The 139,741-nt window shown below is 35.5% G+C and overlaps 17 protein-coding genes, 1 long non-coding RNA gene and 2 other non-coding genes across 27 annotated transcripts; 9 read left to right on the top strand and 11 right to left on the bottom strand.

Annotated features, from left to right (window-relative positions):
• Positions 1–235: 235 nt before the first annotated feature.
• On the bottom strand, positions 236–3,558 carry LOC147532494 (small ribosomal subunit protein eS1y-like). The gene is made up of 7 exons (XM_086645336.1): positions 3,260–3,558; positions 3,118–3,165; positions 2,917–3,022; positions 1,350–1,487; positions 1,077–1,262; positions 780–980; positions 236–639 (listed from the first exon to the last, which is right to left on the bottom strand). Exons 1-7 carry the CDS (start codon positions 3,268–3,270, stop codon positions 538–540), a joined length of 792 nt encoding a protein of 263 aa, XP_086501462.1. The 5' UTR covers positions 3,271–3,558; the 3' UTR covers positions 236–537.
• Positions 3,559–4,472: 914 nt separating this feature from the next.
• SURF1 (Surfeit locus 1 cytochrome c oxidase biogenesis protein) lies at positions 4,473–8,208 on the bottom strand. Of its 2 annotated transcripts, none has more exons than XM_086649140.1 (6): positions 7,762–8,208; positions 7,471–7,565; positions 7,098–7,345; positions 5,940–6,135; positions 5,568–5,851; positions 4,473–4,820 (listed from the first exon to the last, which is right to left on the bottom strand). In XM_086649140.1, exons 1-6 carry the CDS (start codon positions 7,934–7,936, stop codon positions 4,751–4,753), a joined length of 1,068 nt encoding a protein of 355 aa, XP_086505266.1. In that variant the 5' UTR covers positions 7,937–8,208; the 3' UTR covers positions 4,473–4,750. The 2 variants fall into 2 exon arrangements, with proteins under 2 accessions (XP_086505266.1, XP_086505268.1); XM_086649142.1 differs by having other exon boundaries at positions 7,471–7,562; positions 7,762–8,183.
• A 2,596-nt stretch (positions 8,209–10,804) lies between these two features.
• On the bottom strand, positions 10,805–14,693 carry ARLA1D (ADP-ribosylation factor-like A1D). Its single transcript, XM_086645337.1, has 6 exons — positions 14,207–14,693; positions 12,484–12,565; positions 12,360–12,392; positions 12,127–12,248; positions 11,282–11,443; positions 10,805–11,165 (listed from the first exon to the last, which is right to left on the bottom strand). The coding sequence occupies exons 1-6, from the start codon at positions 14,242–14,244 to the stop codon at positions 11,048–11,050; spliced, it is 555 nt and encodes a 184-aa protein (XP_086501463.1). The 5' UTR covers positions 14,245–14,693; the 3' UTR covers positions 10,805–11,047.
• A 1,989-nt stretch (positions 14,694–16,682) lies between these two features.
• LOC147532497 (uncharacterized) lies at positions 16,683–19,458 on the top strand. Its single transcript, XM_086650318.1, has 3 exons — positions 16,683–17,100; positions 17,709–18,300; positions 18,413–19,458. The coding sequence occupies exons 2-3, from the start codon at positions 17,725–17,727 to the stop codon at positions 19,256–19,258; spliced, it is 1,422 nt and encodes a 473-aa protein (XP_086506444.1). The 5' UTR covers positions 16,683–17,100; positions 17,709–17,724; the 3' UTR covers positions 19,259–19,458.
• A 2,081-nt stretch (positions 19,459–21,539) lies between these two features.
• TRNAG-UCC (transfer RNA glycine (anticodon UCC)) lies at positions 21,540–21,611 on the top strand. Its single transcript has one exon. It is a non-coding gene; the product is annotated as a tRNA-Gly (tRNA).
• A 455-nt stretch (positions 21,612–22,066) lies between these two features.
• Positions 22,067–26,281, bottom strand: APK4 (adenosine-5'-phosphosulfate (APS) kinase 4). Its single transcript, XM_086648652.1, has 7 exons — positions 25,473–26,281; positions 24,389–24,529; positions 23,904–24,053; positions 23,252–23,370; positions 23,075–23,159; positions 22,886–22,932; positions 22,067–22,544 (listed from the first exon to the last, which is right to left on the bottom strand). The coding sequence occupies exons 1-7, from the start codon at positions 25,786–25,788 to the stop codon at positions 22,446–22,448; spliced, it is 957 nt and encodes a 318-aa protein (XP_086504778.1). The 5' UTR covers positions 25,789–26,281; the 3' UTR covers positions 22,067–22,445.
• A 5,383-nt stretch (positions 26,282–31,664) lies between these two features.
• Positions 31,665–35,112, top strand: LOC147532500 (uncharacterized). Its single transcript, XM_086649964.1, has 3 exons — positions 31,665–32,472; positions 33,252–34,121; positions 34,700–35,112. The coding sequence occupies exons 1-3, from the start codon at positions 31,665–31,667 to the stop codon at positions 35,110–35,112; spliced, it is 2,091 nt and encodes a 696-aa protein (XP_086506090.1).
• Positions 35,113–39,415: 4,303 nt separating this feature from the next.
• Positions 39,416–40,747, bottom strand: LOC147532501 (uncharacterized). The gene has a single exon (XM_086649965.1). The coding sequence runs from the start codon at positions 40,745–40,747 to the stop codon at positions 39,416–39,418; it is 1,332 nt and encodes a 443-aa protein (XP_086506091.1).
• Positions 40,748–57,575: 16,828 nt separating this feature from the next.
• Positions 57,576–62,221, top strand: LOC147532502 (uncharacterized). Its single transcript, XM_086646531.1, has 13 exons — positions 57,576–58,104; positions 58,595–58,766; positions 59,204–59,284; positions 59,459–59,541; positions 59,629–59,747; positions 59,879–59,989; positions 60,101–60,210; positions 60,286–60,583; positions 60,667–60,744; positions 60,820–60,870; positions 60,958–61,044; positions 61,591–61,668; positions 61,837–62,221. Exons 1-13 carry the CDS (start codon positions 58,095–58,097, stop codon positions 61,891–61,893), a joined length of 1,335 nt encoding a protein of 444 aa, XP_086502657.1. The 5' UTR covers positions 57,576–58,094; the 3' UTR covers positions 61,894–62,221.
• A 3,796-nt stretch (positions 62,222–66,017) lies between these two features.
• LOC147532503 (uncharacterized) lies at positions 66,018–72,609 on the top strand. 3 transcript variants are annotated; one of them, XR_015227987.1, is made up of 5 exons: positions 66,018–66,247; positions 67,728–68,585; positions 69,218–69,315; positions 69,677–71,778; positions 72,046–72,609. It is a non-coding gene; the product is annotated as an uncharacterized LOC147532503 (long non-coding RNA). The 3 variants fall into 3 exon arrangements; XR_015227988.1 differs by lacking the exon at positions 72,046–72,609 and adding an exon at positions 69,066–69,124 and having other exon boundaries at positions 69,677–69,722; XR_015227989.1 differs by lacking the exons at positions 69,218–69,315; positions 69,677–71,778; positions 72,046–72,609 and adding an exon at positions 69,048–69,124.
• On the bottom strand, positions 67,339–71,795 carry FH6 (formin homolog 6). The gene is made up of 4 exons (XM_086649441.1): positions 70,098–71,795; positions 69,798–69,997; positions 68,702–68,943; positions 67,339–68,552 (listed from the first exon to the last, which is right to left on the bottom strand). The coding sequence occupies exons 1-4, from the start codon at positions 71,555–71,557 to the stop codon at positions 67,752–67,754; spliced, it is 2,703 nt and encodes a 900-aa protein (XP_086505567.1). The 5' UTR covers positions 71,558–71,795; the 3' UTR covers positions 67,339–67,751.
• Positions 72,610–73,234: 625 nt separating the features above from the next.
• LOC147532505 (Glycosyl hydrolase family protein) lies at positions 73,235–76,361 on the bottom strand. Of its 2 annotated transcripts, XM_086649443.1 has the most exons (5): positions 75,605–76,345; positions 75,276–75,445; positions 74,865–74,992; positions 74,130–74,768; positions 73,235–73,959 (listed from the first exon to the last, which is right to left on the bottom strand). In XM_086649443.1, exons 1-5 carry the CDS (start codon positions 76,289–76,291, stop codon positions 73,307–73,309), a joined length of 2,277 nt encoding a protein of 758 aa, XP_086505569.1. In that variant the 5' UTR covers positions 76,292–76,345; the 3' UTR covers positions 73,235–73,306. The 2 variants fall into 2 exon arrangements, with proteins under 2 accessions (XP_086505569.1, XP_086505568.1); XM_086649442.1 differs by having other exon boundaries at positions 74,130–74,992; positions 75,605–76,361.
• Positions 76,362–83,505: 7,144 nt separating this feature from the next.
• On the top strand, positions 83,506–85,459 carry LOC147532506 (O-Glycosyl hydrolases family 17 protein). The gene is made up of 3 exons (XM_086647110.1): positions 83,506–83,881; positions 83,966–85,168; positions 85,260–85,459. The coding sequence occupies exons 1-3, from the start codon at positions 83,812–83,814 to the stop codon at positions 85,295–85,297; spliced, it is 1,311 nt and encodes a 436-aa protein (XP_086503236.1). The 5' UTR covers positions 83,506–83,811; the 3' UTR covers positions 85,298–85,459.
• A 109-nt stretch (positions 85,460–85,568) lies between these two features.
• TRNAM-CAU (transfer RNA methionine (anticodon CAU)) lies at positions 85,569–85,640 on the bottom strand. The gene has a single exon. It is a non-coding gene; the product is annotated as a tRNA-Met (tRNA).
• Positions 85,641–86,998: 1,358 nt separating this feature from the next.
• On the bottom strand, positions 86,999–92,154 carry LOC147532508 (uncharacterized). Of its 4 annotated transcripts, none has more exons than XR_015227493.1 (7): positions 91,710–91,915; positions 90,314–90,397; positions 90,166–90,238; positions 89,986–90,051; positions 89,727–89,860; positions 87,134–89,170; positions 86,999–87,097 (listed from the first exon to the last, which is right to left on the bottom strand). XR_015227493.1 is itself a non-coding variant. In XM_086647112.1 (5 exons), the coding sequence occupies exons 2-5, from the start codon at positions 90,343–90,345 to the stop codon at positions 89,789–89,791; spliced, it is 243 nt and encodes an 80-aa protein (XP_086503238.1). In that variant the 5' UTR covers positions 90,346–90,397; positions 91,710–91,913; the 3' UTR covers positions 89,629–89,788. The 4 variants fall into 4 exon arrangements, 1 of the variants encoding a protein (XP_086503238.1); XR_015227495.1 differs by having other exon boundaries at positions 90,314–90,389; positions 91,710–91,893; XR_015227494.1 differs by lacking the exon at positions 86,999–87,097 and having other exon boundaries at positions 87,548–88,910; positions 89,039–89,860; positions 90,314–90,389; positions 91,710–92,154.
• On the top strand, positions 87,544–89,262 carry LOC147532509 (cyanidin 3-O-galactoside 2''-O-xylosyltransferase FGGT1-like). Its single transcript, XM_086647109.1, has one exon. It carries the CDS (start codon positions 87,544–87,546, stop codon positions 88,960–88,962), a length of 1,419 nt encoding a protein of 472 aa, XP_086503235.1. The 3' UTR covers positions 88,963–89,262.
• A 1,151-nt stretch (positions 92,155–93,305) lies between the features above and the next one.
• On the bottom strand, positions 93,306–95,035 carry LOC147532510 (uncharacterized). Its single transcript, XM_086647111.1, has 4 exons — positions 94,303–95,035; positions 93,932–94,177; positions 93,743–93,808; positions 93,306–93,628 (listed from the first exon to the last, which is right to left on the bottom strand). Exons 1-4 carry the CDS (start codon positions 94,984–94,986, stop codon positions 93,452–93,454), a joined length of 1,173 nt encoding a protein of 390 aa, XP_086503237.1. The 5' UTR covers positions 94,987–95,035; the 3' UTR covers positions 93,306–93,451.
• Positions 95,036–108,083: 13,048 nt separating this feature from the next.
• LOC147532511 (mitotic checkpoint protein BUB3.1-like) lies at positions 108,084–112,487 on the top strand. Its single transcript, XM_086649446.1, has 9 exons — positions 108,084–108,544; positions 108,643–108,773; positions 109,929–110,011; positions 110,784–111,050; positions 111,230–111,305; positions 111,465–111,545; positions 111,781–111,859; positions 111,947–112,047; positions 112,154–112,487. The coding sequence occupies exons 1-9, from the start codon at positions 108,425–108,427 to the stop codon at positions 112,236–112,238; spliced, it is 1,023 nt and encodes a 340-aa protein (XP_086505572.1). The 5' UTR covers positions 108,084–108,424; the 3' UTR covers positions 112,239–112,487.
• A 169-nt stretch (positions 112,488–112,656) lies between these two features.
• CLPR1 (CLP protease proteolytic subunit 1) lies at positions 112,657–115,939 on the bottom strand. The gene is made up of 9 exons (XM_086649445.1): positions 115,465–115,939; positions 115,097–115,212; positions 114,583–114,789; positions 114,366–114,470; positions 114,174–114,236; positions 113,945–114,056; positions 113,372–113,433; positions 113,084–113,266; positions 112,657–113,009 (listed from the first exon to the last, which is right to left on the bottom strand). The coding sequence occupies exons 1-9, from the start codon at positions 115,742–115,744 to the stop codon at positions 112,923–112,925; spliced, it is 1,215 nt and encodes a 404-aa protein (XP_086505571.1). The 5' UTR covers positions 115,745–115,939; the 3' UTR covers positions 112,657–112,922.
• A 3,512-nt stretch (positions 115,940–119,451) lies between these two features.
• LOC147532513 (zinc finger protein ZAT10-like) lies at positions 119,452–120,724 on the top strand. Its single transcript, XM_086650476.1, has one exon. It carries the CDS (start codon positions 119,776–119,778, stop codon positions 120,580–120,582), a length of 807 nt encoding a protein of 268 aa, XP_086506602.1. The 5' UTR covers positions 119,452–119,775; the 3' UTR covers positions 120,583–120,724.
• The last annotated feature ends 19,017 nt before the right edge of the window (positions 120,725–139,741 follow it).

The raw sequence follows: 139,741 nt of genomic DNA on the forward strand, positions 1-139,741 counted from the left end.
GAAAAGTGAGAGAAACACTGAGGGGGAAAGAGAAAGAGAGAAAAGTGAGAGAAAAATCTTAGTAAGGATGATTTGCTGTAGTAGTAAGCAGACTTCCCAGACCTCTGCATAAAAGAAAGGTGGTGGGAGTACCCAAGATTTTCCTTCCCAGTTTTGGATGCATTTTTCAGGATGCCCTCACCATTTGCTAACAAGGTGAAATTCATGGAAAATGCTCATAGGTTGTTCACGTAGATTGCAAAATGAAACTGCTACAATTGAAAATTCTGAAGATGCTACAAAAACAAAATTCAACCCGACTGTCGGTCAAAATGAATGCAGCTGTTTGGCAATATTCCTCTGTGGACGATTCTAAAAACTGGAAAGGAAAACGAATCAATATCCAAGCGAAGTAACTTCTTTAAACAAAGTCGGTTCATAAAGAAAAAAAAACGGAAGATGAAAATAAATATCTAGTATCTCTGCTACCAAAACTTCTAGGTCTTAACATCATGGCAAGGACATAACTGCAAGTAAACCTACAGCAGACTCTGATTTTCACGCAGCAGCAACTTCGGTATCGCCTTCAACTGGGGCGGGTGCATCTTCTGCAGGTCTGTCAACCTTAACACCTACATCCTCTGAGTAGTCTCCATGGACCTGCAGTTATGACCCAAATCGATTACTTTACATATGCACAATTGAGGAGTTGTAAACATTATGAACAGATGGAGTCAGAAAGGGTAACATGAAAATCATAATTTTAAACTACAAGGTTATTATGAAGCAAAAAAACTGACCTCCATGAGCTTCCCAAGGTCGAATTTGGGTGCTTTCAAGATCTTTACTTTACGAATAAACACGTTTTGTAATGGGTAAATGCCTGAGGTTGCCTTCTCTATTTCTTTCCCAATGACCTCTGGAATAAACTTTTGTACCAACTCTTTTAGGTCACAAGATGAAGCTTGGTTCACCATTATCTCTGTCATCTTCCTACGGATCTGAAAAAGAAAATAAGTAAATGTGGGTCATTGAAGGAAAAATATAAATAAGTTTTTCAGGTCTAAAGATATAGACAAGTTATCAGGAAAAGGTACCTGTCTGATCTGGCTGGATTGTGCATAACAAGTTCGCTTAACCTGATTAGGGCGTCTCTTAGTGAAACCAATACAGAACATCCGAAGAGTGTAATTATCAGTTGTCTTAACATCAACATGAGCCTCGATCAATGTTTGCCATTTTCGAACTAGTGACCTGAGCTTGTCTGTTGTGAAATCCATTCCCTGAGAATTTTTTACAATATGGAAAAGGTTGAGTAATGACAGTAAACAATAAATAAAATAATGAATAATTTTTTTTTTCATACATACCCAGAAGTTGGTTAGGATATTCTTTCCTTGCACGTCTTCTGAACGGAGCCTAATCTTTCTGTAGGATTGGTCCTCGTCATTCTGGAGATCAGCCAAGCAGACCTCAAAAACTCTGTGCTTGAGACCCTCAGATGCGATCTGCAACAATATAACACTTTAAATTAGACTTCAAACAATAACATATACGAAGAACAAAAGAAGTTTCGCGTCGTAACATAGAAGGGCTGTATAAAACTAATAGCTTGTAAATATAAATATAGCGAATTGAAGGCCCTTCAACCAAAAACACACATATCACTATCAGTCTATAAAAGATCACAAGTTCAAGCACCTAGCTTTTCCTTCATTATTACTAGTGTGAAATCTGTGAATAGCTCAGGCTATGTTGAAAAAGGCGGCAACGGGGACTAGTCGCCAGACCCGGGACTAGGAGTAGTCGTTAATAGTCGTATTTAGGCGGGACTAGTCGTATAATATTAATATATAATGTTTTTTTTATATGTAATTATATATATGCATAAATATAAACATTTGAGATCAATATGATGAGAAATCTTATTATAAACCATAAAATAAGTTAATTATGAGTATAATATCAACAAAAATCATACAATAAACCATAAAATCAGTCCATACGAGTATAATATCAACCTTAAACCCTAAAATAACCTCATTATGAGGTATAAAACAGTACAAATCATTACCCTAATCCCTAATATATCAACCTTAAACCCTAAAATAACCCCATTATAAGTATAAAACACAAAAAAACAAACCCTAAACCCTAAAATCAGCCCATATTATCCATATAAATCACTAAAAGAAAAAATTTGTGACTTAATGACTCTTTTTCACTAAAAGAAAAAATTGATCAAAGCTTTTCAAAGTTTGACTTTGATCGGGACCGTTCAAATGGCATTTTGTCAAGAATCTTGTCAAAGATTCTTTGTACATTTAGCATTTTCCTATGCCATATATGTAACCATAAATATCTCCCCCTCGTCTCCTTCGTTCAACTAGTTCGGACTCCAACCCTATACCTTTTCACCCATAGAAACTTTGTAGCCGGGTTAGAGAATTGGTTCACTTTATCTATTGATTAAGTTAAGATTCAAGGATACCATAGAAATCAGTCACAAATCCCACATATTCCAGTATACATTCCTCCACCGAAGTGCTCATCAATTTCCAACCAACAACACATCCACTCCGTCCTTCCATCATCTTATGTAAACCCCAGCCTAGGAGGTTCATCTCCATAGTTCAGAATAATTGAGAATATGTCGAAACTCTTGAAGGTTATAGATGTAAATATGACTACACACAATACAATAGTATACTCAGTCAATGAAATGAGTTCTAAAAATCCCAAAACCAACAATTTATAAGCTACATATAGAGACTTAAGAGCTATTAAATAATTGCACTAATCACATTGCAAACTAAAGTTAAGCTGAAATTGGAAGTACCTAAACTGGGCTAGCTAGATGACATTTATATAAGAAGTAAAATCAAGTCAAGAAATGTAATTGTTCAAATTGTTGTGTAAATGAAAAAAAAAAATCACCTTGGTACCCTGAGTCCTGGAAACAAGGGTTTTCCCAACGTTGCGAACACTGAAGAGAGATGGTGCTTTGATATCATACCAATCCTTCTTGGCAAAAGGATCAACTCTGAAAACAAAAAAACAACAAAATCAGTATACTAATTAATCAAAAAAATCTTTATCAATTTCAGAAACAAAATATATATAGTAAGAGTAACGTACGTCTTCTTCTTTCCTCCCTTTTTCCCTTTGGAGATCCTCTTGTTCTTCCTGAAAATCAATAACCACAAAAAAGCATAAGATATTGAAATCGTTCTAGAGAGAGAAAGTGAATAAAAGTGGTTATAAAGAGAAAAACACTAACCCGACAGCCATTATTGATTGTTGCCGAAGCTCCTCCTACCAGATCAGGAGATATAAGCAGAGAGGGAAAAAAGCTTGTACAGCGAAAATGGCCAAGAGAAAGATTACTAGGGTTTCTTTTTCTGCTATTTACAGAGTACTAAGCCCTAACTCCAACTACTTTGGTGGGCCCAATTCAGGAATTGGATGAAACCCATCAATTCGCTTAATTGGGCCGAAAGTTAAATTGCCTGTTGATATGTTTTGGGCACTGCTAAAGCAACTTTGAAAATGCTAAAATGTCCCTTGTCTTATTAGGGCGGTGTTCTACGGACAGAAAGAGAGAGTATAAATAAGGTTTAGTTGGGCTATAGGCCCGGTCGTGTCTAGTTTGAAGTGGGCGGTTATCGAGCTTATCACATCTTTGATGTATCAATGTCAAATGTAACGACTAACGTAGATCGTAGTCGACTTCCAAAAAAAAAAAAAAAAATAGAGTCCGGGTATCGGCTTCTTTTGTGCTATTAACACCTATATTAAGCGCTTGGCTTCTCTAACAAACAATCTTGACCCTTAATACATGATACATTCAAACATCAAATAATGAGTCAGAAATTTTCGTTGGCTGAAAAATCCGTTAGGAGTAACTCTTGTTAATTATTTTCTAAGTTAGAAAAAATATATAAAACAAGAACTAAAAATCTGGGTGCTTATTGAATATTTGGGTGAATATTGGTTGAAACTAGTCAAACTAAAAATATGTTTTCCCTAACATGGAAGTGGTGTATGGTTGTTGTGATGCGAGAGTGGTTTTGTTGAAGACACTTACAAGGTGGTTTCCACTCTCTAGGTCTTGCGGTTGAATCAAAAATAATATAATACCTTTCAGGAAAAAAAAAACTAGGCGTTCAATTAGATTAGACATTATTCGGACCCTAAATTTGATTCCAGTCAATTCGAGTCTAGAATCAAATTTCAGATATGAAACTTGTCAAAAAAAAAACACCTTAGCATTGCAACCCCCTGCTTTATATTTAGTGGTAGTCTCAAATATATTTGGAATGACCATGACTTGAAAGAGACTTGTTTTCTACAACCTAGATCTCCTTTAGTGAAGTAAACAAGTAAAAGCTGAACAACAAAACAAAGGTGAGAACAGAGAAGGAATAAATTTTCAAAGGCTTGTTGAAATCCTTAAGCATTATCCCTAATACTGTAACAAGTTCTGCACCATCTTGAGCCATCAAGAAAATTTCATAAGCATAAGAAATAGTTCGCCTCCAGTTTATAAAAATTGAAAATTCCATCAAATCAAATTTACCTACTAATAATTTAGACATGAATCACAACAGCTGAATGGCAAAAGCTATCTAAAGTTTGCGACCACAAGAAGTTTTGTAACATATACGACTGATTTGATAATCCCTTATTCTGAGTCACTCAATCCGTATCTTGTAATCAGACAAATACTTCTATTAAACAAAATCTCTATCTCCTACAATGATGAGGACAGTTATCTCCTGATCTTCTTTGGCTTAAGTCTCTTGAAGGCCATGAAGGTTACTGCAGCTGATAGAGAATACCTGTTAACAATTGTAAATTAGTTAGAAGATACTCTATAATAGTGTACTGTAACTCAATTGTTACTGATTGAAAACCTATTCACATTTGGACTTGTACATTTCTATGGTGCTTCTAGAAGAAATTCTTAATGGCAAATTGGGATGACAACCCAATTTCTTGTTCGTCTTGGTTAAATAGATATGTCAATATTTTCTTTGGCTCGAGCTCCATTTGCAAACCTATGCAACTATGAACTATACGCAAATGTTACATACTATGGACGGACTTGTGAAAACTTTATCATGTGCAAACCCGTGCAAATCTTACATAGAGAGTTAAAGCCTACAAGAACAGAAGGATCATTTTTTTTTATCAAATAAGACAATTTGAATATCCCCTACGAAGTTTGCCCAATTTTCCTAAATCTTAACTAACTCTAATGACTATCACTCCAAAAAATCGTTCAACAAGGTAAAACATCCCAAGAATCGGAACTTTTCTTTGTCGGCTTCCCGTTGAAGTTCCACTCTGTAACCCAATTAGTCTCCTTGGTGGGGGAAACTGGATGATCTACTACATACAATCTCGCAAAGAGGAGAAGGGAAAAAATCCTGCACTCTGACTTGCTTATGTAAGTAAATATATTCGAGAGACAAAAATGTATCACTATTAACGGAAACTAAACACAACTTTAAACAATTGATTGAGATTTTTTATAAATATTTAAGCAAGCAGAAGTTTGGTTCTTTGAGAGGTTAAACACATACCATGTGAATGTATAATTTAGATGGTCTTGTGGCATGACTGAGCTGCGGATCAAAGTATTGGCATCCTTTGGAACAGGGTAGGGATTACTAGGATCAACGTTGTCATTGATATCTTCAAGATAAAGGGTATCTTCAGGAAGTCCAGCAGCACGTGCTATTGCTGGGACATCAACATAGAACCACTGACCAGAAGTGGGATCATTTGCTGGAACAAATATACTTGGATTCTCACTCCCGCGAACAACACCAACAACCTTCTCAGAGATAATAGCACTACCTAGATCCTGAAGTTGTCATCACTAAGATTAGAACTTTAGATCCTCAAAAAATGTGCTAAAATGGAGAAATACCATAATATAGAATAATTAGTACCTCTTCAGCAACCTGGCTAGTTTTTGGTTCCTTGGACCAAAATTTCCACCAAGAGGCTCCTCCATTTTCCCCATCAATGATGGGTTCTATTTTTGAAGGTTGTTCAGCATTTTGATGATCTTCCTGAGAATCCCGCCTCTTGTCTCTCCAGCTGCGGGGAACCCATCCTCTGTTCACCAGGACTGGTGTCTGCACACTGACAAAGATTTCTTAATAAATTGGTAGCAAGTTTTAAGAAGAGCCTACAAGTAGTACATGCCATCATTAAAGAATCCTTAGGAAGCACAAAAGATGAGATACAAACTCTAATAATAAGTAACAACAGGAAGCATTTCAGATACAGTTAGGGGGGAAATTATGAAAACTCAGATACTACTCGGGTTTAGTCAAAGGTAGAGGGATCAGAGTGTGGATTTCTTGTAGTCTGATATGCTTAATCGTGTGAAATAATACCCAATACAATTTTCTAGGAGACTAGGACATTACTAATGTATTTGGTCAATAGTAATAATAGTATTTATAAATATACTCTTAGGCTTTATCCTCTATCCTTATTAGTCATTTGATACTGTCAAGAGTACAAAAATGATTTAGTTATCATGGCTTCTCTTGTATCATTCCATGTAACTTGAATAAAGTTGTAAGTAGGCTTAGTTATCATGGCTTTCAAGGTTCGTTTCAAGTCGTTTCCCTGGCGGTTCATGTAATTATTTAGTTACTTCATCTTAATGATATATCTATGACATGATGTAAAGCACTGCCGTGTAATATGATGTGATGATCCTTCAATAAAATTATTAACGACCGAGAGTTACTAGTTTCAGTCAGTTTGTGCCTAAACTAGTTCTATGCATGAAATATCTACAAACTAATTTCTCGTCCCATGTTTGCTAGAAAAGAAACGCCAGGGCACGAGTGACGTGCACTTGGTCAGGGTGATGGAATTAATTCCGCAACTCTCAAACATATTTGAAATATCATGAATAAGTTCGAGAAATTGTAACAAAAACAAACACTCATAAATAATGAACTCACTGTACAATCGTACATAATTTGGCAACTCCCAAACATATTTGAACTCATGTAACATAATATCCTCAGACTCTTATAGGGAGAACGATTGGTGAAAAAAGAAGGACAAGGAACCTTTTCAGTTACCTCTTTGGGTTGCCTGAGATTGGCATTAGAGGTGTAATGACGTAGTAGCCATTTTCAGTTACTCCTGAGATGCTCCTAGAACGCGGACCAACAAAAATCGACTTACTTTCGTCAAAAACTCCTTCACACATCACCCTCCTGAACTCCACACAACCTAAACCTTCACTTGAAGAAGAAGAAGAAGATACATTGTTCAACATAATTGGGTCCAATCCCAACCTACTCCTCCTATAGTCCAGCATTTCAATCTATAAAGAAAACCCATTTTAGGATACATAAAATAAAGGTAATTAAACCCAATATAGTCACAAAATTCAACTAACCTAGAGAAACCATTAGAACAGAGTAAGCAAAGAATGGAGTATAATATTACCTTATCTTGTCTTCTAAATATTTGCCAAGTTCCAAGACCAAATGAAATAGCTCCAGGAAGGAAAAGCAACCATCTCGACCAACTCTTTCTTTCTTCTTTTTATCATGTAAAAAACAAATCACAACATAAGCTTTATCCAAATAACAATTTCATAGACTATGAAGTATGAGAAATCAAAAAGAAAAAAAAAAGTTTGCATTTTTAAGTATATCAAATCAGTGAGATTTCTTCTAACAACATTTTCATAAGTTAAAAAGGAACATCTAGAGAAAGAGAGAGAGGTAGAGATACCTTGAGCTTCAATTACAGATGATGATGATTCCAATTGAGATTGAGCTATAGTTGAAAGAAGAGCCCGATCTGAAGAAGAGAAGGGAGATGCAAGTATAGGATGAATTGTACCATTCCTTGTTGAGGTGATAATGGCACTGCGGAGATTTAGGGTTTTAGCAATCGAGGAAGTCATTTTCCCTCAAGAAAATGATCAAAAAATTAAAACTTTCTCTCTCTAAACTCTAAAGTGGAGATTTTTCAAATCTCGACGGCTGTTCTTTGCCCCGGAACGGAGGAAGGTTTTCGTGAAGAAGATTGATTCATGGGATTAACCAGGAGGTTATTATTCCAGACCAGAGTCGAGTAGTCGAGTCTAGATTCCAGCCACGGACGGACGGACGGGCGGAGCGGGATATAAGACTAACCCACTATCGGCCCAAATGCCCAACTCGGTTATTCAAGTAGGAGTTAATTCCTATATGGCCCCCTACTTTGTGACCAGCTTCCTTTATGGCCCCCAAATTTCTGTAAATTCAAGTATGGCCCCCTATTTTAATGGAAATGTCATAACTACCCTTCCCATTAATATATTTTCAAAATAAAATTAAAAACAAAAACCTAAATTCCACCTCACTTCCCTCTCCACCACTCATCTCTCTCCACGTCACCTCTCTCTCTCTCTCCAAGTCAGCACTCTCATGAAGGTCGCTGGCCGGAAAATTTTCCGGCCGGCGACCTTCAAACTTAAAAAAAAAAAAAAAAAAAAATTTTCACTCACCTCTCTCTCTCTCCAGGTCAGCACTATGTCGCCGGCCGGAAAATTTTCCGGCCGGCGACCTTCAAACTAAAAAAAAAAAAAAAAAAAAAGTTTTTTTTTTCACTCATCTCTCTCTCTCTAAAAATTCCGGCGAAGGGGGTTTCCCTTCGCCGGAATCTGGTATGTTGAAGAACAGAAGAGTTTTTTTTAATTTACAAACAAGAACTCTCTCTCTCTGTTTGTGCTTCTGGAGAAATTAAAATTAGGGTTTTGAAGTTCTCCTACAGAAGGGCATCTAATTTCTTTGTGTGAAGAAACGAGGAGAGAATGGCGAGAGCTGGAGGAGTTGGAATCACTAACGCTGTTAACGTTGGAATTGCAGTACAGGCCGATTGGGAGAATCGAGAGTTCATTTCCAACATCTCTCTCAATGTTCGTCGTCTCTTCGATTTCCTCATCCAATTTGGTCCGTACCCTCTCTCTCTTGTTTTCTTCATCTTTAGCAACACTATTGACTTCATTTTAGTTCAGTTTCTAGATTTTGCTAGCATATTCACTCAAATTCACCAACTAATTTTGGGTTTTGTTTGAAATTCATTCTTGAGTTGTGCGTAATTTTGATTTTGTTAAAACTACTGTTCTTTGCCAAATTTGACTTGTTTAGTTCATTAGTTGCTTCTAGAGAGAGAAATTTCAGGTTAGGTTAGGGTTTTTGATATGTAGATGGCAGATCTTAAATTAGAATTTTTAGACCTTTGTTTTGATTCATATCTTCATTTTCTGACTAATAGATGAGTTATTTTATATTGGGTGATCATATTTCCTTGCTGAAAAGAGTAATTGTTGTATACTTTACATACAAAAAACAGCTATTTAGGTTTGCAGGATATACACACAAGAGAGAGGAGATCGGAATCTGGTCTCTCGAAAAGCAGAAGAGTAATCTGTTCTTCAACAGACCAGATTCCGCGAAGGGAAACCCCCTTCGCCGGAATTTTTAGAGAGAGAGAGAGATGAGTGAAAAAAAAAAAAAAAAAAAAATTTTTTTTTTAAGTTTGAAGGTCGCCGGCCGGAAAATTTTCCGGCCGGCGACCTTCATGATAGTGCTGTCCTGGAGAGAGAGAGAGAGGTGAGTGAAAAAAAAAAAAAAATTTATTTTTTTTAAGTTTGAAGGTCGCCGGCCGGAAAATTTTCCGGCCGGCGACCTTCATGAGAGTGCTGACTTGGAGAGAGAGAGGTGAGTTGGAGAGAGAGGTGACGTGGAGAGAGAGGTGACGTGGAGAGAGATGAGTGGTGGAGAGGGAAGTGAGGTGGAATTTAGGTTTTTGTTTTTAATTTTATTTTGAAAATATATTAATGGGAAGGGTAGTTATGACATTTCCATGAAAATAGGGGGTCATATTTGAATTTACAGAAATTTGGGGGCCATAAAGGAAGCTGGTCACAAAGTAGGGGGCCATATAGGAATTAACTCTTCAAGTAGTGGGAAAATTGCAAGGCTAATTCCTGTTCAGCTCCCAAGATGTGAACAGTTTGACCGTTTACCTCCTCATTTGACATCTTTGGTCCTTTTTTTAACAGTTTTTATTTTTTTGAAGTCGACTACGATCTACGTTAGTCGTTACATTTGGCATTGATACATCAAAGATGTGATAAACTCGATAACCACCCACTTCAAACTAGACACGATCGGGCTATAGCCCAACTAAACATGGCCTAAAGCCCAACTAAACCTTATTTATACCCTAATAATCTCAAATCAAATACCCAAAGATTCCACCTTCTCTGGGATTCGAACCTGGAACATCGAGGGATTTCTGGAGTATATGTCAACACCTTGGAACCACTTGGACTACCAACCGTTGACCTTTTTTTAACCGTTAAGTGTTGAACTTTTTAGTATTACTCACCTCCCCACTAATGCCCAATTAGTCAAACCTCATTTTAAAATGTCTAATTTTTTTTTAGTTGAAAGTTTTAAAATGTGTAATTAGAGGATTTTTTTTGTGTGTGAACCATACACTTACAAAAAATGATCAAAATGTCCTCAAGTCATGTCCACCCGAGTCCGATTAGATAAATTCTTTTTTGTTTGTTGAGAATTAGATAAATTCTGTGGTGCCAAAAAAATTCATCTTCTCTCATCTCCATATTCTTCCCTACCCTTATTTTTTGCTTTCTCTTCTTCATCTTTATCTGTCCCATCTGAAATATGTTCCGCCACAGCATTCTCATATACAAACACTATTATGGAATACATTTTCTGGTGACCACATTCTGAAGGTCTCAAGTCAAGATGCACAATTATATAAGATATTCACATACCAACAGTAAGTTATATAGTCTTACATCAAAACAAGAAAAACAAACCACCAAACTGAAAAATACCATTAAACTTATAATAAAGCTTACCACTCGCAACTAATTTAGAAGAAAGAAAATGATCTAAAATATTTTCACTAACAAGACTGAAGAAATCGACATGAACCTGCTCATAATGACCAAGTACGAAGTTTTCAAATCAAGAAAAAATCGCTACAGACATTATTAGCTCTGTGATTTGGAATGCTTTACAAGCCAATCGATAACTGAATCGATGTTGCTCGAGTTCTTGCACGAAATCATGAAGCAACAAACTTCTCTGTCTGTTATTAGCCTCAGCTCCCTGCATAGGAAAACACAATGCTCGGAGTTAATCGATTTTCACTAAACGGACACAAGAGTTTACCGAAGTTACAAGTTTGTTCTTGATAGGATATAACATTATTGATTTCCACTTACATTTGATCAGTTAAAGCTTGTTTAGACAGAGATTCTGGTTTGTCAATCTTGTTTCCCAGTACCAGTAACGGAATACCCCTCAGAGAGGGCTTGCCCAGTAGGTCGTGAAGTTCGCTTCGTGAAATGGAAATGTTGTCATGATCAGCAGCATCAACGACATATCTACAACAAAGAACATAGATCAGACATAACAAAGTTGGATATAGAGCACAAGCATCAAATTGGTTGATTTCGTCGGTTCATCGTCCAACTCTAATTACATGCATATCATTTTCTAAGGTTTGAGTACGTGGTCATTGGAACAAAGTAGTGGTTGGCACATTAAAAAAAAATACCACGAAAAGCTTTGAGTCTTTGAGAACCAAAAAGAATAAGAAACTGGTAAATAATGCATTCAGTAAAATGCCAGATTGGTTCAGGATTTAGAATCAGCAAGTATAACAAAGCTAAAAAGCAAGTGAAGAACAAGCAAGTGGTCGAGGTAGTTTCGGATGCTAAAATTGTCTATGAGCTAACTAGGACTACTGAATCAACATTATGAAAAGTAAGTTCACTCCATTTCAATCTCAAGAGATACGCTTTTTGCCCCAGATGTCTAAATAAGCTTAAGAAATTCGTGCAATCTCGAGTAATTTACTTATTGCCAAACAGTCTGACTGTCGGCCTATAATCTCTATTCTGACAGAATGTAGGGAATCCTCTTCAAATAGTTAAGGATGGAAAAACTACCCCCCGTCGAAAATGCCCTCATGACCAACACAGAAATAGAAATAAATTGGGACTTCTTAGGTCTTTCCAAAAAATGCCTCGAAAATGCAAAGAAATTAAATAAGTAAGATGCATACACAATAGCAGAAACTGCACGACAGTATCTCTCCCACATACTGCGAAACCTCGGCTGGCCTCCAAGATCCCACAGCTTTATTGTAACATTTCCTTTTGTTACCTTCCTCATATTAAATCCTACCTGTTGTTCAAACAGAAGAAACTCAAAATTTTCTCACCTTACGTACATATAATTTACTCATCTTTACAGGAATGAAATAAAGTATATCTAGGTTTAGAATGAGTTACTCACCGTAGGGATCATGTCTTCGCTGTACCCACCAGTCTACATAAGAAAATAAGAAGTGTTTGTTAGCAAAGAAGAGGGAGAAACCCACTTTATAGACAGATCAAGGTTCACGTAGATATTTACTTACAGCAATGACATTGACAAGCGAAGTTTTCCCAGCATTTTGAAGTCCTATCAAAGAAAGCTCCATTTCTTGCTTAAAGAAAAGGCTGCAGGAAAAACAAATATCTTACATGACAAACCGTTCCATACGGCGAGGCAAACAAAGCAATAGCTACAACAACCCTGGAGCTCTTAAGATACCACTGAATATTCATTTGTGAGTAAAATATCCAGATCACACATATGAGGCCATTGATGAAAATTAGATCATTTAACATATGCTGTAACTGCACTCCAGTAGTCTACTTGGTATAAATACAAAAGTAGCGACATAAGCAAAAGGTAGTGAAGAAGTATTATAAACCCCCGCGACAGGTTGTACTGATCTATAATGGATGGTGGCCGTTTAACTTATGCTCTAACAGCTCAAAACTACGTTGATAAATATATTCTAATATATATTTCTGGATTAAATTTGACACAATATTCAGCCTGGATTCATGTTTTTTCCATAAAACCAAGCACGCAACTATTAATCATGAGTTCATGACATCGGCCTACTTCATACTCTTTGCTTTTGGAAACTGCTGTGCATGATAGGAAAGATAGGAAAAATCCAACATTTTACAACCCTGATAAAGAAGATTCTGATCCTAGAGAGTTAAACCTTATAATCAGACTCATAAGCACTTCTACGGGTTATGTTTAACGAATATGTTCATGTCTTGACATTTGGTATCGGAACCAACGACATATCCTTGATTGAGAGGGTTGACAGGTGGAAAGTGTTCCGTGGATAAAATATGAAGAAAAGAAAGGAAAAAAAAAGGACCTTCGGAGAGACCCTTCACCACCCCACCCCACCAGTAGGAAAAGGGATAGGTACCTAGCTAGCACGAAATTTACCTAACTGACGCTCGAAGACCAGAGTAAGAACCATAGAAGACAAAACAATAAAGACCCATTAGGTTGACAGCACAACCAGTATTGGCAAGTTGAATCGGGTCTAAAACCGTAATCCTAGGGAATCTCACTATGATAGCTAAGACCGGTTCCATCATGTAGCTCCTTACCACACAAGTTAGTATTAGAAAAAACCCTTCAAGGAAACAAAATAAAGAAAAGCGAAAAAAAAAAGACACAACTAAGAGGAACTACGAAAACACATGTAATTAGTTTTTCCTTAATAAATCACATGAAGTTGACAACTGTTCTGATAGTATTAGTAATTCGCTCATAGAAAGAGGTTTACTTTCTTGCTTCTTTTCCGTCACAATCTCTTATTTCCTTAATAACCCTTCTTGGCATACCTAACAGTCAATGGACAAAAGCAGAGATTCACTACTTATTGCCACAAATAACAAAACCAAGCTATTCATTACTTGATTGCCACAAATAGCAGAACAAGTATATGCTTTTATAATCCCCTCACTTTTGTTCTTAGATCATACCCTCAAATTCAAACTTTCATAATGATAGCTCAACTCAAGGGTCAAATAACCTCCCACCCAGTACCAAAAAGGGTCAGTACAAAAATTCAATATCCAAGCCTAAAATTCATGGAGATAAACAAAAGAAACCCTAACAACCATAATTTGAGGAAGCAATAAGAAGAAACATTCATATTCATACCTAACAAAAACATATACTATATATCACGTCTGGGTAATCATCACAATGCCTTGAAGACATAAAATAGATAAAACTGGCGAAGAAAAATCTAAAGAGAGAGAGAGAGAGAGTTTTACCTTCGTAGCCAATTAAGGAAAGCATCCCATAACCCCATTGATGAACTAATTTTCTGTAAAAATCGAAACTTGAAGAAAGAGAGAGGAAACAATTAGGAATTGTAAGAAAATAGATCGATGAGTCGATGAGAGAGAGAGGAGAAGTTCTTGTTCTTCTTCTTCTCTGCTCTCGTAAATAATAAATGGAGTTTTTCTTATCAGATTTCGATCGATCTTTTTTCAGCTACATACGATACGAATCCTCTTCCAGTAGGCATATAAATTCAATTGCCCCCCTTTGTTATCCCTAAACTTACTAAAAACTCCCTCCTATATAATTTCGGATTAATTTTCTGAAAGAGTAAATTGCGCTGTCAATTGTTGGTGCGGCCGCAAAATTCCTTTTTCTTTTTCCAATTATTTCTGTATATATTTTTCAACAAGAACATTAATATTTGTATATTCACAAATTTAAGATAACATGTACTTTTTGTTTTACTTGTGTGGCAAATATTCTTTCTTCCCTAATACCCCATTTTGACCTTTTGAGATTGGGAAAAAGATCGTCGCTAAAAGCACCCGACTGAAATGCTATAAGAAGTTATTAGCTGACAGCCTAAAACTTCCATACGATTTCCTCTCTCTAAACTCTCACATCTATCTCTATATCTCAGCCACAGTTATCCATATTGAATTTGAATGCAGATTATATAGCATGACAATCATGTTGAATTTAGATAAAATTGATCAACACACATGTTGATTTCTTGGAGATGGATGTAATTTGTAACATGACTTTGAAAGATTTAGTAAGAATTTACGTTCTGCGTTTCTTCTAAATACGTGATATTTATGACCACAAGAGTTTTATTAGTTCAATTCACTCTCATGTTCATGTGTAGAAGAAGGAATTCTTTTTGACTTCTTTAAGATTCTCACATATGATCTTCTAGAAGTTCTAATATCTAGATATAATCTTCTATTGTTGAGTTATGAATCTTTAATCAAACCCCTATTTAAATCTCATTTTAAATTATAGTAACAACTTTCTACCTCCATCTTAAATTTGTTTGCAGAAGCATTTTTGCAACTTTTTTCGTGGTTTCATCAATGTTTTTTAACATGATACCTTTTGCGTTTCTTGGATCATCTTTATGGACGAAATCTTTACCTCTCCTCTCTCCAATCCTTTCTCTCTTTAGTTTATTGATCTGTATAGAGTTTGGAAGGTTTGGGCAGCTTGCAAATAACCATGTCCGTTTATAGCATTTCGTGCATGTGCTTTTGGTGGTGCCTTCGAAAAAATCCTTTTTATATCACCAAATAATAAAGGGTTGATGGGCTTTGGCCGAAAATAAAAATTAAAAAGATATTTGAGGTTCAATCTTCTACAAATCCACTGTGTGAGTTCGAGCTCATTAAATCACGAAATGAAGTATTTTTGTCAATTTACCCGTTTAAGTCCCATTTTGGAAAGTAATGATTTTTCTACAAGTCTAAACGAAGTCCCCCATTAAGATGCGTTTACATCGATTTAACATCGATTCTCGCCATTGTTACGGTAAAGGAAAGAAAATTTTCGGTATGAGTGCTGCTATCGACACTCGACCAAAATGCTATAAGAAGGCAACTCTATTAAGACCATCCTAAAGTGGTTGGTATAAGCAGCCAGTCCAAGCACTTAGTGTCTCTTGATCGTTTCTTCTTCTCTTTCATTTTTGTTCGATTTCTCTTTCAAAATTTTCACCAAATTCACAGATTTATTCATATTTCAATAGGGCTACTATCGATAGTTCATTCTTTGAAGAAAGGGCATGAAGAAAGGCTTCTTCTAATATCTTTTTATTTTATCTTTAAATCTAGTGTTCGAATAGGTTTTGAAGTGATTGAACTTTTGAAAAGTGTTTATCGCTAGTTTTGGAATGATCCAAGTCTTGTTGGAGTGTTTTGTTAGTAATGACAAGAACAAATTTGATAAAATTTTCGGAATTGTTTCAGATCGATTCAGTCTGAGATAGTTAACAAAGTTTCAATCTGGATTGTCCGAGAACAAAACCATACTCGGTTGCTATGTTTCTAGATTTTTGTGTTTTCTAAAGTTCCTACGAGTCACGGCTTAGAGCATCTCCAGTGCAAAACTCCAAAAAATCTCTATTTATCCTATTTGTCAAGTTCCAATTGAGATTCTCACTCCCATGTGGCGAAAATAAAGAACGTCAACTTTTTTGTGTCTCCAATGCAAAATTCTAAACTTATGTTATTTACTTATGTGGCATGGTTATTTTTGTAAATAAATAATGAGTTATTTAGAAAATATAGAAGACTCGATTTCTATTAGTTGAAAATCAAATATCGAAGACTTGGACAACTAGAGATATACCTCATGAAGACACTCTAGAGCGTCCTCTGTCATCTTAGAGATGCAGATAGAGTGTTGCATTGGAGAGAGTGTTTAAAGAAAAACTTTAAAAATCATATATTGCACTCAGAATTTCTGAGATTGAGTGCTGCAGTGGAGATGCTTATAGTGAATTTTACTAGATATTTTGCTCTATTTCCTAGCCAATTGTAGTAAAAAAAGAAAAAAAAAAAATTTAAAATTAAAGTTATTCTACTATGTTTAGAAGAGAAAGTCTTCCTTAATTATCAAGTTAATCAAACCCAACTACCGCTGCTCTAAATAAACAATCCAACCACTACCCACTCAGTTTCCTACTTCCCTGATTCCCTCTTAATAATCAATCATCAGAGTGTTTTGGTTCTTTTTCGGGTTTTGGGATTAGTCATGATTTTACTTGTGTGCTTGAATTAGATTCTGAGGGTTAGGCTGAGATTCAACTCTTAGATTGGATTCTTATTTTTGAACAACAATAGATGTGTTCAAATTTGGGTTTCTCAAGATCAGGGCTATTCAGGTAAGCAATTCAATTTTTTCTTTATTCAAAATCTTAGTTATTTAGCTTCTGGGTATTGCTTAATTTGTTAAGATGAGTTAATTCTAGGGTTTTCTTTAGATATTCCACTGACTGATTTTCCAGGATCCTGAAATGGGGTTAGGTTCTGATTTGCACTTTGGAGTTATATTCTAGGTTCCTTGTTTTTTTTATATACTTTTGTTTTCATCAATGAAGATGATAATTCCATGTTAATATCTGAAATTTAGCTTTTGGGTGTTCATATGTTTGTCAAAGAACTTGAATTGTATAACCCTAAATCACAAACATACATTTTTTTTACTATTTCAGAGAAAATGCATTTGTTTTGAAGCTACTTTAATAGTACAACCCTAAATCAGTTTCATATTTAATACCAAATGTCTATTTGGAAATAAGGTACTTGGTATAAAGTTCAGCTTTTGAGTTTCAACCCTGGTTCTGGAAACCCAATTTAAAACTCGAATTGAACTTACCATGATCTCATTTGTATATAACATTTTTTGTTATAAATTCCTTCTTTAGCTGACCATGATCTGACTGTGTTTGAATAGTTAGACCTAAATGGGTTGAGTTTTTAATAATTGCAGCTTAATTTGGAGCTAAATGGTGGAAGAAGACATAAGGATGGGAAACAAATATAGAAAACCGACCGCTCTTCTTGGTGATGCAGGAACGAGATGTTCATTATCTGTTGTTGTGTGGTGTCTGGTCGGGTTCATTGTCATGTGCCACTTTTATTCCTTAGGTTCTAATAGAGATGGTGTTGCGAAAAACATTCATGTGAGATTGAATCATCTTTCGCTGACCCGTGAACTTGAAAAGATCGAGGAAGAGAGCTTTTACGTCCCCGCACCAAAGGGGAAACGATCTCCCCGTGCTGTTAAACGGAGACCAAAGCCAAAGCGACACAACACGATTATTGAGGAGTTTCTTGACGAGAATTCTCAATTTAGGCATTTATTCTTCCCTGATCAAAAGACAATTATTGACTCGAACAGAGAAATAGGGAATTCTAGTTTATACTTCTATCCAGGAAGAATATGGTTGGACACTAATGGAGATCCTATTCAAGCTCACGGAGGGGGGATTTTGTATGTTGAAAGATTGAAGACGTATTTTTGGTATGGAGAGAACAAAGATGGTCCAACCTACCATGCTCACAAAAAAGCATCTGCTCGTGTGAGTTTGATACTTTGTGTAATTGCTTTTTTGTTTCTTCCGCTATATCTGTAATTAATATTTCTCCCTTTATGGCATTATAATATTGAAACACCTTCGACCTGGTTTTCAGGTAGACGTAATTGGAGTTAGCTGCTACTCCTCCAAGGACTTACAGACGTGGAAGAACGAAGGTATTGTACTTGCAGGTGAAAAAACGAACGAGACCCATGACCTTTACAAACTCAACGTGCTCGAACGACCCAAGGTAATTTACAATGACAAGACAAAAAAATACGTAATGTGGATGCATATTGATGATGCCAATTACACTAAAGCTTCAATCGGTGTTGCCATTAGTGAAACTCCTACTGGGCCCTTCATCTACCTTCGCAGCAAGAGACCTCACGGGTTTGATAGTCGAGACATGACTATTTTCAAGGACGATAATGGGATTTCATATCTAATTTATTCATCAGTAGACAATAGTGAACTTCATATCGGGCCGCTGACGGAAGATTATCTTGACGTTACCCGTGAGATGAGACGGATCCTGGTGGGTCATCGAAGAGAAGCTCCTGCACTGTTTAAACACGAAGGAACTTATTATATGATCACGTCGGGTTGTTCAGGGTGGGCTCCAAATCAGGCTCTTACCCATGCAGCAGAATCAATTATGGGCCCGTGGGAAACGATCGATAATCCTTGTGTAGGAGGAAACAAGATATTCAGACAGACAACGTTCTTTGCTCAGAGCACATATGTTCTCCCATTGCAGGGAATACCAGGTACCTTTATTTTTATGGCAGATCGGTGGAATCCAGCAGATCTGAAAGACTCGAGATACGTTTGGTTGCCATTGACGATTGGTGGAGCAGCGGATAAGCCGCTAGAGTATTATTTTAGGTTTCCATTGTGGTCTAGAGTGTCAATTTATTGGCACAGAAAATGGAAGCTCCCTGATGTTGAGTGGATTTAGCAGAGTAGATAAGAAATTAGGGTTTTCTCTTTTTGTATTATAATGTATGAGTTCTGATTGTTTCATATTTGCTTCTGTTATATTTAACTAGTTAGAAACACAAGGTACTGAATTGAGGTAGGGTTTGGTTTGTAACAAAGGAAAAACTTGTGTTTTACATTATAATGTACAAATACTATATTTCAACACATTCTTTTTAATATATGCTTTAATGCTTGCCATTTACATTTTTCAATTAAAGAGTAACTTGTTTTTATATCGAAAAGAAAGATAATAGTACCATAGATTCGATCAATTTGTACTAAAAGAACAACTTTTGTAAAGAAAAATTTCATTATCATCAGACTTATTTTTTTCTTCATGTATAAATTTTGTTGTTTGGGAACCGCTATAAAAACCAGTTATAAAAACCAGTTGGGTAATTTCAAAGGCGTTTCTCTAAAGTGTTATTGGCCCCCATTTCCTTCACCGTTTCACTATAAAATAGGCCATCAGAGAGGGGGCGCCAAAAACACTCAAATTTGGCCTCTGCCCTCTACCGCTTTTTTTTTTTGTTGAAAGCCTCTATGGTTCTCATTTCTTTTATGAGTACAATTAGTAAAAAAATTTCAATATTGCTATTTTCCTTTTCTCAAAAAACAAAAAAAAAAACTGATATTTTTCCAACTGCTATAAACACTTAAATCTCTATTTTTTTCTTTTTTTTCTGAATATGGACTAGAATAAGTCAGTCATTACATGACATTGATGCCCAACAACATACTAAAGAGGCATCATACCCCGACAAACTTATTACATTATTTATACTTTTAATAATCATGAATTACACCTCCTCTAGAAATCGAATCCGGAACCTGCAAGATTTTGGAATTTATATCAATACTATCAACTACTCGGGCAAACAAGTGTTTGACCTAGAATTTTTGTTGTGGAGAAACAAATAAACAAGCTATGAAAACGTGAGATTTAGGTAAAACCTGCAAATAGTACTTCTACTTTTCTCTAAGGCATCAAATCCAAGCCAAACAAAAATGCAAAATCAATAATATCACATTTTTCTTTTTAGTAGTATAGAATCTTCAGCAAAGCCAACATCAAAAAAAAGACTAAAAATGTTAGTATCATAGGGAACTCAAGGAAGTATCCTGGAAACAACCAACTTCGTTTTTATTAGGCAAAACAAATCTTCTTCTTTCTCTCTATCTCTCTCCTCTTGGCCTCTTAGATAAGGTCTAGTTTTCTTTCTTCATTTATTCATGAAAGAAGAAAATGTGAAACTTTAGATAGATATAAGTTAGATGGAGTGTTTGATTAAGATTTACGATTGGTTTTCTTACGTGGTTTCGATCCGTTGGGCTTTGCAAGAAGAGAAGTTTGCTCTCATTTTTGAAACTGTGAGTTCTGCCACAAAAGCTGTCTTTTTTTCTCTTTTATCCATTGTTATAACAAGGAGGAGGAGAAGAAGAACAAGTAGGAGATAGGGAAGGGAAGCTAAATTTTGTTTGCAGTATTTTTGGGCATTTTTATTCTAGGAATTATCAATTGATTCTTTAAGCTAAATTTATGTCTTTCTTTAAGTTGTAGATTTGCCCCTAGATTCTTCTTAATTCTTATAAGGGTTAACTTCTCTTTTATTTCGTAGAAATATAACTATGTGTATTAATCGTTTTTATGTGAGATTGTGAGGACATATTGTGACACATTTTTAACGTTTTGGTGGTGATTATTAATATATTCATTGAATAGCTGAAGAATATTCATCCGTGTATGAGATTATGTAGTGTTATACCAAAAATTGAAAGATGTTGCAAATTATAATCGAATAAAGGCTTCACGAGTCTATATGAAATTATCAAACAAGAGTCCAGATACCAGGTTCTAGACCTTTTTCAAGTCATGTCGTACTATCACATCTTCCATTATCATGACAACTTAGTCCTGGGCTCTCCTACCACTTGAGATGAACAATACAATACATTTATTTATAGACAGAATAACAATCAATACATTTATTTATAGACAGAATAACAATCATTTGAACAAAATAGTATCGTAATTATTGAGGGGGGTGTAAAATCTCCCTTACCCATATTGCCTCTATATTTGACAGCCAACATCAACTTAATGGGAATGACGTTTTGTTCATGGATAAAGCTCCACCATGAGCCTACCCAAAAAGCGTCTAGGCTCACTTTTTTTTTTTTGTTAGAGCGTCTAGGTTCACTTGGTGTAACTGAAACACCTAATACGTTTTACAAAATTTCCAACCTCACACATGTGAGCGTTTGTAGTCCAACGGTTAGGATAATTGCCTTCCAAGCAATAGACCCGGGTTCGACTCCCGGCAAACGCATTCCAACTTTCTTATTTTTTTTAAACAAATTCATTGTGGAGGAACAAAAGGAAAGCTTCTCTAACATGAGAATTTTATACCCCATACAAGTTAGTCCCACATGTTTTATTTAATTTGATGCAAGGTTCCCAACGGAATACTATGATATGATGTTTTAGCATAGAACAAGGCTACACAATCCACCTCTAGGGACTCTCACTTGAACCGCATGTGAGAAACAAGAGTTTCTCTCTCATCTCACATGTTTAGTCACGTGGAGAGAGAAACAAGGATTTTTCTCACATGCGGTTCAAGTGGGAGTCCCTAAAGGTGGGCTGAGTATACTTTTTGTTTAGCATAATAGCTTATGTTGTTTTTAGGTTTAGCTACTGCTCTCAGGTAACAATATCCAGAAAGACACAACCCATTTGTAATTGACCAATTTGGTTCAAGCAATAATATGCAAATTCATTCCATTTATAGGAAGAAAAAAAATGAAATTTCATTCTATGATTAGAAATTACAGCACAATGCATAATAGTTGCGGAAAACAAATAAAGGTACAATGGTTAGTTACCCCGAATTAGTAACTAAACCACTTCGTTGTCGAAAACCATGTATTATAGTTACACTCCATTTTACACAGGGTTTGCTTATTGGAGAAGAGGCAAAAAAAAAAAATGGAACCATATAAAAGAACAGGAAAGGTAGATGAATTAATTAATCGATCAATTAATTAATTAAATTATGAATCGAAGCATCATTTATTGAAGACTGAGAACCCATTGAAGATATGAAGCATCCATGTTAAAAAAAAATTACTGTAGCTGTGCTGACGTGGTTGGTCGTCACAAACTAGGCTTGCAAGAATCGCTTATCTTCCAAGTAGGATATTATTTGTTCAGCCATGTCAAATGGGGAAGAACATTCCCCATCTTTCACTTCTATAACTATCTGAAACAAAAATAGTATCAAAATCAGTAGTGTCAAATTTCAGACTAGGAGAACCAATTGATAAATACGGAGTATTCATTAACCGTGTCAACTTTTTGCAAATATAGAACAGAAAATGAAGCTTCCTCCCTTCCACCATTTCAATGGAGCTTAGTGAAGCACCATGAAGGAAAGGAAGACAAGAAATTATAGAAATCAAACTTTCCAGCGAGAAATTTCGACTTACTTACAGCAAGAAGTGGTTGAAAATTTAGATTGCATAAAAAAACTAGATTCAGCGAAGAGCTTTCTCCCCTTAATCGAACACTCATGTGCTAGGCCTAATAAAAGTACAGACATACCTCAGCATTTAATGGTGGCTCGTATGGATCATCAACTCCAGTAAATCCTGTGATAAAACACAGGAATGAGCAAGCATCGTATTGATCATCAACTCGTCAGTAAGCAGAGAACGTCTTAAACAGATCGAAGTAGTCACGAACTCACTTCAATATGACACTAGGTTTCGTATTTAGGTTCATAAAGGATACCTTTGATCTTTCCTGCACGAGCAAGCTTATAGAGGCCTTTCGAATCCCTTGCTTCACATATATGAAGGGGAACGTCCATGAAAACCTGTATGAAGGATCAGAGGCTATTTCTTTATGATCGAAAACTTTTGGTTACTATACTTCAGTTCTAACATCATTATAAGAGAAGGCACTAACTTCTAGAAACTCCCCATCTGGCAGCAGTGCACGACAAGCATCTCGTTCCATTCTGTATGGTGATATTAAACTGGCAATGCAAATAATACCAGCATCTGCAAAGAGCTTTGCTACTTCTCCTAAATAACACAACACAGTTTCAACTTTATAACTCATAAATAAACAATAATTTTGTAGCACGGTTATTAATGTAACTCCAGTTAAACAGACTTATTAAGTCCCCTCGTCAGGCCCTAATGCAAGTAACGATCTTTCTTGACCTCCTCAATCATTAATGTCCCGAAATGAAACCATTCTTACGCTTTTAACCCCCTCGAATCGGCCACTAAAATTGGCTAATTTAAAGTTGCTCTTTTATGACCATTAAATTTTTTATGAACTTGAAGAAAGTTTTGGTTTAGCTAGGAGTTTCAGAATTCTGGTTACGACGATCTACATGGCGAACAAAATATCCCCACGGACACTCTTGGATGATCTTTATTGAGAGAAACTATAAGAAGGAAGTTCTGAGAAGGGTTTAACACTAACTTCATTCATAATAGAAGTAAATAAAACATGTGTAGAACTCCTAGAAATCGTTCTTTGAGATATGATACTTGAGCTTTTAGTGTCTCATATTTGGGTGAAAGGCTTATTGCATGAGAATACGCACCAATCCTTCGAATATTTTCCGCCCTGTCCTCTGCTTTAAAACTAAGATCAGAGTTCAGCCCATGCCTAACATTATCACCGTCAAGTATGTAAGCTAGCTTTCCTCTATGATTCAAGCTCCGGTTTAAAGCGCATGCTACTGTGCTTTTTCCTGAAATACGAATTGAAGTACAAGCTAGTACGGAGAAGCAAATGATAATAATCAAATGCAGAAGCAAATCATATTATGATAATAAAGAATATGAAGACATTCACTTAATAGAAACTAGACACTGCCCTTCACGTATTCTACTAAAAACATTCCTCTCTCTCTAATATTATTACAGTTCATATCTACTCTTTTTCCTCCCTGTGTATTGTACCAAACCTAGTTACTTTAGCAGTTAGTTTGGGAAATCATGTCTCATCGAGCTCCTAAAGATAGGCTACGCATAATATGTCATGAGAAATCAGAAAGAAAATAAATAAAGGGCAGTCGTAACGAACCTGAACCGCTGAGACCAGTAATCCATATGACACATCCTTTCTGTTTAAGTAACTGCTGTCTATCAACTTTCCCAACTGAACATTCGTGCCAAACGATGTTGGCTGACTTCACAACGCTAGACCCCATAATGTGTTTATTTCCTTGTCAGATATAAGATTTCAATAGTTGCTTAAAAAGACATAATTACTATTACAATTAAAAATTAAGATGCTTTGATGGTGAATGTTGACAAATCTCGTGCAGATTCTGGAATCATGATATCATCAAAATATTGCAACAGACAACTTAAACTAGACGTGCAATTCAAATGAAACCGGATATAATTAACTACCAAGTTAATCAAATAATTTCATCATAGATGTTAAAATTTTAATTGATAATGCTACTCCAATATGGTATCCTTTTACTAATCTGCTAAACCCCGAGTAAGTTGTGGTATAATGATATAATTAACTACCAAGTTAATCAAATATATTCCTTTCCTATTGATCAACTATTCTCCATGAGTAAGTTGTGGTATAATTTCAAACACTTTATTTTAGCTCACAGTTCTTCGAGATCATATGGTTTTTCATATGCATCTAATGGGATCAACACTTTTAACATAAAATTTGATTGGTAATATGCATAGATTTAAGTATCTTAAAGCCACATACTCTTCAATGTCTTCAACTATATCTAAAAATGCTTGAAAGGAATATATATACCACAAAGTAGTAGAGATTTTTATTTGATCAGATATGAAATGATAGTTGTAAAACGAAACGAACCCGTGTCTAAAAATGTGTATGCCCTAAATCGTAATTAGTTATCGTTCATATTTGAATAATGGAATGCACATTTCCTAGTGTACTTAATAGCTTATAGTAATGGGTGATAAAAGTTAAGATCCTTGTAAAGGGAACTTCATAACCCTGAAAATGAAGAAACATATTGATCTAGTTTGGGAAAGAGTAGATTTTGAACATTCCACCAAATTCCAAAAAAAAAAAACAATTTTTTTTTTACCTAAAACAACAAACTTTGAGTAATTACAAATATGTAATGAATTAAAAAAATTTCAAAAGCATTAGAAAAGAATACCAGAAATGCAGGAACAATCATTATCTGTTGCTTCTGACTGAAACTCCGAAACCCTAACATTATCCCCGTTCTGATTCAAATTCAAATAGGCTGGTCTTGAATCCTCAATCGATTTAATTGATGGCAAAACCTTCGATCTGGCATTAGATAAAGAGAGTCCTAAAAAACGTAAAGACCCATGATCCAATCCAACCACATTATTAGATAATTCCGTCAAATTTACAAACCCTAGTTTCGTAACAGAGGAAAACGTAATATTGGGAGATTCAAACCCGGATGAAGACATTAAAAGTGGTTTAATTCTTATAATCGACATAATATTGTTAAGGGACTTAAAAGTGGATCGAAATAGATACAGAGCTAAAGAGAGAGAGAGAGAGAGAGAGAGAGATGAAATGGGTAGCACTGTTTTTGTTTAATTTGATGATGAACAGAGGTGAGCTGAATCCAACTTGATGTTTTTCTTTTTCTGTAAATGTGATTAAAGATATTGTTTTAAAATGAAAAAGGGTTGATTGTTTTGAAATTTAAAATTCTAATTGAATAATTGATATAGAGAGAGAGAGAGAGGGGGGGGGGGGGGGGGGGGAAGAAGGTTGGGAACAGTAGGGGGAATGGGGATGAGAAAAGATGGAACTCTCTCTCTCTCTCTCTCTCTATTCTGTGTAGCGTCTTCTCATACCAAAACGAGGTTGGTCGCGTTGGTGTCAGTGTGGCCTACCATAATCACAGACATGAATGGTAGACCCGGTTTCGTCGGACGCCATTAATTATCCATATCTAAGTTCGTTTCTTTCTCGTTCAACAACAAACAAAAAAAAAAAAAATTCAACAAAAAAAAAAAAAACAACAAACAAAAAAATTAGCTTCTTTCCTTTTAAGACACATAGTAAAGTGTCCTTGTCAAACCTAGATATTGCGGTTATGGATAAAGATATTCGGCCACACACTTAGACAAAATGTCTCGTAGACAGACATTCAAGATATTTATCTATACACATGATGTTTTTATAGATATTTCAAGACAATAAATTTGTAGATATTTCAAGATATTTGGCACATATACAAAAAATCTTGTAGATATTTCAAGATATTGACTCTATAGACACAATGGATAAATGTCTGGGGTGTACTCGAGTCGAGCCGAGCCGAGCCGAGTAGTAAGATGTTCAAGCTCGGTTCGTGTATTTGACTGTCGAGCTCGAGCTCTTTCGAGTAATTGTCCACTTGTTCAAGCTCGGTTCCTATAAGTTTGAAAGAGCTCGAGCTCGCATTCTTTTAAGTTCATTTATCAAAATACTTCAAATGAAAACTTTCTAAATTATCGAAATACTTCAATGATCATTTGTCACATACAATAATAAATGACTAATGATTCATATTCCGATAATTTTTTAATGGTTGATATTTCATGTACAAGTTTCAAACTAATGCGTAATTATGTACTACAATATTATAAGAGTATGTTAAACGAGCTGTTCACGTGTAGTTCGTGATACACTAAAGAATGATCAAGCTCGGTTGTTTACATAAACGAGCATGATTTTGGACTCGTGTTAAGCTCGTGCTCGTTAATATTCGAGTCGAGCACGAGCAATAGTCGAGCCGAGCTCGAGCAGCTCGTTAAGAGCTCGGCTCGTGTACACCCCTATATAGAAATATGAGTTCATCCTTGCTTTCAAGTTCTTCTGGCTTACTTGTGTTGAATCTTTGGCTAAGCAATCGAGGTTACATTAGGTTGTGGAAAGTCTTAGACTTGTGCTAGTAAGAGAGCAAACTAGTTACAAGTGTCACATGGTGTCAAAAAATCGAGGGGCGAAACTAAATACAGGTTGTCATCAAATTGTCGTTTGTTTGCCGACGACTTTTTCTTAAGAATGGAAAAAAGAAATGTCACGGAGAAAAACATTTCAAAAAGGACAAAAAATGAAAAAAAGATATTGATGGTTAAATTTGATTAACAATCATATTCTTAGGGGTCAAATTGGAATGTTAGTCAAATATATGGGTCAAATTGGAATGAACCCAAAAATAAAGAAGAAGCTTGACGAGTGAGGTATCGCTTACCTACTCTTCTAAGTGGGTTGACAATATAAGATATCAAGCTACCCAAGGAAAGAAACTAAGAATGTGTTCCAGCTTGGCTGTTGTTTTTTTTTTTTTGTTAAGAAGCTTGGCTGTTGTTGTCAACGCGCTTCAGTTCTTCGTTACTCGTGTGCTCCCATTGAAATTAGTTCCCCTGTTTGTGATTTTGTAATTTTTTTTTTTTTTTTGATGAAAGATGATTTTGGAACTTGGAATTTGACTTTTGATTGGCAAGCATTCTTTTACAGTTTTGTGTAGATATATTTTTTTTAAGGTGGCGTTTGTGCGTGAATCTTTATCGTTAAATGTACCCCATCACAAGTCTACATACGTCACAATATATCACATGTTGAACTTAGAGGGTGTTTGATTTTTGCACTTATTAAGTGATTTTCACTTAATAAGTGTGGGCAGACAATTTTAGGCCGTTGTTTTTTCACTTATAAGTGAATATCACTTGTAAGTAGGGCCAAAATAAGTGCAAAAAAGTAAGCTCCAACTTGGAGCTTATTTTTTCGCACTTACTTTCTAAGTGCTAAGAAAGACATTTTTATCCTCTCCGAATATAATAATTACCAATATAATTATAACTAAAAAGAAAATCTTAAACAATTGATAAGTAAAAAATCTTTTATGACTTTAGCGATGACTCTTTTCCTTCTTCACTCATCCTTCACCTAAGTTTTTCTTTTAAATTTTTTTCACATCTCTTCCTTCATCAATCACGGAATCACCCAAATTCCGTCATGCAACGTAAGTTATTTCTCCTTCATAATTTTTAATGATTTGAGATTAATATTTTCAATACAAAGTATTCATAAACCGTAATTCTCTTGCATCCAAACACATGAGCATAATGAAGTAGTATGAAATGCTAATGCGTAAATACTTTAAGGTCAAAATAGACAATTTCTCATTTTTATGACATTTAAAATTAATATAAAAATCAAGCACTTAGAAGTGATGAAAAACAAACGTCGTAGCACTTATAAGTGCTAAAAAATCAAACACCCTCTTAGTCAAATTTACGAATCAGTAAAAAATACTAGAAGTTTGGATTCATTCAAGTCTGATTTCAAACAATTTTGAATGGTTATCATGGACTGGTTTCGCTTTTATTTTAGAGAAGCGATTCAGTTTTAAACAATAGAAAACACAAACACCACCTCATTTCACGAACTTTAGTGTTTTCCTTGATCAAAATAACTTTTTAAGTAACTTAAAACATTTAAAGGGTTTTTGAGGAGAGAGAGACTCCGTGCTGACGTCAGCCACATCGAAGTCATCCCTTTCCTTTCTCCCTCACTGAAAACCCTAATTTGCAATTAAGGTAAAAGCAGGAGCACACGTTGAAGCTAGCAACCACAAGCACCTTGGATAAAGGGTAATAAAGATCACTTTTATCGAAATTAAAGCAACCATAGAGATTAACCTGCAAGGGGAGGAAGACCAAGAGCTTCTGTTCGTCTTGGGAAGCAGCAAAGAAAGGATATCCAGGCAAATCAAGGTAAGATTCCATACCCTCTATCTAATTTACATCTGGCTTAACTTTCTTGGTTTACTAACATGTGCAATTAAGTAGAGATTCAACCGGGTAAACTCTTCGACTCCCCCTCGCATGCGCCGTACCTGGGTGACTGTCTAGGTCATTAACAGGTTGAGTGAATTAACACTCCTCTTACAAGTGTTGAAGATCTCTAGAAGATCTTTCTTTTCTCTAGACGAGTGTAACCCTTGGGTTTACACGTAGTCTGAGGAGACAGAGAGATGTCAAAGTGGAGAAGAAAGAAGAAACCCATCATATTCTTTAAAGTTCTCTTCTGTCTTCTACCCATCTGCATGTCCTTTCTGGTTCAAAGACAGACATTCTCCATTCTCGTCTTCTTCTCCCTGGTCACCCTTTCATGTCGACTCACTCTTCTGATCTTAATCTCGAAGACTTAACAAGGAAAATGGCTGTTCAACTTAGTCTTTCAGAAGGAGGTAACCTAACCATATGCTATCCTAAACCCTCTGAAAACAAAGATCTCATGGAGATTTCATCTGGTTTCTTAGCTCGTTTATGTTGTAGGTATGATTATGGAATAGGGTTCATTAGAAAACATCTCTCAGGCCAATCCAGATTCTTTAGGGAATGTAGAATCACCCCCTCTGCTACTGGCCCTAATCATTTCCTTATCAAACCACGAAACCTCACTGTTTTGAACGAGATTCACCAAGGGAGACCATGGATTATTAGGGGTTATTTGGTAGTGATGCAGGAGGTGGAATTTCCACTGAAAGAGGTCATTCCAGCACTCATGCTAGAGCCCATGTGGTGTAGCTTCTCGGGTCTGCCTTACTCAATCCAAAATAGGCAAGACCTAGAGCTTATTTTCTCTTGCATGGGGTATATCATACAAATTCAGCCGAGAAATTTTAGTTCAGGTTCCAACTCCACCATCAGAATCCAATTCATGTATGACGTGAGGACTCCTCTCTTAGCCACCCTCAACTCCATCTTCACTGAAAGAGGTAAGCCAGTGAACTTTAGCTATTATAAGTTTCCTAAAGCTATTTGTCACAAGTGTAGAATAGTGGAGCATCCGATTACTCCCTGTGTGTTACCTCAACCTCATGCTTTCGGTAATTTTAGTAAGACTCAACCCTCTGTTCCCCTCTCCAATGAAACATGGGCCCTCTTTGTGGTCACGTCTACTGTTGCTAATGATATGATGAATACTCCCATTCCTCCCCATGAAATCTTTCAAGGGAGAGGAAAGAGAAAAGATCTGGACATGATCATGGATGTAAAAATCGAAGAGGATGTCAGAAGGAAGTCTAATCTTAGGAAAGCCTTGGAGTTTGAGAAGATGAATGATATTTATTTGAGGGAGAATCAAGTGGGGTGGTATTCTGGTCAGTCATCATCGTCCTCTCTTCACTCTTCTTCCATTCCTCCCAGCTGGTTCTCTCCTCCCATGGAGTCCATCGACAGTCCAGAGGAAAGACGTAGGCATCTCTTTGCTGATACACTCATGGCATCTCCTGGTTCTGCTAATGAGACCAGAGAGGAGGGGGATCAAGATTAGTTTACTCGGTTGAAGTTTATTTCTTGGTGTTTTGTGATAGTTTAATCGGCTGTTAGTTAATTTTATGTCGATACATTTTGATTACTATTTTAAGCATCTAATATAAGATAGATGCTCTTTTATTTTGTTAATTTTAAGTCATTATCTTTGTAATGTTCGGATTATATCTATAACAAGTATAGATAATTTCTAGTACTCTTAACTTTAAGTGGTTTTAATTTTATCTTGTTGACTTACTTAGGTTAATTTCTCTCTTTTAGTTTCAATTTTTCAATTCCTATTTGTAGCATATTAGTGTAGTACCATTAAAGCCATTAGGTTATTAGTTAGCTAACACTTATAGGCTGAATTTGCACCTTCACAGTAGGTTGTCGTCTTCATATAGAAGTGAGGGCCTTTAGTTAGATCTATTGTCTCTACTTCCTTCGAGACAGAGGCAGGATTAGCTAGGGGGCGACCGTTAGTAGTTGAGCTTGAGTATTCAGTGGGCCTAATGCAGAGCCCACCTAATCAGCGCCCCACCATCCTTAGCTGGAATGTTCGGGGGATAGCCCAATTTCTAACCAAAAAGCATCTATTGAACTTAATTAATAAATATAATCCGGATATAATTTTCCTAGCGGAAACTAAGAATAGAGCCAACATTATTAATAAACACTTAAAGCTTCAAAAAGGTTATAGTAGTCACTTTGTCGATCCTAGCAATAAAGCGGGAGGCCTAGCTATGTACTGGAAACACCATTTAAATATTACCATTTTATACTCGGATCAGAATATGATACACGCCAATATTGTCAACACTAACAATAGTTTTAATACTTTCGTTACGGGATTTTATGGTTGTCCTTATCATAAGAATAAACTCAAACCGTGGAAAATTCTTATCAAACTTCAAGTTGACAAGAATATGCCATGGACGGTCATAGGAGACTTTAATAGTGTCTTAGATAAAGCGGAGAAAAAAGGTGGCACCTCAGCCACAAATTCTCACTTAGCTAGCATCCTTTCCATCATTAGTCAGATGGAACTTACAGATATGGGATTTAAGGGGAGCCCATACACATGGAGTAACAAACAAACTGGCGTCAAATTGATCCAAGAAAGGCTAGACAGAGCTCTCTCGAACTTTCATTGGCTCCAGACTTATCCATTAGCTAGTATTACTCATCAAGATTCTGTGGGTTCGGACCACCTTCCCATTCTTCTGGCGGATAATAATAATAGCTATAGTAAGACTAAACCCTTTAAATTCATGCGCACTTGGATGAATCATCCAGAATGTCATGATTTCATTGCTGAGAAATGGAGGGTCAATCAGGATATTCAAGGGAAACTAAAAAAGTTAAGTAAGCACTTAACAGTTTGGAATAAAACAGTGTTCGGTAACATAGATAGTAATATTAAGAGACTAACAGAAAGAATCAACAAATGTAGCAATAAAGAGGAGCTTAATAGATTGAATGAGCAGCTTGAACAATTGTTCCTCCACCAAGAAAATATCTGGAAAGAAAAATCCAGAAATAACTTTATTATGGTGGGTGATAAGAATACAAAATTCTTTCATTCTCAGGCCATTCAGCGTAATCGACACAACAGAATTAGGGCTATTAAAGATAGTAATGGTGACTGGCAGGAGAATATTGAATATATTCAAGACATCTTTACCTCTCATCTCTTAGACATTAATACTTCTGACCATACTACTACTGATCCTAAAATTCTCAATCTTTTTCATCCGATTATATCCAATCTACAGAATAATAAGCTTACAGCCATTCCAGATGAATATGAGATTAATAATGCTATTAAGGGTCTTAAGAGAGAAGCGGCTCCGGGTCCAGACGGTTACCCTCCTTTTTTCTTTCAAACTAATTGGGACACGGTCAGCCCCGACATACACCAACTGGTTCACAATTTTTTCTCTCCGCCTCTCTTCCGGTTGAAGCCAACCACACCCATATCTGTCTTATCCCGAAAACGGTTACACCTCAGATTCCGGCGGACTTCAGGCCTATTAGTCTTCTGAATACTACCTATAAGATCATCACTAGAATTCTTGCTGATAGGTTCAAAGATACTCTTAACGACATTATTACTCCGGTCCAGGCGACATATCTTCCGGGTAGACAAATTTCAGATAATATTATCATAGGACAGGAAATAATACATTCCATGAAAAAGATGAAAGGAGCGACAGGATACTTTGGATTGAAGCTAGATATGTCCAAAGCTTTTGACAGAATATAGTGGAATTTCTTAATAGACATTATGAGGAAGCTAGGATACTCAGAACATTGGATTAGAATGATCAATACGTGCATCACTACCTCCTCAATGGCAGTGCTAATAAATGGTCATCCCGGACGCACTTTTTATCCGACCAGAGGTATTAGACAAGGTGACCCCCTCTCCCATTTCCTCTTTATCTTAGCTATGGAGGGTTTGAGTAGAATGTTAGTTGCTAATCCGGACCTAGGGACTTTTAAGGGGTTCCCTACCAATAATACAGACCTTACCATTTCCCATCTTCTATTTGCTAATGATTGCATCATCTTCGGTCGAAACTCCTTGGACAACATTCACATACTCAAAAGCATTCTTAAGACTTTTTGTGATTCATCAGGTCAAATGATTAATTATAAGAAGTCTAACATTTTCTACTCTAAAAACTCCCATCCGAAGTTTAAGCGTATTATAATGCGCTCTCTGAAAGTCAAATATGCGTCTCCTTCGGATAAATATTTAGGGGCGCATCTTTTTATCGGAGCTAACAAGCAAAATGCTTTCAAGGATATCCTCCAGCAGATTAAGAGTAAACTAGAGAAATGGAATTTTTCATTCCTTTCTCAAGCAGGGCGCACTATTGTTATATCAACAATAGCAGCCGCCGTACCCCGATACCAAATGCAATGCTTTGCCATACCTAAAGGCATCAGCAAAAGCATTACGACTATTCAAAAGTCGTTTTGGTGGGGTAAGTCCAGAGGCATATGTACGAAATCGTGGTCGTCCATCTGCCTTCCTAAAGCATTGGGAGGTTTGGGTATTCATCGTATGGAGCTAGACAATACAGCTATGCTCAGTAAATTAGCCTGGAGACTTAAAACGGAACCTAATGCTATGTGGGTTCGGTTTCTGAAAGCCAAATATTTCCCTCATGCCGAGTCCCCAGGTCCAATTAAATCCCATCACTCTTGGCTTTGGAAGACTATAAGTAAACATATATATCAGATTGAAGAGTTAACGACATGGGAGGTCCATAATGGTAATCAGATTAATATTTGGTCAGATAACTGGATCCCAGATAATAATATTACGCATAATACTAATAGTGAGACCCGAATCATAAAGGTGGCACAGTTAATTAATAATAACAGATGGGATGACGTGACACTTAATAATATCTTTGATCACCGGACACAAAATCTTATAAAAGCTATCCCTATCTGTACGGAAGCAGAAGATCAGCGGATATGGAAACTAACAAAATCGGGTAAATTCACAGTTAAATCCATGTATAACTACCTCTGCACTAGTATGAATTCTCCCATAAATTTTAATCCCAATTGGAAATTTATCTGGAACCTGCCTAATGTACCTAGAATTCAAATCTTTATAAAGCTCTCCCAGTTAGGGAGAGAATTGGGAAATTTATCAATAATAATCTTATTTGCCCTAATTGTAATGAGATAAAATCTATAGAACACGCACTCTTATATTGTCCTCTAGCTAAGAATATTTGGTTCTATTTTAACATTACCTCAGAGAATATAGTGAATTTAACAGAATGGATTTTCTCATGGGAACATACCCCTTAATTTAGCAATGCGGCTTATCAGAACCTGTTATCCACTATCTTGTGGATAATATGGAAAACTAGATGTGATCATTGTTTTCAATATGAAATAACTGATCTCTCCACTATCATCAAAATGATCCATAACTTCCCTAAAAAGGTGCTATCAACCAATAATAACAAAAAACCCATACAAACTAAATGGAATCCTCCAGAAAATTCTTGGTTGAAAATCAATGTAGATGCATCTTTTATTAATGTGAATGAAATGACAGGTACAAGTTTAATTATTCATGATGCTGGGGCTAATTTCATAGAAGCACATACGTCTATATCCAGGAGCAGAAATAGTGAAGAAGGCGAGGCAGTTGCTATCCTTAACGGCCTTCTCTGGGCGGCTGAACATAATTCTAAAGACATCATCATAGAAAGTGATAACATTAATATCATCAGTCATATCCAGAATCCCAAGCATGAGGTTCATTGGCAATCACGAGTTCATATCAAGAAAATCCATGAAATCAAAAACCAGATTAATAGAGTGAAATTTAATTACATTAACCGGAAATTTAATATGCCAGCGGACAAGCTTGCGAGGCGGGCGAGGAAGAAGAACAAATCTGAATCTTGGAGTAGAATCCCTTTCTTTTTAATTCCTTTGTACTGTAATAACACTTTGATTTATTAATGTGATCCGAACACCTTAACAAAAAAAAAAAAAAAAACAAACACCACCTCATTTCACATGCCCTAAATTGAAAGGAAAATGATACCTTACCCTCCCGTTACACCTCTCGTGTTAATTTTGAAGTTCTCGAAGATTCTTGAAATCAACACACTTATCTTTATAGAAAAATGGTTAAGAACGATAACATGGTCAAAAGGGGTGGGTGGAGGGCAAGGTAACATCACTCAGTTTGAAAGTAATTAATCCATAAGCTAAGGATTAAATACTGTTTATTTAGTGTTAAACTCTACCTTGTTCATTCTCGTGACTTGTTTGACCTCTATATTTAGACCCGTTGTAATTTTAGACTTAGTTTAATGACTTTAATCGATCCCTTGGGGTTGTATGGAGAACCTTTTCCTTCCGATGTTATCTATCACGAATCATTTATAGAGTATTATTCTTGATAGTTCTGGGCCGACCTTCACACCTCCATTGTATTTATCCCAATAGATAATTACATATAATTGGCTCGTATATATATAGTTCAAACACTTGGTTGATAACGAACACAAATGAGTCAAGTAATCTACTAATCTTGAATTTGTGCAACATTAATACAATTAATTAAAGAATTAGAATGGAATACATAATCAAGAAACATGAAACTAAATAATAAACAGTAAACAAGAATCCCTTTTTTTCCCTTATGCCTACAACTTGTGCATCTATAGGACTTTAGAGTTACTTAATACAATCAAATGGTCTTGCTTTCCCCCCATCTCTTAAGAGTAGATTATCGTCTTCTTCGAGCATGAGAAAACCTAGAACTCTCTCCTAATGTCCGTTTTGAATCAAGCTTTATACTTTGAGATCGCAAATATTCGACTCCACCTGTTGTGCGATCATGTTGGTTAGAAAATTCTGTTGTGGTTTGTCGATGAGACGAACCCTCCGTCGAGTCCATCCTGAGTAAAGCTGTTAGGTCCCAATCAGAACAGAGGAAATAAAGATGGATAAAAGAAACAGTATTCTACTTAGGGCTAGAATCAACCACTATTTGATTTCAATTTTGGAATCCCCTTCTACGTAGCCAGTACATAAGTTTAAATAGAAAGAAAACAACTAGTAAGTACTCCCTACTTCTTAGGTCATATCCCAAGATTTCAGGATACACTAAAAGACTACTACTTGAATATAACTACCCACTTCTTGACTTATTCTACTTTGAACTTTGAATACGAAATCAGTTATAACTAAAATACTTTGGGTTCTTCTTTGTCACTCTTTTTGACTTTCTTGGCTCGTCAATACCTTCCCCATTAGTTGGAACCTTGTCCTCAAGGTTCAAATTTATGAATCTGTCCCTGATGTCTTGTGAGCTTTCCCAAGTTGCATCCTCTTTTGGTAGGCCCTTCCACTTGATCAAGCTTTCTTCGTGAAACTTGGAGCCTTGTTTGATCCAACGACTATCTAGAATTGCCTCAGGTTCTAAAGTAACCTCACCATCTTCAGCAATGGGTGGTAATGATGTACTTGGGGCGACGTGCTGCCCAATTTTTCGTTTGAGAAGTGAGACATGAAAAACTGGATGAATTCGAGACCCTTCTGGTAGTCTAAGTTTATAAGCTACAGCTCCAATTTTTTCTGTAATCTGGTATGGCCCATAAAAACGACTTGCAAGTTTCTGATAGGCTCTTTTGAACACTGATTGTTGTCGATAAGGATGGAGTTTTAAGAATACCCAATCACCCACCTGGTAATCTATGTCTCTTCTCTTGCAATCAGCCTGTTGCTTCATTCGATTATTTGCTGTGTGTAAATGATCCTTGAGTTGTCGAAGCAAGGCATCACGAGCAGTCAAACTCTGATCTACTTCATGTACGGGACTGAATCCTTCATTGTAGTAAGGAATGGTTGGTGGTGGTCTTCCATAAAGAGCTTGGAAGGGAGTCATTCCCGTTGAAGCATGAAACGTTGTATTGTACCAAAACTCTGCCCAAGCCAAGAAAGCATGCCATTTCCGAGGTTGTTGGGACACAAAACAGCGAAGATATTGCTCAATACAACGGTTAACCACTTCTGATTGTCCGTCAGTCTGCGGGTGATAGGCAGAGCTCATTTTTAGTTGAGTGCCTGACAATTTAAAGAATTCCCGCCAAAAATGACTAATAAATACCGGATCTCGGTCACTGATTATAGAACGAGGCAGACCGTGAAGCTTGACCACTCCTTCGATAAATTTCTCCGCTACTATCTTTGCAGTGTATGGATGAGATAATGCCAAGAAATGAGCTGATTTACTTAATCGATCAACAACCACAAGAATTGTATTTTTGCCTTGTGAAGGGGGCAGACCTTCTATGAAATCCATAGTTATGTCATCCCAAACTTGACAAGGGATTGGCAAAGGTTGTAACAGTCCAGCTGGTGACAATGTTTCAGCCTTAGATCTCTGACATACGTCGCATGAAGTAACGTAGTTCTTCACTTCTTGATGCATGGAAGGCCAAAAGAATTGCTGAGCAAGTCTCTTATACGTTCGAAGTACGCCTGAATGGCCACCCATTGGTGAGTCGTGGTATTCCCGCAAGAGTTGTTGTATAATGCTAGAATTAGGGGGTACCACCACTCGATTTCTGTAAAAAACTAATCCATTACGCCATGAATAAGGGTCTCCAGGGTTTTCAGTAGCCATTTTACTGATTTTCTTCATATAAGGATTATCATGAGCTTCCGCTTTAATTTCCTCCCAAATCTGAGGTCGAGAGACAAATAAAGAATCGAGGATCAGACTACCTGGCAATCGCGATAGTGCATCAGCAGCATTATTTTCACGACCTGGTTTGTATGTGATTTCATAATCATAGCCGAGCAATTTAGACACCCAACCTTGTTGCTCTGGTGTTATTATTCGTTGTTCCAACAAGAACTTGAGGCTGCGTTGGTCAGTTTGAATGTAGAATTTGCGACCCAGCAAATATGGTCTCCATGTTTGGATGGCTTTGATAATTGCAAGCATTTCTTTAGCATATATGGACCAAGATCGTTTTGTGACGCCCAAGGCTCGACTCATGAAGGCAACGGGTCGCCCTTGTTGAGATAAAACAGCTCCAATGCCTTCTCCCGAAGCATCTGATTCGATGGTGAAAGGTTCGTTAAAATTTGGCATGGCTAAAGTAGAGGTACTGGTCATAGCATTTTTGAGTTCCAAAAATGCCTTTTCAGCCTCCTCTGACCATCCATACTTCCCCTTCTTCAAAAGATTAGTAAGAGGACGTGCTATGATGCCGTAATTGCGAACAAATTTCCGATAATAACCTGTCAAGCCTAAAAATCCACGCAGTCCAGATATATTAGTGGGTCGAGGCCATGATAACATGGTCTGAATTTTCGATTGATCCACTTTAACTCCATTTGGAGTTATTATATGACCCAAGTATTCAAGTTCTTGCTGTCCAAAAGCACATTTGCTGGCTTTGATATAAAATTTATGATGCCTTAATATTTCGAAAGCCTTCTTCACATGTTCAAGATGAATGGTCCAATTAGGACTATAAATTAAGATATCGTCAAAGAAAACTAGTATAAACTTTCGAAGATAAGGCCGAAATATGGAGTTCATAATCGCTTGAAAAGTAGACGGAGCATTAGAAAGACCAAAAGGCATTACTAAATATTCATAATGGCCATTATGAGTGCGAAACGCTGTTTTATGAATATCAGTGTGATGGACTCTAACCTGATGATATCCTGCCCGTAAATCAAGTTTGGTGAAGTAGGTTGCTCCATGGAGGTCATCTAACATGTCGTCGATGGTAGGAATCGGGAATCGATCTCTGATTGTTACAGCATTGAGGGCTCTATAGTCTGTGCAAAAACGCCATGAACCGTCTTTCTTTTTCACCAACAAAACAGGAGATGAATAAGGACTAGTGCTGGATCGAATGAAACCCAATTTAAGCATGTCCTGAACCTGCTTTTCTATTTCAGCCTTTTGGAAGTAGGCATACCTGTATGGTCGTACATTGACAGGCTCCGTTCCCTCCTTCAAGTTAATGTGATGTTCTACCTCTCTGGTGGGCGGGAGTTGTGTCGGTTCTTGAAACAAATCCTCAAACTTATGTAGTATTTTTTTCATTTCCGAATGAACTTCTAATGGTGTTTGATCAACATTTTTCTGGATACAAATGGCAAACATGGAGTTACCTTGTCGAAACTCCTTGGAAATGGCCTGCACTGTTGCTGGTTGTATTGCTTTTGAATCAATGCCTCGCAATATATGCTTCTGATTGTTCCACTGGAATTCCATGGTCAACTCCTTTCAGTTACACGCCACTGTCCCCAATCGCTCCAACCAATGTATACCTAACACCATATCCAATCCAACTAATGGCAAGGCATAAAGAGTAAGGTTGAAAGGAATACCTTGTAGCAGGACGTGGACATTTTCAAACCTCCCTTGACACTTTAGTCGTCCCCCATTTGCCACCTTAACATCAACAGGTTTCGTAGGGATGACTGGTAGTTGCAACAAATTAGCTAACTTGGCACTAATGAAGTTGTGAGTGGATCCACTATCGATTAAGACAACCATTTCACGTTGTTTGATTTTCGCCATCACCCGCATGGTCTTGTAAGATGTCCAACCTGAGATTGCATGTAGGGATATTTCAGGTTGAATTTCTTCATTTTCTCCTTCCACCGAATCATCAAGGTTACCTTCTAATAATAGAAGATGTGGCCCACGACATTTATGACCAGGTGTAAATTTTTCATCACAATTAAAGCACAACCCTTGTGCCCTTCTCTTTTGCATCTCATCCCATGTGAGTCGCTTCATCGGTGTTGGTGCTTTGGATTTTGTAGAGGAGTTGAACTCAGCCACATTAGGGGTGCGCATAACTTTCCGATTTCGTGTAAGCTGTTCATCTCGCATTCGTGCAAGGCTGATTGCTTCTTTTAAAGAATTGGGTCTGAACATCCTAATGCCATCTGCTATCTCAGGCTTTAGGCCTCCCATGAAAGTCCCTACAAGAGCCTTTGGCGTCCATCCATGAACCCGATTACCTAATCGTTCAAATTCTTTTTGATAGTCCCGTAAAGAGCCGCATTGTCTAACTCTTGAGAGGGCTTCATCAAAGTTTTCACATTCAGTAGGACCAAACCTCGCCCATAGCTCTTCCTGGAAATTAGCCCAGGTCACTTGCTTACCTTCTTCTTCAAAAACCTTTCTTAACCATTGCCACCATTGGTTAGCCTCACCTTCAAGGTGAAAGGAGGCTAATCCCACCTTTTGTGTCTCATTAGTGCCTTGATATTCAAAAAATTGTTCCACTTTCGAAAACCATTCTGTTGGGTCATCTCCAGAGAATCGTGGAAACTCCAACTTAGCTGTTTTCGAGGAATACGTTGGTCGCCCTCCTTCGAAGTTGTCTCGTGTGTCTTCTTTATTAGAGTGAGTACGAGCAGTTCGATTATTGTTGTTGCTGCTGGACATCTCTTTATGAAATAACAAATTTTCTGAAAGTTTACTAATAGCAGCTTCCATTTGGTTTAGCTTGTCAGCAATACCAAGTTCCATTCGGCTGAAGTTGTCTTGGAGTCCTCCAAATCCAGCCTCCAAACTTTCAATTCTTTCCTTGTTAGTTGTCATTGAATAAAGCTCTGGTACCAATGTTAGGTCCCAATCAGAACAGAGGAAATAAAGATGGATAAAAGAAACAGTATTCTACTTAGGGCTAGAATCAACCACTATTTGATTTCAATTTTGGAATCCCCTTCTACGTAGCCGGTACATAAGTTTAAATAGAAAGAAAACAACTAGTAAGTACTCCCTACTTCTTAGGTCATATCCCAAGATTTCAGGATACACTAAAAGACTACTACTTGAATATAACTACCCACTTCTTGACTTATTCTACTTTGAACTTTGAATACGAAATCAGTTATAACTAAAATACTTTGGGTTCTTCTTTGTCACTCTTTTTGACTTTCTTGGCTCGTCAAAAGCATGGCTGCTACGACCACGGCTGGAACCCTCCCTAGAGACACTCCGATAACTCAATTTGTTCTGTTTCTTCATGGCTTGAAGGATAAATGGAATAAGGCCTTCCATGTTCTCTCTATAGATCTTTAGCTTGTTTGTGTTGGTGAGATTTCTGCGTTTGAGTAGTTAATTGTACTGTTTGAAGAATATGGAAATGGATGTGAGAAATATAAAGATTAGAATGTCTTCTTTTATAGTGTAGTTTATTTCAAGCACATGTAGGTAAAGGGAAAGGTGTGAGAAGCAACAAAATAGACAATGGATGACCTTCAAAATTGGTCAAACTTAAAAACTACAACTACAATTTTATTAATTTTAAAGACCTATGGAAAAAGACAATATATTATATCTTCCAACCAAGTTTGACTAAGTTGAACAATATTAGTTTCTGTTACAGGAATTGTTGCCAAGATATGGTATGTGTGATGAAATTTTTGTAGAACAATTCATGCACAATTGTGTATTCCAATCTTATTTTGAATTTTCTTTTAACAGACAGAATTTTCAAGCGTTACGCGAGGGTGTGGATTTTTCACTTTCAGATTGACAGTGTAAATTAACAACAAAATAGGCAAAAATGAGTCGTGTTCTATAATATTCAATTTGTTTACTTTCTTGTTTTCTTCTTATTCCTCGTCCACGCAAAACTAATATTCAATTTTTGAAATCTTCAAGGGTTTATGATCAGATGATGATTCACATGGAGAATCGAGCGAACGTTGGGTTCTTCAAAGGGGTTTAATGGTTTTTGTTGCAGTCTACTAGGTTTACGATTGTCTACATTTTTTTTAAATACATTTAGGCTTGTTTAAATGAGCATAACAAAAACCGGTTGATCAGGAACTGATTTATCATCTCTAGCTAGGTTGAGATAATGAAGCATTGAGGAAGTAACCAAGAACCTTCCTTTCGTCAGTCCACTAAGAATCAATTATTGCTAGATTTATCAAGTTTTCTGTTAGTAAAATTCTCAAAAAATCAGTCAAATTAATAGTATTACTAGCTGTAATGGATGAATTGGGTAATAACAGTAATCAGTAGTCTTACTTGTATAAAGCAAAATAAGTAAGTCTTCACCTAGCTAGACCTAGTAGTAACATGGAGTCTTAAAGAGAAGAAGATCAATTAGTTCAGATGAATTGTTATAAATGAACCAAGGTTGATCTTCAATTGTCTCACTTGAGAAGTCAAGAAGAGTATAATTTCTAGTAACAGAGAGAGAGAGAGAATGTGTAAAATGCTGTGGGCAGTACTACGATGTCTTGTACGTAAATGCTGCTGTATATGCTGCTGTATGTGCTGCTGTAAACGCAAGAAATCAACTCAATCCGCTGGTGATTCAGCAGGCGGAACCAACAAGTCCGGAACTACTAGTAAAACTCGTAATGAAATCCGAAATTGTTGTATTGATCTTATGGTAAAATGTATCTGTGTTGCTATTACTGGTGACGGTGGTGGTTGCGGTGGTGATGGAGGAGATTCTGGTGGCAGTTAAGGCTGAAGCAGTGACAGTACTGGTGGTTGTTTCCAAATCAAAAGAAGATATTTTATTAACTACGAAACTCGAGGTTTAGATATGTAAGTAATAATTTATAAATGAATTCTGTTATGGACATTATATTTCAGCTTTCCACTTTTTAATCTTTCCTCTTGTAATTGGACTATGGTAGCATATGCATTAACAAGAAGTATGATTTGAATTCTGATTTCAACTGTACCACTTTCACTTCGACATTAACCTAGAAATACTTGTAGCCACTTCTTGGAGGCTTAATGCACTCTGATGCCAATTCCATAAAGGAAATTGATCGAGCTCAACTATACACATTTTTGATAAAATCGGCTAGGTACATACATGTTAGGCCATTAGGTCTGAATCATCAGTAATCAATAGTACTCGAGTTTTATTCTTAGATGTAAATTTCATCTTGACTCTCGTTCGTCAACTTGGACTCTGCTTTCTTTTTAGCTTCGTGTCCAACTGTAGAAAGCACATTACGGTTATTGACTCCAACATCGGAAACAAAGAGAGCACGAGAATTTGTGAAAAGATATCAATGCTTCTAATATGTACAGATTGTGCCCCAAATGTGGACTCATGGCCTCTTGGATAATGTACTAATGTCTAGCTTTTCCAACTAACCACGGGTGCATGTTATTCGAGTTTACACTTTAAGAAGCCAATTGTCCACACTTTTGATGCCACATGAGATCTTAACAGAGCTCAAAAGCAAATCACAATTGTTAACTCAGAAAATACCGATAACGATAATATGAATCTTGTAGTTGACGTAAGAAAAACACTAATAATGAGAACAAAGTTAAGGGTATAGACAAATTGAAAAATTAGTGTAATATTGTACGTGTGAGAAAGAGAGATGGGAGGAAGAGGGAGAGAAGGAGAGTCAAAAGTGTGCGTGAGACGGGGCCACTTTCTTTTGTTGATTCGGGGACACTTGCAAAGAGTAAACAGAAAAGATGTATGTCCCTAAAATGTTAAGTCTCAACGGTAGGAGATAAACTTGTGAGAGTCAATCCTAACAATTGGGAGGTGGCTGAAAGATACCCTCCTTCCTTATTATATAGATAGTTCAAACACTCGGTGGATAACTTACACAAATAGGCCAAGTAAACTACTAATCTTGAACTTGTGACAACATTAATACAATTAATTAAAGAATTAGAATGGAATTACATAATCAACAAACATGAAACAAAATAATTTTTAAAGAATGTAAACAGAAAACAAGAATCCCTTTTTTTTCCCTTATGCTTACAACTTGTGCATCTATAGAGCTTTAGAATTACTTATACAATCAAATGGTCTTGATTTCTCCCCATCTCTTAAGAGTAGATTATCGTCTTCTTCGAGCATGAGAAAACCTAGAACTATCTCCTAATGTCCGTTTTGAATCAAGCTTTATACTTTGAGATCGCAAATATTCGACTCTGCCCACTGTCAGATCATGTTGGTTAGAAAATTCTGTTGTGGTTTGTCGATGAGACGAACCCTCTGTGGAGTCCATCCTGAGTAAAGCATGGCTGCTACGACCACGGCTGGAACCCTCCGTAGAGACACTCCGATAACTCAGTTTGTTTTGTTTCTTCATGGCTTGAAAGATAAATGGAATAAGGCCTTCCATGTTCTCTCTCTTGGTCTTTAGCTTGTTTGTGTTGATGAGATTTCTGTCTCTGAGTAGTTAATTGTACTGTTTGAAGAATATGGAAATGGATGTGAGAAATATAAGATTAGAATGTCTTCTTTTATAGTGTAGTTTATTTCAAGCACATGTAGGTAAAGGGAAATGTGTGAGAAGCAACAAAATAAACAATGAATGACCTTCAAATTAGTCAAACTTAAAAACTAGTAAACTACAACTACAATGAATGACCTCTAGAAAAAGACAATATTTTATATCTTCCAACCAAGTTTGACTAAGTTGAACAATATTAGTTTCAACTGCAGGAATTGTTGCCAAGATATGGTATGTCTATTTCAACAACAACAAAAAAAAAAAAGATATGGTATGTCAGATGAAATTTTTGTAGAAAAATTGGTCCACAATTGTATATTCCAATCTTATTTTGATTTTTCTTTTACAAATTTTGACATTTGGTTTGTAATTTAGAGAGTGGTTGTTTAGGCCAAATAATTATTTATTTAAAAATACATCTATCTTTTTCTACTAGCTAAAAGAGTAAAAATTGCCTAAAAAATGACGTGACACAAGGTAAAAAAATAATATGAATAATTAACAATCAAGTAATTATTCAATTTTTGCCACGATACCCTTAACCATTGAGAATCACTTTATCTCTGAAGAAACCCAAAAATATTTAGGATTTTAATTTCTTCTTATTCTCTGATCTTCTACTTCTCCTTCTTCTTCGATGATTCTTTTTCCTCTTCTTCTATTTCTTCGTCTTTTTCAAATCTTCTTTTGTTTCATCTTTTTCGAATGAAACCGTGAAAGAGATGAAACCTAAAAGTTACTATTGCAGAAGGGTTAGGATTCAAGATCTGTTTATTTTCTGGTTTTTCTTCTTATTCCTCGTCCATGGAAAACTGATATTCAATTTCTGCAATCTTTAAGGGTTTATGATCAGATGGAGAATCGAATGAACGGTTAGGTTCTTCAAAGGGGTTTTGATGGTTTTTGTTGTAGTCTACTAGTTTTCGATTGTCTACATTTTTTTGAACACATTTAGGCTTGTATAAATGAGCATAACAAATTGATCAGCGACTGATTGAATTTTGATTGTTCAAGAAAGAATATTAGGGTTTAATGGTGCGGGCTAAGACATTCTTCTTCTTCTGATTGGATTTTGACTATTAATGAAAAAATATTAGGTTTTAGTCCGAGGAGTTAGCAAACCAAGGTTGCATGTAGGTGCAAAATCGTGTCTCGAGGAGTTTACAAATGCAATTTGCAGCTATAAACTTGTGCAAACTCAGTTTGCAAATATTGTGAACGCAAACTCACTCAGTTTGCAGAAGAAAAAATATCGTTTTTATTTGAGATATTTTTAGGGAAAAAGTATTGAAAGTGGATCTTGTTAGAAAGATAATGAAAAATCCTTTCTAAATATATAAATTTCATAAAAACCCGAATCTCAAGAGAAAGTTATATAGATTTACGGTTTTCTTTTTAAAGAAAAAGAATTAATTACATAAAATGATAATGAAATATTTTTGTTTTTGTAAGTTTTTTTTACTTGAATATTAAATGAAATATTTCTTGTCCTTTCAAGTGATTTATACAAAATAAAACTTATAGTTCATTCACACAAATAAACCATAATTTATATCTAGTTGCCAATATTTGCAACAAAAAAAGTGAAATAGTGATTATTTAGTGTTTGGGTCAAGGATAAGTACCGATTTTAGTGTTTAGGTCACAAGTTTGTCCGTTATAGGGTCTGGGTCACGGACTAACAGTTGACCCCTTGACTAATGACGATAGCTAACTACCGTCATTAGTCAACATGGTCAATGGTTAGTCCGTGACCCAGACCCTAAAGCCGGTATTTATCCTTGACCCAAACACTAAACACGAGCTGATGTGAGCCGTTCTAAGTCCCATTTGTTGCTGCCATGAAAACCGAGTTAGTCCCTTGAAATCCCAAACTCGAGGGTGCTTCCATGAACGTCCAAGCTGCTGCCACCTTCCATGAGCCGAGCTCAACTCCTTCTTCCCGTGTCGGCGTAAGCATTGGCCGGTCGACCAAGCTTTTGCCGGTCATCTCTCTCTCTCTTTCCCTCTTTTCAAGCTCTCTGAAACCCTAACTCTCAAGAACCCTGGAAAACCCCCAACTTCAGAAAACCCTAGCTTTTCCCCCCTTTTCATAATAAAATGTGAAGATCTGTTCATTTACTCATCTAACAACTTTCGATACAATTGTCATGGATTCACATCTACAAAAACAAGGTAAAATCAGATCTAGAATCTTTTATTAAATTAAAACAATTTTATCATCGATTACGTCTTGTTTGGAAACAAAGCTATCTTCTTCGGTCTTCCATAAATTGGAAAATCATCATTCGTTTCCGCCATGGCTAAATTCCAGAACTACGATATCTACGATATAAATATATCAAATGTTACTGATGATTCTGACCTAAAAATGCTTCTTCTTCAAACAACAAAACGATTAGTTATTTTTATTAAAGATTTAGATCTATATTTGAATGAGAAATCAACATCTATAAGTTTATCAGGAATTTTGAATTTCATGGACGAAATTTTCTCTACTTGGTTGAAGAAAGAATCATGGTGATTACTATGAACAACAAAGACCAAATTGATCCATCAATTTTAAGACCTGAAAGAATTGATGTTCAAATCCTTTTTCTGATTTTAATGCGTTCAAATTTATTTCCGTCTTTGGAACGGCTCACAGCAACGCTATTTAGTGTTTGGGTCAAGGATAAGTACCGACTTTAGGGTCTGGGTCACGGACTAACTATTGACCCGTTGACTAATGACGCTAGTTAACTGCGTCATTAGTCAACTTGGTCAATGGTTAGTCCGTGACCCAGACCCTATAACGGACAAACTTGTGACCTAAACACTAAAACCAGTACTTATCCTTGACCCAAACGCTAAATATCCCTTTGAATAAAATAAAACTTTTAGTTCGTTCACACAAACCATAATTTATATCTTGTTGCCAATATTTACCCTTTACAAAGTGAAATTTAGTTCTGGACAAATATATGGGTTCTCTATTATGACGTGACAAAAAAAGTTTCTTATAAAATTGGAAATCTGGAAATGCACTTTTGACCACATTATCTTATCCTGTGCTCGATAGGGTCAATCCGATTTCCAATGCACTGATATCAGTTTGATCGACCGATTTCAAGTGTCTTTACTAGTGGTAGTAGGGTTTTTTTGTGAACTAAAATTGTTTTTAACCTACGGATTTGAATCAAAATCGGTTTGAACCTGCTGATTTTTATTTAAAAAGAAATTGTTTGATTCTACCTTTTAAGAAAGAAAATACTGAGATTTGTGGTTTCAAAGTCTTAAAGTTTAGATCCATTGCTGCGAGTTCATAGAAAGAAAGAGAGCTTCAAAAGATTATCCCAACTTCAGATGCTTCGAAAGTTTATCGCACAATAAATCAAACTTGAAAAAGAAAATAAAACTTGTGAATTTAAGACGAAGAGTGGAAAGTGTTCGGTCCCTTTGAAATCAGTGGGTTGAATTGGTTTTGTAAATAGAAAAGATTGGAGCCCTTCTCACCTATTTCAACAATTTTCTAGAAAATGAACATGCACTAACAAGTAACAACTGAGAGGCGCTCATTACAAAAAAAAAAAAAAAACTAAGAGGCGCTCATTACAAATAGGCACTTATAACACAACGAGGCCCCACAAAAATAGTCAATTATCATAATGGACAAACATTTTGTTTGTCTTCCCATCTGTAATCCAACAGATAAAATGCATAAAATGAAAATTTTGGTCAACAGTTGATAGCTCAAGTGGTTCCAAGGTGTTGACATAAACTTCCAGGAGGTCTCAGGTTCAAATCACCAGAGAAGGTGGAATCTTTGGTTATTTGACTTAGGATTATTAGGGTATAAATAATGTAGTTGGGTTTTAGGCTTGTCTTGTTGGGCTATTGGCTCGGTCTTGTTTCAGTTTGAGTGGGTTGTTATTAAGTTTATCACATCTTTGATGTATCAATGTCAAATGTAGCGACTAACGTTGGCCGTAGTCGACTTTCAAGAAAAAAATGTAAATTTTGTTCATGCATGCCAAGGAAAGTTAATATGAGTTTTGTATACAGAATTAACTGGTCTCCTGCACAAGTTAATTCTTCATATCCTAAACAAAATACTTTAAGAATTGTGGGGGTAACGTTAACACCTTGTATGTATTCATAGTAATAGATAAATGTCTACCATACGCAATGGCGGATTCAGAAATTATTCTCACAGGAGGCTAAATTGAATAGACGTAAAAATAAAATTTGACTAATTTCTAATCTATGTAAACAACTTTCTTTAAAATTATTTCTAACGAAACTTACATTACATTATAAACTAATATTTATTGGAAGTGACGAAAAAGAGATAACATAATCTGGCGATGACTCTCTATGACCCTACTATAGCTAAAGTATTTTCAAACAAAAATATCACTATTATGTTTATCGTAAATTTAGATTATTGATTTGGGGTTTCATATTTATTTTAAATCATACCTATATGAGCTCATTTCTAGTAAATGTAGATGTAGCCTTTGTCGACTTATCGCTCATATGAAAGAAAAAAGAAATAAAGTTATAGACGATAATAGAAACTAAACTAAGCTAGATGGATAAAATTGAACAATAATAAACATTTTTTAGCAATAAAGAAGTGGTTAAAGTTTAAATACTTAATGAACTCATTTTCATTCTGAGTAAACAAAGTTACTTGAAGCATGCTTGAAAAGGTAAAAAAGTTTTACTAGATTCCGAAATGAATCACAATGAAGTACAAAAGAAATAAAAACAAAAATTTTAAGATGGGACAGGAACTTGGGTGGTTCAAGTCCACAACCTAACACAAGACCACTTTATTAAAACAACTTATATGCTTGTATTTTACAAGAAGAATTACACGTTCGATCAACCTTTGAACCCGAGGCTCTCAAGCCAAGCCTTCTTACTAAACTATGGTCTACATAGGCTATAGCCTACCCTCGCCCCTGTGTATATCCACCACTGACCATTCGTATAGCTATCATCTATGCGATTCTTCCTTGTTGTGGGGCGAAGTTAACACCTCCAATGTATTCATAGCAATAGATAATTACATACAATTGGCTCATATTTATATAATTCAAACACTTGGTTGATAACATACACAAATATCTAAAAAAAAAGTCAAATAATCCACTAATAATGACAGTGAACCGGTGGGACTCGGTTAGAGTCTCACCCAAGTAACAATCTTGAGAATATCCTTTGAGATATTCTTACATTTCTTGTATATCAAGTCTTTCCTTTATGTATATCCCTTATTATGTAAAGTTTCCGTTTAATTGTAAACCCTAGTAGTATAAATATAATACAAGGGATTGGTATACAACCATCCTGTTTTACGGTATCTATTGAATTGTTTCATGGTATTAGAGCCGTAAACTATTTTACATAAAGTATTGTGGTTTTTTTTTCCGATCTCTAATATCGGTTGTCTTCTCCGATCGCTAATATCGGTTGTTTGTCTGGTTTCAAGTACTCATCTTGTACTTGTTGTTTGGTATTTGGTATTATTTTTATCGGTCTTCGTATCACTTGTTTATTATTTCTCAGTATGACTACTCCTGTTGAATCGACTATGTCGACTGGTTCATCTTCATCTCCTATACCCACTATGGTATCCTTCCCGCAAATCAGTTCCATGATCAGTCTTAAGTTGTCATTCGACAACTATCTCCTATGGAAACCACAATTACTATCCCTATTGGAAAGTCAACAATTGCTGCCCTATATTGACAGCTCGGTTATTCCCCCTTCTCCAACTATTCAGACAACTGACGGGTCTCTTGCTATCAACCCTATATATGAATCTTGGAGAAAAATGGATCGACTTGTGTACTCGATTCTTTACAGCTCGTTAACTCCGGAAGCCATGACTGAAATCATGGGAATTACAAATGCAACTGAGGTCTGGTCTCACTTGGCTCAGACTTATGCCAATCCTAGTGTTACTCGTTCTCTGCAGCTTCAAGAAGAAATTCAGAATCTACGAAAAGGTACTGCCTCTATTACTGACTTCTCTTGCACCTTTCGTACACATCTTGAATCGCTTGCAGCTATCGGAGAACCTTTATCAGACCCGAAGAAGGTTTTCTATTTTCTCAAAGGGTTGGGACCCGACTATGCCTCTCTTGCTGAATCTATACTATCTAAGAGTCGTCTCCCGACATTCAAGGAACTTCTACCTATGCTCCAGTCACAGGAAGCACTTTGGACATCGTTTCGATCCTCTCAACCAATCATTGAAGGTGCGTATTACTCTCAAACATCTCGGACTTCTAACCGCTCTCAAAATCCGAGACAACAGTCTACATATCGGTCTCAATCTCCAAATCGTGATCGACGACAACAACCAAAGTTTCGACCCCCTTTAACTGTTGATAGGAGGGATTCGGGTTCGGCCAAACCCGTAGGTCCTCCGTATCTCTGCCAATGGTGTGGACGTAACGGTCATACTGCCGACCGATGTTATGATTTGATTGGTCGCCCACAACGAGACTCCTCTCGCCCTGCTACTGTTGCTCGTCGTCCGTCTTCTAGTGAAGCCCGTGTGGCTGAGCACACGGTCTCGGAAGATGTTACAACAGCTCTAACTGCACTTCAAGTTACCGATCCCCGAGACCCAGCCTGGTATGCGGACAGTGGTGCTTCTAACCACATGTCTTCTTCTTCTGGTATGTTCACTCATATTACTCCTTATACTGGTCAGAGTCATGTCAAAATTGGTAAGACTGGTTTTGTGTTATTTCAGGCGAACGGAAGGACACTGGGAACCGGCAGTAGATGCGACAATCTTTACGTATTAGACTCTTCACACCACTCCTCCTTATTCAGTTCAACCTCCATCTCTCTCAAGGCACCTCCAGAAGTTTGGCATTCACGTTTAGGGCATATCTCTTCTCGCATTTTAGAACTTTTAGAAAAACAATGTTTAATTCAGTTTTCGTCTAAGTCTAGTCCGATGACTTGTACTCCTTGTCAAATGAGTAAAAGTCATCGCTTCAGTTTAATTTAAATGAAAAACGTGCGGATTCACCTCTTGAACTTATTCATATTGATGTATGGGGCCCCGCACCAGTTCTGTCTTCTCATGGTTTTAAATATTACATTATTTTTGTTGATGACTTCAGTAGATTTTGTTGGTTCTACCCTCTTTGTTTAAAATCTGATATTTTATCCGTCTTCATTAGTTTCAAATCGTTAGTTGAAAATCAGTTTGCTACTACTATTAAAACTCTTCAACTCGATGGAGGAACTGAGTTTTTAAGCTCTAACTTTTTAACTCTTTTAAATAAATGTGGTATTGTTCGACGTTTGTCTTGTCCCTACACTCGGCTCAAAATGCTAGAGTTGAGCGAAAGCATCGACATATCACAGAAACTGGTCTCAGTCTCCTCTTTCATAGTAAACTTTCGTCCTCCTTTTGGGTGGATGCCTTTCAGACTGCTGTTTATCTCATTAACCGCATGCCTACGCCGGTTCTCCACGATGCCTCTCCGTTCTCCACTCTATTCGGTAAGTCTCCCTCTTATTCAATGTTACGTACTTTTGGTTGTCTTTGTTTTCCTTACCTACGTCCTTATGCTTCTAACAAATTGTCGCCTCGTAGTCTTCCATGTGTCTTTATAGGTTATAGCCCTCACCACAAGGGTTTCAAATGTCTTGATCGCTCTACGGGGCGTGTCTATATCTCCCGTCATGTAGTATTTGATGAGTCTATTTTCCCGTGGAAAACAGATAATGTTTCCTCCACCTCCACAGACCTCTTAAGCTTTACTGATTTACTAGATTTGGCCTTACAACCAGATCCGACTCCACCATCTGCTTCAGTTGAGACGACATCACCGTCTCGGACAGTTCACCTTGACTCGTCTGTCCCTTTACCCGACTTGGCCAGGTTTGAGAGTCCCAATTTAGCTCCACTACCTTAGCTGCTGATAATTTAGGGCTGGATTCAGATACTAACCCGATCACTCCACAACCAGAATACGTTCCTCAGGGGCGTGGACCAGACCCGCCCTCTCCTCGGACACCTGGTCCGTTGTTTCCATTGTTTGTATCTTCCCCGGTTCAGTCCGGATGTGGTTCGACTTTTACTGCCTCGTCTACCAGGTCTGGCTCGGTCTCGGTGCCTTCATCTGTGCAACCCACTGCTGAGTCATCTTCACAGGCTCTGTCCTCACCATCTCATGGCCCACGGGGATATCGTGATGTGCAACAGTTGCTGGACGAAACGTCTCCTATGGTGGATCAGTCTTATCTTGCTTCACAGGTATTATGTCGTTACCCCATTCCTCCTCGAGATTCTACTATTTTTGGTGATGTTGGTTCTTGTTTCTTTGCTGCACTTTCGGCTATTAAGGATCCACGAGGTTATCTTTTTGCTTCTTCCTCTCCTCATTGGTAGTTCGCCATGGAAGAGGAGATGGCAGCTCTTCGTAGACAGGACACTTGGACACTTGTTCCTCGCACCCCCTCTATGAATGTAGTTGGTTGTAAATGGATTTATCGAACGAAACTGAAATCTGACGGGACTATTGAGCGATATAAGGCTCGCTTGGTGGCTCAGGGTTTTACCCAAAAACCGGGACTTGACTTTGATGAAACTTTCAGCCCTGTTGTCAAACCCACAACCATTCGTATCATTCTTTCACTCGCAATTTCCAATAGTTGGCCTATGTTTCAGTTGGATGTGAAGAATGCGTTTCTTCACGGGGAATTGCAGGAGGAGGTCTATATGGCTCAGCCGCCTGGTTTTACTGACCCATCTTACCCGGAATATGTCTGTCGCCTTAAGAAAGCTCTATATGGCCTCAAGCAGGCGCCCCGTGCTTGGTATGATCGTTTCAGCACTTATCTCACTCGTCTTGGTTTTAAGACAAGCAAGTCTGATACATCCTTGTTTATTCTATCTACCGCTACTGGATTTGTTTACTTACTTTTGTACGTTGACGATATTATACTTACTGGTGGGAATTCTTCTGTCATCTCCGATATTATATCCTCTCTAAACTCAGAATTTGATATGAAGAATTTGGGCTCTTTGCATTACTTTTTGGGTATTGAGGCAACTCCGAATGAGAAGGGTCTTTTACTTACACAGTCTAAGTATGCGCTGGATATTCTTAAGTTTCTCAACATGGATGGGGTCAAACCGTCACCGACTCCTTTGTCTTCTGGCTGCCATCTTACTGCAAGTGGGGCTCCCTTCAGTGATCCCACCTTATACCGTAAGATTGTTGGTTCTCTTCAGTATATCACGTTAACCAAACCAGATCTTGCATTCTCCGTTAACATGGCATGTCAGTTTATGCATGCCCCGACTCAGGATCACTTTCAGGCGGTGAAACGAATTCTTTGCTATCTCAAGGGCACTATTCATCTTGGTTTACAAATTTATAAGGATTCTTCTAGTACTTCTCTTTTGGCGTACTCTGATGCTGATTGGGCTGGGTGTCCTGACACTCGTCGCTCCACTACAGGTTTTTCTATTTTTCTGGGCTCAAATTTAATTGCTTGGAGTGCGAAGAAGCAACCCACAGTCTCTCGCTCGAGCTCTGAAGCTAAATATCGAGCTGTTGCTGCTACGGCTGCTGACTTGACGTGGATAGGTTTTGTTCTAATGGAACTTGGTATCTCTCTAACTTCACCTGCTCGAATTTTTGTGACAACAAAAGTACGATTCAGATGACTGCAAACCCGATGTTTCATGGAAAATCTAAGCACATTGCTTTGGATTACCACTTCGTTAAAGAAAAGGTGGCGGATGGTTCTCTTCTTATCAAGTTTGTTCCGTCACAGGATCAGTTGGCCGACATTCTCACCAAAAGTCTTTCTCATTGGCGTTTCCTGGATCTTTGTCCCAAATTGAATCTCCGGTCCAGTCCGGCGTTCAATTTGCGGGAGGGTAATGACAGTGAACCGGTGGGACTCGGTTAGAGTCTCACCCAAGTAACAATCTTGGGAATATCCTTTGAGATATTCTTACATTTCTTGTATATCAAGTCTTTCCTTTATGTATATCCCTTATTATGTAAAGTTTCCGTTTAATTGTAAACGCTAGTAGTATAAATATAATACAAGGGATTGGTATACAACCATCCTGTTTTACGGTATCTATTGAATTGTTTCAACTAACCTTGGATTCACAACATTAATACAATTAATTAAAGAATTAGAATAAAATTACATAATCAAGAAAAATGAAACAAAATAATTTAAAAATGTAAATAGAATATAAGAATCCTTTTTCTTCCTTGTGTTTACATCTTTTGAATCTATAAGACTTCCGAATTACTTATCATAATAAAGTGGTCTTCATTTCTCCCTCCCATCTTTGAATAGTAGATCATCGTCTTCTTTGAGAAAATTTAGAATCATCTCCTAAAGCTCGTTTTGAATCAAGTTTTATACTTTGAGATCGCAAATTTTCTATCTTACTTGCTGTCAGCCCAAGTCTGTTAGAGAATTGGGTTGTGTTTTTTCCATGAGACGAACCCTCAGTCGAGTCCATCCTGAGTAAAGCATGGCTGCTACGACCACGGCTAGATCCTTCCGTGGAGGGACAACGATAGCTGAGTTTGTTATGTTTCTTCATGGCTTGAAGGATAAATGGAATAAGGCCTTCCATGCTCTAATTAGTTCTCTCTCTCCAAACTCTAGATCTTTAGCTTGTTTGTGTAGATGAGATTTCTGTCTCTGAGTAGTTAATAGTACTGTTTGAAAATATGAAAATGGATGTGGGAAATATAAGATTATAATGATTAATGATCTTCCTCAACAAAAATAAAAAAAAAATAAAAAAAAAATAAAAATAAAAATAAAAAATAAAAATAAAATAATGATTAATGATCTTTTTATAGGGTTGTTTATTTCAAGCACGTGTAGGTAAAAGGAAAGGGGAATTTGGCCAAAACTCCCTAAGAAATTATGATTTTGGTTAAAAAAGATTCATCAAAGTTTTTTAGGCTTCACCTCCCTGATGGCAATTAGGTAATTTTCAATTTCAGTAAAAAGACCAACCTAACCCTAGTCTAAGAAAATACCTTGCAAACACCTTGCACTGCCTTGCAAACACTTTGCACTGCCTTGCAAACACCTTGCAGAGCCTTGCAAACACCATGCAGAGCAAACACCTTGCATGGTTGTTGCAAACACCTTCGATAGCCTTGCAAACAAATTGCAGAGCATTCGAACACCTTGCAGAGCCTTGCAAAAACTTTGCGGAGCCTTGCGAACACCTTGCATGACTTTTGCAAATACCTTGCACAACCTTGCGAACACCTTGCAAAGCTTTGCAAATACCTTGCAGAGCCTTGCAAAGCTTTGCAAATACCTTGCAGAGCCTTGCAAACACCTTGCAGAGCCTTGCAAACACCTTGCAGAGCCTTGCAAACACCTTGCAATGCCATGCAAATGGTTTGCAAATTAGTTTTTGAATTGATTTAACATAAAATTTGTTACAAATTATTATATTTTGTCTAATAGAATGTTGTATCGAAAAACTAGCTAAAACCCTACAAATTCATAATAATCATTTTGCAAGCTCTAGCACCATCATTTTAGTTTTCTTCGAAAAACTTCCAAAGCTTTCATGAAATTCTCAATTTGAACAAAAATACCAATCATGATTGTCCAAGAAAAAAAATATTTCTCACAGGCATTTCATCTAACAACTTTATAGCTATTTCAACCAACCTACGTCTTGTATAACCAACTAACGTTGCATTCCAAGCAACAACATCTCTTTCAAGCATTTTATCAAACACATTGCTTGCATCAACTATACTTTCACAAATTCCATATAAATCCAACAAATAAGTTTGAACATAAACATCAAAATTAACAAATTGTCATCCATCATTCATAACTCAATGAAAATAAAGCAATGAAGAAGTTGGATTATACCTTGAAACACTATCAAATTCTCCTTCCATTGAAAGTATATAAAATTTTCTCTCTCTACAATTTAGAACCAAAAACTAAATCAAACCCTTTAAAAGCCTCTTCAAACAACAAGCAAATAGATTAAATCACCAAAACCTAAAAACATCAACCTATCTTATAGCCAAAATCGATTCAAACCCCGGAAATTTTAATCGGCGTCGACAATCCAACGGTTCATTCATGAGAAAAACTCAAGTTCATGATTTATTAGTTAGATTATTACTAGGTATTTCTAATTGAATGAAGGGTATTTTTGACTCTTAAAAAGTTGGTGCCTTTAAAAATGTCCTTCAAGCCTATTTTTATAACTTATTTGGGGCCTAGCTAGTTAAAAAGATGTGTTGTCTTTTTAACAAAAAAATACAAGAAATTGGGCCTCCGGCCCAATTTCCTGAAAAGGAAATTTGTGAGAAGCAGCAAAATATATACAAACTAAATGCCCTGATGCCCATCAAGTTTTTTTTTTTTGAACTAATGCCCATCAAGTTAGTCAAACATACACCTAATATGGAAGATAATATTTTTATATCTTCCATTTTTGACTGACTTGAACATCTTCTATTACTAATTAGAGGCTTATTAGTTTCTTTAGGAGAATCTTCACCAAAGAAATGGTATATCTCATGATTCTTTTTATATTGCATGCATAAATTTTGACATCTAAGTATAATTAGGTACTTCCTTAACAAAAAAAAAAAAGTATAATTAGGTACTGCTATATAGATGATATTATATTATATCAAAATATAATTCTTTAGCTAGTTCACACTAACAAGGTATAATGCATAGTGTTCATCAAAAAAAAGGTATAATGCATAGTGATGATCTAAAAGTGGTTATCAGTTAACTGTGGTCAAGTCAAGGAAATGCCATAAACTCAATGGATCAACCCATGTTAAGTTACTAGGGAGGTGAATCCGCAAGAACTCTGTCACAGTTTTATCTCAAATGTTTTAGAAGGTTTAAGTCCTCCTCTGGCTCGAATTGTACAGGTCCGTCTTGGATTTTGGTAAAGAGAAAAGAAATTTGCGTAAGTGAGACCGATGCCTCCATCTCAAATTATGGGAGGTAGAAGCATGCCTAATACTTTACCGACTAAAGTCTGAATCTAATCTAATCCAAAATTAGGGTCTAAATTTGATATCAGCCATATCTGGGGGCCTAATTGAATAGTTCTTGCCGGCACTGACATAACTCAGTGCTTTGTATGAACTCTCACATCGTACAACAGTGAACCCGCGTGGCGCATCAAGCATCTTACAAAATATGCTGTCGGTAATCTCAATCTCCACGAAATCCTTAGTTTGAGATTCTGTCGAATCCTCACCGTTCAAACTATTTTTCAACGGTGGATATGAATCGGTGGTCCTAGATTTATACTCTTCAATAAATTACGTTTTAAGGTCATTGTGATAACAATTCTAGGGTTACCAATTTGGGGGCACTTTTAGGTTTTCAAAGAGAACCCTTTTGTCACTTGAAGTTGCGTATAAGAAGAAATTTTCATTTCATTTCCAAAACTTATTAATACAAATTGATCATTTCAACCTTCACCAATTCTCTTCTTCATGGCTATAAATTCATCAGCTTTAAATTCAATCAGTTTATTCAGAAATATTAACGTCAAGATATCAACTTTTTCTTACGAAAACAATAATCATATTTATCAGCTTGAAATTCATTCTTGTTGTCGTGTTTAAACCAAAGATTTATAGAAGTCAAAAGATTAATTGAAGTTGAAGATTGAAGATATGGGAAAGCGTAAGTTCAATTTCAATTCTAGGGTTTTGATCCTTTTTCTGATTGTTTGACATTGATTTTTTTTCTCTCAGGTTCAATTATAATTTTTTTTATTGAGCTTCTATGAAGTAGCTAAATCTGAGTTCCTTGGGTTGTTGTTTTTGTTTGATTATTTATGATTAATCTTGAATTATTACAGTTCATGAAAACCCTAACTTGATTTCATTTGGTTTATGAAGCTCGTTTGGTCATGTTCAGATTATTTTGAATTTTATTGTTGACTAATCTTCTACTTAAGAAAAGTTTATTCTGAAGAATATTTCCTTTCTCCTCTTGTAATTTTGATTTATCAAAGAGCAAACTTGGGAAAAAAAAAGTCATTCTTTTAACTAGTTTATGAACTTAATAATGAAGTAATACTAATAAAAAGTGCACCTTTATTTTAAGATTGTGAATTTGGACTATGGATGCTGAATATCTCTTTGTTGTTGATGATGATGAATAAATTCAGGTTCTAAATCACGTAAGAATACAACGTATTTCGACAGTGATGACGATGATAATAACAGTGTGAGTTCATCGTCGACGGCCATGTCTGAACTAACAATGGCCCCAGATAGTGAGGAAGTTCTAGGTCAAAAGGATGACCTGGATGATTGTTTGGATGCTCTCTATGAGAAGAGGTACATGTTAATTGTATTTTGTAGTTCTTAAGGTTATTGGTAGTCTCTCTATTTGGGTATTTGCTCTTAGCGAAACTTGATGACGCTGAATTTGGAGTTTTGCTGGTTGTTTATGTTGATTAATCTTGTTAGTCGAGGCCCGAGGGTATGCCATGGTTAGCTTAATTTTCTGCAGAAAGATATGGCAACCAAGTGCAGAATATGTGCAAATTTGTGCAAATTTTTGCTCCCTGAAGGCCTGAAGCATAGAAGGATTTGTTAGATCCTTTTGACGAAAAATTTGTCGAGGGAGTCTTGACCAATTTTCCCTTTCGACAATACATGTTTGTTTTAATGTCCGTTTAGATTTATAAGACGTACAAGTTGCACTTGGATTTCTTCCAATATCATTTGGACTCTTGCTGATCGTGGGTATGGTTTTAAATATTTTGACACAGAGGATCCACAAGAGAGAAGGCACTATCAACTATAGTTGATGCCTTCAGAAATAAGCTACAACATCAATTTGTGGCAAATAAGTAAGATTTTTTCTTACCGTTTACTTATCTGGTTAGATTTTTAGCTACTGTCTTTTGGGGAATTGCGTATTTTAACTCAAAATGTTCCTTCTAAGGTATTTATGTTTGGTTCTACCGTCGTAGCTTAAATGCTTGAGTTTCATCTCAAATACTCGTTGTCTCTTTGATTTGCAGATGTATTACTTTATTGCATCAGTGCCTCAACTCCGTCAAAAAAGGATCAAGCAAAGAGATACAGTTAGCGTCTACTACCATAGGTGGTCTAACCGACCAGAACCTTTTGATTATTCATTTTGCTCACATCCAATCTAGAATGTCTAATGTTCTAGTACATTTGTTTGCAGGATTGCTAGCTATTACTGTTGGTTTTGGAGATGGTAAAGCACATGAAATCTTGGAAGAGTCGATTCCTCCTTTTTCTCTGGCTCTTAAGTCTGTCTCAGATTCTATCAGAGTTTCATCGGTATGTATGAGATTGCATTTTGACATCAAGTTGGACTCTTTGGCATCAGGGTTTCCTTTTTCTGCCGAACAATTCTGATCTAATTTCTATGATCTCTTAGTTTTTTAATAATTTGGAATTTTGTCCCTCAGGTATTGGACTGTTTGGCGATTATCACTTTCATGGGTGGAAATAGCCCCGAGGAAACAGAAAGATCGATGCAAATTATGTGGCAATTTATCCAACCGAAATTGGGGCCTAATGTAAGTAAAAAGATGTGCAAATGATCAACTTATTAGGCCAAATATGTATTAAAAATATTTAACCACAAACTTACTTAAATCTTTGTCAAATATTGTTTTCTCTTACTCAAGGTGACCTCGAGTAAACCAACAGTAGCTGTATTGACAGCTGCAATATCTGCTTGGGCTTTTCTGCTTACAACTGTGGAGGGATTGAAAGTTAATTCAAAAAGTTGGCAAGAGTGAGTGAACTTCTTTCCTTTCTTATTTGTGGAGTAGCTTGAATGGCGAACTAAATTGATTGAAGAACAATGCAGGTCAGTTTCTTACTTATCAAATATGCTGGAAAAAGATGATAAATCCGTCCGAATAGCAGCTGGAGAAGCAATAGCTCTTATGTTTGAGATAGGAAACCTTCAGAAGTTCCTTAGTGAGGCTAAGGGTTCTAATGATGGGAATAATTCCCACGAAGAATATATACGTTTAAAAGGATTGCAAGGGAAAATCCTTAATCAAGTGAAAGACTTATCTACTGAAGCAGGTGGTAAAGGCTTAGCGAAGAAAGATCTTAACACCCAGAAGAACTTGTTTCGGGATGTTGTGGAATTCATAGAGGTATTTCTTTCTTTGCTTTGGCATGCTTAGTTATTGTTGGTTTAAATTGTCGTTTACATGATATGAAACGAATATAAATACAGGATGGATATTCTCCTGAATCAACAGTGAAAGTTGGTGGAGATGTAGTAAATACTTCGACTTGGTCTGAACTAATACAGGTATTTATCTTTTTCTTCTTTGGTATTGGTTTCTTGATATGCTTCTAATCAAAACCCCTAATTCTATTTCTACAGATGAATTTTTTGAGGCGCTTTTTGGCTGGTGGTTTTGCTAAGCACATGCAGGTTTTTTCCTTGCTCTCCTGGGTCACTTGTGATGTGTCAATTTCGCTATATGTTTGAGTCTCATGAATCTTATGCTTGCTTAAACAGGAAAATGAGGTGCTTCATGACGTGTTTGGATTCACACCCAAGAAAAAAATTCTATTGGGATCTGAGCCTCGTTCAAACCTTGATAAGGTTGGGTTCAAATCTTCTTTCTTTCGTATATTTTAACTGAAAATCGTCCTTTATTTGATATAAGTTAAATTATACATCAACTTCACTCCCATCTTGTTCTGCATTGAGTTTCATCTTCTTTCTTGATTTTTTTGTCTCTTCTATATTCAGTGGAAGTACCTTAATTTCAATCACCTGTTTGTTCCTACCATTCACATCTCAACCTGTACTTAGATTTATGAGAATAGTCCCACATGAGAGATGGGTGATCTAGTAATCGAAAATATAATATCAAGGTCCTCTACGATCATTGTCTCAACTGGTTTTGAGTTGGATGACAATAAACTTGACAAGATTTGATAGTTGCTTATATTTCAGCTTATAGTAAGACAGAGATGTAACTTCAACGGAATGATATGTAGAAGTATACTTTATGCATGTCAAATAGAACATCGTTAGAACTGAGCTGTGTTTTTTAATTTCGATGAATTTCTTGCGATTATGTTTTTCATGACTATCGTTCTATGTGAGAGAGTTTTACAATTTTTTTATCCTTCTCCTCCACAGAGAATGTACAGGTCTCCGAATTCGGTACAAAACAAGGCAAGGACTCGGTTTCTAAACAAACAGAGGATGTTATCTCAGGTAATAATAGTTGCTTTCTTCATTTCAAAACTTTTCGCGATATCAATCCTCTTGAAACTTTGAATGTTTAGCCAAAGCAAGAAAGTCCCGTTAACAAATTTTGTAGCTGTGTGGTGCCAGTGATTTCCATTCCTCTTTAATTATAGATAGACGATATTGTTATTTCAGGGAAAGAATGCTGGGCACTATTCTGCTGGTCTAGGTGACGGTGAAGAAGGTGTATAAATTATTCAGAAAATGCTGTCGTTATACTAAACATGTAACATGTTCTTTTATATGATGTGCTGATATTCAGAGCACAGCTTGGTCAGTGAAATTGAGGGTGTAGTTTCAACTTTTCTCTTTTGTTCTCTGTTATGTACTTGTTTTATTTCCGAAAAGGGATCATGTATTATCGAGGAGGTAATTTAATTTCATCTCAGTCTCTACTCTCTGAGTCCTTTTTGTTTTGTTTTCCGCTGTTCATGGATGACATAAACATAATGATCAGTAATTATTTGGAAGATATGCATGAAATGTACAATTAATGAGATATATTCTGGATTCTAGTGAAGCTTATTATTACTGTAGTCATTCTGGATCCTGATGGGTCCAATCCAAAATCAATTGGTATTGACATAGGAATGTTGTGACATTATATTCTTGTTATGAGAGAACTATTTTCGTCAGTAGGATTATTCTTCGGCACCTCCTTATCTGTGACACTTACCTAATACATTTGGGTGATATGTGGTTGTTAAGCCTATTAGTGTAGGTGTAGCTCTACACCATGTTTGTAGTTATTCAATTCAAAATAAATTGACAACGAGTGGAGAAGATCTACACAATATTTTTTGTTACCCGAGTATTTTTTTTTTATATGAAACTATCCTTGCATGCCTTTTTACATGTAGGGATCTCACCTATCGTTGTAGTCTCGAGTCTTCTAAAGGACTTGCACTCACGGGCGGAATTGATGCTGGTAAAATTGTGTCATTCTACTCCAAATTAATTGACAATAGTTTGGCCACCTTATGTAGCTTTTTTCTTGAATATGTTGAAGTGCTGGCACTCACGCTGGTAAGTGTACGTGTCCAATCAGAAATCAGTTGACAATGAGTAAAGACATTACAATGTCTTACGGTTGACATTCTTTTTTTCATGGAAATTTTTTGCCACACTTCTCTTGTTGAGTGTTTTGTGTTATACCTTATGATCTCAGTACTTTGACATTCTTTGTCGGCGGAAAATTGTCACCACACTTCTCTCTTGCTAAGTGTTTTGTGTTATATGTGAGAACTAATTCGGGTATGTTAGCATATTATATTATTGTTTTCTTTGCCTACGTGCTCATACTTCTCCTGTCAGCCTTTTCTTTTAGCATAACACAAAATTTTTGTCGGTCTGTTGCATGATTTGGAGCACGTTTAGTCAGTGTTATTTGTACACCTAGCTCTGACATAATGTTAAGCTTGTATACCCAGTTTACAGGGAGCTACCAAGATATGACAATGAGTGGAGAACACATAGATACCTATACAACAAAAGAGAAGAGCTCTTTTATGTTTCATGACTACCATTTCAAATTTGTTTTAAACAATGACATTACATGGTTTAGATTTATTTATGGCTAACTTATGACTAAGATACGTTGTCCTTAATTTAGCTTCAACTATAAAGATTAAAAGGAAGAAAGTGATGGACAAGGGATGGCGAAGAAATTATATGCAATCAGAGTTGTTTCTCTGGTTTGAATCGAGATTACGATCTCTCTGTCTTATCTTGATTAAGACAGAGTTTCAGTTTATTCTAAAAGTATAATACTTTCTTTCTCCAACTTACAGAGAGATATACGATAAATGAGTATCGTTTATTAGTGAACTTTTTTTTGGTTTAATTGAGTTAGACAGAAAAGATTTTAGTCGGCGAGAATAAAACATTTTTCACCCCTATAACACTACCAACAATTTGAGTGTATGCTTCCGGATTACACCGACTATTCTTTTCAGAGTTGTGATGATAATTTACAGTTCTGAAAGCGGACGAACCTTCGAAATAGAATGAGCTCTTTGGTTGATGTAACTTGATCTTGTAAACACTAAAATGGGTCAGACTTCAAGTTCTAGACACACTAGAATTCTTCTTTCTCGAGACAAACTAGAAAGCTTCTGAAATCAAAATTATATTCATACACTCTTGGAATTACTGAATTCAGAAAAGAAGAGAATAAGATAGTGAATTGGAATGAGTACTAGAGTTCTTTCGATATCTTTATATTGGAATTGGTTATGTACTCATTAAGATGCAAGTGGCAACTGTTAGATCGGGTAGAACGCGAGCCTTTGGATCGAGCGGCGGCCGTTGGACGTGCTTGCTTTTTCAAATGATTCCCAAATTAATTTTTTTTTTGTCTCGTGAGGGTGTTTGATTTTTTAGCACTCATAAATGCTACCACTTACTAAGTGATAATCACTTAGTAAGTGATATCACTTGTAAGTGATATGGCGTTTGTTTTCTATTACTTCTAAGTGATTGATTTTTGTTTTTATATTAATTCTAAATGTCATAAAAATAAGAAATTGTCTATTTCGACCTTAAAGTATTTACATATTAGCATTTCATACTAATTCATTATGCTCGTGAGTTTGGATATAAGATAAATACGATTTATGAATACTTTATGTTGAAAATATTAACCTCAAATAATTAAAAATTAGGAAGGAGAAAGAACTTACGTTGCATCATAGACTTTGGGTGGTTTCGTGATTAATGAAAGAAGAGATGTAAGATGTTGATGAAATAGGGGAGAGATCCCCACTTCTATAGGGTAATAAGAAGCCTCTCTCTCTCTCTAAAATCTCTCTCTAACCGTTTTTCTCAGATCTATGATTTCCGTCCGGCGAAGGGTCTTCCCTTCGCCGGATCCCTCTTACCTTTAGTAGTTCGTAAGTTTTTCTTTATATAGTTTCTTGTAGATAGTCCGTGAGTAACTACATATTCGTCCTGCACTTTCTTTTACATACTAGGTTAATGAAGTTTGTTTGATTGTTTCTTCTTTGCTTGCAAATGAATCTTGGATCTCTCTTAATTGGGGTTACATAGACAGTAAAAACCCTAGATTATAATCTCTGGAAGTTTTGATCAAAACCCCAACAAGATTCAACCTATCATGGATGAAGAGTTTTAGGACGAGAATTATCCATGGATGAATCATCAACTGTTACAATCTTCTAGTAGTGAGAATCTTCTGCTTGGAGAAGAGATCTAGAGAAAGAGACCGAGAAATCGTATTCATTATTGGATTTTCAAACTTTTGAGTTTTCTCTTTGTCTGGGATATGAAATATAAAATCAAATTCTCAGAAACAGAACGAAATTGGGAGAAGTAGAAATCAAAAGTGGTAGTCAACCATGACGTGGTGTGGTGGTAATGTGATTTCTATGGTGGTATGATGGCGACGATTTTCCGGTGACGGAAGCGATTTTCCGGTGTCGGCGGCGGTTTTCCGGTGACGGCGACGGTTTTTCGGCAAGAAGGCGGTGGTTCTTGTATTTATTTTACTGTAATATTTTGTCGACCTTTAGGGTCTTTTCATTCACGATCTTTAGGATCTTTTGTCGGCCTTTAGGGTCTTTTGTTTTGAGTCAGTGTCTAGTCCCATTTCTTTCTCTTCATGAGGCACTTTGCATTTAAAGGTATGTAACTCTCATGAAGTTTTCAGAGGAGAGAAATAAATGATGTATCATCCATGTAAACAATGTGATTTTATCACTTATTAATGGAAATGGTTCCCTTGACTTCAAAAAAAAAAAAAAAAAAAAGAAGAGATGTGAAAAAAATTTAAGAGAAAAGCTTGGGTGAATGATGAGTGAAGTAGGAAAAGAGTCATTGATAAAGTTATAAAAAAAATTTTTACTTATCAATTGTTTAAGATTTTATTTTTAGTTATAATTATGTTGATAATTATTATATTCGGTAGGGATAGAAATGTCTTTTTTAGCACTTAGAAAGTAAGTGCAAAAAAGTAAGCTCCAGATTAGAGCTTACTTTTTTGCACTTACTTTGACCCCACTTATAAGTGATATTCACTTATTAAGTGAAAAAACAAACGATCTAAAATTGCCGGCCCGCACTTACAAACACCCTTGGTCTCTAAATTAAGCGTACTTCATCCAAACTTTAAACTTGAATATATCATTCATCCGGAATTTGAGACCTAAATCAATGACGAGTCTGATCGAGTCAAAATCGACTTCGATTTCAACAACCAACAGAGATGACGGAGAAATTATAGGCAATTTTTTGAGACCTAAATCAATGACTCACCCAAGCAAAAAAATTTATCAACCATTTATTGACAAATATTCATTAACATGAAGAGCTAGATAGATATGTTGTATTCGAATGTTGAGTGATAGTTTTTCAATTTCTTTTTGAGAACAAAAAACTGGGAAAGGGGACTTCGAGGGGAAATTTAAAATCCTCGGAAAACTGATCGGCGATACGAAGTTCGGAGTTGAAATCATATCCTCCTTCTCAACCCTCAGAGATTACTTCCCAACTAGCAGGTCATAGAGAAGAATAAAATCTAGATAGAGAGGTAAAGTGAACTTATAGCAATCTTTTTGTTCCTCCCTTACTCTAATCAAAACTGTAGTAATTATCTTTCCATTTATTATTGTTGAAGAACAAACAAAGATTATCATGCCCTAGATATTTCAGTTTCATTCAATTCCCTGAACTTTTAGGTAACCAGAAACTAATTTACTCATCCAAAGAATGCTCTTTAACTTTTTTTTTTTTGTTTTTTGAGGGAATTTTTTTTTTTTTTTTTTTTTTTACTAACTAGAAAATAAGGTACTTTCTTCGATCGATCTTTCTTACGAGCCCATTTCGCTAGCTTGTCTGCTAGGTAGTTCAGACTTCTTTTGATATGTTTGAACTTCACACTTTCTAGCTTGTTACTGATGTCTTTGATTTTCTTAATATGTGTCCTTGATTGCCACTGAATGATATGTCTCGGGTTATTTAAGTGTTGAATGAGGTTCATGTTATCGCTCTCAATGATAATAGTATTATGATGGTGTTCCACTGCCCATTCTATACCCTGGAGTATCGCTAGTACTTCGCTTTCTTCACTAGTTCTAGCTCTAGAAGTAGTTACCTTTGCTTCTACAAAATTCGAATCTGCATTATGAACTATAAGACTTATGCCAATGTTAGTATCCATAGAAGTATAAGATGCGTCTACATTAATTTTAACATAAGGGAAGTTCGGGGGGACCCATAGGTCGAGACCAGATTGAGTTTTTTGTTGAACTGTTTGGTTTGTTTTCGGATATGCCAAAACAATGCTCTTTAACTTACTACTCGATTCATGTGAAAGTGGTTGACAAAAAAAAATAGATTCAAATAAAGAAGAATCAGTTGTGTCAACTTTGGGTAGATGTCAACACTTAAGAAAGAGGAGTTTAGGGTATCCAATTTCTTAAAAGCTTCCTGGTTATTATTAAGCATTGAAGTTGTGAAATGTTCAAAGAGAAATAACTAGGGTTAAATTCAACGGTAGAAATAAAAACCCTAATTCATAGTAGTCTAGTACAAGTTGCAGATACCAATACCAGTAAATATATATATATCAGTGAAATGGGAGAAGCAACGAATATTGGAGAAAACATTTGATGAGTTTGATTTGCGAAAAAAAAAGACATTTATTTACTGAATTTACAAAAATAGTAGTTTGTTCTAACTGCGATGCTTGTGTTTTAACTGAAATTTTTGGGACCAAGAATAAATCTTTAGACTATATTAACATTGCGAATTTGATCGATGAACTACAGAGAAACTACTTGTTTTACTCTACCATTTGATCACTTCTGAAAGTGATTTCTGATGTTTATCGCTTTGGCAACTCATAACCATCACGCTCATTAAAGTCATGTTTATTCGGTATAACTCTCCGAAAGGGTAGGGTGAAGCTTATTCAATTTTTTTCTTTGATGATCTTATCTGATTGGCTTGCCTAGATAAGCTTCGTAATTTTTCCGTGTTGGTCTTATTGGCTCTTGAAGAAAATGCAGGTGCTTTACTATGTTCGTGTAGAATTATGGAGAAGAGCTATCCTCGTCCGAAGTACTATCATCTTGTCTTCTATTAAACCTACTTAAAACTGGTAGTGAAGCATTTGCAGATATTCGGAATGATCTAGCAGTACCAACCATTGTTTTCTCGTGCATTTGTCCCACTTCTCTACATACTTGATCCAACACATTGAGGAAATCTCTGACAATCACAAAGATTCTAAAAGGGTGAGCGCCTTCTTTTGTTGTGTCTCCGTGGAAATACCCTGTTACCTCTTTTACGTGGGATAAGGCCCTCTTTTCTTCGGCTTTAATTATAAGTATCTCATGTTCAGCCTCATTGAGGAACAACCTCATTGCTTCGAAAAACTTCTTCCCTTGTGAATCTGGTTTCTCGTATTGCAAAACCGACCTGGCTTTGTTGAGTCCAACTTCGAGTTTCGATAAGTAGCTGCTTAAAACATCTGAATCCATTCCTGCTGATTTCTTAACACTGCCAAGATCCCTACTCAGTCCGCCCACAACCTGCAAACCTTGTTTCCTGAAGTCATCTTCTTTCAGTTTGGGGTAAGTTTTGATGGGAAGATTATCCGGTATAGGATCGGAAGCTTCGCCTTCTGATCTAATTATCTCTTGGACTACAAAATGAAGCAATGTCGTCTTTCCATCTATTCCTTTGATATCTACTAGTTTTAGGAGTGTGTCAAGCTTAAAAGCTCTTGCATCGCCTCTGTTAGTGCCAACATTCATTCGGTTTCCTGTTCGAAGAACTGCTTCTAGGAGTTTGAGGAATAACCGACTATTCTTTAGCTCTATGCATGCTGCCTGCAAAATGTAAATCATGGATTTCATCAGGGGGTAAGATTAATTCACTATTTGATTTATCAAATATTTTGTGATTTTAGGAATATCTGTGTTTAATGAAGCACACCTTGAGGGTTTTAGTACACAATAAATTAGATAGCGAACATTACCTCTAAGGTTTCAAAAGACTTCCTCAGGTATTTCACTTCAGTGTCGAAATTGGCCCGGTACAGCATGACATCAACTCTTTTGAAGGCGTCTGGTATTTCCAGCACGGATTTGAGGAACCTCTCAGCAGATCCTAGTTTTGTTATATCACCATTATAGTTTCTGAGTTTTAATTCTTCCTCTTTTGTTGGAGCCATCTTTACCAAAGTTTCCAAAAGATCTGAACCCAAGCCTTCTGGATTACCTGTTCATCAAAATATGTATGTGATATGTTCGAAATGAAATGCAAGATATCTGATTCGTGTAACTTATAGAGATTATAAACTACAGTAATTTCTGAATTTGTAGTTCACATTGGCAATGTAGGAGAAGAACAGTTACCTGAAAGTAAGATAGTTCCTGTCATAGAATAGTTGGATAACAATGTAAAGTATTCTTTCCAATCTATTAGGTTATTTTGTTGCCAACTATTTATGGGTCAGTTCGTTCTCTAATTTGAATATGTATCATTCTCGCAGTGCTTCTCTGAGCTCGGAATGACAAACTTAGAGATGATTCTATCTGATAATTAATTGGGTGAATCATTAGGTTTATGGACGTCAAGGAGCACATCAAGGTAGGGCATGACATCGGAATGGTATTAACCTAGGGTTCGTATCTGTTTTACTTCTTTGCAAATCATCACATTAATTCATGCCTTGGTGGTGTTTATTTAAGGGATATCACATGGACCGGTTTCTAATTTATCACTCATGAATTTGGTAAAATAGGGTTTCTACATTTCACATTTGTAGCTATGCATAAGATACAAATTTTCACACCCTATTTTGACAAATTCATGCGGGCTAACAATTTGCAAAATTTGTCGGCGTACTAAGCGAAACCTAAGAGTTTATACTTTGGTAAATGCAAGTTTTTATTTAACTTATATGAATCTCATTTGCAATTTTGTTACTCTTGAGCTTTCATTGAAGTAGAGCCCTGGTTGGCTGGTCCTGACTACTACTATCATAAAGACAAAAGGTAACATTTATTATTCATATGGTGCAAGAATGTGAAAGTTTAGTCCTAGAAGGTGAAAAAGATCAAGGTATTTACCGTCTAGAAGTGCTTCAGATACTTCATCTCTTGTTACATTCAATGCCCTTAAAAGTATGGCTATGTTCTGCGACTTCTTTGGATCCAATACTCTGTTTTCAGCTTCCGCAGAAGGGAAACCTGGTTTTCTGGTTTGTTCTTTCTCAACTCCGTTTAGTTTGTTGCATCCAAATAGTGTCTCAATCATATCCTCGTTCAATCTGAAAACAAAGATAAGAAGTTCAGGATAAAAATTGTGTTTCTTCAAATTCTACCAGCCTACCACAATAATGGTAACATAACTGTCCAGTGTCTACTTACTGAAAGGAGCTCGATTTCATTTGATCCCACACCATTGCCCGATCTGAACTTGCTTTTACCTTATCCCAATGTAGAGGTTTTAACTTGGTTTTTACTTCATCTTTCTCGTCTACCTCATTAAGTGGCTCTGAATTGCTGACTTGAGTAACCTCTGCAATGGGTACCGGTACTTCTTTACAAGTGTTTTCTTTTGGAGTAGCCATCGAAGATGTAGGCATGTGAAATCCTTTAACTGTAATTGGACTAGAATTTCTTACGGAAGATCTTACTGTGGATTGTTTTGGTGGCAGCGGTGGACGTGGTGGGGGTGGAGGTGGGGGCGGAGGCGGTGGTGGAGGTACGACCCTAAATTTACATGTCTGTGTAAATTGACCATTTAGTGATGAAGGGAGGACTAAATTGGGTGGTGGTGAAGGTGGTGATGCAAATTTCGATCTCCTACTTGAAGGTGATGGAGTTTTAGGTTGATCATATTGATCCCTGCTGTGATGTGATGGTGGTGGTGGCAATGGTGGTGACGCCGAAGCTAGTTTTACATCTGGAGAAGAATTCGAAAGACGAGATCTTGGTGAAGTTCTCCTTGAATGTGGTACAGAATTACTAGTATAAGTTGGTCCCTTGGCACTGGTATTTCGAGAAATAGGCAGGTAAGGTTTGTCATCATTGTCAGCAGCTGACGTTTTGGGGGAGCATAGAGTTTCCTCGTCAGAAGAAATGGCAGAAGAAGTTCGATGTGTAGCTTCTTTCAAGTTGCTTGTCGGGGAAATCCTACAGGCGGCTCTAGGTAATGGTGGCAATGGTTGAAGATCGGGACTTGGATGGTTCATCTCCGATCTACGAATAGAACTTAATTTGTGATAAGGAGACGAAGTCTCATTAATGGCATCTCCATTGTTTATCCTATTTGAAGAAGACTCCATTGTTGCTAGATAGTGATGATGGTTAAAAGAAGCAGGGGGTAAAGCTTCTTGAGAAAACTGTCGAGAATTCTCCCCAACAAGCTTCTGAGATTCAAGTGAATGTTTATCTCTATATCGGTATAAAAAGAATGCCAAACCAGAGAGCATTCCTAATGTAACAATGGCGACAGATATTGCAACTGCAACTCTTTTTGTGGGTTTTGGAGGTTGAGTTGCAAATGGAACTGTAGTAGGCACACCACCTGCAACAAGAGTTGTTGCTGGTGGTGGTGGTGGTGGTGGAGGTTGGTTGTTCTGATCGGGTACCACACCCGTTGGGACCTCGCCAAGGAAAGGTTCATCGGGGGTATCATCTGAGAAATCAGGAGGAGGAGGAGACTCTATTGAAGAAGATGGAGGTGAAGAATCAACTGGAAACAATGGCTGGTGTAGAATTCTCCTGTGAACTTCACCAGAATTCTGAATTTCAGTTGTCCCTCTTGATGGGTCTATAACAAAAGATACAACTAGTACAAAACTGAGAAGAGGGTGAAGTCTCATGGTCTCTCTTTCTCTCTCTAAATTGAAGTTTCTCTCTCTTACTTCATTGTATATTTGTTTTCCAAATTATGATAACAGGTCCTTGAAGGGAGAGGAAGCCTCCATTGGCAGCAAGATCTGGATTCTTTGCTGACTTCAGTACTTCACCAGTAGCCTCTAGTCTGATATATTCTTCAATAATTTTTTTTTTCTCAAAAGACCCAAGACCAGGAATTTGATTGGTAGGTTAGTTTTGGGCAAGTGAAGCCAATGGCTATAATTTACTAATTTGAAGATTTTGTTTGGGTGTGAAAATTAATTTTGGGAGTGGGCCAAAAAAAGGGTTAAAATGTGGGCGGTGCTTGTGAAGTCCTTGGTGGAAGTTATCTCATTTTGTTCCCTTGAAGAATCTTACTTTTCTTCTTTAATCTTTTGGGTTGTTTGTTTAATGATATTTTTTAAATTTCTTTTCGTATTAACTAATATATTTTTTTTTGTATTGGTTACAGATTGGAGATGGAATCAAAAGAACTTCAATAATCATGAAGATTTGTTCTTGTCGTGCAAGTAAATTACCTTACTATCCTCATTAACGGCTTTTTTTTATAGAATATTTTGAGGAATTTCAAAGTTTCGTTCAAATATAGGGCTAAAACAAATGAGAAAGATGTGAAAATGATGGTAGTCCAAATGTATCAAGACAAATGTTATTTGGCTTGAAAAGAGAGGCGGACTACTGCTCGAAAGTTGATGTGGCCGGTTCCCATTGTTCGAGCATGTGGAGAGAAAAACACCCAGACCAATGTGAGCCAGCTACATAAACTTTCGAGCGGTGGTCGACTCTCATTTTCGAGCTAAATATCATCTCTCTTGTATCAATCTGGACTAACTTTTCACTAGGGTAGTTAAAAGGTAAAGTCAAAAATAGAATGGTAAAAGTCATATTTTAGCAGAATAAATGGAGTGGGAAGAAACTTGAAAGAACTTTTTGTTTAATTATTAAAAGAAATGTGTACTTTGATGTCAAACATGTTTGATTATCTCTCTAATCTTAATGCTAATACCTTCCCCAAGAGCACACCCTTCTCTCTCTCTCTCTCTCTGACTCTCTCTCTCTCTCTGACTCTCTCTCTCTCTCTGACTCTCTCTAGGGTCTTTACACAAAGGAAGCAGTAGAATTATCTTTTCTTCTTCTTTTATCTTAACTTTATTCAATCCCCACCTCAAGTAAAGCATCTACTTTTGCCCTCATAGTGTTATCTTTTGTTTATCTTATAATCACTTTTTATTGACAAGTTGATATGGATCTAAACATGGAATTAGTTATGTACAAAGTATATTTGAAGCCAAAAGGAGTACAAGATTTTAAAAATATAAAGCCTCTTCAACATGTATGTATGAAAATACCCATCTTAATTGTCTTGTATGTATAAAACAAATACACTTCACATGTTGCATAATTATATGAAGAGGACGACCTCGGTGATTAGTATATAAACTAAAAAGATAATTTACTTCGTCAAGGGACATTCTTGCATTGACAATTTAAGTTTTTCAAAACTAACACTAATACAATTCCTCTTTTTTTTAATAGTGGTTGAATGAAATGTCTAATTATTTTCTTAGTTTTTTGTAACGTCGAACAAAGACAAATAAAAAAGCACATGATTATGATTTTCGACTATTAATCCAAGCTCATAATCTCAATAATAGAGTTCATAATCAATTTCCAAACCACATACTAATAGCACTATAAATAAAATACTAATATTACATAGACAACATGACTTCCTCCTCATTTTTTCTCACTCTAACATAAAATCTATGTCTCACTTGATGATCACTAGATGACCCAATTACAAACACATGTTTACCTAAAATCAGTTTCCTCTTCCCTTCTCCATCAACAACACTCAAATCCTTACAAACTTCTACTCTTATTTTCACACTCTCTTCTTTACCTTTCATTACTTCAACTCTCTCAAACCCAATCAACTGCTTTTTTGGTAATCCAATTATCTTGTCTGAACTTGGTGGGATCCAAAAGACTAACACCACTTGGCTTCCATTTCTCTCTCCTCGATTTCTGACACCGATCTCGAGGTCGAACCCTAGATCTTGACATTTCACTTGTGATATGTCCATTGCTTCGCCGTTGGATTCTAATTGAGTTGTGTTGAATAAAAGGATGTCGTAATAAGATGCGTTTAATGGAATTTGTATAGTCGAAGGAGCATATTTTACGAAGTTGAAGAATTGTGAATAGCTTAGACCATGTCCGAAATTGTATAAAGTTGGACCGGAATAGAACCTGTATGTCCGACCTGGATAGTTCCGCGTACTGTTTGGTCTCATGTTCATATCCGTCATTGGTATTTCATCTACGTATTTCTGTGGGTACCACGTAAAGGGCGACCTTCCACCTGAATTTCGGTAAAAAAAAAAGTTGTTACAATGAGCCGTCCTTTCGCTATTTGAGAAAAACACGGCTATTTAACCGTCGAAGAAAAATCTAATAAAAAATGTTATGTTGAAGAAAATGAAAAAGTGAGGTACGTATTTTCGTTATAACAACTATTTTTTAAATACTGACCTGGATTATAGTTTCCAAATATGACTTGAGCTATGGCCTCTCCTCCCAATTGTCCAGGATATCCGACCCACAAAATCCCTACAATTTTACTCACATTCTTGACAAACGATACGTCTATCGCCCCGCCTGACATGATCACTAGTACAACAGGACCATTAGCCGAATTTGCCACATCCAAAACAAGTTTCTCTTGAAATCCTGGCAATGTCAAGTTCACTCTATCCAATTCTTCAGCTTCAATACTCTGATCAAGTCCTACTATCACCACAGTTGCATCTACTTTCGACGAGGCTGCTTTTGCCGCTTTTTCTATCAAACTTGCATCACTACAACTAACATTAGCACAGCCCGGCTCGTAGATCACGGTGGCATACTTTTGTAGCCCTAGTAAAGGACTAATGTACCCACAAGGGATACCCGCGTAATTACTTATCATCGTTCGTGTAGCATTAGCATTCGGTCCTACAACAACTAGTTTTCTTGTGGTTTTTGAATTTAAAGGTAAGGTACCATTGTTTTCTAGTAAAACTATCCCTTGTTTAGCAGCTTCTAGGGCTAAATTCTTATGATCATCCGTACATATATCGGACGGTTTTAGATTTCCGAATGGGAGTTTTGTAGGATCACCATCAAAGAAACCTAATCTCATTAGCACAATATAGTTGTTTATCAATGCCTGGTTTACTAAAGATTCAGAAACTTTGCCTTGTTTAACTGCACTTTCAGTATATTTACCTAAGAAATTCCCACAGTTTAAGTCTAAACCTGCTTTTAGAGCTAAAGCAACAGCATCTTCAGGAGTTGCAGTGTAATTTATGGAGTTGTAATAGACTTGAATGGAATCACAATCCGAAACAATATATCTGTTCAAAATAAACTTATATTAGTTTGGTAGTTGTTAAGTTTCTGGTCATCCAACTCAAAACCGATTGGCAATAAGTGGAAAGGACCTAGACATTATATTCTTGGTTTCTAGATAGCCCTTCTCCCATGTGGGTCTATTCTCACAGTAGTAAGTATTTGTTAGAGTTTTAGCTCTTTTATGATACCGATGAAATCAACATTGATCTTTCATAGTCTATAAGAGATTTACAAATCTGACTGTCTATACATCTAGAATTTTTGCAGAGAAAAAAAAATGTTTACCCATCAAGACCCCATTGATCTCTGATAATGCCTTTAAGGAGGTCAGGATCAGCACAAGTAGGAATACCATTCACCCTGTTATATGAACACATCACACTGCTCACATGTCCATCAATAACACAACTTTTAAATGGTGGCTGATATGTATCCTCTAGGTCTTGCAATGTTACCTGCATCATCAATATTTCAAATGACCTTAGTATATAAGTTGAGTTTACTATGATTACCCACGAACACGAGTATATCTGTATAAAATATAACATCGACAATGTTTTATGCAAAATCAAATTTCCGAAACTAACAATTTAGTGTAAGATGGAACTAGTTACCTTAGCATCAAAATGAAATCGATCAACGCCTTTCCAATTATCTAAATCATAAGCAGTATAATGCTTGCAACAACTAGAAACCTTGAGTTTATCACTTGTGGTGGTATTCTCTTCTTGGCCCATCTCTTGAAGTCCCCTCACATAATTCACAGCATACTTAGATACCAAAAATGGATCTTCTCCTGGTGTCTCTTGGCCTCTACCCCATCTTGGGTCGCGATATACGTTAACATTCGGGCTCCAATACGTTAACCCGGCAAGGCCCACATTATACATAGCTCTAGCTTCTGTTGAAACCACACTTCCCATTCGATACCATAACGTTGAATTAAACGTTGCCCCTGATAGAATAACGGCAGGAAAACTAGTTGCACCGGGCACGGTGGAATTGAAATGAACGCCAGGACCAGTATTCGAAACACCATGTAGTGCTTCGGACCACCACTCGTAGCTCGGAATACCGAGTCTTGGCACGCCTGAGGCTGTGTTTACAAGTTGTTGGACCTTCTCTTGGAGGGTAAGCCGAGTGACCAAGTCATTAGCTCTATCTTTGTAAGGTAAAGAAGTGTTGCAAAATGGTAAGGTTATTGAAATCTTGTCATTACAGCCATATTGATGTGTGAGATTTGGAAGACTTAGTAAGAGAAAAGAAAGAGAGAAGTATTGGAAGAGTGAGTAGTTTCTCATTGATTATTCATGTAGAGAGAGAGCAAGAGAGGAGGGATTGGTAGAGACTGAGAGACTGTTTGTGTGTGTGAGTAGATATTTATACTTGAAGTTCAATATGCCCTTTTTCTTATGTGTAAGCCAAGTGTAAGTAAGTGGAAGCTCATCATCATCCGTGAAAATGAGTAGGCAATAGGCATGACATTTTTTTTTTTTTTTGATGAGATAGTAGGCATGACATAGTGTTTGATTACTTTTGGAGTGATTGTTTCTTCAAACATCATTAAATCAAAGTGTTTTGGCTTTAGGTCTATGTATTTATAGAAATAGATAGTTCTTACATGTTTGATGTTTCTATCTTGTCACAATTGTGATTTAATCCGTGTATCATGTATTGCTATCTGCGTGGACATTATTTTTCACCTTTGAGTGTACTGAAATATTATATTTAAGAAATTTATCAAAAAAATTGATATATATATATATATATATATATATATATATATATATATATATATATATATATCGAGAAAAACGATAATTTTGAATACCATCGGAAAATAATATATAAATTGTACCCTAATAAAGATTATGACAAGATAGTCCAATTATTTTAGCTTACTTAGTAAGAGAATAAAAAGTGGTTGAGTGGTTCTATTAAGGGTCCGTTTGATACATTAGAATGTCTGAGTAAGAAAATCATTTTTTTTCTGATGGGAAAGAAAACCAAGTTTTTGTAATCAGTAATCTATTTTATGTTGTTTGATAAGACATTAGAAAATGTGATGGGAAATTCTAAAGGCGCTCGACTTTTTTGTTCTTCACACTTATTTTTACATAGAAAAAGGGTGCTCGACATAATAACACTGGGTGCTTTTAGAGCTTCCCCAATTTAAGTCTGGCCAGTTCTTCCCCTCCGTCTCCTTCATCAGGTTGATCTTCAAATTGGACAAAGATGAACTCTTTTTAAAAATCTATGTGGATAAGGGATCTTGTAGCCAAGCTTCTTAACAACCCCTTTAAATCACAACTAGGGTTTGATTCTTCCATGATTATTCAACTAGGGTTCTTTGAAGAAAAACATACGTATGGATCAAGTATACTTATGTAGGGTAAGACAAGGATTAAAAAGACAAAGAAAGACCAAGTTTTGTCTATTAGAAGTGGGATGACATACCACTCATTAAGGGTGTCTTTGAAGACTATGTTCATTGAAATGCTTAAAATGATAATCAATAATAATACAACAAAATAATAATTATAAGTTAGTACTTTTACTAGGTCTTCACAGATTTTGTTTTATTATGTTATGTTACACGTAAAGCTGAAATTGACTCTTAATCTTAAACCATCCGTTTAAGGCGCATTTTAGCTCTGCAGTTTGTAGTCGCGCATTTCTTCAACACTCAGACAGTTGTGGTATCAATTCAGGCTTGTAATCTTAATTTACCCTTTGATATCAGTTTATGTAATTTATAGGTATAAATGGCTCCTATAGAGTTATAAATAGGTCGTGCGGTTTTGTCCAACCATTTATATAGTTATTCGGTCAATTTAATAAAAGAGAGGATAGAAACCACCCAGCCCTACTTCAATTATTTTAGAAAGTCTTGATATTATTTTAGAAAGTCTTGATTAAATTCTCAACCAAACCACTGATTATTCTCTTCTAGTGGTCAAAGGATTTCAAGAGAGCCATTAGACGACCTCATCTAGGAATTTTTGAATAGGTAAAATACACATAATACCATCTCAAACAATCCAGATTGATACTAGGATTCTTTTGTGAAGAAATTAGTGGACAAATATTTCATCTTCCATGAATAGAAATAAAAGCTAAAGTGGAAACTAGGGGGGTTCTTGATTTAGCTATAGGCATTACCATTTTCAAATCGCGAGTGCTTGTAAATTTTCCCATGGAGGAACCTTCACCCTAATGTTGGGTTGGGCCTGGTATTTATACACTTTAGCTTCACGATACAGACATTTCGAGACACCACCTAAGCCTCTAAATAAATCAGGAAATTGGGCGAAGGCCCAACTCTAATTTTTTTTAATTTAGAGAGACAAGTTATGTTTTGATAGGGTAAAAATTCAATATTTGTAATTTGTGTAGTTGAAAACCAAAAAATTTGTATTATGTTTAGTTAAAAATCCAATATCTTTTTAAACTTTTTTTAAAGCTGTTAAAATCCTTTTACAAGCTGTTGTAAACCTCTTACAAGTAGTAACAAATTATGTAAATACTTAGGGAACTGAAGACTATAAAAAGTTAGATATTCATTTTTCACCAAACACAAAATAATTATAAAGAGTTTTGACAAAAATTCTCTAATTAAACTTGGTCAGTTGATTAGGACCTCGACCGTGTAAAATATTTTTTAAGATTATGAGTAATAAAGCTATTTTTAATAAACTTTCAATAGAGGATAATTTGAATTATTATCTGAGACCGTGTAAAATATAAAAAAAATAAAGTTTCACTGTAGAGATTAGTGGTTAACAACAAAAGAAAAATTCAGCGTCAATTAACTGTTACAAAATCAAACAACCTTAGTCTTTAATATTTTTTGTCTTTCTCTATCTTCTTCCTCTTACATCCGTTGGCATGGGTTGTGCGGACAAATCTTCATTTTCATCTCTATCTTATTCCTCACTCATGTTCATCTTCTTCCTACTTTACCAACAACATTCTTCTCACATTTTAGAGTCAACTAACTGTAACAGTTTGACAAAAAAAAAATCATAAAATTTCAAACTAAAATTCCTTATGTCTAAATTCTAAATAATTTAATGTGGTATAGGTCAAATTAGTAACCAATGTTAGAGGAGCTCGTTTGATCTTTATAATTTCCATGAATTACATCTCATCTACCTAAGAATGCAAATTCAAAAAATGAAATGAATTGAAAAATCAAAGAATATAGATAAAAGGGGAAAATATGAATATGAAAGAACAAGATGATAGAAATGTGATGGGAAGATGATGAAATGATATATGGAGGCAAGTGTCGGCAAATGGGACATCACATGAACGGAAAGCAAAAGAGAAAATTATACGACTATAGCAATGTGTAAGGACCTTTGGCACAGGGCCGGCCCTGAGGAGGAAGCGAGCAAAGCCTCGCTTCGGGCCCCCAGGACCAAAGGGCCTCACAATAAGGGTAAGTACAAAGAAGTAAAGGGCCCCAGCTTTCATGATTTTACTAAAATATTTACTAAATGAAACAAGTAACATGAAGTAGCCCAATTGGTAAGATACTTGTTAGAGAACCTAGACAACCTGGGTTCGATCCCCACAATAAGCATTTTTTGCTTCTTAAATTATCTATTTATTTATTTATACTTTACTTCTACCACCACAATTGCTAAATCTTTACCATTTACCTCCACTACTACCACCACAAATACCAAACCTCTGCAATATACTTCCACTATTACCACCCGATTACTAAACTATCATGAAATTATATTTTTCTTAATTACTTTAGTTAAAATTTCTACCACCGCCACGATTAATAAACCTCCACCGTTGCACCTCTACTACAACCACCATAATTTATAAACTTCTACCACTGTATATCCACTACCACGACCACCACCATTACTAAGCTTCAACACCACAACCACTACCATTACTAAACCTTCTCCACCACAACTACCACACTAAGCGTCTAAGCCTTAACCCCACAACCACTACCAGTTCTTTGGCCATTTTCTTTTTCAAAGAACCATTTTTTAATATTTTTTTCTATTTGAAAAAAGGAAAATGAACAAGCTTCCAACTCGTCGAATTCTGCACTTGCTGAACCACTCGACCGGTGGATCGACTAAGGACGTACAATGTCTTTCCCCGAGTCGATTTCTGAGTAACACAATAAGATTGCTCGATTCAGGCTGCAAGTTATGAGCACATGTGTCATGTTTAAATCTCACATGTATGCAAGGAAAATGTTGAGAATTCTTATGTACAAATTTTTTTCTTATGAAACGCGTGCGGGCCACATTCTTATAACTCGCTTCGGGCCTCCAAAATCTCAGGACCGGCCCTGCTTTGGCACATTTTGTGGTAATAGTGAACTTCCTGTGTTATTAAGGTCCATATTTTGGACCTTCCACCAAATATTTATGTTAAAAAGGTAACCCTAATTTCTAATTAAAAGACCATCAAAAGCTGAAATATCTCTAATTAAACATTAGCGGGTAACTCTCAATTTCCTAAATTAAAAACCAAATCACGTATGCATTCAAAAGAAAATATATATATTGCACTGCTCTTGATCAAGAAGATATGTCAAGTCGATGTCTGAGGCATCAATTTCGATTCTGAAAAATGCAAGAATTTGTCAACCGGAATAACCCCTATTGATTTTGTATATCAATTCAATTACCCGAACTAACATATTTACGGATTTGCACCCTAATCTTCATCTTTACTTCATGATGCTCACTGGTACCATCGCTGACAACCACCACCATTTTTTCTCTCTTTTTCTTTCTTTCTCTCTGCACTTCCCCCTCTCCTCAAACTCTCGTTTTCTCCTCAAAAAATTTCTCTTTCTTTTCTACAGTTTTTCCGAAGGAGTCATTCCCTTCGTTGAAACAATGAAAAAAGAGGGAGAAGGTCCACACTTTCGTTCTAAAAAGAATTTTGTCCTTTTCTCTTATCTCATAGTGTCAGCGAAAAACTCTTTCCCTTAAAAGATTTGGACTTTGTTTAAAAAGAATCAGTCAATTTTTTTTGTCTTCAGCTCCTCGACTATTGTTTTTAATTTGCAACGCTCTGCGACAACTTTACAACTATTTTGTAACATTTTTAGAGTGCCTCGCAATACCTTATAACCAGAGGCGTGGCCACCAAAGAGCATGTGGGGCATGTGGGGCATGTGCCCCCACAAGTTCCAAGTGACCTCCCCTTACTATTACTCCAAAATCACTTTTTTTTTTTTTTTGTTGAAAACATGTTTTTGTTTTTTTGTTGCAAGCACCTCACAGTTATAAAAGCAATTAAAATTTCCATATGTATCCATCATTAGTGTTAAGCAGTTATAACTCAAATCTATGAGAAAATCGTCTAAACCTACCTCAGTGTAATCTAGCCCTTCATGAGTGAAACTATATAGCACGTGTATTTTTTATAGCACATGTACCTTTTATAAATGCAACTAAAATACTATCAAAATAAAATGTGAAACTTGTTAGATTGAAACCGCTATCATAGATAGCCAGTCCGCCTTATTAAGCAAACAAGATAAAAAAAATTTATTCTATGTACTTTAATGTTGATCAAATGTAAATTTTGTCTACTGAAAAATAAGTAGTATTAGTTTTTCCCTCCCTTTGTCTTTATATTTCTATTTGAAATTGTGTGATTCTTTCTTTTCAAAATTTAATTAAATTAATTTAAAAATATAATTCAGAACCTAATATATATATATATATATATATATATAAGGAGTGTTCAAATATTAATAAGATTAAAAAAAATATGTTAGTTCAAAGAATTTTCGTTCAAGATTTTTGTTTCCAAATATAAAAACGATTGTCTAGGACCAAATTTCTTTCTATTGAGTCGATTTGGAAGTCACTCGATACAATGAATTACAACATGATGAATAGACATATATTGTTTGATTTATTTGTGAAACTCAATATTTCCAAATGAATTTAGAAAAGCTTGACCAAGAAGACCTCCACCAATACAAAAAAAAATTCCAACAATGTTGTTTAGTCCAACAAGGTCAAATTTGCGTGCGGCGTTAACAATGTAACTTTTTTTATTTGATGAAGAATTAACAATGTAACTTTGTCCTTAACAAAAACAAAACAAAAAAAAAATGTAACTTTGTCCGCCCAAATAGCATCTTTCTTAAAATTCTTATTTGAAATTAAAAAGGATAAATTCCAAATTGCCCCTAACGCTGCGAACACCAAAATGTGCCCCCATTTTTATCCATGGGTCAAATTCGCCCCCAAATTCATTATTCCATCAACTTTTAACTTGATTGTAGTTTTTTCTCCACTTCCTTTTTCAAACTTTGTATCCCGTTATCCTTTCTCTTTACTCTCATCTTTATGTCTAAGAACAACTCGCCTCCATAAAAGTGTCGCTCGACTATCCACTAGCAAGTCAGACATATACACTCACTCACACAGCCACACCCTCCATCTCTCACTCACTCGCCCACTCTCTCTCTCTCTCATTCTCGCTCTCACTCATTCTATCTCTTTCTCCAAAACAAATATTTTAGTAATGCAGACGCTGTCTTTTAAAATTTTTTTATTACGAGATCCAGATATCGTTGATTAAATCTTGAAAGACTTCTTAGTTTGAAAGTTGTATAAATTTTTTGCCGCAAAATGATATAGATACTTATGATTTCTCATATTGTGTACATATATACAATTCAAATTTTCTTTTCGTCTTGGTTAAAAGTGAAATCTGAATACTTTTCAGGTTTCGCCTCCTTATGCAAACTTGGACAACTATGTGTTAACTCATACAAATTTGTGGGTAAATCTTGCATAATATATGAAAGCTTGTGCAAACCTTACTATGAGTAAAGCCATACATATATATTTACTTACAAAGTGAACACGATATCTTGGTGGTGATATCGGGTGGAGGGGGGATGGGCAGGGGCAGTGGTGGTTAAGCTGAAATAATGATAAGGATTATACGGTAAAATGTGAACACGATCTTTTGGGGGTGAAAATTGAGTCGCATCCACACACTCGAAGTCAATCAAAGTCAATTCCAGTTGACACAGTTTACATCCTAAAATCGAAAGTAGATATACCTGAGTGCTGGTATAATTGTCAAATATTTTTCGGCTTGAAATTTGTGTTTGGGTTTCTCCTCTATGTACAACTTCGTATAAACCTTGCACACGTAATTTAAACTTGTGTAAACGGAGCGGAAAATATGTAGGAATTTATACTCAAACAAATATGTACAAACTCATACTCTAGAGTTGAATGGTAAAGCATATTCTTGATCCAGATTTTTGTTGATTTATTGTATTCAAACATGAAAGAATCAAAAAGAAATAAGGATGGCTAGTACTAATGATATCTATGGTCCCAAAAAAATTGAAAGTCATGTTGCCTTGAGAATTATATGGGATACTGTAGTAGTAGTGGCCGCTTTTCTTTCAAGAAAATTTCTCGTGAACCACTAGTAGTACAATCACCTTACTAACAAAAGCACATTTCACCTCAACAAAAAAAAAAAAAAACAAAAGCACATTTCCACAGTAAAGACCAGCAGAGGCAGAGAGACCCAACAAAAACGACTACTCTCTCTTTTCTTTCTCTCTCTAGTCTTGAGCTTCACACTTTTCAGTCTTGCTTTGTTTCCAACACTCCACCCAAGATTCCAACAAGATATTTCCCCTCCTTCATATACCTTTGGACTTCCCCACTCTAAAATACCCAAATTCCTTTCTTTTCATTAAAGTTGCAGCAGAGAGGGTTTTGAGGGTTTTATGTTCTTCAAAATCTTCCATTAATTTCTTTGATCATACCACTCACTACTACTAATGAAGATGTTGAAGTTACTAATTACTATCACCATTGTTCTCTACTTGTTTTGCTTCTTGGGTCTTACTAGTAAGTGATAGATACCCCATAAATAATCCATTTATCTCTTTACTTTCTCTCTCTAGATTCTTACTATTGTTTTCTTTATTGCAGATGCAGGTCAAGAATCATTTAATGTGTTAAACCTCCATGACCCAAAAACACCCATGGTTCTTCAATCATTATCTCACACTAAGCTTGCTGTTTCTGTGAGTATTGAAGATCTTAATGATATTTCTTCAAGTGTTTTAATGGCAGAAAGTTGGGTCAAAACCCATGTTCTTACCTACTACCCTGCTACTAATATCACCACCATTGTTGTAACAAACAACATTCTCTGTAACAGAGATTACAAAGAGTTTTGGGGTTTAGTTCTTCCATCAATGAAGAACATTTATTACTCTCTTGTTAGGTGGGGTTTAGAGAAAGAAATCAAAGTTTCAACTACTTTTTCACAAGATTGTTTATTATATCCTCATTTTAACAGATTTAAAGATGATTTAGCTCATTCTTTAATCAACCCTCTGTTAAGTTTTCTTCATGACTCAAACTCAACTTACTCTGTTAATCCACCACCAAATTCCTCTCCCTTTTCTGATAAAACCCTCAACAAACTAGTTGATTTTCACAGAAACTCCATTAAGAAATTAGGGTTTTTTAATGTGATTGACATGAATGTAGTAATCTATAGTAATAGTGATGATCAAGAACAAAAACCCATGAAAAGGAAGCTTTCATCTTTGAGTAGTTCAATGGTTGTTGACCCATTTCCAGCTAGACCAACTCCATTATCACCGATTCGTTCTTCGATCGGTTACTCAGTACCTGCATATGTAACCAAAAGCCCACCTTCACCACCACCACCTCCACCACCACAAACTGGTCAAATAGCTTCACCACCATTAATGGCTGAAATATCTCCTTCCCCATCAATGTCATTCTCTTTTCCAATAGAATCACCACCACCATTAGTTTTTCCTGCAAACCCACCAGGTATTTTCACATACCCACCTTGTAGTAATCCATCACCAGCACCAGCACCAGCACCATCAACAGATTATCATCATCATGAAGAGGGTCTTTGGTGTGTTGCTAAACCAACTGTTCCTGCAAATGATTTACAAGTAGCCATTGATTATGCTTGTGGAATAGGTGGTGGTGATTGTGAAGAAATTCAACCTAATGGTAGTTGTTATAATCCTGATACAGTAGTTGCTCATGCTTCTTATGCTTTTAATAGTTATTGGCAAAAGAACAAGAAAAATGGAGGAACTTGTAGTTTTGGTGGAACTGCCATGATCATTAATACTGACCCAAGTATGAATTTTTATTCCTTAAATCTCTTTTTCTTGATTCTTTTCTTCTTCTTTATCTATTTATAGGGTTTAAGATTTTTTTTTTGTCGCAGGTTATCTTCAATGCCGGTTCATTCTAAGTCTTGATTGAGAAGATTAGTGATTAAAGAGATTTTTCGGGAGAAGATTAAGTAATTAGAGTAATTGATAATGGTTTCTTTTTGGGTTTTAATTTTGTTTAGTCAAAGGTGAATCTTGTTTATCATTATATTAATACTGTTTTATATATGAAATTTGTGAACCTTTTGAACAACTTGTTTGCTCTAGTGGATTTTTTGTTGTTGTTGAACTTTGGTCTAGTGGATTAGTCGAGAAAAAAAAACTAAAGGTGGTTTGCCAAAAAAAAAAAGTTAAAAAACATTTATCAGAGCCAGGTTTCGATCCTGGGACCTGTGGGTTATGGGCCCACCACGCTTCCGCTGCGCCACTCTGATATGTTGTTATGCATCTATAATTTCGTTATTATATCAATCGCATCTTTCACATTTGCACAATTGGTGAACAAACTCACAAAAAGGAGTAATGGAGAGACTATTAGAGATGACAATCTGGTCTGGCTACCCAAAATAGACAACGACCTAAATAGACCTACGCCAGGCCATTGTGCCGACCTGTGGATGCAACTCGTGGGCCAACAAATCTAGCCGAAAACCTTCATTTTATGGCAATACGAACACCACTGCCGCTGCCATGGCCAAATATCCTCCTATAACCAAAAGACAACCAATGGTTCTAAACCTTGGCTTTCTTTAGACATGTACAAAAAGAATATTGCAAGGTGTTAGCCGTTATTTACTTGATTGGGAGAGATATTAAAGTGTGAAAGATGACTCAAGAGAAGGTGGTATATTGGTGCTTATGCCAGTAGCTTCATACCCCCAACGTTCGACATAAATGTTGGTACAACTTCACTAGTTGTGAATGGTATAAGCACTTGAACCACGCCATCGATGTTGTTGTGCTAATGCCAGTGCTATAATGCTACTAGAGATAAATCTGATAAATAGAACCCTAACATTTATTTGTCTCCTCTTCTCTTACTCTAACTCAAGTAGGAAACCCCTTTCTCATATACATGTGTTGGTCCACCTGGGTGAATCTTTGTCCTCGTGTAGCTATTAATCAAATCAGACCTCCCATGAAGGTTGTGCTGGACTCATATGCTCAAGCCAGTCCCACCTGGTCCGGTACGATTGACACCCTCACGAAAATGAGGGGAAACTAGATAAAATGTCTCATCCAAAAGTCCCACAACATTGCCGTTACAAATTACACTTGCTGTCCATGACCCTAAAACTTAATTCAGCATAACACCAACCCAACTTTCACCCACACATATAAGCAAATTACCAATACTAGCTTCTCTCTTCAAAAGTGGGTAAAACAATAAAAAAATCAGAATCTAAGATTCGTCATCCATATATAGATATTGCAGTTTCTTTGTTTTGTTTCTCTTAAGCTATTAAAGAGTATCAATCTTACATCACTTGTATTTGCTTTGAGATTGACATCGCTTGGGAAAGCTTCGAGGGCTATAGGTTGGATCGCAAGCTTAGTCGAGGCCTTTTATATGGGCCTCTCTTTATAGGCTGTGCTAGGCTCATATGCTGGCCTCTTTTATATGGGTTATAGGTTGGATCGCAAGCTTCAAGGGCTATAGATTGAAATCACTTGTATCTTTGTCCTGGCCTAGCTATTAGTCAAGTCACGCCTCTCTTTAAACGTTGTGCTAGGCTCATATGCTCAAGCCAGACCCACCAGGTCTGGTCCGGTCCGATTGACATCCCCAACAGGTTACAAAATGAAATGGGAATTAAGTGGAGATGCCAAATCCTCAACATTGGCGTTACAAAGTACACTTTGATCCACACATATAACCATATTACCAATACTAGCTTTTTTTTTTTGATGAAGGTATTACCAATACTAGCTTACTCTCTTCAAAAGTGGGTAAACAATAAAAAAAAATAGGTTCTAAGATTAGCCATCCACATACAGATCCTGCAGTTTCTTTGTTTTGTTTCTATTTTAAGCTTCTAAAGGGTATCAATCTTACATCACCTGTATTTGCTTTGAGATTGACATAGATTGGGAGAGCTTCGAGGGCTATAGGTTGGATCCCAAGGTTAGGCGAGGCCTTTTAGATGGACTCGTTAAGCTTTCGCCAAGAATAACCAACGTAATTGTCAGCCTTAGAAACGGGCCCGTCATTGATAAATACCAAGACTAGGAGCTTTAGAAGTTGTCTATTATATAAGAGAAGCAACTTCTTTTATGTTGGCAGGGGCAGTTGATTAGTGACAAAGAGAGAAATCAAGAGAGAGAAAGAAGGCGAGAATGGTGAGCAGCAAAACACCGTCGACTACAACATTTCATGCAATGATGTTTCCATGGTTTGCCATGGGTCACATAACTCCATTTCTGCACCTCGCTAACAAGTTAGCAGAGAAAGGAAACAAAATCTCCTTCATTTGTCCTACCAAAACTATCTCCACATTACAACCCTTAAATCTTCACCCCAATCTAATCGCTTTCGTCCCAATAACTGTAACCCACATTCATGGCCTCCCACCTGGATCAGAAACCATGTCTGATGTTCCTTTACCCTTGGCTGAACTCCTCTTCAATGCCTTCCATAGTTTAAAAAATCAAATCAAATCCATCATTCTTGATCTTACCCCAGATTTTGTTTTCTTTGATTTTGCCTATTGGATTCCTTCTATAACAAAACCACTTGGTATCAAATCAATCTATCACTCTGTAATTAGTGCAACTTCAATTGCTTACTTTTTAGTACCTTCACGTAAGATCGAAAAAGATGATACCGAAACAAAACTGCGATTGATGAATCCCCCATTTGATTTTCCACATAATTCATCACTGAAACTTCACCCCTACGAGCTACCAACTTCTCTATCATTTTGGACCAGCAAAAACGAAAACACAAATAACTTGTCAATGTATGAACTCTTGATCACTTCACTACAAGATTGTGATCTTATCTCTGTAAGAACTTGCAGAGAAATTGAAGGTTCCTACTGTGATTACCTTGAAATTCAGTACAAAAAACCGTTCCTACTAACAGGTCCAACTCTACCTAATCAGCAAATAATAACTAATAATCAATTAGAAGAGAAGTGGGTAAATTGGTTAGGAGGGTTTAAGAAGGATTCAGTTCTGTACTGTGCATTTGGAAGTGAGTGGGTTCTCACGAAACATCAATTCCAAGAACTTGTTCTTGGTTTTGAGCTTACAGGGTTGCCATTTTTTGCGGCTTTAAAACCACCCACGGGGACTGAGACGGTGGAGGAAGCATTGCCAGAGGGCTTCGAAGATAGGGTCAAAGGGAGAGGAGTTGTTCATGGTGGTTGGGTTCATCAGCTACAGTTATTGGCTCACCCATCAGTTGGGTGTTTTATAAGCCACTGTGGATTTGGGTCGATGTGGGAAGCACTGATGAGTGATTCTCAGATAGTTTTGATACCACATTTGGAGGACCAATGTTTGAATACAAGAATTTTGAGTGGAGATTTGAAGGTTGCAGTGGAAGTTGAGAGGAGAGAAGAAGACGGTTGGTTCAGTAAAGAAGATGTCTGTAAAGCTGTGAAGATAGTAATGGATGAAGGAAACAAAATTGGATATGAAGTGAGAGATAATCACTCTAAGTTGAAGGAGATGTTATTGAAGAAAGAGTTCGAATCTTCCTACATGGAAAATTTCATCAACAAGTTACAGAGTCTGAATCAGAGGATCTAAGTGCTGTTGTCCATCTAGAGATAAACGATGATTGATTTTCGTAATAAAGGTTATGCTAAAATAACTCAGGAAGTACCAATGCCACGGAATTGTCCGCTTTAGATGTAGGATTGTTGATTTTCTCTGATGTTGAATGCACGTCTTCGCCTTGTCTTGCCTACGCGTTGTGTCTTAGTGTTGCCAACTTGGTGTTGCTCCGATAGGGCACCTTCGTTTAAAGAAAATGTTTTTCAGATTTTAAGAAGAAAAGAGTACGAAATATTTGTATGTCATATTCAAGTATGAAGTTTCATTGTTTCATACATTTGATTTTAGTTTCGGTTGTGATCTCTCAGATTTCAGAAACTCAAACACAATAACATAACTTCTAAGTTGTAGGAGTCATCCGCTTAGGATTGTACAAGGGCCGATCCACGACCACAATGGTCCGAGTCGAGTTTTCACCAACTCTTGTATATGTGTGCATATGTCTGCACATAGGTATCAATATATACATATATTACACATGGGTACAAACTCTAGTCCTATAATCCAAATTTTCAAACATAACAACTAATTCCGAGGTTCAGTGTCCGATCAGCTTAGGCAATCCCAGTATCCACATGCCAACCTGATGAACGAGTTACTCGGGTGAATCGACCCATCCAAACTATATAATGCACATACTTATCATCAAGAAATATATGTATTCAGATTCCATGTGAAGATTTCTTTGTTTCGCTTTTCATGTAACTTAACAGAAAAGAGGAAATTTGAGGATGCACCTTCGAATTTCAGAAAATAATATTTAATCAACAACTAACAAAAATGGGCTTCAAGATTTCAGCTAATTTTGACCACTTGGTGCATCGGACGGTCCATTTTCGACATCAGTGAAAGGATCTTTTCCATCTTTCTCCTGCAAAATAGTTCAACTTTATCGATATAAAAAGGTACAAAACTTCTCCATTTAACAACAAAAACACAATAACGTTTTAGGACATGTCAAAATAAAGAGAATTGAAATATAAACTGGTGGTTTACATTATTATTTAGGGGATGACCATATGCAATTTCATAGAATTTGCGCATCAACATTTCTTCTTCTACCTGTAACAAATAAAAGAGATCGAAAAGGAAAAACATTAAAAAAAAATCAGAAATATTTGAAGCAGATTCTCCATTAACGATTAACAGACAATTTTTTTAGGTCACGAGAACTACCTGAAGCCTATGTAATTCATGTGACATTGATCTGTAAGCTTCCATAAGGACTTCACTTTGCTTCTCTAGATGTCTGCATTAAGTAGATTTTGAGTCGAAAAATACCACACAGAAGAAAAGAAGCAAAAGTAAAAGAGATGGAACTCACTTCAATGTTTCCGCCGAGTACTTTCCATCCATTTCTTATTTCGAGATTATGAACTCCTAGGAATTCAATCAGGTAACTGCACAACTAAATTTGTAAAAAATTTAGTTTTCGGTTTAGTAGAAATAAGAAATGAGTAGAAGTATTTAAAAGGGTCACTAGAACATCAAAAATAAGAAAAAAGAAAATTTCTCGATATAGAGATTATAGTTAGCTACCCAAGTCAATGATATTATCTATATCCACCACTATTAATATTCAGTTGGAAGAAAAAGAAGACGAAAATTAACCAATTAAGGATCGGGCAAAGGAGTGACAAAAATGAAAAAGGAACTTACAAATTACCATCAGTCAGAGTGTTGCAACATAAAATGCCTTGGACATTACATAGTAAAAATTGGATATCTATTCCTAAACCATCTCTTTTGATGGCTTCAAATACAATCCAAAACATTCTACACATTTTATTAAAGCTAAAACAGGGTAAGAGAAGATGCAGTTATCATCGTCCGACCTTGTACTTATTAGAATTGATAGAACAAAACAAGAGTTAGACCTACACAATTGGCAAAAGGGGAAACAAATGAAACCCAATTCTCTTTCCCTGTTCTATCTCTCTCTCTCTCTTTCTCACACACACACTGACACACACACACACACACATATATATATATATATATATATATATGTATATGTATATATGTATATGTAAATGAGAGGAGCCAATAAATCAACATAAAGTTCTCAACGTTTTAACTAGAACTAATGAATTCAGAAACCGATAAACCCTAGCATTAGTAAAATACAGTACTTGGATCAAATTGATTACGACCCATAATCAAATCATTCAGCTATCTGAAAACCCATAATAACCCAAGTTACCCAACAACTTAAAACCCTAATAAGACATATTTACAGATCAGAGACACCAAAGAACCCACCTTTAAGGAGAACAGATAAATTTCTTGTTAATAGAAAGCAATATATTATGAGAATAAGGAAGAAACAAGAACAAAAGAACCCATTTAATTCGTAAGAGAGGGAGTAAAGAAAGAGGAGGGCAGAGAAGATACAGAATAAGAGAGGGAGTAATTTAGATGAACTGATTCCACAAAAGCCACAAAAAATTCATTTATCTTATTAGGTAAAAGTCTTTCAGAGGCAACTGGTACTAATCCTTAATCAATTTTCATTGTTCAAGAACTCTCAAATTCACCCAAACAATCAAAACTCAAAATCAGGAATCCAAATTATCAAAATAATGAAGTAATGGATAATGGAGTAATCAAAATCAATAACCCACCCAAAGATTAAAAATCAGTAATCTAAATGCCCTAAACAATCAAAATTAAAATATTAGAAGCTATAAACAGAATAAAAAAGAAGGAATGTTACTTACATAGATGGAAGATAACAAACCCTAGATTTCGTTTTTGTTAACAAGTGAGAAGGAGTGAGATGATGAGGCAGAGAGATGATGATGATGGTGTTTTACAAAGAAGTGATGAACCGAAGAAGAAGAAGAACTCGTTCCTAAAGCCCTCTCTACGCTGTCGAAACTCAATGCCCTAATTTCCTCTTCCAAAATCTAGCCGAGAGTCCTACGAAAAAAAAAAAAGCATTTGAAAGTACTAAATTACCCCTATTGTTTCTTTGTCTAAGGGTTCCGTTTAATTCGCGGGAAAATCTAATTGTGTTTTGATTTTCGCGGGAAAATTGCAATTTCTACAGCTCTTCAGGAGATACAATCAAATGGTGCTTCAGTATCCATGAAGAAATTGTAGCCTTTAGACGGAAGACCTAATTTTAAGTTTCCCTAAGTTCAAAAGACAAGTTATATTTTGTAAACAAACCAAATATACATATCTTGTTTGACTATAAATTTAAATACTTATATTTTGTTTGATTAAAAATTTAATTTGTTTTTCAATTCTTTCGCAAACAGTTGTGGTCCTTTTACTATCCTTTTAGCAAATTAGTTGCAAATCTCTTGCAATCAATTGCGCAAAGTACGAAAAATACTTACGGAAGTGTAGACTAGAAAAAATTGAGTGATCATTTTCACCAAAATAGAAAAGATTATATGAAGTTTTGACTATGTTAATTACCCGAATCTCAAAATCTTAATTTTGAAATGGAGGAGATGACGAGATTTAAATGTCCCTTCAAGTCTTCAAACATACCTAACATCTTAATTTTGTAATGGAGAGGATGAAGATGTTTAAATGTCCCTTCAAAGCCTTCAACCTTATCTCACATAAATGTTTTAATTCTCTGGAAAATTTGTTTTCTTTCATCGAGAATAATTTATTTTTACATCCAAATATTCCGTCTGAACAAAACAAACTTACATTAGATTTGCAATCTGACTCGAGGTCCGAATCCACTCGTGATGTGTCAAATAAGAAAATGTTTGTTATTTGAAGAAATTATCCTTCATCTAATACATATACATCAAAAAATTACATAGGGCACAAATCTCAAAGGTAAACTTTTGCCCCTGCAAGTCCAACTTACAACCTCCAATTATTTTAGGGTTTTAATTTGAGCCAGATATTAGTACCTAAACCATGTCAAGTTACATTACAACAGAAATGGTTTTGATGTTTCAACACAATATATCTCATAAGGTTACAAGAAGCACATAACATTGTGTAGCAAAATGAGTAATAGAACAATCTAATGCAATTTGGTTGTAGTATAGTTGTTATTAATTAAATGTACATGTAATTTGTGTTTAGGTTTGTGTCTGTACCAATGGTTTTCTATTTGGTAAACCCTAAACTTTCAAAATGGCCTCACAAAGAGAGTGGGCATAACATGCATGTTTTTTTAATCTTATAATACAATTCTCATCACTCTCTTCATAAATATATCCATCAAATGATCAAACTAAGATTTACTTTGAATTGGTAATCAAGCCCATTCATGATAAAGAAACAAGATTGGGAGAATGTGATCATGAGATAAAATAAAAGATATATAGATATGTAAATGAATCAAGAATTATTAACTTTGATTATTAATGTATTTTGGATACATATATAAATCAACTTTGTTAAATATATATTGGGGAGAAAGACTTTATTAACACAAGAAATCAATCACAACTCTTGTAATTATTCCTTTCTAATTAATTAATTAATGTCTTTGCATTGAAGAGATGTTCATCTTCATGTGATCTAAGGCATCGATGTTCATTCCGTTATAAGCAATCGGAGAATACATCCATAGATCGTCAGAGCTTAAGAGCTTGATTTGGAGCTGCAAAAACTTCACATATTCAACAGCTTCTTCAAGCATTGTACTAATATCAACCTACAAAATTACAAATTAAAAGATGATTAATTAGAAATTTAAACATTATCTAGACTTAACAAAGAAAACAATTAAAGATAAAATTTTAACTAATAGAATTTAATTATTACTTACTTTAGTTCCATTCGGAACAAGGTTTTGTAGGATTCTCAATCTCTCATTTATTTTCTCTCTTCTTTTCTGCAAAATATAACGAAAACTATCGATGAGAACGACGATAATTAAGCTTATAATTTATTATAAACTATCATCAAATTATAAGAAATTTTAATTCACTATAAGTAGTATTTAGATATAACTTACCCTTGCATAAAGACTTTGAGGATCAGTTGCAGAACCCCTACTAGCTCTTGTTTTTCCATTCGAGTTTAGGGTTACTTTTGAACTCGAATTCGGGTCTTCATTTTGTTCCTGTGAATTATTCGATTCCTCCCCCGAACTGTTTTCACTGCTAGAACTTTGTCCATCTTCGTCATCGTTGTTAGTACTATTAGTTGAATATTGCTTTGGCTTCTTCTTAGATTGCACAACTCTTTTCTTCTTCCCTACCTGCATTTTCAGTAAGAATATGTAACTTGTTAATAAAACTAGCCCATTTCTTAACTTCTAGTATCCAAAAAAATACTTTTAATAACAATAAGTTGATACTGATTCTTAATTGTAGAAGTACTTACAGCTTCTGTAACCCTAGTTTTCTTTTTAGGACTTTCTATGTGTTTCTCTTCAATGGTTGAATCAAGTTCTGTCATCTCATGAGGTGATTTTCTCTTTGGTTGAAACTTATGATCCTGATGAAGAACAACATAATCATCATGAGGTTTAAATGAGGATGTTTCTATGAAACTTTCATTCTTCATTTCTTCGTTCGAACAAGTATTATTAGCCTCTTCAATCACATCTTCGGGGAAGACTTTGGCCGATAAACCGACGTTTCCTTCATCTGGCACTATAAGATAGTCCATTGACAAAGAACTACCATCATTCATCATTGGAGTAATATAATTGTTTAAGTAGTAGTTTTCATGGCTCAAAGTCTGCATATACGGATTATCGACATTATTACCATTACTATAACTAGATTCTTGAGAAAATGTTTGGAAACTAGGGTTAACAATATCTGAACAAAAATATGAATTTTCATCGAACAAAGTCATCTCGTTCGTGTTATTAGTAAGTTCATGGTTAGGAAAGTAAGTAGAAGATATGTTTTCCAATAAACTTGGGTACTCGTCTTCCTCGCTCGAAAATGAGTGAGTACCAAGCAATTGTACCATGAAATCAGCTTCTCCATTAGATAAAACTCCATTGAAAGAATTCCATTCAGTACCCTCAGCAGTCAAAACTCCAATAGACTCCATATGTTGATAACTGTGAAGGAATGAAGTAGTAAAGCTGAAATTGTGTTGATGCTCCTAAGAAAGAAGATGAGAAGATATTTATACTTGAGGTTCCTAAGAATATTAAGGGAATATTATTAAAATTTTAGAAAATTAATCAGGTTTTTATAATATTTATTGCCAATGATTAGTATTAAGAGAGATTGGTCCCCAAAATTCTTTGGGTAAGAATGAGCATGTCCACATAGGTTGTGTTTGAGGAAATGTATCATATGGAAGTGTGTTTATTTCCAAACATAAGTGATCTGTGTGGGAGGCAAAGAAGATTATAATTCCATAGAATTGTAAAAAAAAAATATTTTGAGTTGAGGGGCTCACACTAGAATGAAAATAAAATTGCAGTCGCAAACACCTGGAATTAACCTGTTTTCTTAGAACCTAGTATCTATTTTTACCGAAATGAAGGTCATCAAACACGACCTAGGAGAGGGGATGATAGATTGTTAGAGGTGATTGAACGTAAATCTCTTTGGAAACCAACTTGCAACTTTGCAAGAAAAGAATTGCCTAAGATTTATCTCCTTTGCAAATTTAAATGCCAACGCAATGAGACAATGTTAATGTCTCCCCTCAAGATCGGGGTTATTTGAGTCATTGAGAGACTCTTCCTCCACACAAGGTCAAGGTTACGAAGTCATGACGAATCCCTGAAACGTTAGTTTTGATACGCGCTAATTAAGTTATGGTCATCCAATTCAAGAGTAATCGGTAATGACCGTAGAGAACCCAGGTGTTATATTCTTGATTTGAAACTACATTTTTCCACCAGACCGACAAAGATATTTTTTCCCCTCAAACATTAAGAGAGGCGATGCCAAATTAAAATATTGTAACCTTTCTGTATATGATATGAAACGTTGAGAGTTGATTAAACAAGGTAAGGTTGATTGGAGGTAATCCTACCTACAAAGAAGATTGACGGTCATGTTTGAAGTGTGATAATAGGATGTAATTATTAGAAATCGCACTACAAAATTATATTGTTTGATGCGCGATTATGAGTCAAGGATCACATTCTAAGGAGAAATGTGATTCCTTCTAAAAAGGAAAATGCTAAACCCCTGGGACGGGGGAGTTTATCATTATATTTATTAGAATTGTCAATCAAATAATCTACCGTCAATCAATCCATACAAATTATAACCCTAACTAAACCAACAAATACAGTAAAGCGTTGCAACTACTAAGAATCACATTACGAGATTTATAGTCTTAGTAACATCTTCATTGCCCCGACGCTGAATATGACCTAAATGTTAGAGGTCATTGGACTTGGTCTTTTGGAAAATTGACATGCAAGGAAAAATTGTATAAAAATAATCTAATTCCCTAATACTAATGCTAGACTGCATAGAATAGTGCTAATACCTCCATGATCAACACTAAAACTAGGGTGATTTAGGGGTGGGAAAAAGATCCGGAAGACCGCTATCCGACCCGTTCGACCGAGATAAAAAGTGTCCATGGACACCCGATGGTCATAACGGTCAGTGTCCGACCGGCCCGAAAGAATTGGCGGACGGTCACGGTCAAAATTCTATGTCGAAGGACCGACCGCTGACCGACCGGTACGAGTGACCGAATAGGTTGACCGACTAAACTGTCCTCATTTTTAGAAGTTGACCGTTGAATTTTATAGACATATGAATATATGATGATCGTTGGCTATAGTCATATAGTCCTCTGGAAGACCAAACATTGGTGCATGGCTTAATTATATCTTGTCAAATGATGATCCACTGTGTCTTTTCTTTTTTATATTTACTTTTGATTTCTTGGCTAAACATCTTCATTTGTAAGAAATTTTGTTTGTGGTAATAAAAATAAAGTTCTGAATTAAGTAAATTTATTGGAAAGTCCGGACCGAGACCGTCCAGTGTCCGACTGGACCGGTAAAATAAACGGTCTTGGACGGTCAATGGACAAAGAATTCTTGAGAGTGACCGTCCGAGTCCGCCCGAGTAAATAGGTGGTCACCAACAGTTTATGTCCGAGTCGACCGGTTCGATGAAGTTAGAGTCCGATACCGACCGGTCCGGACCGATTCCCACCCCTAGGGTGATTCGACACTTCACTTCTGGACCATGGCTAAGTTTAGACCCATCCCTAATTACCAACTCTGACACCGTGTTAGAAGTGATTGTGCCTAAATGTCCTTCAAAACCTAATTACAAAGAAAAGAGAAATTAGATAAGTGAATAAGATAGAGAGGAAGAGAGAGAGAGAGAGAGAGAGAGAGAGAGAGAGAGAGAGAGAGAGAGAGAGAGAGAGAGAGAGAGAGAGAGAGAGAGAGAGAGAGAGAGAGAGAGAGAGAGAGAGAGAGAGAGAGAGAGAGAGAGAGTCAAAAGAGGAGAACGTGGGGGATTATTGAATTTGAAAAAGAAAAAAGAGAATGTTGTTAGCTAGGAAAGAAAAGAAAGTGATACATCGTGGGGTTTTTGGATTCTTGAAAGTACCATTTCATCTAACAGACAAACAAATCCGCCGATTTCGGCACCTGTCGTCTCTGGTTCTTGAAACCTAACAACTCTTCCTAATTTACTCTGAACTTGGATCCGATTAATTACTCAAAAACAATATACAGTCATAATGATCAGTTTGACATTGTCTTCACATACTTCTGCAAGCATCCATATCTGGTTGTCATACTAGCCGTTGTATACTTGTATTGGTGGTGGTGGTGGTGGTGGTGATGGTGGTGGTGGATTGTAGTGGCTATGGTGAGGTGGTAGCTTTGGGCCTTTGGCCATTAGTGGTGGTTTGTTGCGGTAAGGGGGTGAAGTATCATCTCTGTGAAGAAGTGCCCAAATGGGGCGGGTTAGTTGTTGGAATCGGTTCGGGTTGGATTGGTAATCTCAGGTATATGGGTCCCCTAGATTGTCAAATTAGTTCGGGCCAAGAAAATACTACATTTATAGTGCCCATGGGCCATGGGCCATGGTCGCTATGGCTCTTCTAAACTTCTAGTGCTAGTCGAGCTTGGATCAAGATGGATCAAACTCAAAGTAGGCAGTTCTGCACCAAGTGTTGTTGTTGGGGTGGAAGTCATGAAATATTGGACCGAAAGACATAGGATCGTGACAGAGAAAACAAATAGTATTGTAATCAACCCGAGCCGTCCGACCAAATTTCCTGGTCGGGCTCAAGCCGCAGCGAGACATCTTATTGTTGTTGGGGTGGTCATGTTAAGGTGGTCAATGAAAAGATAAAGAGAGGATGACAGTTACGAGCTAAATAATACTATGAATCCTTTTACCATGTGCGCTGCATTACATAATAAATCATTAATTCTTTCTAATTTAAACAGGTCAAAGTTCAACTCTTCTCACTACATCTCTAAAATTTCAACCTACAACAAAAAAAAACGTGAGTTAGAAATTACGAATAATAATAGTCTTGTAAAAGATCTTCACCTGGAGAAAAAATTATTAAGTTAAAAATCTACTATTAGTTTTGTAAGGTCGTGGCTTTGGGGAATCCAAAATATTTTCAGAAGAATATATATATTTTGGCCAATTAGATTTGACTTAAGAGGTATATTTATTTTGAGTTCGAAAATCGACTTGTTTATATTTTATCTCTGAATTTTCATCTCTCATCTTCGACCACCGCCACTAACTCCTTTTACCACCACTAATACCATTTCTCTCCTTCTCCATCTCTCTCTTTCTTCTTCTATCTTCGTTTCGACAAAGGATAACCCTTGCCAGAACAAAGAGACAGAAGAGAAGGAGAGAGAAATGGTAGTGGTGGTCAAAGGTAAGGTTGAAGATTAAGAAAAAAAATAAACAATTAAACTATTATTTTGACTCAAATGAGGTTGTCCGTTAGATCAAATCTAATTGACCGAAGTCTTTACTATCTGGAGAATATTTTGTATATCTCAAAGTCATGAACGTTTTGTGAAAGATATTTAGTTGCAGAAAAACAGTGTTCTTTTGATTTGGTAGCTTTTTAGGTTCTCTATCATTACTCTTTTTCCTTACCATCCATATACTATTATTTTGACTCAAATGAGGTTGTCCGTTAGATCAAATCTAATTGACCGAAGTCTTTACTATCTGGAGAATATTTTGTATATCTCAAAGTCATGAACGTTTTGTGAAAGATATTTAGTTGTAGAAAAACAGTGTTTTTTTTATCTGGTAGCTTTTCCGGTTCTCTATCATTACTCATTTTCCTTACCATCCATATACTGCTTCATGCCCGCTATTTTCACTGTTACGACTATTTTAGTTGTTTGGAACTGTTATTTTTACTGCCATATCTAAAATTCGTATTGTTGGTGGCTCTAGAAAATGATTTTTCAAAGGAGGAGCAAGGAAGGTTCCTCCAGAGTTAGTTGGATTATTTTTTTGAAGCTTTCGTAGGCCAACCGCACGACCTTAATCAATCTATAAAATAAATTAGGGTATAAAATCTAAAACATTAACATTTTGATTTTTAATTAGTACCAAAATTCTTCTTCTTGATCTCTTCACCGCCCTGCACGACTCTCTTTTTTTTTTTTTAAATGTATATATCTCTTGAGGTTTTGGATTACTTGAAAAGCTGTCCCCCCCTTCTCCCACTAATAATCTCCTTAAAAATCAAATTAAAAGAAGATAAAAAATACAGCCTTTCTTTCTATAGTTAGTTCAATAAAATCTCATCTTCCTAACCCGTTACACGTGATCCACTATTTTTTTGCCACTTGCTTGTAGATATGATCTTTTCTTCAACAATTGTGGAAGAAAATCATATCCAAAGAGTCTCAATATATAATTTTAATGGAACCCATATGAACCCCCCGTGATATATTATTTCTTCAACCTATGCTAATTTTAGGTTAGCCAAGAGTAGACCAAAATGCCAAGATGAATTATGAATGAAGCCTTCAATTTCCTTACCTAGTGGCTCATCCGGGTCTCACACCACTCTTTTCAGCCCATTTTGGGTATTTTTTTCTGCCTATTTTTCATTTGTGTACTTATATTTTGGTTGATTGCGACCGAAAACCAAAATTTGTTTGATTGTATTATCCTAGTATTTGACAATGGAGATAATAGGTACTAACTTACATCGATCACTTCAATTAGTTTGTTAATAAATTGTCAATGGATCATCTGGTCTAAACCTTAATAACACTTTTGTCTACAAATTATGAATTTATTCATGGGTAGTGAATGGATTCATCTTGGGTATACAAAATCATCACTTCCCTAATAACTATATAAATATTTGTCTTTTGGTTGCAAACTATATTAATGTATGTTTATGTCAAAAAATTATATGTGTTGGTTGTTGGTACTTAATTAAGATTAGGTGATTATTATTTTGTATACATTTAGATAATTCTGCATTAATTAGATGATGAGATCATCATTTTCAGTTGGTTGTTTTCATTATATAAACAAAGAGTTTTGCAAGAGATTTTATGACTAATAAGTCAAAAGCATCCTTTCAAGCTTTTTAAATTAGCATTTGCAACAAAAAAACAAGAGTTTTTTAGATTAGCAAGCAATGGCTTGTTATATCAAATTTGCAAGTTTCCATCTAACAATTATGACTAATAAGGTGTACAATGGAAAGCACACGAGAGCTCAATGGTGTACACTTTCTTAATTTCTAGAGGTCTTACGTTGAAACCTTGCAAGATAGTATATGTACTTTATAAACATAATAGATTAGTTAGTTTTGGGATAAAATTTGGAGTTGATCACAAATTAGGAGTCTGGAAAATAAATATCTTACATTTGAACTTTTTTTTTTTTTTTTTGAGATACATTTGAACTTTATATACAACATATTATAATTAGCTTTTTCTAATGATTTTTATAATTTGGCTCATCAAGAGTGTAAAACAAGGGGTGAAAGTACAACCTACCAATCGACGTGTGGCCTGTTACCCCTAGTTACTTGACATGTTGCATAAACCAAACTCAAAGAAGTGTCTAGTAAACAATAGACAACAATTATGTAAACAAATTAAGTTAGGAATTAATTAAGAAAAAATATCTTGAGAAGTGACAACAATTATGTACAACTCTTTTTCTTTTTCTCATTACATAGATCTATAGAGTTAAACTACTACTACTTCAAGGTAAATAGTGAGAAGTGAAAATAGATCAATGTAAAACTTCTAGAGAAACATGTACAGAATGTCTAAATATAGTTGCGGGGTTTCATTGCATGATAGGACGTTGCATATCCTTTCTAATAATACTTTTTTTATAAGAGATACATTAACAATATATGTATCAATAATTATACATCCATGACCATGAGGCTTTGATATTTCTACCCCTTTTTTTTTGTTGAACAGATATTTCTACCCCTTAGTTATAAAATATATTACATATTCCTATCTTGATTTATTTATTACTTTTCCTTGGTCCATCTTCACATTTTAATGATTCCTATCAATGATTTGATTGGATAAAAGTTTTTATTTAATCAAAGATCGGCTAGGTTGGATACATGAATTATCCATCTCTTTTTCTTTCTAAATTTATATCTCTAGATTGTGATCACCCAACCCAACCATCAAAATTAACACCATCGTGTATCCTTGGTAAATTCAAATTCATCTCCATTTTAATATTCTTTTCTTATAATTGTTATTAAGATTGCCTATGATTTTTTTTTTAACTACAGCTTTATAACAAGAAGAAGGATGCTAATCTAATTTCATAATTAAAGAAAAAATTACCGAGAATTGTATCTGGAATTCTGTCTATTCCTCAATTTGTGTTCTTGATTACTTATTTGTCAACAAAAGAAGGGAATTGCCAATTCTTTGAAGACATCTACAAAAACATATCCAAATATACGCGTATAAATCTCCGACCAATTATGGGTAAGCTATAAAATACTCCATGATCTATATTATATACCTAAGTTTTCTTTTAAAACTTTTATTTTAGTTGAATAATCGAAGCGCTTTACTGTAGTCACATAATACGATCATTAAGTTTGCGACCGCAAAAATTAGTTGAACAAATCAGATTTGACATAATATATATGTTTGAGATGAAGTATATATATGTAATCCTAAATGAAGACCCTTTCGGTACATGGATAAGCTAGCCTACCTTTCTTCATTTTTTTCAAATTTTATATCAATTTGGAAAATATTGGTTCCTTCATGCACGGAAGGAAATAAAATTGAATAAGGTTCCATAAAAGAATTAACAATAAAATAAACTCAAGAAATTAATATTTAAATGGTAGAAAAGGGTTTAACCAAATTTCTTATTTAGTCATACCCCTCTTCAGGTATTGTAAACATTTTTTATCATAATAAACTCCACCAAACACTTGAGAGCTTATATTTATGGTGCCCCAAAAAAAAAAACTATAAAAAAAAAGTTATAGTGAAAGTTGTTTTTAGTTGATAGTTCGTTTTGGTATTCGGGGGAGGCATGGTAGTGATTAGTGAAGTTCACACAGTTAAACAAAACCTAAAAAACTTCACTAGAGCTTGGATAGATGGTTTGGGTAGTTGATATATTCAAAACCGAGTCAGACTCAGACGATTCAAGTGAGTTAATTATTAATTAATACTTTTTTTTTTTTGTAAGTCAAACAAAAAAAAACGACTCAAAGTCTAAATTAACTTGAGTCTAAGTTCAGATTATTTGTTTTTGTTTGATTCATAATGTTTGACTCGTCTGACTAATTCGGGTTGATTCATACAATTAGATCGTACAACAAATTTTCCATCTCAATTCTTAAATCTTTGGCTAAAAAAATCTCTGTTTGAAATGAAAACTTATCGGAGACTTTGTTTTTACTAAAGAGATAATGCTATAAAAGTTGTATGATGTACTACAAAATAAATAAATCCTTAATCATTCTAGTGAAGCTTGATTGAAATGAGATTAAGGTAAATATATCCACCAAATGTACTATATAAGTGGGTTAAAGTTAACCATTACTCGTACCATGAATCAATAAGAGCACATGAGAAAATGTGGGAGTATTCGGGCGAAGAAGACAACCACACAAATAGACAACATAGATATTGCACCAAATGACTAGAGACGATCAATTTTACTTATAGGCATCATATTAAGAACACAGTAAATTTGATATGATCATATTCTATAAAGATGTTTCCAAGATATTTAAAATTTATTCGGTGTTAGCAAAATTGAAATTTAAGTGAATATTGTAAAGTATATATATTATCTTAGTATATAATATATAATTGATAGTCTAATAATCGATAATAAATTTACTTTTTTGGTGAAACTTTCGAGTTAGTTTGGGGACAATTCAATTTTATAAGCAATAACATGAATTCATAGCCTAACGAAAAGCCATCCAATAGGTGATAGATTTGTCTTTTGATAATAACAATTTAATTAGAAAAATTTAGTCAAAATGAGATTATATTATACTTTCATTTAACTTTAACATAATGTTAATCCAAAAGTTTATGTTGGTTTCAGCAGTCATAATCATATAAATAAATAAATCTATAATTCAAATGTCAAAACTTCACGGTTGGAAATTTGTAATTTAACGGCAAAAAATAAAGTCAATATAGAAGATCCTTAATTTAACACTAATTATTTTTTTGATACCTTTTAACCCAAATTTAATATGTTAATACATTGGAGAGGTAGAAGAAAATGTCAAAAAAATTTAACATAGTAGAATACCTAGACTTTTAATGATTATAATTTAAAAAAAATAAGGTCAAAATAAAGATCCCGAACAAAGTTAAGCATAATTTCGTTTTTAATACCTCTCCGTGCAAATTTAATTTGTTAAACCATCGGAAAGGTGTGAGATGTCAATAATATAACATAGAAAAGAGAAATCTAGCCTTTTAGCAATTCCATTTTTTAAACATAAGGTCAAAACACAAAATGTCAATAAATTGACAGGTGAGTACAAAGGTCGATGTACTACGGTATTAGTTCAGTTCAAGGATATAGATTAATGTTCTTAATATTTATCAGTGACTCATTCACCAAACAAGAAAATTTATCCAAGTTTTTTGTTGAAGTTATTTTGGTTTAGGATGAGAATATACCTTCCAAACAAATGCTTATAATTGAGATGTTTTTACATTGAAATTTGCAATGGTATATATATATATATATATGAAAAAAAAAAATCAAAGCTTAATATATGAAGTGCTCCCATTTTATAGCTAAGTACTCCATTGATATCGTCCATCTATAGCAAAAATATCGAGTATTACACAAAATTTGTTATTTACAATGGCTAAAATAATAATAATAATAATAATAATAATAATAATAATAATAATAATAATAATAATGATAGTAATACTAATAAAGATAGTAATAATATAATAATAGTAATCACAATAATAATAATAGTAATCTGTTTTAATGTCTCTACCCCAAAATGTCAACCCAAGAAAGGCAAGTTCATATTAGCTTTTTTTTTTTTTATGAGAGAAGTTCATATTAGCTTAGTTAAAGAAAGAACAAGCTCACTGAAATATGAGAATATCCATGGTATAAACGTTTGACCTAATTTAATGCAACACAAGTTAATATCCAATGCAAATGTCAACTCACTAGTGGAGAATTCCATTTTCTTATATGGAAAATCTAAGATGATAATAGAAATTTATAGAGCATCTCCAATGGGTCATTCTAACAAAAACTCTAAAAGTCTGTGTCTACCAAGTTTCTCTTTTCTAAGTGGCAATATAGCAACACTCTAAACATAATTGTCTCTAATATATCTCTACTTAATACACATGCACTCTCAAATTCAGTAAAAAAAAGTAGAGGTGGGTAATCGTCGGATTTTTTCGGTTTTGACTAAAGCGGAAGCTGAACCAATAAGTGATGGTTTGACTAAATCGTTGGTCGAAGCCGAGCCGATCATTCGGCGGACCGACATGGTTCGGTCCGATTTAGTTCGATTGGATTCGGTTGATCGGTTTAGTCGAACATAATTTAGAGAAAATGATAAAGTAATGTTATTCATTTCATTGCATAAAAATTAAATTCCTTATTCTTGAATAGTGTTTTTTTGAATTTTTCCCCGTTTTAGTTTAACACTTTTAAACTTTATTAGTAATTATTATTAACTTAAGATAAAAACGATAATTTGGAACTTAGTACTAAATTTTAGTATTTCTTACTCTCTACCCGTTATGTGCAATATTTTATTATGATAAAAACCTTAGGATTCGATCGATTCGGTTTAGGCGGTTTATAGAAACTTAAGCCGAAGTCAAACCAAATCGGTTTGATTGATCGGTTTTCCAGTTGAACCGTGATCAGTTCGACCTAAGAACCGATTGGTCCGGTTTGATTTGGTTTGATTCGGTCAATTGGTTCAGTTTTAGTGTGTGAGTAGGTGACACTTAGAAAACTCAAGGAGACACTCGTAATAGAGTTTCTAACAAAAACTCCACAAAGGTATATGTAGCACCCTAAATGTTGGAGTTTGAGTTCCCCATTGGAGATGCTCTTATGATGGAAATTTTGTGCATCCGTAAAAGTATGATGTTTCGGTGTGTTAGAATTACAAGTTAAAAGTATATAATCCAATTGACACTCTTTTAATTCCATTTACTAGGATTTTTATTTAATTGCAAAACACCTATTAACTTTATGAAAAACACCCAATAACTATATTTTTTTTTTGTTGAAATACACCCAATAACTATATGATATAACTAGAAAAATTAATATTTGAGAGAGATACATTTAGTTATACAGATGGACCTTTGACATCCACACTCCTCAACACCTCAACTGAGTTAGTAATGCAAAAGAAATGGTTAATGATTTTAAAATTTCAACAGAATGATTGTATCTATTATTCGTTACTCCTTATAAAACCAACACATGTTTAGATACACTAAAATTTGGACTCTCATCTCCCAGTGAAGAAAACATACGTTACCGGTCAACTGAAATGAGTTTACCAACAAAAACATGATAATACGTTAGCGGCTTGGCATTTTTGCACAGAGCTTGTTGGAGTTCATTAAAATTCTTCTTTAGGAAGGGCTCATGGAAAGAGCTCCACATATGTCTCCGGTCTACTGGACCTGGGTTTAGAATTTAGTCACGTCGCCTTAAAAGGCCCGACCTTATATAAGCACCTCATTATTACTAGAGGTGCTCCTTGGCCGCATGAGCTGGGGCAAATTTGGGTGTCTGTGAGTCTGTGGGAGCTTTTAGGAACAAGGAGGGGCGGACACATAATTTTTTTGTTGAAAAGCGGGAACATAGATAATAGTACTTTTAATCTTCTACTGTTGGGCGCCTATACATTGCCGAACCAAAGTACAAATGGGACCTAGGTACAAATAGTTTGATCAACCTATGACTTTTTAGGCTGTGGTTGAACAAAGCCATGCAATCGGTAACTCAATTAAAGTCAAAAGACTCATGCCCATAAAATTTGGTTCCTTTTTTGTTGTTGAAAGTACCCATAAAATGTTTTCAACAAAAAAAAAAACTCATAAAACTCGGATGAGAGACGAGTGGATAGGAGAGAGATGAAACAAAGTGGACAAAGGATGCGCTGATACTTTGACGGTGGAGGTTAGTATATGTGGGGGTGATTGGTATATTAATACATCAACGATTACAAACACAATCGAATTTTACGAGAGTTCATGTTTTGAAATGTTCAGATAATCGACTCACTGTCAATTTTATTAAAAACTTCATTTTCAATAAAGACTACTAAACTATCATTCAATCACGGATCACTCATCTTGTTTCTTGAGCGTGTCTTGACTACCTTCATAGCTGAAAAAACTCTTTCAACGGAGGCAATTGCAACCGACAAAGTTAGTGCTAAAGTTATAAGCAAATAAAATAATGATATACTTCCTCTCTCTCAGTTTCCACCAATGTTCTAGCAAGAGCTCCAAGCAATACTAAATTTGAGCAATCATTGTTCTGAAAAGACGACCATCCATCAAGTTTATAGGACTTTAGGGTAAATGAATTGAAGTTTGTAGTATTTATGGTAAATGAATTGAAGTTTGTAGGGTTTATGATAGATGAATTCAAGTTTATAGTGGTTTATGGTAGATGAATTGAGGTTTATCGAGTTTGTGGTAGATGAATTGATTTATAAGATTTAGGGTAGATGAATTGAATTTTATAGAACTTTTTTTTTTAATAATTTCAAAACATAAGAGTTAAAATGTTTATAGGCATTTTATTTGAGCAATTTTATAGGAATTTAGGTAGTTGAATTGAATAATTTCAAAACAAAAAAGTCAGAATGCTTACTCATCTATGAATCCACACCATTACCACTAAGCCAGACCCTATTCGGTGTCATCTTTACACATGATTAGATATATATTTATATAATGTTCATAGAGGGACTCAATCTCATGACCTCTGACTTAGTGACTTGTAGAGGAAAACTAGTCTGCGGCATAACCACTGAGCCATACCTTTCTTCAGATCATATTTACATATCATTAGATATACTAGGTTTCTGCCGTAGTGAGAGAAAAAAAATAGGGAGAAAAATATGTGGGTAGTAGTTATTCTAACCAATTTTGATTGATTTACATAGATGTCCTTTTGATTTTCTTTACTTCTTAATTAGATAGTAGTAAATCTGGTTAGCTTTACAGATTGTTTAAGAGTTAATTGCCTTATTTTCTCTCTAAACACTTTCTCTAAGCCCTTGCTCTCTCTCTCTCTCTCTCTCTCTCTCTCTCTCTCTCTCTCTCTCTGTCACTCTAAAAAATAATAGAAATGTAACATCAACATGGCGTAGCCAAAAGAGATCTACTGCGTCCGTAAGACGCGGTGGACACCTAGTAATTAATGTAAAATAAGTAATTTAAATCTTAAAACTTATTAAATATCTATTAAAATCGGATATAAAATACCCATCAGGTGTATGTACTAAATCACTTTTTATTAGGTGTATGTAATAAATCATTTTTTTCTTTTGGAATGTTGATTACGATAGTCATTACAAACACATTAATACATCAATAAGATAACTGCAGAATTTTAACCTTAACAGAAACAAAGGTTTTAAAACCCAACCAAAGTACTTGCATAAAAGGCCCATCTATCTATTTTCGTCATATCGAAACTCGGGACTTTCATACTGCCAAATAGTTACACCACCAATCAGACTACCAGTAGATTGGTATGTACTAAATCTTTATATTGTATGAAAATGAGGTTTTGAACGGTTAAAGAAGGCAGCAAAGACTTTAACGCCGGATATCAAAACCTAATTTAGCGGGATTGATCATTTTGAATGCCCCCTCGGCCCCTCCCATCAAAATTTCAAAACCAATTCCCACCAAAGTAAACCAATCCATTTTCTCTCTCTCTCTCTCTCTCTCTCTAAATCTACCTGTGCCACTCTATCGTTCACTTGTTGAGTAACAAAAGCCCTAACTTTTCCCCCCTATCCAAAAATGGCAGCAGTTGTTCCTCCCATTCCAGGGAAGGAACTCTCACACCCTCCTTCAGATGGTATCTCAAATCTCAGATTCTCAAATCACAGTGATCATCTCCTCGTTTCTTCTTGGGATAAGGTAACAATTTCTAAACTATACAAAAACCTAATTAATCTACTCTTGTAATTTCTTCACTATTTGTTTCTGAAATCAGATTCTGTTGTGTAATCGATCAGACTGTTAGATTGTATGATGCTAGTTCAAATATACTGAGGGGTGAGTTTATGCATGGAGGTCCAGTTTTGGATTGTTGCTTTCATGATGATGCTTCAGGATTTAGTGCCAGTGGTGATAATACTGTTCGGAGGTATGAATATTTCGTCATTACTTCGTTAAGTAAAATACTAAATAGTGTAGATTTTAGCTTATTTAGATCGGGTTTCTTATGATTTAGGGTTTCTTAGCTGTTTATAAACTTGATCTATTATAAAACAAAGTCACTTGTTTGATACTGAAATTGGACATTAAACATTGACAAGTTAAATCTTTTGCTGAAGTTTATAAGAAATGTAATTAGTAGAGAGGCTTCAGCTTCAGGGGGGCTTCAGGCTTATACTTTATAGCGTGCTCCATGAGGTGGTTTGATTTGTATGCCTCAAACAAACGGGGTTTTTGCCGAAGAAAAAATATAAATTTGTGGGTTGAAGTCTGAAATCTGTAAATATTTGTTATGAACTCACACAAAACTTAGGGTATAAAAGGAGCAACTAAAAATGCAATGGTTTAGGGTTCTATAATCCTTTTTAAAGAGTTGTTGCACGAAGATGTGGTTTAGATTATTACAAAAAGGTGTCTTTTTGAATAATTTGATCTTTGTTTTTATTGGAGTTCAAGAGTTGGAGTATACAGTTTACATCTGGTTTTCGGTGTTAGCCACTTGTTAACAGGCTGAATTGCTTATGTATCGCTATCTATTTATCTAGTAAACAATGAATTGTTTATTTATTTTTGTTATGTTTTACATTTTCTTAGTAGAGGTCAAGCCTCCATACTGACTCGAAGCTATGCATTATATTCTAATGTTGTATACCCTCTTCGAATCATTAATGCTTTGGAGATTGTATTGACAAGGTTCCATCTCTACTACATCAATATTTCATTTTATTGGCGGGCTGATCTATAGTGACAGAAACAAATATTTGCAAGCATTTTTCCACTCTATTGCTGGGTAACTGGGTTCCAATATTTCCTGAGAAGTGAAATTTGTGAATGACTGTTATATATTTACTTGCAATTTGTGGCTTTAAAAAGAGAACAAAAACGTCGCTGATTGTGGATAATCATTTGGTTACTGACAGTACTTGCAAGATATGATTTTCTACGGTATAGGAGTGCGACAATGTTTTGTCTGTTTCCTCACATTTGTTATCTAATTTGTTTAGCTTTAAACTGAGATGTTTGCATTGAGTTAAGTTGTTTTAAGGTACCAAAATCAAGCGTTGAAACATTTCCCCTATTTCAGGTTTGTTTTCAGCTCTGGCAAGGAAGATATATTGGGAAGACATGATGCGCCTGTCCGTTGTGTTGAGTACTCTTATGCATCAGGTGATTTAGAATTAATGGTTATATTACTACATCAGCATCTAATCGCAATTGATGTTTTTGTTTGCGATATTTAGTACTTCTTGAATAACAGATTAACTCCCTGCTCTTATACTGGTCTTATATGCAGTGAAACCTAGGTTCAGGTAGAGAGAATCAATTGATGGTTTTCTTTATGATTTTGCAACTCTGGGTGTTGAGCTAGTTGATAATTTGTGACCATATCATCTATTTTATCAGTCTCTGTTGTACTGGAACCTAGATTCTCATAGATGATTAGTAGATAGTTCTCCTTTTATCGAGATGGTCCAATGTCACGCACCATACTAGCTTAAGATTTTGAAGTAAGAACCAGAAAGTAGGACGAATGAAAATGTGCATTGAGAAATTATTTGTTTGCCACATTTGGTCGTTATAGTACAAATGGCGTAAAAAACAACATAAGATGGGCACCGGTCTTAACCACATTGACTTAGTAATGAATTTTGACTTCCAGGAATCTATTGTACAATCACCCACATGTCCAAAAAAAAGTTTGTGCTTCAAGAATTGCAACGCTGATCTAACTGTTTATCTACTTTCTTGGTTATATACTAATTTCTTGGGCATTAACCTTCTCGTTTTAGTTGCTAATAACTTGTTCTGTTGGCCTTATCTTTATCATGTTTTCTGTAAATAAAAGGAACTCTATTGAGGTTTCCAATCGTTGTTATTGCGTAATCTTCCTTTCAAACGTATTAACATGTCTTTGCCTGTATATTGTGCATGATTATAGGCCAAGTCATCACTGGGAGTTGGGATAAGACAATAAAGTGTTGGGATCCCAGAGGTGCAAGTGGGCAGGAACAAACTCTTGTTGGGACGTATTCACAACCCGAGCGTGTATATTCTCTATCACTTGTTGGTAACCGATTAGTAGTGGCAACTGCTGGAAGACATGTGAATGTCTATGATCTCCGGAATATGTCCCAACCAGAGCAACGAAGAGAATCTTCATTGAAATATCAAACTAGATGTGTACGTTGTTATCCGAATGGCACAGGTTAGAAATATTTTCTCATTAATTACAAATTCTTTGGCGGTTTGAGGAAAATGGGGTTATTGTGTTAGCAAGAAATAAACCGAAAGTGGAGTCTTCCATTAATGCCTTAATTGAAAGCGAAAGCTTTTGTTTATTTATAGCCTGTTTGTCTCACTCTTCTCCTTTTGTGCCGTTTCTAGGTTTTGCTCTTAGTTCTGTGGAAGGTCGTGTTGCTATGGAGTTCTTCGATCTCTCTGAAGCTGGTCAATCAAAGAAGTATGCCATGGCTGACTACTATTTTCAGTCTTTCACACCATATTTGTTTTGCTATTGGTTGCCTACATTAAATCTATCTAAGATTGCATCATTTGTTTTGAAAATCAAATTAATAATCTAAGCACTGCTTCATCTACTTTTGTTCGTCTATTATTGCAGATATGCTTTCAAATGCCATAGAAAGTCTGAGGCTGGGAGAGACACTGTATATCCTGTAAATGCCATAGCTTTTCACCCCATGTAAGTTTTCTTCTTATATCATCAGAACTATAGACATGTGGGCTTCTGCAGGAAAATGCAAGATACCCGAGAGTTTTGACCAAAAACTCGCTCCACAATCATTTTCCAGTTATAATCGTTTAAGGCCATGAACCTTAATGTTTTAACGTTAGTTTATCATCATCTTAAAACAAAAACCACCTTTTATTCAATTTTCTCCATGTAAGCGCTCACTAAAAAACAACTGTTCTCACAGCTATGGTACATTTGCAACTGGAGGTTGTGATGGATATGTTAATATTTGGGATGGAAACAACAAGAAGAGATTATATCAGGTGACTTTGCCGACTCAATTCTAACTCTTGTTTTCTTGCTTATTTTTCCGTGGTTGGTTTCAATGTAACTTTATTATTTCTGTTCAGTACTCGAAATATCCAACAAGCATTGCAGCATTATCCTTTAGCAGAGACGGTCATCTACTCGCTGTTGCATCTAGTTATACATACGAAGAAGGATATAAGCCGTATGACTTATTCTCAAACTACTACTCATTTCTTCTACTACTCTTTTAACATTTTACTTTCAGAAATGCAAATAATTTTGATTCGTTCCTATTTGATTTTGTGCAGTCATGAACCTGATGCCATATTTGTGAGGAATGTAAATGAAGTTGAAGTCAAGCCAAAGCCAAAAGTGTACTCTACTCCTGCTTGATCCAAAAAACAAAGAAGATAGGATCTTCTGTTCCAACTTTTAGAAGTGTTTAGTATTTTAGACAGAAATACGTATGAATTTATGGATTTCATTATCTTGTAACTGGTTATTGTCTTAAAAACTATGGTTTTTCATGTACTGGGTTTGTGATGGCAAATACCCAAGTACCTAAAAGGTCAAAACTTTGTTAATATGTACTTTTTTTGTTAACCAGTATCTTGGCACCAGCTAATATAATTGCTTTCTCTATTTCTCAAGCAATACAAGGTTTCGAGTTTTAGACACGGAAAAAGCGCTACAAGGGTTGTGTTTATTGTCAAATATAACTACTACAGATTACCCGATCCTCCCTAAGTCTTAAACTACAGGTTGATAGTGAAGAAGATAAATTCTAACAAGCATGAATAGAAACAATATCTGCAAAATAACAGTTCTAATAATAACATTTCATGATTAAATAAGCTGAAATTTCTATCAAGATTCAGTCATCCCACTAGTAAGAAGGGTTAAGAACTATTCATCAGCCTGTTCAGGAAATCAGGTGACTTCCTTTACATGTGAAAATGAACAGTGTAAATTCACATGACCTGATTAAATAACACCTTTTTTTGCCATTACATGAAGCAAACTATAAAACATAGAGATACAGCTGCTCGGTATCTTCATGTTATTGATTTTTTTTAACTACCTAAATCCAGAGGAAGCTGGTTGTGCTCCAGGTCCTACTGCCCTTCGCATAGCTTTCGATTGAGCAAGCATCCCCTCGTAGTCCTGCTCATTGAAGATGGTCTTAGCAGATGGATGTGGAAATAAAGTGAATAAAACAGATTGAACAGAAGAATTACCCGTTTCTCGTATACACCATCTCTGCCATCAATTATTTTATCTGCCAATCCATATTCAATGGCTTCTTGTGATCGGAAATATTTGGGTCGCTCAATGTCTTTTTTGATTTCTTCTTTCGATTTCCCAGTTCCTTTGGCTAATAGCTCAATGTAGTAGTCTGTGTTTGCATCCAACTCTTTGGCCTGTGAGTGTTCGTTAGTGTTTTGTCTAAGAAGATTAAGCGTCAAATAAGAAAAAATATAAGAACGTGAAAATTGTGACAATGGGCATCCGGAGGAAGTTCATACCTTGATCCACATATCAATAGCTGCTCCACTTGATCTACTAACTTTCGGCAAATACAGTTTTGCTGCAATCAACATAACTACGTGAGAAGAAAAGGGGCAGTAGAATGAAGGGGCCAAAATTTTCAACCTTTAGGACTATAATGAGGTTTTCTATTGCTCAATCCAACCTTGAAGGTTAGGACCTTCTAGATTAGGACCTATGAGATGAGCTAATCTGGGACGTATAACAAGTTCTCAAGTCGGACATCATCTCAATTGAGAATAAATTTTTAAGTGAAGACTCGCTTTAAAGGACTCTGAATGTTTAACTCTACGAAGACTCGGATGAATGTCAAAAAGCATTCAAACAAGGCAATTTAAACTAAATAATTTGAATCGCTCATATACAGATGACTGAAAGGAAACGAACCGTAAACGAATCGATAGCACTGATAACTAGAATTAATAAATAGAGATATATTAGTCCGGTTGCTCCATCTGCAACTATGCCCCAATTATAAGGAAACATTATGTTTCCTTCAAGAGAATTTTATGCTTATCTATTTGTTTCTAGAAAATGTAGAAGAGTCATACTTGAGCAGTTCGGCTGCATAGCACGGAAACCCTTTGCACCAAGTGACAGCAACATAGCCGCTTGCCCATATGCCATGCCACAGTTCACAGTGTATATTTTGGATTTGCAGTACTGCGGAGAAACAAATAAAGTAGAACAAAATTAGACGAGACTGTTTTATTGAACCAATCACGATCAACCACTCTTGACACACATACATCTGTGACTGAGAAAAGCACTTATACTCACAGCCATGGTGTCAGCGATGGCATATGCCTCAGTTTCAGATCCAACTGTCTCCATCTTCTCATTCTGCCGAGAGCAAGGAACCAAAACATTAACGAAAAGAATTAAAGCGTCACAATTGACAAATACTACTCAAACTACGTAAAACTTAAGCAAAAACGCTTCAAACTTTAGAAAACAAGTTTTAGGACTAACCTGTGTCCCTGACGAATTTATATATAGATAAATAGGCTTCGAGGGATTATCATAATCCAACCACATAAGTTGAGCAACAAGAAGCTCAGTTACTGATGGAACAATCTGCCAACAACCATATACCATATAACTCAGGATACAAGTAAACAAGAGAAATAAAAAAACGATATTGCTCGTAAACCATATAAGCAAGAATTTTCAAAAAAGGATATCTTACAGGCATGCCCAGATAACAAATTCGAGCATCCAAGAGTAAAGAAGGCAAATCTGGAGGAGCACTCCTGGGTCGTCCATTTCCTCCTCGGGATCCTCCACGATACATGCTTACACTCATACTATACCTCGAGTGATCTCCGTCTTTCATGCCAGAGAGACTCCACATTCCTCCTTGGTCTAAATAATTCCTAGTAGATGAAATGCTTTCCTGTTACATTCTCTACAAAAGTGAGATCATTCTTGTCCCGAAAAGTGTGCTAAATAATGTCAAATCACTTCGTTCGAAAACTTAAGAATCCACTCCAAATATTAAAAGATAGACAACGTGCATGAAGGTCGGCGTTTTCTAGCACCCCCAAGTCTACAGACTTATCATGGCATACACAGAGGTACCTCCAATTATGAGTATGAGGTTGTCTATTATTTAGCACTAGATTGTCCTAGAAAATCGCAATTTCAAGAAGATTCAATATGAATATAACTCACAAGCTAAATGAGACTATAAAGAGTGATACCTCAGTGACTTTCTCAGATTGTCGCTTGACCATGCTATCTTCTGTCATGAACATATTCATTTGAGAAGGAGATAGTCCATATAGGTATTGAGGGGCATTTTTATAGTTCTCCATCACTACAAAATAATTAAATCAATGGTTTTTGTGTGTGGTTAGAAACTTAACTATTTAAGCTCAAAGGGTAATGGATAAAAAAAATAATCAATCAAATGGAATAATTTCTGCTATTTGTTTTTGAATCATAACTAAAACATGAAATAGGAGAACCCAAAATAACCCTAAAAAGAAGGGATAAATTAGGGCAAGATAACTATCATAACAAATTGAAATCAGGGAAAAGTAGATATGGGTATTATAGATAAACTTACACCCATCTATGAGATTCTCTTCTTTGAACTTCTTTGGGATGTGATCGAAAGAGCTTGATGAAGCTGAAGGTGACTTAAATAAACGAACTGAAATTCTTCTTCTTGATTTCACTACTGAAGAAGATGAATGAGCTGAAAAGAAGAGTTTTTTAGTGTCACTACCACAAAGAAAAGAAGTTTTTTGGGGGAAAACAGAAGAACCCATTTGTTGATTTGGGGATATTTCTGTGGTTGGTAAGATTGGAGAAACTTTTGTACATGAGATAAGAGAAGTCGCCATGAATGGGTTTCTCTCTCTCTCTCTCTCTCTCTAAAACTCAGAAGGCCTTCACAGATCTAATAAAAATCCAATCTTTTTGTAAGCAGAGAAGAGAAGAGATTTTTTGATAATTGGTTGTTATGTGCACACATGAATTGGGGAAAAGATAGTTTCAGGGTTTTCGGTACTCACTCCTCCAGATTCCAGAATAACACTATTAACCCAGCCCCCTCAAGTTTGTTTTTATTTTGAAATAATCCCTTGACTGTTGGTCAACGTTAGTTGACTCTTTTTAAGACTTACAACTTCCAGAAAGTCAAACAAGATAATGCCATACCTCCTCGTAATACAATATCTGTAGTGAATAAAGTATCATTTCTTCAATGATTTTCACATATATTTTAACTTTCTAACTCTATCTAGAAGTAGCAATTTTTAATCGTAAACAAGATATAAGGCATACTAGATGAAAATTCGAAATTGTTAATGTTAATTGTCATAATGTATGGTGTTTGTCCAAAATATTATCAATCATAATAAATATTTTACAATAAATAATATGATGAGAGCTTTTATTGAGAAATTAAATATGTGAATACTATTTAGACAAGTCAAACCCTTCACACAAAAATAGATAAGATCCAAGCAAAGTTTTCACAATTAATTGAAGGCAAGGTTAAGAAACACTAATCGATTAGCCCATAAAGAAAGTAAAATTTGTGATAGATCATTTACGACAAAGAAGTAGTTCTACCAAAGTTCAGATATAGTCTAACAAGGGGAGGTCAAATTTGAATCATAAGAAAAATAGAGGATCAAAAGAAAACAATTTGAAAAGTTAAAGGCGAAAAAGAGACCTCACAAAATGAAATTTTATATAAAACAAGGGTGTGAAGAAAATTCAAATTCAAATGCTAATGGTCAGCACATAGCTCAACCTTTGGAAGCAATAACCATATCATAAATATCACCTTTCAACAAAAAATAAATAAATATCACCTTTCAACAAAAAAAAATTCCTTAAAAAAAAATCATTTCTCAAAAAAAAAACAAACAAAAGAAAACATCATAAATATCACATATTTTACTAAAGTGTAGTATCAAAGGCCCCCACTCAAAATGTTATATTGGCCCACCCATTAAGACTAATTTTAGAGAAGGGACGTGAGGAGAAGAGCCCAAATAAAACTTTTAAGAGCGCCCTTAAAATTACCCTTTCACTAAAATCTACCTTTTTCTTCTATTATTTCTTAACAATTTTCTAAAATTATGAAACCATAGAAAATAATATGTTTAACTGGTATCCCTGAATCAGGTACTAATGAATATCATGGAGTTAGGAAGGTGATTTCTTTTGCACCTCCACCCCCATCCAAAATCAATTTTACCAAATGTATGTAATTACAAAAGTTCTTGGGATATAGTGGATTGCATAAAAGTAGAGAGTTAAGCTACAAAGAAGAAGTTATCTATAAAATAGAGCAGATTTTGAAGAATGGGTAAAAATTGGAAAGAAGAAGAAATGATTCATTGAGAATTTAGTCCAAGAAACCAATACCAAGATCTCACATTTGGTTCTTATAATCTCGGAGTGCATGATTATGGTTCAAATATAGTCTTGGACCAACATATGTGACAATACAAGAAGATTTTTTTGTTGAACTAGAAACAGTGGTATCTGAGATGTCATCTTAAAAGTGTTTAATCCTTGCCTGAACAATTTGATCTTCATGTCACATTTTGTGGGTTATTCTGTATATCTTCTTTGTATACGCGATTCTCTTGCTTTAAGTTATTCCCGAAAACTTGGATATTTATCTTAAATGATACAACACTTAGTGCATGCCGAGTATCCAAAACTTCCACACTGGGCATTCTTTTCTCCCTTTTATGCCAACTCTTTTCAAATGCATTGCCTAGTGCCTTAGTTACTTGTTTCTTTCGAGTTTATAGCAAGTGGCAATGGCCTACTCTGGTTATATAATTCAAGAACAAAAGATAGGATTTTGAATTTGTAATTCAAGAAGAAATGTTCGAGATAACCTATATTTGATGTCGGTAATAAACACCGGTTTGTCCTTGTGTGAACTCCATCCATAATGTTTCATCAAGTACAATGGAAGTTACGGTAGAAGAGTTTAAACTTCAAGACAGGAAATGAAATACACATAACCATTGCGATAGTACTACTTCTCTTTTTTAACCTTCTTTGACGCATACACGAATTACCATCAGATTGATTTCGAAGCTAAAGAAGATTAGAAGATGAAGAATTCAAGAGATGGAAAGTCTAGGTAGAGTTGAAAGCCCACCAATTTATAGTGAACAACATAGAGAGGGACACTTTGGGCAAGGTTCATAGCCATCTAAATCCTGGTGATGAGTTTTTTGACAAGTCCGATCCATTTAAAGGCTCTTACTTCATTAGTTTTCGCGTAAAGAAGAGGTTGTTCTTCAACAATTCGGTGTAGGCCTAAAATGGAGTTTAATGTTTATATTGTAAAACAAAGATATGTTTCAAGTTGTCCATTTCTTTGACGCAATTGAAACTACAACCTCTTGGATTTCAAAGTACATCTACATCTGTGAGTTTAAAGACCCATATGATAAATTTGGGAATTTATTGGTAGTTTATCTGATTTTTAAGGGTGATGTAAGCTTTTAGCGAAGTGTTCCACGAATTAAAATAGACCTTAGCTTGAGATATCTCTCTATTTGAATTTTTGAATTTGAGGCAATCGTGAAAAACACGTGACCTAAACCTAATTCATTGAACAAAGAACTAGACGGCTTCTTTTTCATTATACAATTTAGATAAAGGCAAACTGACTTAAAAAGAACACGAGGCTTCTTCAATAAAAAAACGAGGCGAAACAAAAAGGGTATTTGATCTCTCCTTTTTTTTGGAAAGTTAGAAACCGTACTAAAGGTAAACAATTACGTGATGAATAAGAAGGATGAAGTCATGACTCCATGAGGGGGCGGATCAACTAGACAAAATGTTTGGACAAATCTTCCCTCTATTATATATAACAAATACCTACTTGTGTGGTTGGTTATATGTCTTTCATTTACCATGACCCCGTAGACACTTCCCAAGTGGTAGCCTTAATTTAATATTATATGGTTACCTCCAATTATTTTATCTTTTTAGGTACGTTGACTTTTCATGTTTGGGGGCTTTACTATTTTGCTTTGTTATAAGTCTTTCAATCTTACATCTATCACCTCAAATGTGATTATAGGTACTTCATATTTGGTTACACATAACTCCAAACGCTTTTAATTTAGGATCAAAGATACGATTAACTTGGATAAACTTCATCTTCATCAACACATTATAGAATTTTGAAGTATTCTGTTTTTACTGGGTGAACTTTTTCTCGAAATACCAATAGAATTTTTTTTTGTAGTCGTGTTTTTGGAAAGATAAATTTGATGTACACGAACTGCCACCAATCTGCCACACTCACATTTTTTTTTCATTTGAACCAAAAGAGGTTCTAGATGCGAGTATATATATAACAAAGATGATAATTTAGGTTTGATAAATGGTCTTAAGCTCACCACCCCTAAAGAGATGGATACAAATTTGGTCCACAAAAGACAATGGCTAGGTGGCTCTATAACGTGTTCGAATTGACTTTGACCTTTTGACAATTTGACCATTGACTTTAGAATCAGTCTTAGAGAGAGAAGATAGAGTTCAGTCACCCTCTCTCTCACACACACACACACTATCTCTCTCTCTCTCTCTAGTTTCTTCTTTACCACTCTCCATCCACTCTTTCTCTCTCTAAAACCGACTTCATATAGAGTAGTAGTTCACTCTCACCAACTCAACTAAACGTGCCCCCTTCAACCATATTCCAACTCCCCCCCTAACTATTTCTCTTCACTTCCCACGCAACTTCCACCTCTCTCTCTCTCTAACTTTCTATATATATACAGCCCCAACTTCTTCACTCCCACACTCAAACCCTAAACTCAGTCAATCTCTATTCCTTTCCTCCCCCCATTTATTCATCTCACTTCAACAACAACAACTTTCAATGGCACTTGAAGCTCTCAAATCTCCTTCAACAATTCCACCTCCATCTTTTAATACTACTACTTATGAAGATCATAATCATCATCATTATCTTGAACCATGGGCAAAACGTAAACGATCAAAACGTAATCGTTACGAAATTCAATCAAAATCTTCAACAGAAGATGATGATGACGAATACCTAGCTTTCTGTTTAATTATGCTCGCTCGTGGTGGTACAGACATCAACAATTCCGATTCCAAAAAGACCAATAACCCTAATTCCGATCATCATCATCATAATTCAGAAAATCAACCACCAGTTCTCAAATTGAATTATAAATGTTCAGTTTGTAATAAAGCTTTTCCTTCTTATCAAGCTTTAGGTGGGCATAAAGCTAGTCACCGGAAACCCACCACCGGAGTACCATCAGATGATCAATTATCTACATCTACAACAACCACCACCGCCGCCGGCGGTGGCGCCGCTGCTACAACCACCGCGACGACGGTTAGTGGTAGATCTCATGAATGTTCAATTTGTCATAAATCATTCCCATCAGGACAAGCTTTGGGTGGGCATAAAAGACGTCATTACGACGGTGGAAATAGTGGAGCCACCACCGCAGGTACTACTACAGTCACCACCTCTGCAACAAATTCCGACGGTGCTGGATCTACTGTTACACATAGAACTGGTGGTGTTAGTGGTGGTAGTGGGTTTGACCTAAATTTACCAGCTTTGCCGGAATTCTGGCCTGGGTTTGGACTTGATGAAGAAGTTGAGAGTCCTCATCCATTAAAGAAACCACGTCTAATGATTCCCTAAACAAATATTCAAATTATATAATTTTCAATCCTCTTTTTTATTTTCAGATTTAATTTGGGGTTTGGGTGAATTGGTTTATTATTTGTATTAATTTGATTATTATGTACAGAAAATTCTTCAACTATTTCTGAAATTTATCAAATTTTGTTGTGTTTTTTTTTTTTGTTGAATAAATTTTGTTGTGTTTAGTTTGAAAATTAGTTCAGATAAGAACAAGACTAACGTGCGCCATGTGTAATGTTCATAAATATGAAATTTCAACACGATTTCTTTCCTTAGAATATTGTTTTTAGTGGGTAAACTTTGTGCGCAAGTTAGCAAATTAATTAAGAAATAAAAGAGAGTTGAGGAAGAAGAAGAAGAAGGTGACAAGTAAGCAAAAGGTTGGGTGGGGTGTTTCTAGTTCATACTTGTTCATTGCTCACTGGAATCTGAATGGGTGAGAGAGAGTGTATGGGTCTGTCTTTGCCCATCTGTCATTTTAGCCGGCTATGAATGTTACTTCTTAGTGGACTTCCATTAGTGGGCCCAATTTAAGCCCATAATTTAATCCAACTAGCCCTGCATTTCCATCTATTGAACTCCTAGTTATTAAGGGTGAATATTTAGTATCCGAACCGACCAAACCAATCCGATCCAAACAGATTTGACGGTTTGGACACCGATCCAATGGTTATCTGGATTGGTTTGGAGACTAAAATATAAAAAACGAGTGGTTTGGTTCGGTCTATGGATTTGTTTGACGGATAACCGAAGAAACCGAACCAAACTATTTATTATCACGTTCTATATATTATATATGTGAGAATATATGATTCAATTTTTTTATCTTCTTCGAATGTTGATAAACTATGTCGAATTAATCACGTACATGTAGACCTAAGGGTTTGTGAGATAATACTTTTTTTAGCACGTTCTAAGTATAATTGTAACTAGTTTTAAAGTTGAAAATTCGAAAATTTGTTCTCGGAAAATTTTTGACCTTTGACCAAACCGTTCATGCATAGTTTGGTTTGGTTCCCGAACAAAACCATGAACGAATTGATTCGGATTAAAATTTAGAACAACCGAACCTTTTGGATTAGATTATGGATAGCCTCAAAAAATCGGTTACCTAACCGATGTTCACCTCTACTAGTTATAGATTAGCTTAGTATAGTTTATGTTATCAAGTGTAACATCTAAAATTTGACTCCATGTCTAAATTGGCTCGAGTCACATAGAAGAATATTTGTGTTTGTCTTTATGTGACATCTGATTATCTGAATAGTGAGTTTGTGATGATTTTAAGTTCATATGAATCAAACAATTAAGATTCACACAAGTGACCATAAGAATAAAGCACAAAACTGATTTAACAGAAGATATTTTAGTTCCACTCTTGGTCTCATGAGACACGAACTCAAACAAGGTGCTTAATTTTTCTCTTGAAGTAGGAAGAATCAAGTGGTGCTATCCACGGTGGATGAAACTCGTGTTTCCACCAAGACACCAACCAAAGTGAACTTCCGATATAGTTTTATCACAAATAAAAACGTTGCACTAGATCCAACACATGAGAATTTCAATAACTTAGAATGTGGAGTACAATTATCTTTACTTAAGATTGAGGTATTGGGCAAAATTGACTAAATGTGAATGCTTAAGAACAAGTCTATTGAAGTTCTTTATGTAAATTATAGTAGTATATAATTGAAGGTATGAATATGATCACTTAAATTTCAATGGGTGCACCGCGTGGAATCCCTTATTGATAGAGAGTGTAAATTAGGTAGTGGCATAAAATTAAGAAGAATGGCCCATTAGAGAAAGAATAGTCCCCCACCCTAATTTATCAAGTCTACTAATAACTCAATTATTATAGTAAACACTTAGAATAGGAAGATGAGGTTGTTGAACAAGTTCTATCTCAACCAAAGAATTGCAACTTGGGATGCTCTTTTCTTACCCATTATGTTGATATAGTTGGATTAATTTATCAATTTTGGGGAGGAGAAGATATTGATTAAAATGAACCCAATTGAAACATGGGCCGGTAATTATAAGGCCCAAAATGGGGAAGTTAAAGAGAATCAGGCCCAATACTAAATAATAATGAGGAAAAAACCCAGTAGGTAAAAATACAATTTTACCCTCCAAAATGAAATTTTCCGTCCAAATCAACGTCAAAAACAATTTTGAACATTTTTGAACAATTCTTGGTTTGCTCTCGAAAATTTTGTAAATTTCTGAACAAATCTTAGTTTGTCTCAACAATTTGTAAATTTTTGAACAAATTCGTTTTTGCTTAGACATTGCTTTGCCAAAATGTTTCGCATTTTTTTCTTTTGCATTTTACATAGACAAACTAACACAAACATTTTGGCTACAACATTTTTCGATTTGTCTTGTGAAAAAATAAATGGTTTCCGCATTTTTTGTTTTGCTTTCGACATAAATATAAAGACTAAAGCATTTTTTTATTTGTCCTTTACAAAAATTAAAATGTTATACATATTATCCTTTGTATTTAACAAATCCGTTAACGAACAAATAATAGTTTGACTAATACATTATATATGTTGTTAAGAACATAATTATACATGACGCCAACATTTTATAATAAGTCGGGACATTATTATAGATATTGTCAACATTTTATAACAACACAATGATATATGTTGTCAACATTTAAGGGTAAAAATGGAATTATGAAAAAAATATGTTGTCTTGTTAACAACATAATTACATATGTTGTGAACATTTTGAAAAGTGTTTAAAAAATGGGTATTTTTGACATTATTATTTTTGAGTGGATTTTTTTCCTATTAAGGTCTAGATTTTTGGGTTTTTCACTCATTCATGCAAAATAGGGTTCAACAAAACTGAAAAGTTAGTTAATGAAATGCCTTTTAACTTTATGGGTTAAAAGGTTAAGTTTATTTGTTTTGTGAATTCATATAAAAATATATTAACGGTGTCTTCCTCTATTGATTATATAAGCGAAAATATCCGAGCCCCCAAATATTGGATGTGAATTTCATTTAGGCAGTTAGATTCACGCCACTTTCTCTCTGTCGATGACACATGACTAATTCTACGCTAACTTCAAACCAAGATTTTGAATTGTCCTATCATCACTATAAGATAAGGAAGCTTCCTCTGGCTGGAGTGCTGGACCCACAAACTAGTGAGAAATTAGTTTAAGGGGGGTTGGAAAATGGATATTAACAACTCCAATTTTCCAAAAAAAAAAACAACTCCAATTTTCCAAGTGTATAGGTTATGGAATCTTCTATTGATTAGTCGGCGCAGACTTACTTGTATTTCTTTTTTTGCTTTTTTTTGGTGAAGTCAAGTCAAGAAAAGCAGTTAATGGAGTCATCCCTTAAAACAAAAAGAAGAGAAGTTGAAGTCTTCTTAATAAGTGAAGTACTTTCCAAATATCAAAACCACCCAATTTGTTAACCCACACGGTTCCTATCTTTGAAACTTCAATTGCTTATCTTCTACTCGGGAAACCTTTTCTATTTTAACTCTACCTATTGTTTTTCGTCAAGTGACATTTTGAATGACGTACTAGTGAAATACTCTGCTCGTATTAAACATATTCTACTTTTTATTAATTTATTTTTGTTCTGGATATTTTGTTTCAGTTTGTTTTTTCAATTTGTGCAACAAATATTGGAGTAGAAAATATAGATGTTACACAACTTGTTTTCGTTGAATTAGATGACACGCAATTAGGAATAGTGTTTTCCGTGCCATCGTGGCATAATTCAAAATAGAGAAATTTTATATACACTCACAATTTTTACCTATCACAGTTACATTCGGGTCGATTTAGTCAATTTTCTTCGACCGAGTCAGATATCACCCACACTGGCCACTAAGTCAAGATTGGTCGTGCTAACTAAAAAAAACCTAAAAGCCTTTAAGCACTTCCAAAATCTACGAATTCCTCCATTAACCACACTCACTACCCTACCACTTAAAGTTTATTTGGCGACAAAAAATTCCGAAATCAAACAATTATCTTTCTCTAAGATTTGTGTTCAAATTATTAAAGCTTTTTATTAGTGTTTTAAATGATGAAAATCGTGAAAATTTGAGAAACTTCACATTCTTATTTTGATCCAAAGACAATTCTAAAGATTAAAGAATCACCCACTAAAAAATATAGAAACATCATATGAATCTTCGTTTTAAGTTTTCTTTCAATGGAAGTGGTGTTATTTGTTGGAGATTTTCAACATTTAAATGCTGGGAGCTACCAACAGTAGCAACGGATGGGTATATACCCACTAAGATGGATGCAAACTTCCATCAAATGATACATCCCATGTGAATGGATGTATATCCATTAGTTGGTATCTCTTGATGCTATATAAATGAGTTTCTCACCATTCAACAAAAGAGATCAACATACAAACGAATTTCTTCTCTCTCTCTTGCTCTCATTTTCTAGTTTAAATAAACAGCGAAGGATTTTGGAATTTCAATCAAGTTATTTTGTGAATTTGGAGTCGATTTCCTTAGCAGTATCAGTTTATTAATACAGAGTATTCTTGGTCTTGGTCAAAGCGTACATACTTTGAACCAAGCAGTTGTTGAAGGGCTTCATCGTATCCTGAACGCATAATTCCTGACCCGTTGTGTACTCATGGTTTCATACCAGAAGGGGGCGAATTACTGTCTAAAAGAATCGATTTATCGAGCTTTGAAGTCTAGTGATCAACGTTATTTCACTCATCGATTATTTTTCACCTTCCGTTTCAACTTAAACGCCAATTTTTCCAACATTATTTTGTTATTAAAATAGTATTAAAAATCGAATTGTAAAAAGAAAATTTCAATGAGCAATAAACAGTAAATTAAATAAGTGACTTATCTTTTTGCAGTGCTGAAACCAAGTATTAATCGAACCAACCAGAAAGAATGAACCTGCAATAAACCGTAGTAAAATAAAGGTGGAACAGAGGCACAAATTGAACTCGCTTTCCTGAAGACTTTAAACGCCCCTGCTACCGTAGAATTAGGTATTGCTTTGCAGTCTGTGAACGCAGTCCCCTAGGATTCAACTATTCCTTATCAAAATTGAAGAAGCAAACTTCAATTTCGATCTCCTGATCTTGACAGAATTCGAAACAGAGAGAAGTAAACAGAGAACTGAGAGAGAGAGAGAGATAGAAGACGAAATATTTTTTCTGTGTGTTTTCCTTCTGGGAGTTTATCCCTATTTATAGAGTACGAAACCAGATCATCAGACTTGGGTAGTTTTGATCCAACGGTGGAGAAAAAGTAGCCAGTAGAGGAAGAATAGGTCTGAGAAAATTAAGGAAGTGGACTCTTTCCACTAGCCAGTAGTGGAAGAAAAAGTCTGAGAACTAGCTAGTAGTGGACTCTTTCCACTAGCCAGTAGGGGAGGAAAGGGTCAGAGAAAAATTAGGGCATTTCTCTCCAAGACCGAGACCGAGACCGGGTCCGGTTCCGGGTTCTGAGTTCCGGGTCGGTGACCCGACCCGCGAGGGTGTGAAAGGTATAAATATAAGTGTGCCTAAGGTAAGGGTGCCTCTAAAAAGTGATGGGTCTCTCCTCCGGAGAGCACTATTGTAACCCCAAGGGCCACACCCCTTTACACCCAACTTTATCCTTATAAACACAAGCTTGTTTTTCTCTTTGAGAGATGTGGGTCTAAAGTAATTTGTGTTGTGAAAGTCTCTTTAGTACTTATTAGATTTTATTCAAAACCTATTACTAACATATTTTCATAAAGATAACATATTAGAGGTACTAGTCCGACAAATTGCAATATAAGTCGACACAGAGCTACCGATATGTAATAGAACATATTGGTTTTATCTTACCGAAGGAAAACTTATCAAAATTCTCTTCAGATGTTGCCCTTTGTTATATGTCGGTAGGATTATACCAATGCATTATGTTACACATCGGTTTCATCTTTCCGACAATTTGATTATAGCAACGATTTCATCTTACTGGCGGAAACTTATCAAAATTCTCTTTGAATGTTCCTCTCTGCTAAATATCGTTACAGAGCGATGCTTTATGTTACACATCTGTTTCATCTTTCTAACAATTTGAGTATAGATACGGTTTTATCCTACTAACGGAATCTATCCTACCAACGGAATTTGGGCAAACCATTTGACCTACATGAGTGTGTATAGTGTATACGAAAAGTGAGTGTCTTAGGTAAAAATTAGGTTTAACCACAAGTGTAACGAGTAAAAATGGTAAGTGTTTATAACATTTAATTTGGTTTGAGTTTTGAGAAAACAAATATTGTTCTCAGCCCACAATAAATCTTAGGGGTGCTCCTCTATAAAGAAAATTCGGGTTCCTATTAAGTCTTGGGACTTTAGGCACTGTTACTCAGGCTCCGTATCACGAGGTGCCTATATGAATTCCTCTGGATCTCTTGTTAGGGAGCTGCATCTTCAGACTAAAAATCTAAAATAAGAGAATAATAAAGGGCAGACAAGATCCTTAATCGACAGTTCAACCAAAAAAAAAAGATCCTTAATCGACCCACAAATGGTAAAGGCACCCTAGCTAAATAAGACCTGGTGCGTGTCCGAAGATAATGCAATGTTTGTGTATGGTAAGGGTCTGAGAAAACTAAACTCATCCTCTCCCCTATGTGCAACTATGCAGACTTAGGAGCACTTCGGCCTCTTATCTGAAGCCTAGAAGCATTATATGCAAATGGAAGTCGTCGATGTTGGAATTTATGATGCTAAACACACAAAGGTTTTGGGTCGAGGCTTTATTGAGAGACCATCAAGGTAACGTAACAGATGCGATTTGCCGATTACAGGGGCAACCAATATGTCGGAGATCACACAACACGAGTTGCAGGGCATTGAAACAAGACTTAGATGAGCTTGCAAGCTAAATAAAATACAAATTCAGGTGAGATCAGGCTAAAAACGGTCGTCTTTTTCAAATCAACTAGTGCGCACCCTCCATGGAAGTGTTGGAGCATACTAAAATTTCCGTCGTGTGTGTAACAAAAAACTTGCCTGCATATTAAAATCTCCTAAATTGTAATAAGTCGAAGAGAGTTGAAAAGGCATCCTTTCCTCACCAGAAAGTGTTAAGGCGCCTCTTTCATGGCAAATTTATGGAGGTCATATGGGGGAAAGAGACACCTTTGACAAAAGTGGGGGCACTTTTAAGACTTCCCTGCCTGACCTCCTTGAGAGAGTGCCTTCAGCACCTCGGCGAGCGCCTATATAATTTCCAAAGCCTTATTGTAGCAAGGCATTGTGATTTTCGAGGTGCCTTTTGAAGTTTTTACACAAACTAATTGCAGAGAAACCACATACTTATGTCATCTGTTTCAAAGTCCCGCAAAATTATAAAGAAATTCTATTCATCCCTCTATTTTGGTCCCTCCCCCAACCTCTCCCGATGTGGCGACATATTACTTGAGTGTGGAGCAATTGGAGAGAGAATGGTGAGAAAATATACTCCAGTGATATGTCGCTACATCAACAGAGAGCTAGGAGAGGGGTCAAAATGAGGGGATGAATATAATTTTTTTAAATTAAATTCTACTCAAAATGAAAAAAAGAACAAGGCTACATAGCATGTAAAGTTTTTTCATCTCAACATCAATATATATTTTTCAACATAAAAAAAAACATCAATATATATTAATAACAAAATCTTGGATATAATTTTTAGGCACCCTATAAGATATTTTTCTTGAATTGGGTCTTGAAATCTTTATTTAATAAGAGTAACCATCTCAACAAAAAAAAAAAAATGGGTTATTTCTTAAATGGCCCCCAACTTTGTGACCAGCTTCTCGCCTGGCCCCCTAGATTAGCAAAAATACTCATATGACCCCCTTTTTCCGTTACTTTAACTTTCTGTTACTCTCTCTCCTCCATCTCATTTTCTCTCTCTGCCACATCATTTGACCACGCCACATCATCATCTTCTCCGGCAGGGGTCGCCGGCCGGCCAAATTTCCGGCCGACGACCTTCAATTTTTTTTTCTTTTTTTTATTCTCTCTCTCTCCAAAAACAATTTTTTTTTATCTCTCTCTCTCTCTCTACAGATCTAGAGAGAGCAGATCCATTGAAGGTCTGCGAACAGACCCTCAATGGATCTGTTCGCAGACCCATTAGAGGTCTGCGAACAGACCCATTAAAGGTCTGCGAACAGACCCTTTGAAGTTCTATTCGCAGACCTTCAATGGAGCTCTCTCTCTCTCTCTTTAGATCTGTAGAGAGAGAGAGTTAAAAAAAATTAGTTTTTAGAGAGAGAGAGAATAAAAAAAAAAACTGAAGGTCGCCGGCCGAAAATTTGGCCGGCCGGCAACACCTGCCGGAGAAGATGATGATGTGGCGTGGTCAAAAGATGTGGCAGAGAGAGAAAATGAGATGGAAGAGAGAGAGTAACGGTAAGTTAAAGATAACGGAAAAAGGGGGCCATATGGGTATTTTTGTTAATCTAGGGGGTCAGGCGGGAAGCTAGTCACAAAGTTGGGGGCCATTTGGAAAATAACCCAAAAAAAAAAAAAGAATAAGGATACCCATCATAACATTAGCATTGTGTACTTATTAGTTCCTATGAGAAAAGCAGAAAAAAGAAGAGCTTGACTACTACACAAGGAGAAAAGAAAGATGACAATATTAAAGGAGGCTCATATTAAAGACCCAAAGATGAGCTAAAAGAGATTTGAAATTAAAAGAACAAAAGCATGATTCCAAGACTTTTTGGACCACACACTTTTTGGTTTAGAAGACAATACACCCATCATCAATTATATGAGATTCCTGAGTCATTAGATAACAGTAAGTACCTCTTTAGTTTTTCTTTGTTCTTCTTTTCTTACCGATAGTCCTGCATCACTCACAAGAGTGTCCGAAATCTAGGTTATAGTAGACATCTGAGCTTAATAAGTGTCGAGACTTTTTAACCGGCCTCGTGGAACCTTCGTTAAGAATAAAATCATGTTCCTGGGGGCTTATTAGATTTTTTTTGGTTGGAAAGGGGCTTATTAGACTTCTTTTTTTGATGAAATGGGCTTATTAGACTTAAGTGTTTAAAACGAAAACATTATCGATAACTTCTAAGACTTTGCGCCACAGGAATCATATTCATAAGTATATCTTTTGGGCACACTCTACCTATTAATGCATAGCGTGTGATTTATCAGTGCAACAATTCTAAGAAATCACTCGTAGATATTTCTCCCTTGGAAATTTGATTTATCGAAATCAAATTATTCCATTCTTTCCGAATAATCTACCAAATAGAAAAGGAATAACGGTGTTTGAATTATGGTGGGAATCGGGCGGGCTCGGGCAACTATAAGCCGGACTCGGGCAGATCGGGCTAGGATAAGCCGAGCCCGCGAGAGGGAATCGGGCGGATCGGGCCGGACCAAACACTCCCTATAAGAGCCCGTAGCCCGTCCGAACCCAGCTGCCCGAGCGGGTTCCAACGGGCTCGGGTTTTTGTGACTTGAAAAATATAAAAAAAAAACAATTATTTAACAAAAAAACAAATTGTTTAATAAAAAACAAAATTACATAATTATCAAAAGGTCCAAATCATCTACTAATAAACAAACGTTTACTGAAGATGAACAAATCATCTACTAATGAACATATATATTAATGAAGAGATCTATTAATAGATGAAAAAAAATATGTAGATATAACATTCTAGGGTTTTTTTAAACAAATCTATCTATGTATACTACTCTGTAAATGTACAGATGGGTTGGTTAATAAGATTTATTTTAAAGATGAAGACACCAATTGTAAAATCAAAATAAAATTAGATAATCCATGGCTTTTACAGAAAAAAGATAGAGAGGAATGAAAAACAATTCAACTACAAAAAAATAATCTTCCTTTATCTTCTTGCTTTGTAGATGAACAGATCTGCTTTTATTACCGAACAAATCTCTGTTTCCCTCTTAAAGAGACCAAGAGGAACCTTTGAAGATGACAAACCCTTATATATCTCCTTGATTTGAAGACTTTGAATTGAAGATTTCAACCGATCTATTAATGTGCTAGAAACTAAAAGGAACAATGTAGAACAAACACTAATCTACAAATGGAGAATGGAGGCTAGATGAAAACGAAATTGAGTTATGGAAGTTATATTCAGAAGAATGAACACTACTGTTAGTGGCTAGCTTAATTTCTTACAACGACTAAACTGAGGCGTCTCCATTCAGACTATGTAGGTATCGCCTAGCGTAATTTCTTTCAAGGCAAAAGAGAGATTTTCTCCCTTTGTTGATCACTTCTATAAATGCGATTAAATGGGTCAGAGGTCCAAAAACAAGGCCCTAATAGTGCTAATAGTCCACTCATCCTCCAAAATATATCAGAAGTCCAAAAATAAATTAAAATCCACATCTAGTCCAAATGAGGATCCCAATGCACCAAATCTCATCTCTAGGCAAAAAAGTTTTCCCTTCTTCCAATTTTACCCATCTATGTATACAAAGTCATTTATGTATTCAATATTTCTAATAGTTCATTACCTATTTTTTTCAAATGCTTAGAACAGAAAGTGACTAACTAGTATGGGTTACACACTAAAATATGTATTTTACAAACTACCAGATGCAATATACAAACATTGAATTAGAAATGCATTACATATAAAATCAATACAAATGCATTTATATACTAAGCATTTCAGATGCTTAGAACCTAAAGTCATTGAATAGTATGAATTACACACTTGAAAATGCATTGTACAACCTACCATATACAATATACAAACATTGAATTAGAAATACATTACATCTAAGATTCATACAAAGTCATTCATGCATAGTTCGTAACCTAACTTTTCAGATGCAAAGAACCTAAATTAGCTGACTAACATGGATTACACATACGAAATGTATTGTACAAACTACTAGATGCAATATACAAACTACTAGATGCATTTTACAAACTACCAGATATATAAAATCTTTTGACTGGGGTATCTTGGGCATTTTAGACAAAGGACTAAAAACCTATAGATCTTTATGTAGACCGAATTTTCCTTAACTTTTAAACTTCCAACCCATGGCCCAAGTTGCTAGTCCATCTTAAAGTATAATGACCAAGTTTGTCCATCAAATGTCTATAGCCGACATAGGTCATCAAAAAAAAAAAGGTGTCCCTTTTCCTAAGAAAATACTCATTAGCGTAATCTTGAGAATTTATCAGCCACAAATTCTATATTCAATTAAAAATCAAACAAAGAGAACCAAAAAAAGAGAATTACATAGAAAATGAGTCATGGGTTGGAAGTCCAAAAGTTAACTAGTTTAAAAATACAATTTTATGTTTAAAAGGTGATTAACTGGATTAAAATGGAATGTCAGAAAAGTTATTTCGTCAACTTTTCATAAAGTTGAGGTTTATTTAAACTAAACTAAAGTGGAATGGATTCCTTCAAACAATTAGAATAAGTAAGTTCTCTTCTTTTAAACAATAGGAAGTTTAACTGGGATTCTTAATACAAGCCACTAGAATGGATCTCTGTTTTTAACATAGAATTATTCCGTAAATCGTAACTACTTACTAAAATTATTAAAATCATAAAAAGACCACATCTCTATTAAATTTAATTATTTTCTCTTTTTCTCAATACAAAAGTACCAACAAAATTGAGAGACTTCAACAACTTAGTCACCAATAAATAACTTTGTATTCTGCCTCTTCGAATGTGATATAAAATCACAAAAACAAGACTCGTACAGATTATTTTTTCTCTAACTTATGTATATACTTTATGGCCAGCGCTTTGGGGAAAGCAAAATAGTTTCCGGGGTGTGAAGACTTGGTCAAAAATTGGTCAATTTTGTTTGACAATTTTATTTAGGGGGAAAGCAAAATAACTTCTCCACCTCAGCTCTCTCTCTCCACCTCACTTCTCTCTCTCTGCCACCTCATCGTCTTCACCGGTGAAGGTCGCCGGCCGGCCAATTTCCGGCCGGCGACCTTCAACCATAAAAAAAAAGTTTTCCTTCTCCTCTCTCTCTAGATCTGATCTAGAGAGAGAGGAGACCTCCATTGGAGGTCCGAGCAGACCTTCAATGGGTCTGTTCCAGACCTCCAATGGAGGTCTCCTCTCTCTAGATCAGATCTAGAGAGAGAAGGAAAAAAAAAAATTATGGTTGAAGGTCGCCGGCCGGAAATTGGCCGGCCGGCGACTTCCGGCCGGCGACCTTCACCGGTGAAGACGATGAGGTGGCGAATACATGAAGTGTTAGAAAATACTCTCCATAAAATATATTTCCCCGGAAAATTTTCAAAATTCTACATATTCACTTTAAAATTTCACTCCCCGGAAACTATTTAGCTTTCCCCAAAGCGTTGGCCATACTTTATTTATTCTACATTTGTTTGAATATAAATTTAGTTATTACTTTTCGGAACGGACCATTGGACATATTTTAGACCCCGTTGAAAGTACATCCTGGATACGCCACTGAGACAGGATGAATAGCTGACTCACAAGAGAATTACGAGTGAGGTACTTAATTATTTTAGATAATATTTTCACAAGCATTCTCATTAAATTAGAGGTGGAATTTTGATAAAATTCTCTTTTCTGTTGGTCGATATTTTGGGAAATAAATAAATCTTTTGTTTCCTCCAAACACCGCCCACCTTTAATGTTTTTTCAATTTGTTTTTCCTTCCATTTTCGGCCACCAATCCCGGGCACCGCCTGTTGCTACCACTTCCAACCACCACAACCATCCGTTTTTTTTATTTCTCCCTCTCTCTCAGATTCTCTCTCGTTGATTTCTCACTCGAATTAATTTCTCTATCTCTCTCGAATCTCTCTTGCTCTCTCATATCTTCTTTGCTCTCTATCTGATTTCTCCCTCTCTCTCCCTCAAGTATTTCTCTTCTTGTATGTGGACTGAAACCCTACAGTTTCAGTTGAGAGGGGAAAGAGAGATATGAGAGAAAGAATAGAGATCAAAGATAAGGTCTTGAAAGAGAGAAATACAAATCTAAGATTCGAGAAAGAAAAAGAGAGACCAGATAGAGAAAGATCCGAGAAAGTGAGTGAGAGAGAGAGAGAGAGAAATAGATGAAGATGACAAGAGATTTTGTCACCCTATGAAATTTTTAGTTTTCTCACCTTAATTACGAAATTTTGTACCCTGAAAACTTTTGTTATTTCCCCTAAACATAGACCTTTCTTTTATATCCTCCCTTGTTAAATCAACACGAGTTTGAATCTTTTTTCTTCTAAAATCCTAATTTAGAGATTCTTGGAGAGAGACAATGAAAGGAGAGTTTGATAGAGAAAGATATTCTCTATATTTAAAATTAGGAGTTTCTGTATTTTAGAGTTTCTGAGTAATTTAGGAGTTTTTATATATTTATATTTCTAAATATTGAGTCCTAGTTGAAGTCTCATTAGGAGTCCTAGTTGGAGTCTAAATTGTTTTGGTTGTAGCCTATATATATGGCTGAGTTCATAGTAGTTAGGGATAGGAATCTTGAAGTTATTAATAAAGTCTTCTGTTAGTATTACGTTTAGCTTTGGCTGACTTTAAGTAAGACCTGAAGGTTCTTATCAGAGTTCTTCTTCAGAATTTCAAAACTGTCGAGACAAAAAATGAGAGAAGAGAGAAGTTAATGGTGGTGGTGGAGGTGGGGAAAGTTTTAAAACTAGTGTTTTCAACTTTAAAGTCACAAGTCGAACGAGAGGATAAAGATTATAAACAAAGAGGATTTTTTTTTAAAAGGCTTAAAAGTTGACTATTAAGTTTGATGGGTGGAATGGTGGTCTAGAAAAGCAAATTAAGATTTTAAATATAGGTGTCAAGGTAGAGTTGGTCACAAATTAAGGGTCAAATTAGAATTACCAAAAAGAAATACGGGAGTAAAGGGAAATTAATCAATTTTGGTGTAAAGACAAAGACAATCTATGAGATATGAGCATCAAATGAGATGTGATTATATTCCCTAAACATGTCATATCTCATTTTCAGACACATTGTTTGGTGGTAACAAAGACAATCAAAACAAATAAATTAGAAATTATTATGTCTTAATTCGATATCTTAATCTAATTAGAACAAATGGGACATCCACAACCAATTGGCCATGTGGACTATTACTTTCAATTGATCAACTACTTAATCTCTCTATCTCTTCTATTATTTAACTTTCTGAGTTGTAAAATGAAATTCTTCTCAACTATTTTCTCATGTTTATACCAATCTGATATGTAGGATAAATGAAATATATTTGATAAGGATCTTAATTCTTATGGACCAAGTAAAAATACTAACTTAATTTGATACTAGATTTGGAATCTAAGCAAATTTGAAAGCAAAATTTTGTGTCTAATAAAATAATTACATAATTAGGTCCAGAGTGGGTATTTTGGATTATTAGCAATTAATTAGTAGAAGTGATTTTGTTTGTCTAATATTTGTGTATATAATTCTGTTTGTTATTTGTCTCCTCCTTTCTTTGTTAAGAGTCTGGATTTTGTACTTCTCTGGAGTTAGTCAAATAACACATGAGTCATGTCTATGTGTGATGTGGTCAGATATGTTTGTGTTTATCTTTCTTTTCCCACCCAATCTGTGAAATATTTGGGTTGTTAGGAAAGTGATATTGACTAATTTACCACATAAATCACTTAATAGGTTCAAATTGTTAAGTAGGTGATTTTTTTTGTTGAAAGAAATTGTTAAGTAGGTTAGTCTTGGATAATCATTCTTTTATCACATGTTTTTCAAGGAGAGTTAGACTCAGTCAACAACAATTGTTTGGAGTAATTACCAAGATAGTTTCAACCTTCTAGATCTCGGATTCAGGACACAAGCTAGTGATGTAGGTCTTGGAGACATTGGTATCTTTGTCCCCGTAGGGAGTGAGAGCGTCAAATGACTCCAACCTTGACGTTCTTAGAACTTGTGAAGTAGATAAGTCTTGATCCTTTTTAAACTGACTTTCAAAGAGAGTTACGTCCAATAAAATCTAACATGGTATCGAAGCTAATTGTTACGGATACATTGAGACTTCATAACCTTAGTCCTGCATGGAATACAATGTCAAGTAACCTCATCATTGACTTCAATTATCCCACATCGTTTCGCCATTGGAATTAAAATTCTATGTACACTAGTATTGAGCATCATATCCTTAGGAGAGAGTTAGGCCCTATGATCTCTAACAAGTATATCGGTTGCATTGATTGTTAAATACTACAGAATTAACTTGCTAAATACACTAGTGTTGAGCAGCATATCCTTACGATTTAGGAGAATTAGGCTCAATGGTCTGTAACAACTAACAAGTATATCAATTGCATTGAATATTGAGATTTGTTAAATAGATTAGTCTTAAGAGATCTTTTTTTGGTGAGTTGATTTTAAATAAAGTTAGGTTCAATAGACTCTAAGTAGTTTATCAATGGCATTGAATCTTAGGAAGATTTTTGGCATTAAACTTCTGTTTTTTTTTTTTTTTGTATCTAATTGGAAAGGTATAGAGATAGAGAGTATACATATAAAGGTAGTGGGATGGTGGGGTTGAAACTTGAAAGGGTCACATGGACCAAGTGTATGGGAAGAATATACTTCTCCATGTGGTATAAATCTACTGTTTTTTGAGCTGTTGTTGAATGTCCATTTCTAAAGAGAGCCAGAGATGGGAGACATGTAAGACCTTTTAGGTTTCTACCATATAGACAATACAACATGTTATGTCTTGTACTTCTTGGTCACTTGTGAAGCAAAGTACTCCTGTCTACAAAATCTTGTAGCCTAACTTGGCTTTAAGTTATTATCAATATTGTTTTAAGTTGTTCCAACAAAAAGAAAACTTGGCTTTAAGTTATTATCAATATTGTTAAAACAAATAATTGTTTTTTTGGCCCCCTAATTTGTAATCAGTTTCTCTTTCGACCCTTTGTCTTCTGTAAATTCAAATTTGACTCTCTTTTTATTAATTCGTCTAATTTCTGTTTAAGTAGATATTTTTCTTCCAAAGATACCCCAAAAGAGTGCCTAGTTCCTTTCCATCAATACTTCCTTCAATACTTTTCCTTTTTGAGATGGTCAAATCAAATATTAATGAATCATGAACTTTCTTTTTCATGTATTAACTCTTATTCTTAGATTCATAGTTATTTTATCCTCTTTAGGACATCACAAACCCAAATCATCATCACTTTAACATCATCATCATCACCTTAACTTCATAATCTTCTTCATCATCAACAACGACCACTTAATTAGCAAAACTTAAGAAATGAGGAGTATCGATGGAAGAGAAAGATTATAATTCATTGATGGTTGATTTGACAACCTCGGAAATGAGGAGTACTGGTGGCATTATTCACGCTGACTCACAAGGACATCTTTGGAAGAAAAATATTGATTTTAACGGAAATTTGACAGAGTTAATAAAAATGGGGTCAATTTTAAATTTACGAAAAATATGGAGCCAAAAATGAAGCTGGTCACAAATTTGGGTCAAAAAAACAAATATTATGTCATATATAGTGGTTATTTGTCATTAACAATCTCTAGTTATTGTTTTTTACATTGTTGTAAAAATACAAGCTTTTTCAGGCCTCTTATAATTTCTTCGTTACAAATTTTCAAGGTCAATTCATCAAAAACCCAGTTTCACAATAATTTCCTAAACTACCAAATACTTTGGTTTAAAATTCAACCGGCTCTCTTAGATAAAAGATATTAACAACAAATGAGTAATAGATAAACCAAATATAAATCTGAAATTTTCACCTTCAGCTTTTAAGAGGTTGCTTGATTCGAATTCACTTGGAAGAAAATACCGTTGAGATCAATCTTATTTATTTACAAAGATTTTCATATACTTTGAAATCGAAAGGATGGTACATGTTGTACGATCGAAAATGATATTGGTTATCCTTTTATAATATACAAGTAAAGATGTATAAGGATGACCTAGTGACTGACGTCTTATTCGAAATTGTGGTGATAAAAAATTCCTTTTTTTTTTTTTTTTTGTTGAAGTGTGATAAAAAATTCCTTAATTTTAGTAAGGTGAATGTGTCATGTGAGGATATAAAATGATACATGATATAAAATACATTACCATATAGCTTGGCAAGTTATTCTTAATAAAATAATTTTTTTGTATTGTATATCATTTTTTCAAGTACCGATACACCACGTTTGGGCTTACGTTGCACTCTGAGATGTAATCGTTGGATAATTTTTTTAATTTACGATAGTCCAACAACATCTTAATGAAGTTAATTTAGCTTTCGGTTGTTTGTCTTCTTTTTAAAAAAGAAAAATATACTGACTCGATGAATACTACTTTATCCTAGACTCCTAGTGATGAAGATGATTGTATGATTAAAGTAGACAACATTAATACGACCCAATTTAGAGACATTCTATTCATCTCTCTATTTTGGTCCCTTTCCCAGCCCTACGTTGATGCGACGACATCTCACTTGAGTGTGGAGCAATTGGAGAGAGAATGGTGACAAAATATACTCTAGTGATATGTCGCCACAACTAGGAGTGAGATTTTGGCCCGACAACCCAAACCCCCCCCCCCCCCCCCCCACGACCGTCTGAATCCGAAGGGTCTATGGTCATCTGATGCTCGAATCGATCCGTGCCTGCTCGATTGAAAGAGCTTAAGCTGACATACGCAAATACAGGTCCTTACCCGACTAAAGCACAAGTCCGCACCCGGGCCCCAGCGGAGGCTGGGGGAGGAACCAAAATAGAGGGATGAACAGAATTTTTGCCCAATTTATTAGGCAAATGGCATGCCAAACCATTAGATCCTATAGTAATACTATTTTTTTCGATTCAACTAACTAGGTCAGATCCACCATTTTGAGAGGGGAGCTATAAAAGTTGGTCATTTGAGAAAATGCTTTTGACGAAAATATGTATATGAGAAAAATAGAAAGAAAAAAACAATGTTTTCCATTATGCATCCAGGGGTGGCCTGGGCCCAAAGCAACCATAACGGTTAGTTTGGGCCCAACGAAGTTAAGAGCATTATATTTAGAATTTTGTACGTTACTTTCGAAATTATAGATATATTTCAAATAGATTTAAGACTTGTGTTAAATTGTAGCTTAGTGGATAAGAGTTTAAATTTTGAGTAAAAGGTCAAGGGTGCGATTCTTCCTCTAGGCATCATCATAAATTTTATTTGTACCCTAGTGGTTTACAGTGGTGGTCAAGATATTAACACGCCAATCCAATCTACTCTCATGTGAGGTTGTAAGTGTGGAAACGTAGCAGTGATTTGTACCCTTAGATTCCACTCATTTTTAATAATTTTTTGAGTTACTGTTGTGATTAGATTAGTGTATCATATTAAGAAATGATTAACATTGTATAACAGTCAATGATAACAGTAATACTTACTAAGATTATTTTTTTAGATGGAATGACGAGTTTGACCAACCTTATATAAAAGGTACACTGTTCACATGTGCTTCACATGGGGTAATTAATCATCATCAATTAGTTAATCTTTTTTTTTTTTTTTTTTTTTTTTTTTTTTGGAAGTCGACTACGATCTACGTATGTCGTTACATTTGGCACTTGATACATCATAGATGTGATAAGCTCGATAACCGCCCACTCAAACACTAACCGAACCGGGCCTATAACCCAACAAGACATGGCCTAAAGCCCAACAACATTATTTACACCCTAATAATCCCAATTCAAATAACCAAAGATTCCACCTTCTCTGAGATTCGAACCTGGGACCTCCAGGGATTTCTGGAGTTTATGTCAACACCTTGGAACCACTTGGGCTACCAACTGTTGACTCAATTAGTTAATCTTAATAGCTACTGTTGATTATTAATCTCTCTTCCATTAGATAGTTTGTAGGAAAGTATTTGTGGTCCCTTGGCCAAAGATTCTTTATCAATCTCGAACTAATTTTGTGAGATGTTTACTTGGTGTTGATGCCCTAGATCTTGGGGGCATATTTTATTTGGATAATCTCACACTTTAGTGGTAGAATGTGCAGACTCATTAGTTCACAAGTGTGATTCTTGAGTTAGTATTTAGAGTGATAAAGATTTTGTTGTGATTACACACTTACAAATGTCCAATTTGTCCATTTCACAACTAATATGAAGTTATTCAAACAATTCCTTT

Source organism: Eschscholzia californica, unplaced genomic scaffold (assembly GCF_041429995.1).
Source record: "Eschscholzia californica isolate CP2 unplaced genomic scaffold, dmEscCali1.0.p SCAF_6, whole genome shotgun sequence".
NCBI classification, from domain to species: domain Eukaryota; kingdom Viridiplantae; phylum Streptophyta; class Magnoliopsida; order Ranunculales; family Papaveraceae; genus Eschscholzia; species Eschscholzia californica.

Excerpts from the sequence above, each read along its gene's own strand:
- LOC147532494 (XM_086645336.1), bottom strand. Across the intron at positions 981-1,076 it reads AATCCAGCCAGATCAGACAG|ATCCGTAGGAAGATGACAGA; the intron begins GTACCTTTTCCT and ends TTTCTTTTTCAG. Across the intron at positions 640-779 it reads ACCTTGGGAAGCTCATGGAG|GTCCATGGAGACTACTCAGA; the intron begins GTCAGTTTTTTT and ends TCATAACTGCAG.
- SURF1 (XM_086649140.1), bottom strand. The coding sequence starts at position 7,936 with ATGACTTCCTCGATTGCTAAAACCCTAAATCTCCGCAGTGCCATTATC. Across the intron at positions 6,136-7,097 it reads ATCTCAGGCAACCCAAAGAG|TGTGCAGACACCAGTCCTGG; the intron begins GTAACTGAAAAG and ends AATCTTTGTCAG. Across the intron at positions 4,821-5,567 it reads CTAAATTATACATTCACATG|GTATTCTCTATCAGCTGCAG; the intron begins GTATGTGTTTAA and ends AATTGTTAACAG.
- ARLA1D (XM_086645337.1), bottom strand. The coding sequence starts at position 14,244 with ATGGGGTTATGGGATGCTTTCCTTAATTGGCTACGAAG. Across the intron at positions 12,393-12,483 it reads CGCTTGTCAATGTCATTGCT|ACTGGTGGGTACAGCGAAGA; the intron begins GTAAGTAAATAT and ends TTTCTTATGTAG. Across the intron at positions 11,444-12,126 it reads CGTGCAGTTTCTGCTATTGT|ATATGTCGTTGATGCTGCTG; the intron begins GTATGCATCTTA and ends TCTTTGTTGTAG.
- LOC147532497 (XM_086650318.1), top strand. The coding sequence starts at position 17,725 with ATGGTGGAAGAAGACATAAGGATGGGAAACAAATATAGAAAACCGACC. Across the intron at positions 18,301-18,412 it reads ACAAAAAAGCATCTGCTCGT|GTAGACGTAATTGGAGTTAG; the intron begins GTGAGTTTGATA and ends CCTGGTTTTCAG.
- APK4 (XM_086648652.1), bottom strand. The coding sequence starts at position 25,788 with ATGTCGATTATAAGAATTAAACCACTTTTAATGTCTTCATCCGGGTTT. Across the intron at positions 24,054-24,388 it reads TACTGGTCTCAGCGGTTCAG|GAAAAAGCACAGTAGCATGC; the intron begins GTTCGTTACGAC and ends TTCGTATTTCAG. Across the intron at positions 23,160-23,251 it reads CAGATGGGGAGTTTCTAGAA|GTTTTCATGGACGTTCCCCT; the intron begins GTTAGTGCCTTC and ends TCCTTCATACAG.
- LOC147532500 (XM_086649964.1), top strand. The coding sequence starts at position 31,665 with ATGGGATTTAAGGGGAGCCCATACACATGGAGTAACAAACAAACTGGC. Across the intron at positions 32,473-33,251 it reads AGCGGCTCCGGGTCCAGACG|GTCAAATGATTAATTATAAG; the intron begins GTTACCCTCCTT and ends GTGATTCATCAG. Across the intron at positions 34,122-34,699 it reads ATGGAAACTAACAAAATCGG|GTACAAGTTTAATTATTCAT; the intron begins GTAAATTCACAG and ends ATGAAATGACAG.
- LOC147532501 (XM_086649965.1), bottom strand. The coding sequence starts at position 40,747 with ATGACAACTAACAAGGAAAGAATTGAAAGTTTGGAGGCTGGATTTGGA.
- LOC147532502 (XM_086646531.1), top strand. Across the intron at positions 60,745-60,819 it reads CTTGGTCTGAACTAATACAG|ATGAATTTTTTGAGGCGCTT; the intron begins GTATTTATCTTT and ends CTATTTCTACAG. Across the intron at positions 61,045-61,590 it reads CTCGTTCAAACCTTGATAAG|AGAATGTACAGGTCTCCGAA; the intron begins GTTGGGTTCAAA and ends TCTCCTCCACAG.
- FH6 (XM_086649441.1), bottom strand. The coding sequence starts at position 71,557 with ATGAGACTTCACCCTCTTCTCAGTTTTGTACTAGTTGTATCTTTTGTT. Across the intron at positions 69,998-70,097 it reads ATGAAATCGAGCTCCTTTCA|ATTGAACGAGGATATGATTG; the intron begins GTAAGTAGACAC and ends CTTTGTTTTCAG. Across the intron at positions 68,553-68,701 it reads AGTCTTTTGAAACCTTAGAG|GCAGCATGCATAGAGCTAAA; the intron begins GTAATGTTCGCT and ends TACATTTTGCAG.
- LOC147532505 (XM_086649442.1), bottom strand. The coding sequence starts at position 76,291 with ATGAGAAACTACTCACTCTTCCAATACTTCTCTCTTTCTTTTCTCTTA. Across the intron at positions 75,446-75,604 it reads GATTTCATTTTGATGCTAAG|GTAACATTGCAAGACCTAGA; the intron begins GTAACTAGTTCC and ends TTGATGATGCAG. Across the intron at positions 73,960-74,129 it reads ATTTGGAAACTATAATCCAG|GTGGAAGGTCGCCCTTTACG; the intron begins GTCAGTATTTAA and ends ACCGAAATTCAG.
- LOC147532506 (XM_086647110.1), top strand. The coding sequence starts at position 83,812 with ATGAAGATGTTGAAGTTACTAATTACTATCACCATTGTTCTCTACTTG. Across the intron at positions 83,882-83,965 it reads TTGCTTCTTGGGTCTTACTA|ATGCAGGTCAAGAATCATTT; the intron begins GTAAGTGATAGA and ends TCTTTATTGCAG. Across the intron at positions 85,169-85,259 it reads GATCATTAATACTGACCCAA|GTTATCTTCAATGCCGGTTC; the intron begins GTATGAATTTTT and ends TTTTTGTCGCAG.
- LOC147532509 (XM_086647109.1), top strand. The coding sequence starts at position 87,544 with ATGGTGAGCAGCAAAACACCGTCGACTACAACATTTCATGCAATGATG.
- LOC147532508 (XM_086647112.1), bottom strand. The coding sequence starts at position 90,345 with ATGGATGGAAAGTACTCGGCGGAAACATTGAA. Across the intron at positions 90,052-90,165 it reads ATGAATTACATAGGCTTCAG|GTAGAAGAAGAAATGTTGAT; the intron begins GTAGTTCTCGTG and ends TATTTGTTACAG. Across the intron at positions 89,861-89,985 it reads GTCATCCCCTAAATAATAAT|GAGAAAGATGGAAAAGATCC; the intron begins GTAAACCACCAG and ends ACTATTTTGCAG.
- LOC147532510 (XM_086647111.1), bottom strand. The coding sequence starts at position 94,986 with ATGGAGTCTATTGGAGTTTTGACTGCTGAGGGTACTGAATGGAATTCT. Across the intron at positions 93,809-93,931 it reads CTCAAAGTCTTTATGCAAGG|AAAAGAAGAGAGAAAATAAA; the intron begins GTAAGTTATATC and ends TATATTTTGCAG. Across the intron at positions 93,629-93,742 it reads TTGTTCCGAATGGAACTAAA|GTTGATATTAGTACAATGCT; the intron begins GTAAGTAATAAT and ends GTAATTTTGTAG.
- LOC147532511 (XM_086649446.1), top strand. The coding sequence starts at position 108,425 with ATGGCAGCAGTTGTTCCTCCCATTCCAGGGAAGGAACTCTCACACCCT. Across the intron at positions 108,545-108,642 it reads TCGTTTCTTCTTGGGATAAG|ACTGTTAGATTGTATGATGC; the intron begins GTAACAATTTCT and ends GTAATCGATCAG. Across the intron at positions 112,048-112,153 it reads TACGAAGAAGGATATAAGCC|TCATGAACCTGATGCCATAT; the intron begins GTATGACTTATT and ends GATTTTGTGCAG.
- CLPR1 (XM_086649445.1), bottom strand. The coding sequence starts at position 115,744 with ATGGCGACTTCTCTTATCTCATGTACAAAAGTTTCTCCAATCTTACCA. Across the intron at positions 115,213-115,464 it reads AGAGAATCTCATAGATGGGT|TGATGGAGAACTATAAAAAT; the intron begins GTAAGTTTATCT and ends ATTATTTTGTAG. Across the intron at positions 113,010-113,083 it reads ATGGTGTATACGAGAAACGG|GACTACGAGGGGATGCTTGC; the intron begins GTAATTCTTCTG and ends TTCAATGAGCAG.
- LOC147532513 (XM_086650476.1), top strand. The coding sequence starts at position 119,776 with ATGGCACTTGAAGCTCTCAAATCTCCTTCAACAATTCCACCTCCATCT.